This window comes from Phyllobates terribilis, unplaced genomic scaffold (genome assembly GCF_046119375.1).
Source record: "Phyllobates terribilis strain yellow unplaced genomic scaffold, ASM4611937v1 Scaffold_5__5_contigs__length_657084704, whole genome shotgun sequence".
In the NCBI taxonomy this organism is placed as follows: Eukaryota; Metazoa; Chordata; class Amphibia; order Anura; family Dendrobatidae; genus Phyllobates; species Phyllobates terribilis.
Genome location: NW_027362765.1, coordinates 196574249 through 196708614, shown reverse-complemented (window position 1 = coordinate 196708614; position 134366 = coordinate 196574249). Strand labels below are relative to the sequence as shown.

General features: G+C 43.5%; 1 protein-coding gene across 1 annotated transcript; it reads left to right on the top strand.

Annotated features, from left to right (window-relative positions):
- The first annotated feature begins 14079 nt into the window (after positions 1-14079).
- Positions 14080-90747, top strand: DUSP3 (dual specificity phosphatase 3). The gene is made up of 3 exons (XM_073683658.1): positions 14080-14452; positions 69863-70089; positions 89602-90747. The coding sequence occupies exons 1-3, from the start codon at positions 14331-14333 to the stop codon at positions 89805-89807; spliced, it is 555 nt and encodes a 184-aa protein (XP_073539759.1). The 5' UTR covers positions 14080-14330; the 3' UTR covers positions 89808-90747.
- Positions 90748-134366: the final 43619 nt, after the last annotated feature.

The window sequence follows — 134366 nt, the reverse complement described above, 5'->3', positions numbered from 1 at the left end:
GCATGGCTACCACAGCATCTTGCAGCGGCATCCGGTTTGCGTTTAATTGGACCATTATTTATTTTTCAACAGGCCCCAAACACACCTCCAGGCTGTGTAAGGGCTATTTGACCAAGAAGGAGAGTGATGGGGTGCTACGCCAGATGACCTGGCCTCCACAGTCACCAGACCTGAACCCAATCGAGATGGTTTGGGGTGAGCTGAACCGCAGAGTGAAGGCAAAAGGGCCAACAAGTGCTAAGCATCTCTGGGAATTCCTTCAAGATTGTTGGAAGACCATTTCCGGTGACTAATTCTTGAAGCTCATCAAGAGAATGCCAAGAGTGTGCAAAGCAGTCATCAAAGCAAAAGGTGGCTACTTTGAAGAACCTAGAATATAAGACATATTTACAGTTGTTTCACACTTTTTGTTAAGTACGAGGGTCAGTGAATAAGTAATGCCTCCAATTTTTTTCTCCTTTTAATTGCCAAGAAATTCAAATGCAATTACATAGCTTGAAAACCACAACATTAACGATTAATTTGTCACTTTTCAATATAATCTCCATCCAGTTGCACAGTCTTGGTCCACCGTTTAACAAGGGCATGTATTCCAGCATCACACTGCCTTTACTGAGGCAGATAATGCCACACAATTCATCTGCAGTCACCCGGTGGTCACCACGAATGATGTCATCGACTTGCTGAATGTTGCTTGGAGTCACTGCGGTTACTGGCCTGCCACTCCGTATTTTGTCAGCCAACGGTGATGGCCCTTCAGCTGTGTTACAGCAACGAACCCATCGTCTAACAGTACTGACATCCACTGTTGCATCACCGTACACATTTTTCAGTCTCTCATGAATTCGAATGGGCGTTTCACCTTCTGCATGCAAGAATTCAGTCACAGAACGTTGTCTAATACGAACATCGATGTCAGCCATTTTGCAAACGGATACAGTCCTGCCACCTGTTGGTGCAGGAAGTTGCAATTGCTGTGGATTGGAGAAGAAGGTTTGAGGAATTGTGCCAAATTCGAATATTTAACATAACTATCTTATTTAAGGAGAAAAAAAAATAGGAGGCATTACTTATTGACTGACCCTCGTATATAATTCCACATGCCTTCAGTGTGAATGTACAATTTTCATAGTCATGAAAATACAGAAAAATCTTTAAATGAGAAGGTGTGTCCAAACTTTTGGTCTGTACTGTATGAAAGTATTAAATTTATGAGCAATTACAAAAATGTATTTTTCTTCTGTGAGTGCCTTGTCCACAACCTTAAATCAAATTGACACAGACACTTAAGTTGCTGAGCCACAAGCTCTACTTATGTCATTAGGAGAATTCTGTCTACTTGATCTGTACTGCAGGATCTGACTAGGCTGAATGTACTGATAGCAGTGTATTTCTATGTAAAACGTATGTATTTTTATTCTAGAGGGAGAATGAGATTTTTTTCACCCTATAAAATTGCTAAAAAATAATAATGAAAAACACTTGATAAATGAAAAAAAGTCATTTTTAATGCATTTTATAAAAAATAATGAACGTCACACATCAGCAAATAATACGGACATATTTTTTGTCCCTGTAATCATACGAACCGCACAACACAGCGATCAGATTAGTTACGGAGATCGGTAAATGACGTAAAAATGGCGTGATTTACATTTCATCTCTATTAAACCCATAAAAAATTTAATAAAACTGTAATGCTGAAGCCGTGTTCACACGTGGCGTAAATGCTGCGTTCTTTCTGATGCTTGTTTTCTACAGTTGTCCGCACCACACGATGCAATAACAATCTTCTCTGATTATTTGTGTTTGCTGCGCTTCTTTTATGTATTTTGCCGCTTATTTGATTCGATTTTGGGGCAGATATGAAGCAGAGTTTTTAATGCTTTTTTAACAGTACAGAAAAGCTTTGAATCTGCGCTTAAAAATGCAGCGGCATTTTTTTTCTTCATGCGTTTTTTTCAGAAGAAGCCTATAGAGAAAAAATGCCCCAAAACCGCAGAGTTCAGCAGCGTCGTCAGACCACAGAGAGCGGAGAATTCATGGAATCACGTCCACTTTGCTTCAAAATTTAGACCGTGTTCACATGTAGCGTAAATGCTGTGTGTTTTCTGCTGCTTTTTTTGTACAAATATTCTGCTGTTTAATTTTGGAAGCAAAGTGGATGTGATTTCATGAGAACTGCGCCCGAATTAGAATTCTAAAAACAGCATTTTACATTATTTAGAAGTTAGTATTTATCTATTTGCTTGTCTCTCCAGCTGTTTTTACAGGTGTTCTTCCTTTCCCTTTTCTTTCCTTGCCTTTCCCTTTTCTTCCCCTCCTACCTCTTAAATTTTTTATACATAAGGTATCTTATATGTGTATCGTAACCCCTTTCCTTTGCCTATTCTGTATATACCAATCTTTTTCATTTTCCTTCTATCCCTTTAATTTTTTATTTTTCCTTTTTTCCCATTTTCCTTAATAAACCAAATTTTTCCTTCCCCGTCTCATCCTTAACCCTTTCCACCCTTTAGTTTGCCTAGATCTTTCATCCCTTTAAATTTTGCTTTTATTTTGTTATTTGCTTCTATATTGCTATGTATTTATAATACGTCTCCCCCCTTTTTCTATATTATTGTGTATTTATATGTCTCCCCCCTTTTGTTTACCCCATTTATGTAAAAAATCCTTAATAAAAGCTACTTTAACAAAAAAAGGTGCCTGCTGTGCTCCCAAGGACGCTGCTGATCTGTGCAGTTTTGGTGCTTTTTTTTTCTCTAGATGCTTCTATGTGGAGTCTAAAAAAAAACACAGATACTTTATTAAGTGCAGAATCACATCTTTTCTGTACTATAAAAAGCACATTAGAAAAGCGGCTTCACATCTGCACCAAAAACGCATCAAATAAGGGGGAGAAGATTGTTATTGTGTAGTTTGGTCCGAACATCTGCAGAAAACAAAAAAACACAGTATTTCTGCAACGTGTGAACACGGCCTTACAGACACAACAAAGCAAGATGTCGTATAGTGAAGCTACATAAAGATGAGAAAGTTCTGGCGGCTCCAACTGTGAATGAAGGAACAAAAAATAATCCACAAATCCCAACTAGAGATGAGCAGGCGGCACAGATGACGTCGCGCTGCCCTGGATGATCAAAAGCCGCCGGGGACACCGGAAGGTGAGAGATTCACGTCCTCCTGTCCGGCCGCCAGGTATCACTGACCTGTACGCTGAACTGGAGACCTGTGAATCCATCCGCTCATATTTAGCCCCAACCATTCTGGATACAGTGGACAGTCCCGGATTTGCGTCTGCACCCTGCAGTCTTGGGCATCTGCTGAATACCCCTCACTGCCAGCGCCCCTCTGACAACTCTTCCTGCTGGGGGAGAAAGATAATGGTAAATGGGTGTAGATTGGGGTGTGGCCAGGAGCGTGGCCAAAACTTGCCACAGTGCGCTACACGTGCCGCATGATGTGTCCCTCTTTCTGTTCAATAGTTGGGAGGTATGCATAAGCAGTAGATACTGATGGCAATGATTTGTACTATTTGTGGATGCTGCCTGGATACTAGAATAGTGTTGCCAAAGAGGAGGACAGTCTTGCTCACATTGCTGGCCAGTTCACTTTTACCATACAAGCAGGTGAGGTTGCTTCATGTGCTGATGGAGAGGTGAAGCTCCAAATCGATTTTTTTCTTGGATGTCCACAGCTTATTTTGTGGCTGCAGCATCTGCACACTGCAATAGATTGGTCCTCCAGCAAAGTAGATAAGAATTCTTCCACCTAAGATGACTGCATATAGTTATCACCATGTCCACAACCATAGATTCAGGTATAACCTGTAACGGGAAGTGGTGGAACCACTGTGCCGTGATCCAAGGAGCGCCTGGAGGGATGTGACTAAGCGAACACCTCACTTTTCGCTAGAACCCCTAATTGGGGTTAATTTGGCTCCAGATGGACGCCAGGTGCTACTCCAGGACATCCCTTGGACACACGGCAGCTGATCCCCAAAGGGGAAGGTAGACAGTATGGTCAAGACTAGATGGACTTGATAAGTACAGGCAGGCACAACAGGAATACTGGAGAACACAACCGATGGAGGCACGGTTGGCAGTTATACAGACTGGAAATGCAAATGCAGGCAGGGTCTAGTGGTATGCAGGCAAGCACGTCAAGTGCGGCAGGTATGGCTGGTACACAGGCTGGCACGGCAAATGCAGCAGGGTCGGCTGGTATACAGTCTGGCACGGCAAATGCAGGCAGGGGCTGGTGGTATGCAGGCAGGCACGTCAAGGGCAGGCAGGTATGGCTGGTATACAGGCTGACACGGCAAATGTAGGCAGGGTCGGCTGGTATACAGTCTGGCACGGCAAATGCAGGCAGGGTCTGGTGGTATGCAGGCAGGCACGTCAAGTGCAGGCAGGTATGGCTGGTATACAGGCTGGCACAGCAAATGCAGGCAGGGTCGGCTGGTTTACAGACCGGCACGGCAAGTGAGGCAGCGTTTACTGGTATAAAGATGGACACAGGTGGGTGCAGGCTGGTATGCGGACAGGTGGATACGGCTGATATACAGATTGGCATGGCAGGTGCAGGTGGTTGCAGCTGAAATACAGACTGACAAGACAGGTAGTCGCAAGAACTGACAGGAACAAGGCAAGAACCAGCAGGTAGGGTTAGGGACCTGAGAACTAGCAAGCGTGCTAGGGACACACTAACAACGTTGCACAGGCACCTCCATTCAGGTGGAGGTGCCTTAAATAATAAGTGTCTCTCAGCCATTGGCTGGGGACACTTTAGGACGGTGCGCATGACCCCTTTAAGAAGGAGAGAGCATGCGCCGTGCGCAGACCCCGGACTACACACAGAGAGGAAGGTGGAGGAAGTGTGGGACGGGGGCTGCGGCGGAGAGTGAGTCGGCATACCGAGGAGGAGGAGAAGCGTGCAGGAACGCCAGCGCTACATAACCTGCTCCCTAACTGCTCGCGGTAGAAAGATCTGATCATACATTTAGATCTTTTGGACGAACATTGGCACAGCTCTTTATCACCGATGTCACCACCTTTCTCTTCTGATGACATTACCTCCCCCTGATCTGGTTCTTATGTCCTGTCCACCACATAATCATCATCATACTCATCAATAATTGTTCCTGAAGTGGCTGACAGTTGTCTCAGGTTGAGAAATGACATGGGCTCTTTACTTCCTTTCCTGATTCTGACTTCCAGATTTACCTCAACTCTGACTGCCACTACTATCTCCAGTAGCCCTAACACAACTATCAAATCTGCCAGTGCCATACCATCACAGTTGCTAGTGCTACTACTAATACCACCACCATCACTTCCAGCCGTTTGAGTCATGACCTCCACCTTCTCCGCAATTTTCATACAACGCATCAACTGTAAGTCATTGTGAAATATCTTCTTTAGCACCCGGAGTGCTGAGGCTTAGGGGACAAGGCACCTCACTATAGGTCAGAGAAGATTTAGGTTTCATTCACGGAGCTGAAAGTCCACAATCGAAAAGATTAACTGTTACAGCAGTAGGACAGAACAGCGCAAAACACTGACTCAAACTGATGATGTCAGATATGTTCTCCCTGTGTTTGCGTGGGTTTCCTCCCACACTCCAAAGACATACTGATAGGGAATGTAGATTGTGAGCCCCAATGGGGACAGTGATGATAATATCTGTAAATTGTCTGAATTGTAAAGCACTGCGGAATAAGTTGGCGCTATATAAATAAAACGATTATTTATTATTCCCTAAGGGGCTGCACTTGGCTTTTTCTGGAAGCCCCCAAAGAGAATGAATGCGGCTGCGGTCAGACGTCCCACCTGCAGTTCCATTTTATAATGGGGATAAGTGTCCTGTCAGGGATAAAAGTTCCCCATTCTTCCGATCGGTGCAGTTTCCAATGCTCGGATTACACGATCAATAAGTCATCACTTATCACTAGGGTTGAGCGAGTATGTTCTGTCCGAGTATGCTCGGGCCGAGCTCCGAGTAGTTACAGCTGCTCGGTGATATGGTTGAATCGCTCCCGTGTGCATGATTTGCAACTGTTTGACAGTTTTATTACAAGTGAGGAATGTGTAAGAAATAGACATTCCTCACATGTAATAAAGCTGTCAAACAGTTGCAAATCATGCACACGGGAGCGATTCAACCATATCACCGAGCAGCTATAAATACTCGGAGCTCGGCCCGAGCATACTTGGACAGAACATATTCGCTCAACACTACTTATCACCTGTAAATTGGTGATAACTTGTTTTCATCAAAGAACCCCTTTAATGCAAACTACAGTAATTTTACATCCCAGTTATAGTATGCGCACAATAAATGTGCAGGAGTCGTCTGTGATTTACAGTCGACGCTCCACTATAACAGGGATAACGGCTAACAGATATTTGCATATAGCTGTAGGATGGGCCCCTAAAGTCCATTTCCCCTGTGGGCACCAGACACCCTAGTCTGACCCTGTTTGCGTCCTCCCCTCCCAGGAGATGTGATATGATCAGACCATGCTCCTGTACGGTCAGACACAGTCATTAGGCCATGTGCCAACGTAGCATTTTTGTAGCGTTTTTACGGCTGCGAAAATGCTTGTAAAACAGTCTGCCATGCAAAGCAATGTGAATTCGGATGTGCTGTGCACATGATGCGCTAATTTGCGCGCCGAATTCGCATTGCGTTGCAAAACGCAGCATGACCATTTCTACCGCGATTACGCTGCAAATTTGCGGCCATTGAGGAACATTGAAACGCAGCAAACCCGCAGATATATGTGGATTTGCTGCGTTTCAATTAAATTCAATGGCCGCAAATTTGCAGCGTAATCACGGTGCGTGTGGTAACCGGGACGAAGAGGAGACTACAACTCCTCTTCATCCCGGCTACCACGCGGTGAAAAAAAGAAATAAAAAAGTTAAAAATAAAAAAAACCTGTATATTCACCTCTCCAGCGGCCCCCGGCCACGTCCTCTCTCCTTGGCGTCCCGCCGTGTACTGTCAGGACCTGTGGTGACGTAATTTAGTCACCTGATGGTCACGCGACCACTGACGTCGGCGGTCAGGTGATGGTCACGTGACCATCAGCTGACTAAATGACGTCACCGCAGGTCCTGACAGTACACTGCGGACGCAGCAGGGAGCAGACTGGAGGAGACCGGAGAGGTGAGTATACAGGTTTTTTTTTATTTTTAATGTTTTAATTCTCTTTTTTTTTACTATAGATGCTACATTTAAAGCATCAGTTGTTCACACATTATAAATCCATGCCGGTTGCATGGATTTATATTGTGTGACCAACTTGTCAAGCACTTTTCCAAGTGATGCTCAAAATCGCTTGGAAAACTGCTTGAAAAAACGCATGTAAAAACGCTGAAAAAAAGCTTCTCTCTGGAAGAAAAAACACATGTAAATCTGCATGCATTTTTTTCTGCCAGAGAGAGGCAAAAACGCTCTGCATCAAATCTGCTACGTGGGCACATAGCCTTACACAGTACACAGCAGGGGCACATTTATAAGATTATCTCAGCACAGGAATATTTTATTTAAACACATCCAATTGTGGAACTTATTATTATTCCAAGATGTATTGATTAAAATCAACTTTTGTTCATGGGAAAAACCCTTTAACCCCTTTCTGACGTATGACCTAATAGTACGTCTTGGTGATCTGGGCCGATTGGACCAATGACGTACTATTAGGTCATATGGCAATCGCGCCCGCACACAAGCGGTGTGGGGCGATCGCCACCGGGTGTCAGCTGATAGTACCGGGTGTCACCTGTGACAATGTGCAGGGAGCGGTCCCGCAACGCTCCCGGCACATTAACCCCCTCAATGCTGCGATCGAAGTCGATCGCAGATTGCGGTGGCAAGGGGAGGTGATCGGGATACTCACTTCCTCTTCCGGCCTCCAGCGCTGTCTGCCGCGGCTTCCCGGATGTTGCCATGATGACCCTATGTCGTCATGACAACATCCGGGTCACCGGCCCTCAGGAAGATTCTTTGGTCATGCGCAGTGCATGACCAAACTATCTTCTCACTGTGCAGCACTGACAGCCTGTATAGCACAGGAATGGTGCTGCATTCCTGTGCTATACAGGCGATAAGAATAAAAAAAGTGAAAGTCCCAGAGTGGGAAACAAAATAAAAGTCCAAAAAGTGTTAAAAATGAAAAAAATAAATAAAAAAATTTGTAAAAATATATAAAAAAAAAATGTTAAAAAAATAATCCACCAAAAATAAAAATATAATGTACCCATCAATAAATATTATGAAAAAAAAACAATAAAAGTACACATATTTGGTATCGCTGCATCTGGAACGACCTGACCTATAAAACTGTCCCACTAGTTAACCCCTTTAGTGAACACAGTAAAAAAATAAAATAAAAAAACGAAGCAAAAAAACAATGCTTTATCATCATACAGGCAAACAAAAAATGAAATAACACGCGATCAAAAAGACGAATATAAATAAAAATGGTACCGCTGAAAACGTCATCTTGTCCCGCAAAAAACAAGCCGCCATACAGCTCCATCATCCAAAAAATAAAAAAGTTACAGCTCTCAGAATAAAGTGATGCAAAAAAATATTTTTTTCTATAAAATAGCTTTTATTGTGTAAAAGCGCCAAAACATAGAAAAACGATATAGATGTGGTACCGCTGTAAACGTACTGACCCGAAGAATAAAGCTGCCTTATCAATTTTACCACACACGGAACAGCATAAAACAAAAAAATTCTGGAATTGCTGGTTTTTGTTTATTCTGCTTTCCAAAAATCAGAATAGAAAGCAATCAAAAAATGTCAAGTGCCTGAAAATGGCACCAATAAAAACGTCAAGTCATCCTGCAAAAAACAAGCCGTCATATGACTCTGTCAACCAAAATATGGAAAAATTATAGCTCTCAAAATATGGCGATGCAAAAACTAGATTTTGCAAAAAAAATGCATATTTTAGTGTGTGACAGCTGTCAATCATAAAAACCCGATATGATTCTGGTATTGCTGTAATCGCATCGACCTGAAGAATAAAGTTGTCTAATCACTTATATCGCACGAGGAACGGCATAAAAAAGAAACTCTAGGGTTAGGGTTGGGTTAGGGATTTTTTTCAAAAGTAAAAAAAAAAAAAAGATGACGATATGACGACTAGTGTTGCGCGCAAGTGCTCGCTACTTGAGTTTGCATCGGGTGCTCAGGTATGCACTGAGTATCGCGGGTGCTCGAGTGCCATGCTCGAGTCTCTGCCCCATATGCTTTGTGGCCAAAAAAAACTTGCGGGGATTGTCTGCCATGCACGAGCGATCCCCACATGTTTTTTTTGGGTGTCTAATAACCGTGAAACATGTGGGCAGGGACTTGAGCATGTCACTCGAGCACGCGCGATACATGGTGCATACCTGAGTACCCGATGCAAACTCAAGTAGCGAGCACTTGCGCTCAAGAATAACGACAACTTATTCAATATGATGACCTAATGTTATCAAATTCTGTGACGTACCTCTGGATTCAAAATGTTCACTATACCCCTTGATAAAATCCTTGAGGGGTATAGTTTCCAAAATGGGGTCACTTGTGGGGGGGGGATTCCACTATTTAGGCAGATCAGGGGCTCTCCAAACGCGACATGGCGTCTGCTCTCAATTCCAGCCAATTTTGCGTTCAAAAAGTCACAAAATGCTCCTTCCCTTATGAACTCTGCCGTGCGCCCAAACATATGGAGTATTGGCGTACTCAAGAGAAATTGCACAACAGTTTTTGGGGTCCATTTTCTCCTCCTACCCTTGTGAAAATAAAAAAATTGGGGCTAAAACATTATTTTTGTGGAAAAAGTTAGATTTTTTTATTTTCACGGCTCCTTGTTATAAACTTCTGCAAAGCTCTTGAGTAGTGTTGAGCAAGTATGTTCTATTAACCCTTTTGCCGAGTATGCTTGGGCCGAGCTCCAAGTATTTACAGCTGCTCGGTGATATGGTTGAATCGCTCCCGTGTGCATGATTTGCGACTGTTTGACAGCTTTATTACATGTGAGGAATGTCTATTTCTTACACATTCCTCACATGTAATAAAGCTGTCAAACAGTTGCAAATCATGCACAGGGAGCGATTCAACCATATCACCGAGCAGCTATAAATACTCGGAGCTCGGCCCGAGCATACTTGGACAGAACATACTCGCTCAACCCTACTCTTGGGGGTTCAGGGTGCTCACCACACATCTAGATAAGTTCCCTGAGGGGCCTAGTTTCCAAAATGGTGTCACTTGTGGGTTTTTTCCACTGTTTAGGCACATCAGTGGCACATCCGCTAAGTATTCAAGTAAATTTTACATTCAAACAGTCAAATGGCGCTCCTTCCCTTCCGAACCCTGCCGTGCGCCCAAACAGTGGTTTTCCCCCACATATGGGGTATCTGGTTATTCAGGAGAAATTGCACAACAAACTGCATGGTGCAATTTCTCCTGTTACCCTCATGAAAATGCAAAATTGGAGGCTGAAAAACATTTTTGTTGCATAAATGTGAAAATTTTATTTTTACGGCTCAATGTTCTATACTTCTGTGAAGCACCTTGGGGCTCTCCAAACACAACAAGGCGTCCGCTAATTATTCAAGCAAATTTTACATTCAAAAAGTCAAATGGCGCTCCTTCCCTTCCAATGTCTTCCGTGCGCCCTAACAGTGTTTTTTCCCCACATATGGGGTATCTGCGTGCTCAAGGGAAATTGCACAACAAATTTTGGGGTCTATTTTTTCCTGTTACCCCTGCGAAAATCAAAAAAAAATTGGGTCTAAAGTAACATTTTTGTGAAAAAAGTTAAATGTTCATTTTTTTCTTCCACATTCCAAAAATTCCTGTGAAGCACCTGAAGGGTTAATAAAGTTCTTGAATGTGGTTTTGAGCACTTTGAGGGGTGCAGATTTTAGAATGGTGTCACTTTTGGGTATTTTCTGTTATAAAGACCCCTCAAAGTGACTTCAAATGTGATGTGGTCCCTAAAAAAATGGTTTAGGAAATTTTGTTGGAAAAATGAGAAATCGCTGGTCAACGTTTAACCCTTATAGCTCCCTAATAAAAAAAAAATTTGGTTCCAAAATTGTGCTGATGTAAAGTAGACATGTGGTAAATGTTATTTATTAACTATTTTGTGTGACATATCTCTCTGATTTAAGGGCATAAAAATTCAAATTTTGAAAATTGCAAAATTTTTGCCAAATTTCCGTTTTTTTTCACAAATAAACGCAAGTTATATCAAAGAAATTTTACTACAATCATGAAGTACAATATGTCATGAAAAAACAATCTCAGAATCAGGGGGATCCATTGAAGTGTTCCAGAGTAATTACCTCATAAAGTGACAGTGGTCAGAATTGTAAAAATTGGCCTGGTCATTAATGTGCAAACCACCCTCGGGGGTAAAGGGGTTAATACTAGACTCATGCTTCCTGTTCCTTATAGAAGGCTTTTAATCAGTCTAATTATCATGGTAGATAGAATTAGAATGAAAGGTCACATCTTTATGTACTGTACAGTAAATAACACAGGATCCACCATTCACAGAGTGGATACCATGGCTACTTTTTGTTACTCTCAGGTATTCTCCTTCCCCTCAGACATTTGCATACTGATTTCATAAGCCATAAAGATCCAATTAGCAGTGGTCTGACTACTGGGACCACCAATGTCAGGAAAGTAGCATCCATTTCCTGCCATGAAGTACATCAATGAATATACAAAGCATCCTATTCATAAATGCTTGTATTGGGATGTCCCCTTTAACTTGAGATATTTTGGCAAGTGCCTGGGGGAAGGTGTCAGATGATTGAAAATAAGGCTACAAAGCGACTTTGTCCACAACCCCTTTTGCACGTCCAAGGTTGGGTCGTTGCCACTGCTACACGGCAATGCAATACACACTGCTTGTCGCAGTACCCTCGGGGACACAATGCCACCCCCATTCACTTGTATTGCTCTGCGATGTAGTAGCAGCCCTGAGCGAATCCTGGGCGCGTTACAGGTGTCGTGGACGAAGTCGCATTCAGATGTCCGATTTTCTGACGAGAAAATCGGACCTATTTTGTTCAGAGTTTGGATTGAGTGTCATTAGTTTTTCTCGTACAAGGAGAATAAAAAAGTTTCTCCACCTTCTCCTATATGACAGTCTGTGAAAACCTGACCGCACTCGGATGTTATCAGAGTGTAGTCCGATTTTTTCATGGACCCATACACTTGCATTGCCAATTTCAATCTCACCATTGGAGCAAAGTCCGACATGTCTCCGCAATTTTCCACAGACCACGCAATCTGTGAAATAACACGGACATGTGAATGGCTCCATAGAATACCACAGGTACTAGTGCTGTCCATAAAAAACACGGATTACACTCATATGCGAAAAACGGGCGTCTGAATGGGCACGTAATGTTGCAACAGCTTTTTTCATGGATACAACACGCACCCAATATAATCTATGGTGTTATTCACACATCTGTGTATTTTCATGAACAATGCGTCCGTGTAAAACACACAGAGATATGTTAGTTTTTTTTCTGGTAGGATGAATAGTGCCAATACAAGACTATGGGTCAGTGAAAAACACGTACAGCACATAGATGACATCAGTGTACAGTCTGTGTGTTGTCAGTATGTAACATTGCAAAGTATAAGAGCTTTGTCAGTTACTTACTTCTTTATCCATCTGTTAAAAATACTGATAACACTGATGGTAAAAACGGACACACGGATACCATTTTCTGCACGCAGGTATTTAAACAGGGACATTTAAATGAAACCTTAAAGCGAACCTATCAGCTGATACTTGCTGCCAATCTGTAGACAGCATGTATCAAGCACTGGCTGTGCGATCTCAGCCAGGTATGTTTGATAGCTGCCGGGGGCAGAGTAGTCGGACAGACGGGTCCCAGCCGGCTTCTCCCTGCCATCTGACAGGCCTACGTGCGACTCGGTCCCCAGACAAACATACCTGCCGGAGATCGTACATCCAGTGCATGATACATGCTGGGCACAGACTGGGCAGTCTGTATCAGGTTCTCTTTAAAGCGAATCTGTCATCAGGATTTTGCGAGGTAAACTACAGGCAGTGCAGGTTGGCGCTGTTTTTCAGTTAATGAGATTCTCATGCTCCGGGGCGGGTCTTTTTCTGGTGCTCTGGCCTCTCATCCTCACCATTCCAGGCTTAAATGACAGGTTGGCTGTGTTCTGAGGACCACTGTAAGAGCGTTGCCATGTTCAGCGGTGACGATTTCCTCTTCTTGTATGTGCTCCTGCAGTGACCCGCACTGGTCCTCGGAACACAGTGGGCACTGGTCCTCGGAACACAGTGGGCACTGGTCCTCGGAACACAGTGGGCACTGGTCCTCGGAACAGTGGGCGGCGGCCCCCCAGGGTGCATTAACTCAAAATTGCAACCACTTATTACACAAGACAGATTTCTTCACCTCTGGTATCATATTAATCAGTGTAACAGCACCAACACGACACTGCCTGCAGTTTACTTAGCACAATCCTGCTGACAGGTTCCCTAAGCTGAATTCTACTTGCACTTGGAGTGTTGTATTCACCGTCCACATTTTGAAATGTACAAGACAATGTACACAGAGGGTATACACTATTTTTGTAAAATTATATTGAAAAACATAGTTGACTCTTCGACTCTGTCCTCATGTCCGATCGGACAACCCAGTGGATCTATTTCAGCAACAAACAGGATAAGTGATCCATTGTATCAATTATGTAATCGGAAGTAGAGGGGTCCCAATGATTATTATGGGATCCATTGGATTTCTGAAGAAAAATAATTTCCGCCTGAAGAACATTTTCTTCCGTTTTAAAAAATGTAACCCTGACAGACCCCATAATAATTATTGGGACCCCTCTACTGCCTAATACAACAGATCACTTGTTCCATTAGTCTTATCCTAAAACAGAACAGACAAAAGGGATGCCTACCACACCGCTGTTACCCCACCTTACAGAAGGTGTGAGCAGACCCCAATATGCAGTTGGGGGTCCACCATTGTGTAGCAGTAGCAGGCAGGCTCCAGGGCACGACCCCGTGAGTGGCCACTTGGCAGCCCCCGGTGACTTTGTGGACAGAGCAGTGATGCAGAATAGAGGTCAATGTGCTGCTGTACAGCCGCTGGGTGACGGCGGGCACACACCGCCCTGCTCCTGGCACTAGCTGCGCTGCCTGCATCCCGGGAGTCCGCCTACCACCGGCGAGGACGAGGAGGGCGGGTCACAGGCAGCAGGCCGCCCGGCTCGGGTGTCGTGCTTAGGGCGGGTCACAGGCCGCGGGTATGTCGGACTATGAGATCTCGGTGCAAGCTCTCAACGAGCTCCTGGCTAACGATGGCGGCTTCTACAGCCTCCCCTCCCAGCATTTCAACGAGGTCTTCCCCCGGATCTACGTGGGCAACGCGTGAGTTACTGCTGCCCGGAGCGGGAGTGTCTGGCGCCGAGTGTTGTGTGCGGCACCTGCTGCTATGTGTCTGTACGGACGGGCAGGTGTGCAGGCTGCGGTGTGGGGCGTTATGTGGTGTGTAGTGTATATGTCTATAGGCGGCTTTATATAGAACGCGGGTCTCGGGTGTAAGTTATAACAATTGGGCGGAACTTCCCAATTGACCTATGAAATAATCGCTTCTATTTTATAACCTATATTAGAAATAGAAAGCAAGAAGCTGATTGGTTCCTAAGGGCAGCATGCTCCATCTCGCTTGGCCTACACTAGGTTTTGTATGTGAAGCCCAGTCTGTTGGGGGAAGGGTCATTTCTGTAGGTCCTTGTACATACATGGCTAGGTTTATGTTTTCTGTTGTCATTTCTCACCTGCTGTAATGTAGCTTTATGAAGGGATCCCACATGTACAGTGTTCATTTTAGGACATGATCAGATATCAAAATCAAACATCAGAATGATGTCAGTTTGAGGCTAAATACCCTGCCTGGGAACTGATCCTGACGAGTGATTGATTCTGACGAGTGACTTTTACAACTGTAATAATAATAATAAAAAAAAAGTAACTGTTCGCTGATGGGACTTGGACCCAAAATTCTGTGTCCCAAAGCCAGTGCACTAACCACTAATCTATTAACTTAGTTGTAGAAGCCTTGGAGTTCTATTTGGTTATATGATTTTCAGTGCAAACTTGTCTAAAACTCATTGGGACGTATGCACAGACTGCAAGCAAGCCAAATTCAAATGATGTTTGATTCTGATGTGTGAGTCTCATGTGTGACTTTCTTCAAACATCAGAATCACAATGACTTTTTACAACTAAGTTAATAGCTTAGTGGTTAGTGCAATGGCTTTGAGACACAGAATTTTGGGTTCAAGTCCCATCAGCGAATAGTTACTTTTTTTTTATTATTATTACAGTTGTAAAAGTCACTCGTCAGAATCACTCGTCAGAATCACTCGTCAGAATCATTCGTCAGAATCACTCGTCAAAATCATTTGTCAGAATCACTTGTCAAAATCACTAGTCAGAATCACTCGTCAAAATCACTAGTCAGAATCACTCATCAAAATCATTCGTCAGAATCATTCATCAGAATCACTTGTCAGAATCACTTGTCAAAATCACTTGTCAGAATCACTTGTCAAAATTATTATGATCTGCTACAAGCACTAAGGAAAGACAGGAGATCTGTCCCTACAATAGAACTAAGCTAGATCCCTACGATGTAACGGGGAACCTGATCCTGCGATCAGACCCGCTAAAGTCCTCAGCTAGTCTGAACGAAGACCTATAGATGTGAGGGAGGGATCCCTACAAGAACTAGGGACTGGGAGAAAGATGGACACCTCCTAGCAGAAATTGTAGCAGTAAAAAGACAAACAAACAACATAGAACATAGAGGTCAAAAGACCTAGCTAAACTGACTGAGAAAGGTAACAAAGCACCTGGCTAGCTTAAGAGTAGAAATTACTATGAAGTCCAGCAAGGCCAGAAGGGAGGAGCAGGATTAATTAGGCAAAAACGGTCATGTGACCAGCATAATAGAAAAAACCTAACAGGAGAGTTCTAACAGTACCCCCTCTTCTATGAGGATCCTCCGGATCCCCTAGGCCCAGGCTTATCAGGAAACCTCTTGTGAAACGCTCTGACAAGTCTGGAAGCAGAAACATCATCTGCCCTCACCCATGAGTTATCCTCGGGACCGAAACCCTTCCAAGCGACGAGATACTGCAAACTCCCCCTATACCGTCTAGAATTAAGGATGCGGGAGATTTCATATTCCCCGTCCTCCACCACCGGAGGAACAGTGGCAGTGGCGTCTCTATCTGATACATAAGCTTTTTTCAATAGAGAAACATGAAACACCGGATTAATCTTCCAGGAGGTAGGAACCTCCAACCTAACAGCAGATTGGTTAACTACCTGAAGCACCTTAAAGGGCCCTACAAACTAGGGACCCAATTTTTTAGAAGGAATCCTCAACCGCAGATTCTTAGAGGACAACCGAACCATGTCACCAACCGTAAACAAAACCTCTTGACGTCTCCTGTCAAAGTACCTCTTCGATTTTTTGTTAGCCTCCTGAAGATTACCACGCACATCCGTCCAAACTCTTTCCAAATCACCGGAAAAACTCTCCTCCTCAGGCACAGCCGATACCAATTTGGAGAATGACCCAAAAGACGAATATCTCCCAGAACAACAAAAAAAAGGCGAACACCCAGCAGAAGAGGATGTATGGTTGTTAAGAGCAAATTCAGCAAGCGGCAGAAACTCAGACCACCCCTCTTGATTGTCTGCCACAAAACAACGCAAGAACTGCTCAACATCCTGGTTCTTCCTTTCTGTTTGGCCATTAGACTCAGGATGATAACCAGATGAAAATGACAAATGAACTCCCAACCTGTCACAAAAGGCACGCCAAACATGAGCCACGAACTGAGGTCCCCTATCAGAAACAATGTCAGTAGGAACACCATGGAGTCTGACAATCTCCTTGACAAAGGCCTTAGCGAGTGTCTTAGCGCAGGGCAGTTTGATGAAGGGAACCACCCACGACCACCCAGATGACCGTGAAACCCTCAGAGGGGGGAAGGTCAGTAATAAAGTCCATAGCCAGATGTGTCCAAGGTGCACTAGGAACCTCCAGAGGGCAAAGCAACCCCGCAGCAGGAGTATGTGAAGACTTAGATCTAGCACACACAGTACATTGACGCACCCACTTAGTGACCTCCTTCTGCCATCCAGGCCACCAAAAACTGCGACCCACAAGTCTCTTGGTCTCAGAAATTCCAGGATGACCTGCCAACCGAGACTCATGACACTCAACAAACAAATCTCTCCTAAAGGTCCTAGGCACAAACAACCTCCCATGGGGAGTGTTAGATGGGGCATTCTCCTGTGCTTTAAGAATCTCATCTTCCAAAACTGAGTCCAATGCAGCAATCACAACACCTTCTTGTAAAATGCTCTCCTCCTCCTCAGCACCGACCATGGGAGAAAAGCTGCGAGACAAAAGCATCAGCTTTAACATTCTTGGTACCCGGGATGTAAGTAACGGAAAAATTAAACCGCGAAAAAAAAAGTGCCCACCTAGCCTGATGGGCATTCAAGCGCTTGGCAGCATCAAGATAGATCGGATTTTTATGATCAGTGAAAACCTGAATGGGAAAATCAGCACCTTCCAAGAGATGACGCCAGTGTTCAAATGCGAGTTTAATAGCCAGCAATTCCCAATTACCAATATCGTAATTAAGTTCAGTCTCAGAAATTTTTTTTGAAAAAAAGGCACGGGGTTGTACTCCATCCTTGTTTTCCTGAGACAACACCGCACCGACCCCCACAGAAGAAGCATCAACCTCAACCAAAAACGGCTTAGTCACATCAGGCTGCATAAGGATGGGGGCAGAGCTGAACCTCTCCTTTAGAAACACAAAAGCTTCAATGGCCTCCGTAGTCCACTGAACCTTATTAGAACCTTTCCTGGTGAGATCGGTCAGCGGTTTAACAATAATAGAAACATTTTTTATGAATTTTCTGTAATAATTGGCGAAACCCAAAAACCTCTGTATCGATTTCAAACCAATAGGCCTAGGCCATTCCTGCACAGCTTGAACTTTCACCGGGTCCATCTCAAAGCCCTCGCTGGAGATAATGTAGCCCAAAAAACTAATTCTCTGTACAGCGAACTCACATTTCTCCAGCTTAGCAAAAAGCGAATTGTCAATCAATAACTGCAATACCTCACGTACTCTCCGCCAATGAGACTCCAGATCAGGCGAATAAATCAAAATGTCATCCAAATACACAACCACATTTTTGCCGATCAAAGGTCTAAGGATGTCATTAATAAGATTCTGAAAGAATGCTGGTGCATTGGTTAGACCAAAAGGCATAACCAAATTCTCAAAATGACCCACAGGAGTGTTAAAAGCAGTCTTCCATTCATCACCCTCCTTCATGCGCAACAAATTGTATGCCCACCGGAGATCAATTTTAGAGAACCACTTGGCCCCCACTAACTGGTTAAACAAATCAGGAATCAATGGCAGTGGGTAGGGATTGCGTACAGTAATTTTATTAATCTCTCGAAAGTCCAAACAAGGATGTAAACCGCCGTCCTTTTTTTTAACAAAAAAAAATCCAACAGCCACAGGTGACTTAGAGGGTCTGATATGACCGGCGGCCAAGCTCGTCTGTATGTATTCCTCCAAAGCCTTTCTCTCAGGAATAGTCAGATTAAATAAACGACTTTTAGGAAGAGTCGCTCCAGGGACAAATTCAATGGTACAATCGTAGTCTCTATGGGGAGGCAAAATTTGCGACTCCTCCTCAGAAAAAACTTTCCAAAAATCCTGAATAGGTACAGGTAATTCCCCTTTATCCACAGCAGCAATGTGCCCGTTACAACACTTGTCATAACACTTAGGGCTCCAGGACTTAATTTCATTGGTAGACCAATCCAGTACAGCATTGTGCAATTTTAACCAGGGCAACCCCAAAACTACTGGAGAAGGCAAATTATTTAATACCACCAAATCCAAATTTTCTTGGTGAATACCATTAATAGTGAGGGGAAATTCATAAACCTTGTGAGTAACACATTTCAAGGGAGAGCCATTGACAGAAACCACGGCAATAGGGGATGACAACGGTTTGGGTTTTAAATTAAGTTTTTCCGAGAATCCCCCATCAATCACATTCAGAGTTGAACCACAATCCACAAATACCCGAAATTCAATTAATTCTTCCTGAGCTGCGGTAGTAGCAGAAAGAAATACACCCTTAGTGTTTAAACAGGCTATACGGGCGTAACTGACCTTTTTTTTTTCTTTGTTCATACGAAGCACACAGTTCTTAATGAAATGGTCAGATTTGCCGCAATAAAAGCACAAACCTTCAGAAAACCTGCGGTCTTTTTCCTGAGAGCGGGGTGACATCGCCCCAATCTCCATCGGCTCTCCAGTGTCAGTACAGACCCTCTCAAGACTCGGAGCTGACATGGCAGAGGATTTACTCTCATTAACCCTTGCACGCAGTCTCCTGTCCACCCGTATAGCTAATTGCATTGCCTCCTGCAAATTTCCAGGTGTAGGATAAGCAATCAGCAGATCCTTAACCCTTTCACCTAGCCCAGCAAGAAACAAACTTTTCAGAGCTGAATCGTTCCACCCCACCTGAGCAGACCACCGACGGAAGTGAGTACAATAATTTTCCACATTACCTGATCCCTGCCTCAAATGTCTCAATTCCGTCTCAGCTGATGAGACACGATCAGGATCATCATACAACAACCCCAAAGCAGAAAAAAAACTATCCACTGATTTAAAGCACGGATCACTAGGTTGGAGAGAAAAGGCCCATCCCTGAGGTTCTTTGCGCAAAAGTGACATTATGAACCCTATGCGCTGTGATTCATCACCAGAGGATCTGGGTCTCAAACGAAAATACAATAAACAAGCATTTTTTAAAGGAAAAAAAATCTTGTTCTTCACCAAAAAATAAATCAGGCAATGGTACCTTTGGCTCCACAAAATGCGCTCCAGAACAGCTACTCACGTGTTGTTGGAGCTCGGCCACCTTCAGAGAGAGTCCCTGCAGGCGTTGAGCCAAATCCTGAACCGACACCATGATGGAAACTGGAGGTCTTTCCTTAGAGAATTTTTTTGGGCTGAACTTACTGTTATGATCTGCTACAAGCACTAAGGAAAGACAGGAGATCTGTCCCTACAATAGAACTAAGCTAGATCCCTACGATGTAACGGGGAACCTGATCCTGCGATCAGACCCGCTAAAGTCCTCAGCTAGTCTGAACGAAGACCTATAGATGTGAGGGAGGGATCCCTACAAGAACTAGGGACTGGGAGAAAGATGGACACCTCCTAGCAGAAATTGTAGCAGTAAAAAGACAAACAAACAACATAGAACATAGAGGTCAAAAGACCTAGCTAAACTGACTGAGAAAGGTAACAAAGCACCTGGCTAGCTTAAGAGTAGAAATTACTATGAAGTCCAGCAAGGCCAGAATGGCGGAGCAAGATTAAATAGGCAAAAACGGTCATGTGACCAGCATAATAGAAAAAACCTAACAGGAGAGTTCTAACAAAAATCACTTGTCAGAATCACTCGCCAGAATCACTCGTTAAAATCATTCGTCAAAATCACTCGTCAGGCTGTGTGCCCACGTAGCATTTTTCAAGCGTATATGCTGCGGAATTTCCGCAGCGTAAACGCTTGAAAAACGCATGGTAATCCGCACCCCATGGTCCCCAATGGGATTCCGCAACTTCTATGCACATGCTGCGGATTTTTCCGCAGCGTTTATGCCGCGTTCAAAAATCCGCAGCATGTCATTTAATTTTGCGTTTCCGCAAGCGGAATTGCCTTAGTCCAATGCATAAAAAACGCAAGGCAATTCCGCATGTGGAAAACGCGTGATAAACGCGCGAAAAATGCGCGATAAACGCGTGCGGAATTCCGCATGCGTTTTTCCGGGAGAGGACTTGCATTTATGCAGCAGAAATTTTCTGCTTCATAAATGCAACGTGGGCACATAGCCTCAGAATCACTCGTCAGAATCACTCGTCAGAATCACTTGTCAAAATCACTCGTCAGAATCAGTTCTCAGACAGGGTATTTAGCCTCATCACTCTGGTGTTTGATTTTGATATCTGATCATGTCCTAAAATGGACACTGTACACATGTAAAACATCACCCTGCCACTGCATTCTCCATCATTTCATGTTTTCTTGTATAGTGTGTCCAAGGTTTGAAGTGTCAGCAGGAGACATAGGGGGCATGTTGTCCTGGCAACAGTACCACTCCGGAAGTCTGTTTTGTACAGTTCCCATTAATCACAATAGAAACTATGCGGGAGAAACTTTGTAAGCCATGTGGTTGCCTTAGTGCCGCCTCTGTCTCTGATGTCGGACAGTAGGTTCAAAGAACTGGACCTGAGGAAAATATGGATGGGCTATCCTGAGGAAAGACATTGCTGTCTGACCTTTGTGAACCCTGTCAGTCAGCATGCCCACAGAAGCTGCCATCTCCATTGTTTACATGGCAGCTCTTCCCATGGGAGCACTGAGACCCCATAATTCTGCCAATCCCAGAGGTCGAACCACCATAACACAAACGTGTAATGTAATCATGCAAAATCCTAAAGAAAGACAGAATGTTGAATATTTTACCAGCTAAGGAGACTGATACCACCGATAAGATGATGGACAACTTGACGAAAACCCCACAGACCCCATTAGGCCACGTTCACACGTTCAGTATTTGGTCAGTATTTTACCTCAGTATTTATAAACCAAAACCAGGAGTGGGACAATCAGGGAAAAGGTATAATAGAAACACGTCACCACTCCTGTATTTATCACCCACTCCTGGTTTTGGCTTACAAATACTGAAGTAAAATACTGACCAAATACTCAATGTGTGAACGTGGCCTTATAGTTACTGCAGTCATTGGGCATCGCTGTTATCTGTCATGTGCTGAATCCATCCCTAGCTCAGTGCTTATGCAGGTGTGATCCTAGTCTAACAAATTGAGTAAGGCCGGATTGACCCTTCTGTGAAACACGGACCGTCCTCGCGTCCTAAGGCTGGGTGCCCACGTAGCGTTTTTCAAGCGTTTATGCTGCGGAATTTCCGCAGCGTAAACGCTTGTGAAACGCTAGGTAATCCGCACCCCATGGTCCCCAAGGGGATTCCGCATGTTCTATGCACATGCTGCGGATTTTTCCGCAGCGTTTATGCTGCGTACAAAAATCCGCAGCATGTCATTTAATTTTGCGGAAGCGCAGCGAAACTCCCGCCATTGACTTGCATTGAAACGCATAGAAACCGCGACTGTACATTTGTACAAGCGGCTTCTATGCGTCTCTATGTGCGGATGGTACCCAGTTCTGGAGGAGAGAAGACTCTCATCCAGACCTGGGTACCATTGTACCTGTAAAAAAAGAATAAAATAACAAATAAAGTTATATTCACCTGTCCGGCGGCTTCTCTCTGAATGCCGGCATCGCTTGAGGACCTGCGGTGACGTCACAGTCATGTGACCGCAGGCCCTTCACCGCTCTGTCTCGTGATATGCCGGCAGCCGGGAACCAGCCAGGAAGCAGCGCTGCTGGACACGCCGGGGCCTCGGGGGTGAGTATAGCTTGATTTGTTTTAATTTTTACGGTTCACACTGTATAAATCCATGCTGTTTGCATGGATTTATACAGTGTGACCTAGTTGTCAAGCACTTTCCAAGTGATGCTATCGCCTGGAAAGCGCTTGTCAATCTGCATGCGGAAACGCATGTGAATCCGCATGTGGATCCGCATGTATTCTGGAGGAAAAACTCATGCACAATCTGCATGCGTTTTTTCTGCCAGGGAGATGCAGAAATGCTGCAGAAATTTTCTGCTTCATTTCTGCATCGTGGGCACATAGCCTAAGACTCAGCCTGAAAGCAGGGTCTCCCTGCCTGAGCTAACTGCTTTATGGTCATATGTGAAGCAGTTCGCTCTGGTCAGGAGACTCAGCGGTGGAGTCCGGTCTTCCGTGTAAGAAAGGACTGTGTTTCACAGAAGTGTGAACCCGGCCTTACTTTGTGAATACTTTCCTTATTTTGTACTTTTTAAAGCTGCATGTTGTTTTCTTCTCTGTTCACAACCAAATCGAGAGAAGGTGATGTGTCCTAACTGCTTGAGCTCTGTTTTCTTCATTGCCATCGGTCACCCATATCACTTAAGTTTCTCACATTGTATGTGGACTAGTGATGAGTGAAAGTGCTCGTTACTAGTGTTGAGAGAGTATGTTTTGTTAACCCTTTCGCCTAGTATGCTCAGACGAGCACCGAGTAGTTACAGCTGCTCGGTGTTATGTTTGAATCACTCCCGTGCTCATGATCTGCGACTGTTTAACAGCTTTAATACATGTGAGGAATGTCTATTTCTTACACATTCCTCACATGTATTAAAGCTGTCAAACAGTCGCAAATCATGCACACGGGAGTGATTCAAACATAACACCGAGCAGCTGTAACTACTCGGTGCTCGCCCGAGCATACTCACCGAAAGGGTTAACAAAACGTACTCGCTCATCACTACTCGTTACATGAGTTTGCCTAGGGTGCTCGGGTATGCACCGAGTATCGCGGGTGATTGAGTGACATGTTTGAGTTCCCGGGGCCGCATGTTTTGTGGCTGTTAGACAGCCGCAAAACATGCAGGGATTGCCCATGTATGTTAGGCAATCCCCGCATGGTTTTGGATGTCTAACAGCCGCAGAACATGCGTCCTCGGGGACTCAAACTTGTCACTCGATCACCCGCGATACACGGCGCATACCCGAGCACCCTAGGCAAACTCATGTAACGAGCACTTGCGCTCATCACTAATGTGGACCATTGCTGTGCTCTTCTTGTCCTTTTTGTTTCGGGCAGTAGGCCACAAGGACACACTTTACACCTTTTGGCGTGTGTGTTGGGAGCTTTTTTGGCGTATGCAGTAAACATTTGTCATAGATGGCCATTGTTTGTGTAACAATTATCTGATTTCTCACGTGGCATTGCCCACTGACGACAGAATTTTAATCTTTCTTTTTATCTGAACTGAGAACACTAGGTTATATCGTCTAAATTTAGGACAAATAAATGATTTGCAGAAATGTTCATTATTATTATTTATTTATCTAGCACCATTGATTCCATGGTGCTGAACATGAGAAGGGGTTACATACCAAATACAGATATCACTTACATTAAATGAACTAACAATGATAGACTTATACAGAGGGAAGAGGAGACTTACATACTACAGGATAATGGGAAGGAGTCTGTAGGTTGGGGGATTGCAGCAGCTCCTATGGTGTTGAGGAAGCAGCGTGGTCATTGCTGTAAGCTTTCTTGAAGAGATGGGTTTTCAAGTTCCGTCTGAAGGATCCGAATGTGGCAGATAATCGGACGTGTTGGGGCACAGAATTTCAAAGGATGCGGATATTCGGGAGAAGTCTTGGAGGCGATTGGGTGAGGAACGAGTAAGTGTGGAGGGGAGAAGGAGTACTTGGGAGGCTCAGAGATTGCAGGAGGGAAGCTATAGGGAGATTAGTTCAGAGATGTATGGAGGAGAGAGGTTATGGATGGCTTTGTAGGTCAGTGTTAGTAGTTTGAACTGGATATGCTGGGGAATTGGGAGCCAATGATTTTCAGAGGAGTAGCGAGGAGAGAGATGAATTAGTTGGGCAGCAGAGTTAAGGATGGACTGGAGAGGTGCAATATGTTCGCAGGGAGGCGACAGAGGAGGATGTTGCAGTAGTCGAGGCGGGAGATGATGAGGGCATACCCAAGCATTTTAGTAGATTGAGGGTTGAGGAAAGGACGGATTCTGGAAATATTTTTGAGCTGGAGGCGACAGGAAGTGGAAAGAGCTTGGATGTGTGGTTTGAAGGACAGGGCAGAGTCAAGGGATATTCTGAGGCAGCGGATGTTTGGTACAGGGGAAAGCGTGATGTAGTTTATTGTGATAGATAGATCAGGTAGGTACGATGCGTGAGATGGAGGAAAGATGATGAGTTAAGTTTTGTCCACATTGAGCTTGAGGAAGCGAGAGGAGAAGGAGAATATGGTTGATAGACACTCTGGAGAATATGGTTGATAGACACTCTGGGATTCTGGACAGCAAAGGGGTGACGTCTGGGCCAGAGAGGTAGATCTGAGTGTCATCAGCGTATAGGTGATACTGGAAGCCATGGGATTTTGAGTTGTCCCAGGCCATGGGTGTAGATGGATAAGTGTAGGGGTACTAGGACAGAGCTTTGAGGGACTCCAGCAGAGAGAGGGCGGGGAGAGGAGGTAGTGTGGGAGTGGGAGATGCTGAATATGTGGTTGGAAAGGTAAGGTATGATGAGATCCAGGAGAAGGTCTTTGACGCCAAAGGAAGAGAGGATCTGTAGTAGGAGGCAGTAGACAACTGTGTCAAAGGCAGAGGACAGGTCTAGAAGGAGGAATATAGAGAATTGTCATCATTATGTGTATGGAAATCATCGAGTGTGAAACACATTTAAACTAGTGGCTCCATAAAAGGTGTTTTCTTAAAAGGGTTGTCCACTAATATGATATTGATAAACTATCCTAAGCCTATGGCCTATTTCTCACCCGAGTAAATTGGTCTGATTATGCTAATCACACTCTGATCTGACTCTGATCAGAGTTTGATGAGAGTGTGATCCAATTTCATCCGATGTTGAGAAAAATGTTATTTCCATCTTCTCCATGCAGTGTCTCCGTGAAAATCAAACAGCATCCACAGACCCATAGACATGAATGGGCAAGTGCCATCTGACTCAGTCCGAGGTAAAAATCGGACATGTGCACAACCCCATAGAATAACACGGGATGAGTGCTGTCCGTCATGCGTGTGATTATTACGGTCATGTCCATGAGCCATAATTATAGGTTATCAGTTTGAGATTGGTAGGTGTCTGACACCCAGCACTCCAACCAAGTAGCTGTTGACAGCTCTGGCAGCTGCAGGATATAGGAGGTAAATTGAAATACATGGCAGTCACTCCTAAACAGTATACGGAGCTTTTCTGTCACCCCCCCACCGAACTGATGCTGGTGACTTATCCTAAGGGCAGACTTAGATGGCCGTATGAATCGGACAGAGATCTGAAACGCAATGCTGGCCAGTGGCTCTCCCGATCTGAGCGTGACAGCTACATAGAAATACATGCAGCTGTCAAGCTCGGGTCAGGAGAGCCGCCAGCCAGTCTGTGCACTGCGTTCCGATCTTGCTCCGATTTATACAACCGTCTGACAATGCCCTAAGGATAGGTTATCAGTATTCACTAGTGGAAAATGCCTTTAATTAAAATGAATGGGTACCCCAAAAGAGGCATATTTGCATAGCTCTCAAGGGGAAGTATGGCCTGTCATGTGTCCCAGTGAATGTAATATGAATGTGAACTTCTTTGTATATGTAGAATACTGACATTTACAGTGAGTGGTGAGTCCAGACAAGTATGTCGATGAAGCAGAGCTCTCTTCCCTCTCAAGCAGGAAGTCCCAGAATAATCCTTTCCTAATCTCAAGCCCAATTATCTGCTAAATTTCATTCAGCAGTTTGTAGATAAACTTTTGTCTCTGAAGCTTAGGAAACTACAGAAATTTTGAAACCTTCAGTGGAAGGATGATAAATAGTGATCACTGGGAGCTCCGCTGCTGAGTGGGGGCCCCCGATTTCCTCGTTTTGTGAGGTCTAAATGGAGCAATAATCTACCATGTTCCTGCCTCTCTATTCAAAGTCTATGGGTCTGACAGTAAAAGCTTGAATGCTGAGAAAAGATTACAACCATATCCTAATCTCTTATCTTGTATTGGTTTGTTAACTTTTGTATTATGATTAGTGTTGAGCGATACCTTCCGATATCAGGAAATATCGTATCGGATTGGATCGGGCCGATACCCAAAAAGTATCGGATATCGCCGATTCCGATACCGGAAACCAATGCAAGTCAATGGGACACAAATATCGGAATGAAAATAAACCCTTTCTTTCCTTGTAGGTTAATTCTACATGAAGTAAAACAACTAAGAATAATGTAGAATGACATGAAAAGCCGGCAATTCATCAGCGGCATTCACCGGTACCCGACAATTTACAACAGAAAGAATAGAGCTTCACACATAGATTAGGTAGATAGAAACATGTCAGTCACATATATAAGAAGTACAGTGACAGTGTTGCTTACTGTACTTGTCATTTAGTGTAAAGGATTTATTTTAAAAAATATTAGTGTTTTCGTGCACCGTCTCTTTAAAAAAGCCGGCCGGCAATTCAGCAGCGGTACCCGACAATTTATAACAGACAGAATAGAGCTTCACACATAGATTAGATAGATAGAAACATGTCAGTCACATATATATGAAGTACAGTGACAGTGTTGCTTACTGTACTTGTCATTTAGTGTAAAGGATTTATTTAAAAAATTATAGTGTTTTCATGCACCGTCTCTTTAAAAAAGCCGGCCGGCAATTCAGCATCTGTACCCGACAATTTAGAATAGAAAGAATAGAGAATCACACATAGATTAGATAGATAGAAACATGTCAGTCACATATATATGAAGTACAGTGACAGTGTTGATTACTGTACTTGTCATTTACTGTTAAAATAAAGGATTTATTTAAAAAAAAAATTGGCGTGGGGTTCCCCTTAATTTTAGGCTCTAGCGGAGGTTAAGCAGACAGCTGGGGCAGATGTTTGAAGCCTGGGAAGGGGGTAATATCCACGGAGCTTCCCAGGCTACTAATATCAGCCCCCAGCTGAATACCTAGCTTTTATTAGCTATTAAAATGGGGGACCCCCCCAAAAAAATAACGTGGGGTCCCCCCTAATTTAATAGCTAGCAAAGGCTAGGCAGACAGCTGGGGGCTGATTTTAATAGCCCAGGAAGGGTGCCATGAATATTGGCCCCCTCCCAGGCTAGAAACACCAGCCGTCAGCCGCCCCAGAAATGGCGCATCCATAGGATGCGCCAATTCTGGCACTTAGCCTCGCTCTTCCCACTGCCCTGTAGCGGTGGCAGTGGGGTAATAGGGCTGGGGTTGATGTCAGCTTATAATGCCAGCTGACATCAAGCCCAGGTTAGTAATGGAGAGGCGTCTATAAGACACCCCCATTACTAACCCCATAGTCAAAGTTAAAAGAAAACACAAACACCCAGAAAAAAGTCCTTTAATTGAAATAAAGACACAATCCTTTATTGTTCTAAATTAAACCATACTTACCGTCACGCCCATTCCAGCTGAAGCCAACGATCTCCTGCAATAAAAGAAAAATAATAAAGCAACCTCATCCTTACCTTTCCATGGTTCCCACGACAGCTTCAGCTCTGCTACATCGAGATGACAGGCTGGACCGCAGCAGAACGCTGCCATCCAGCCTGTCATCCCGCAGACACTGAGAAGCGCAGGCATGCTTGCGCTCCTCAGTGTCTCTCTGTGACGTCATCCAGATGAGCCGAGTTCATGTCCAATGAACTCAGCTCACCTCATGCACGTCACTGACAGCGTGGGAAAATTCTCACGCTGAAGCGCTGAGTGCAGGAGAATTTTCCCACGCTGTCAGTGACGTGCATGAGGTAAGCTCATGTCCAATGAACTCAGCTCACCTCATGCACGTCACTGACAGCGTGGGAAAATTCTCACGCTGAAGTGCTGAGTGCAGGAGAATTTTCCCACGCTGTCAGTGACGTACATGAGGTGAGCTCATGTCCAATGAACTCGGCGCACCTCATGCACTTCACTGACAGCGTGGGAAAATTCTCACGCTGAAGTGCTGAGTGCAGGAGAATTTTCCCACGCTGTCAGTGACGTGCATGAGGTGAGCTGAGTTCATTGGACATGACCTCGGCTCATCTTTATGCCGTCACAGCCAGACACTGAGGAGTGGAAGCATGCCTGCGCTTCTCAGTGTCTGCGGGATGACAGGCTGAATGGCAGCGTTCTGCTGCGGTCCAGCCTGTCATCTCGATGTAGCAGAGCTGGAGCTGTCGTGGGAACCATGGAAAGGTAAGGATGAGGTTGCTTTATTATTTTACTTTTATTGCAGGAGATCGTTGGCTTCAGCTGGAATGGGCGTGATGGTATGTATGGTTTAATTTAGAACAATAAAGAATTGTGTGTTTATTTCAATTAAAGGACTTTATTCTGGGTGTTGTGTTTTTTTAAATACTTTACTAGAAATTCATGGTGGTCATGTCTAATATTGGCGTGACCCCATGAATTTGGGGCTTAGGGCCAGCTGATAATGCCAAGCTGGCCTTAACCCCTTTATTACCCATTGAGCCACCGCACCAGGGCCCTGGATGAGTTGGGTACAGCGCCAGAAGATGGCGCTTCTATGAACGCGCCATTTTCTGGGGCGGCTGCGGACTGCAATTTGCAGCGGGGGTGGCCCAGAAAGCTTGGGTCTCCCTGCGCTGCGGATTCCAGCCCCCAGCTGCCTAGTTGTACCTGGCTGGACACAAATATAGTGCGAAGCCCCACGTCAATTTTTTTAAAATCATTTCAGGAAATTCATGAAATAATTAAAAAAAATTGATGTGGGGCTTAGCCCTATATTTGTGTCCAGTCAGGTACAGCAGGCAGGAACGGGCTGCCCCCAACCACCAGCTGCCTATTTGTACCTAGCCGGACACAACAATATAGGGAAGCCCTTTTTTTCTTAATTATTCCATGAATTTCATGAATTTAAAAAAAAAATACGTGGAGCTTCGCCCTATTTTTGTGTCCAGCCAGGTACAACTAGGCAGCTGGGGGCTGGAATCTGCAGCGCAGGGAGGCCCAAGTTTTCTGGGCCACCCCCGCTGCAAATTGCAGTCCGCAGCCGCCCCGGAAAATGGCGCGTTCATAGAAGCGCCATCTTCTGGCGCTGTACCCAACTCATCCAGTGCCCTGGTGCGGTGGCTCACTGGGTAATAAAGGGGTTAAGGCCAGCTTGGCATTATCAGCTGGCCCTAAGCCCGAAATTCATGGGGTCACGCCAATATTAGACATGACCACCATGAATTTCTAGTAAAGTATTTAAAAAAAACACAAACACCCAGAAAAAAGTCCTTTAATTGAAATAAACACACAATTCTTTATTGTTCTAAATTAAACCATACCTACCATCACGCCCATTCCAGCTGAAGCCAACGATCTCCTGAAATAAAAGAAAAATAATAAACCAACATCATCCTTACCTTTCCATGGTTCCCACGACAGCTTCAGCTCTGCTACATCGAGATGACAGGCTGGACCGCAGCAGAACGCTGCCATCCAGCCTATCATCCCGCAGACACTGAGAAGCGCAGGCATGCTTGCGCTCCTCAGTGTCTGGCTGTGACGGCATCCAGATGAGCCGAGGTCATGTCCAATGAACTCAGCTCACCTCATGCACGTCACTGACAGCGTGGGAAAATTCTCCTGCGCATGCGGTGAGCGTGAGAGACTCGGCTTATCGGGATGCCGTCACAGCCTGACACTGAGGAGCGCAAGCATGCCTGCGCTTCTCAGTGTCTGCGGGATGACAGGCTGGATGGCAACTTTCTGCTGCGATCCAGGCTGTCATCTCGATGAAGCAGAGCTGAAGCTGTCGTGGGAGCCATGGAAAGGTAAGGATGATGTTGCTTTATTATTTTACTTTTATTGCAGGAGATCGTTGGCTTCAGCTGGAATGGGCGTGATGGTAAGTATGGTTTAATTTAGAACAATAAAGAATTGTGTCTTTATTTCAATTAAAGGACTTTTTTCTGGGTGTTTGTGTTTTTTTTAAATACTTTACTAGAAATTCATGGCGGTCATGTCTAATATTGGCGTGACCCCATGAATTTCGGGCTTAGGGCCAGCTGATAATGCCAAGCTGGCCTTAACCCCTTTATTACCCAGTGAGCCACCGCACCAGGGCCCTGGATGAGTTGGGTACAGCGCCAGAAGATGGCGCTTCTATGAACGCGCCATTTTCCGGGGCGGCTGCGGACTGCAATTTGCAGCGGGTGGGGCCCAGAAAGCTTGGGCCTCCCTGCGCTGCGGATTCCAGCCCCCAGCTGCCTTGTTGTACCTGGCTGGACACAAAAATAGGGCGAAGCCCCACGCATTTTTTTTTTTTAATTATTTCATGAAATTCATGGAATAATTAAGAAAAAAAGGGCTTCCCTATATTGTTGTGTCCGGCTAGGTACAAATAGGCAGCTGGTGGTTGGGGGCAGCCCGTTCCTGCCTGCTGTACCTGGCTGGACACAAATATAGAGCGAAGCCCCACGTCAATTTTTTTTTAATTATTTCATGAATTTCCTGAAATAATTAAAAAAAATTGACGTGGGGCTTTGCACTATATTTGTGTCCAGCCAGGTACAGCAGGCAGGAACGGGCTGCCCCCAACCACCAGCTGCCTATTTGTACCTAGCCGGACACAACAATATAGGGAAGCCCTTTTTTTCTTAATTATTCCATGAATTTCATGAAATAATGAAAAAAAAAAAAAACGTGGAGCTTCTCCCTATTTTTGTGTCCAGCCAGGTACAACTAGGCAGCTGGGGGCTGGAATCCGCAGCGCAGGGAGGCCCAAGCTTTCTGCCCCCCTCCCCCCCCCCCCGCTGAAAATTGCAGTCCGCAGCCGCCCCGGAAAATGGCGCGTTCATAGAAGCTGGATGCTGTACCTGGCTGGCATACAAAAATATGGCGAAGCCCACGTCAAAAGTTTTGGGAAAAATTAATTAAAAAATAAATAATAATTTAGGGACTGCATCTTTATTAACTCCTCAAATGTCATTTAGTGTTAAAATAAAGGATTTATTTAAAAAAAAAATGGCGTGGGATCCCCCATAATTTTAGTCTCTAGCGGAGGTTAAGCAGACGGCTGGGGCAGATGTTTGAAGCCTGGGAAGGGGGTAAAACCCACGGAGCTTCCCAGGCTACTAATATCAGCCCCCAGCTGAATACCTAGCCTTTACTAGCTATTAAAATGGGGGACCCCCCCCAAAAAAATGACGTGGGGTCCCCCCTATTTTAATAGCTAGCAAAGGCTAGGCAGACAGCTGGGGGCTGATATTAATAGCCCAGGAAGGGTGCCATGAATAATGGCCCCCTCCCAGGCTAGAAACACCAGCCGTCAGCCGCCCCAGAAATGGCGCATCCGTAGGATGCGCCAATTCTGGCACTTAGCCTCGCTCTTCCACGCTGCCCTGGTGCGGTGGCAGGGGGTAATAGGGCTGGGGTTGATGTCAGCTTATAATGCCAGCTGACATCAAGCCCAGGTTAGTAATGATGGGCGTCTATAAGACACCCCCATTACTAACCTACAAAGTGTTAAAAAGAAAAAACACACTACACCCAGAAAAAAATAATTTATTTGAAATAAAACACACCATTTTATTTAATTCTTAGTTCACTAAAAATAATAGTTACCTGTCCACGTTCCTGTGCTGATCTCCCATGCACAGCTGTCACATCTGGAGATGGTGACAGCTGTGCATGGCTGCTGTAAGCTCACACTGCCGGGAACACGTCCGCTCCCGGCAGCGGGAGCCACTGACTGAGGTCACCGGAGTGCATTCAGGCAGCGCAGCTCCGGAGACCTCCTTTACGGCAGTGCTGTACCGTGGGAATTTCTCACGATACAGCAGGGCCGTAAAGCAGCTAACCGGAGCAGCGCTGCCTGAACTCCGGTGAACCCGCTTATGCAATGACGGGGCTGCTTTACGGCCCCGTCATTCTAGCGGCGGCAGCGGTTCAGAGCGGTCACATTCTATGTGGCTGCTCTGAACTGGAGATCTTCGTGGGACACTCGTGGACTACTCCGGAGGGGTAAGGATAAGGTTGTGGTTTATTATTTTATATTTTATTACAGGAGATCGATGGCTTCGGGGAATTAGGTGTCTAGGTGAGTATAGGTGTAGTTTTTTATTTTTTACTTTATTTTAGGTGGCGATCGGCGGGGACAGGTAATGTATGAACTAATTTATTGTAGGTAACCACTGGCCACCAATGACATGTATTTAAAATTTATTGGGGACACAGTAGGGCAATTTAAATAGCAGGATCAGGCTGATGGGAACTACTGCTCCCATCGAGCTGATCCTGCTGGCACGAGTGGACGGGGGACAGACATAGGCCGATGGGAGTAGTAGTGTCACATCGGCCTATGTCTGCCTGCACGCACAGACACCCGCACAGACACCCGCACAAACATCGCACAGACACCCCGCACACAGACACCCCGCACACAGACACCCCGCACAGACACCCCGCACACACACTAATCATGACCGGTCTGATGGTCTGTGAGGTGTGGCTGACCTGTGCGGTCGTGGGAAAGTTCATGTGAGTTCATGCAGTCAAGCATGAACTCACATGAACCCTCTGAGGGCACCGCGGCTACTTCAAATGAACAGCTGATCGGCATCACCTGATACCTCAGCTGTTCATTTGAAATAACCGGCGGGAAAGCGCAGCACAGAACGGGAAAGCCGGCGGTGAAGTCTTTTCACTGCCGGCTTCCCCGCCCGGGTCCTTCGCTCCTTGGTGCTGCGCTCCCTGCCCGGTCCTAACTTACGATCGGGATGGGAGGTGGCGAGGGGAGCGGAGGATCGGGGTGGGAGGCTGCGGGGAAGCAGTATGGGGCTGTGTGATTGTTTAAAAGCCGGCGGCTTTTTACCGCGCGCCGGCTTTTAAACAATCAGGAGAATTCTCCCCCGCTGGGATGGCATTCTGATGACAGGCTGGATCGCGCTGCCATCCAGCTTGTCATCCTTCACAGACACTGCAGAGCGCAGGCATTATGGGAACTTCCGATTCCGGTATTCGATATTGTAAAAGTATCGGAATTAAGTATCGGAATTCCGATACTGCGAATATCGGCCGATACCCGATATTACAGTATCGGAATGCTCAACACTAATTATGATATAATGCCGGACTGGAAAAACGCCATGAGCCATCTAGTCAGTATGCCAGCTAATGCCATCTAACTTTCTCGGTTTTCATCTATTTTTGTCTAATCCCGGCCACACACAATAGATGACGGTCAGCTGAATGATGCTTCAGCTGACAGCCATTTGGCCGACAGCCATCTCAGCCGACTCACTCAGTTGGAGGCTCCTGTATCATCTATGAGAACCACCGACTGACAGGTCGGTCCGCAGGTTATCTCCGGGAGAACAATGTGATTGGCAGTCTAAAATCGGACATGGCTGATCGACATCTACATCGTTGGCTGAATCTGTCGATATCAGGGACAGTAGTCTAATGTGTATGGGGGCCTTTAGCTGGCCATGCACATCAGATAGTTGAGAGCCAAATTCTCATTCCGGTCAAAGCTATCTCTCCTAATTTCCATACACATGAAGACTCCGCTCAGACAAGCATGCATGTACGCTAAATGTAGAGAGGAGAATAAGACAGTCAGACACTTCTGGTGGTGGCTTATCTACAGGGTTAGAGGGTTAGAAGTGTTAAAGTGTTCCCTGCTTGGTTGCCCATCCCCCTTCACTTTTTTATACCCAGGCAACAAGCTTATTATGCATTTACAGTGTAAATAGTTTTATGCTCAAAAGTATTCTCGGAGTGATACCTTTATTGGCTAACCAGAAAAAATATATATGCAAGCTTTCAGAGCACAGAGGCTCCTTCTTCAGGTATTATACCTGAAGAAGGAGCCCCTGTGCTCTGAAAGCTTGCATATATATATATATATATATTATATATATATATATATTTATATTTTATATATATATATATATATATATATATATAATTTATATATATATATATACATATACAGTACAGACCAAAAGTTTGGACACACGTCATTTAAAGATTTTTCTGTATTTTCATGACTATGAAAATTGGCAGAGTGAAGGCAAAAGGGCCAACAAGTGCTAAGCATTTCTGGGAACTCCTTCAAGATTGTTGGAAGACCATTTCCGGTGACTACCTCTTGAAGCTCATCAAGAGAATGCCAAGAGTGTGCAAAGCAGTCATCAAAGCAAAAGGTGGCTACTTTGAAGAACCTAGAATATAAGACATATTTTCAGTTGTTTCACACTTTTTTGTTAAGTATATAATTCCACATGTGTTAATTCATAGTTTTGATGCCTTCAGTGTGAATGTACAATTTTGATAGTCATGAAAATACAGAAAAATCTTTAAATGAGAAGGTGTGTCCAAACTTTTGGTCTGTATTGTATATATATAATAATTTTTTTTTGTTCTAGTTAGCCAATAAAGGTATCATTCTGAGAAACCTTTTGGGCATAAAGTATTTGCATCGATTTTTCTGGCTAACACAGTACCACAATATAACTTTGTATTGTACATCATGTATTTACAGTGAAAGCCGCCATCACAGAAGGCAGTGAACGCTGAGTGGTAATTCACATGTCATTACCATCGCTATTCAAGTAGAAGGTGTTGGTTGGTCGCTGAAGGTGCTGTTTGACTCGAGTGCTCCTCTTCAGTGCAATCACCCAGTGATAAATTTTCTCAACCGGCTCATGTGTTGCTCTCCTGCTATCGATTTGCCCATGAAGTGCTTCCAACATATTGATTCAGCCAGACATTAATCTCAGCTAATTAATTCACTTTCTCTTGGCTCTCCACCAGGAGCAGTTTCTGAACTGTCAGTGATATACAATAGGTTAGGGTAAACTGGTTGGTTTTGAGAACATGGTATTTTCTCTGATATTTAACCTGTTCCTGTTTTTGAAAATATCTTCAGAGCACAATTTTATAAGGATTCCCCTGAAGTACTTGAATATAGCTGGTGATGCGCTCTGTGTTTCCCTGGCATATCCTTTATTAATCCTTTAACCCCTTAAGGACTGAGCCATTTTGTAGGTTATTGACCAGGCCTCATTTTTTTCAATTCTGACCACTGTCATTTTATGAGGTAATAACTCTGAAACGCGTCAACGGATCCCCCTGATTCTGAGAATGTTTTTTCGTGACATATTGTACTTCATGATAGTGGTAAAATTTCTTCGATATCACTTGCGTTTATTTGTGAAGCTATCGGAAATCTGGTGAAAATTTTTAAAATTTCACAATTTTCAAACTTTTAATTCTTATGTCCTTAAATCAGAGAGATATGTCACACAAAATACTTAATGAATAACATTTACCACATGTCTACTTTACATCAGCACAATTTTTGAAACATATTTTTTTTTACTTAGGAATTTATAAGGGTTAAAAGTTGATCAGCAATTTCTCATTTTTCCAACAAAATTTACAAAACAATTTTTTTTAGGGACCACATCACATTTTAAGTGACAGGGGGGCCTTTATGACAGAAAATACCCACAAATGACACCATTCTAAAAAATGTATCCCTCAAAGTCCTCAAAACCACATTCAAGAAGTTTACTAACCCTTTAGGTACGTCACAGGAATTAATGCAATGTGGAAGGAGAAAATGAAGCTTTTACTTTTTTTCACAAAAATTTTAATTTAGCCCCAATTTTTTTATATTCACAAGGGTAACAGGAGAAAATGAACCTCAAAATTTGTTGTGCAATTTCTTTCTAGTACACCGATACCCCATATCTGGTGGAAAACTACTGTTTTTACGCATGGCAGGTCTCGGACATGAAGGAGCACCATTTGACTTTTTGAATTCCAAAATGGCTGGAATTGAGAGCAGATGTCATGTCATGTTGCATTTGGAGAGCCCCTGATGTGCCTAAACAGTGGAAAGCCTGCACAAATTACCCCATTTTGGAAGCTAGAATCTTCAAGGAATGTATCTAGGTGTGTGGTGAGCACCTTGAAGCCCCGGGTGCTTCACAGAAGTTTATAAGCTAGAGCTGTGAAAATAAATAGATCACATTTTTTCTTACAAAAATGTTCTTTTAGTCCCAATTTTTTTATTTTCACAAGGGTAACAGGAGAAATAGCACTGTAAAATTTTTTATGCATTTTCTCCTGAGTATTCCGATACCCCATATATGGTCGAAAACTACTTTTGAAACACAGTTCAAAGCTCAAAAGGGAAGAAGTGCCATATTGTAGTTCAGATTTTGCTTGAGTGGTTTGAGGATGCCATGTCAGCCCCTGAGGTGCCAGAAGAGCAGAAACCCCCACATAAGTGACATCATTTTAAAAGCTACACCTCTCAATGAATTAATCTAGGGTTACAGTGAGCATGTTGACACCACATGTGCCTCACAGAAATTTATACCATTGGGCGGTGAAGAAATAATAATTAAATTTTACCGCTAAAATGTTGTTTTAGCCCCAAATTTTTAATTTTTATAAGGACTAATAGGAAAAAATGGACCTATCAGTTTGTTGTGCAATTTCTCCTGATTGCGCCAATACCCTGCATGTATAGGGAAGTACTTTTCAGGCACAGTGGAAAGCTCAAAAGGGAAGGAGCGCCATATTATAGTGCAGATTTTACTGTTATGGTTTGCGGGTGCCATGACCCTTTGGAAGAGCCTCTCAGGTGCCAGAACTGCAGAATCCCCAAGAAGTCACCCCATTTTACAAACTACACCTCAATGAATTCCTCTAAGGGTGCTGTGAGCATATTGATATCACAGATGTGTAATATATAAAGGGATCCACGCCACTCCAAAAATAATAGTACCACCGGAAAATAGACAATTCGTATAGAAAAACCTTCGGCACAAATAGGTAATCTTAAGAGGAATGAATCCATGTGTACTGAGTTTGGCGTGAAACACGCCAGGCTCAGTACACATGGATTCCTTCCTCTTAAGATTTACCTTAGATGAGCACCTGTGACAGATAACCTTAACAAAGGCCATATGGCCGAAACGTTGGATACTATCTGTCTCATATTAGTTTTGGCTCAATAAACTCTCTTCAAGCATTACCTATTTGCGCCGAAGGTTTTCTATACGGGCACCACGGGTGTGTCACAGAATTTTATACCAACGGGCAATGAAGAAAAAATAATTAAATTTTTACCACCAAAATTTAGTTTTAGCCCCAGATTTTATATTTTCACACTGGGAAATGGGTAAAAATGGCACCAAAATTTGTCACACAATTTCTGATGAAATACCTCATATGTGGATGTACAGTACTGCTTAGCCATACAATCAGACTCGGGAGGGACGGAGCGCTATTTGCCTCCTGGAACACAGATTTTCCTAGAATAGTTTGCAGACTCCATATACAGAGACCCTAAGTGGCAGAAGAGCAGAATCATAACACCATGACTTTTCCTTTTTGGTGTTACAATTTCAATATTGAGAAGTATAGATTAAAAAAATCCTGAATCCTTAAAATTTTCATTCTAGTCGCTACATTTCATATTGGGCTGACATTGCATGTTCTGTACAGATTACTTTGCATTTGTTATCCCAATGTCATCACAAGCAGGATTACAATAGCAGGTGACACTGGACCCACTATGTACCGTTAGCTCTACACAGATAATAGAGCATGCCCAGAATGTTTTTTTCTTTTGGGGGTGGGTAGAAGAGAAAAAAATGTTGTTAACTATATGAGTACTCTAGATGGTGACCAAAATGGCCTCCAGTGCGACCAATGGTTTTCACAGTCACGCCATCAAACTGTTCCCTTGCAAAAAAAATATGGTTACATCGCCCAGGAAATGCACAGCACACTATGCTATAGACATTTTAGATATTGTAAATGAAAACCTTATTTTACTTTTTATTATTTTTTTTTAGTCTGAGATTTGATGCTGCATCTGTTTTTCTTTTGCCATCCACTTAGTGCTGTGTAGTGAATAGAAGCATCAACAATGCCAATGTTTCTATTGGACCTGATTACATGATAGCCAGATGTCTGCCCAGCAAAGCTGAGCTGCTGGATCTAAGCAGACCCATATCAGCTCTGCCAGTGACTTGTTTCTCTACACTGATGTTTTTCTTATAACTGGGGCTCCTATAGAAAACCCAATTGCCTTAAAACATCTCTAGAGCAACTACCGTCCCTATATTGGCTCTTCACCAATCGCCACATGCATGCCTCGCCCTGACTTTCCCTGGTGTATGGCTAAGGCTAGGGATGGAAGAAGATGAGCACTAGTCGATCTCCACTAAACTCTATAGACAACAAAGGTAGACAAACTGGGGGGGGATTGCTTAACTTTAGACAACTCCAGACAAATGCGCACACGTCCTCAAACTCTAGCGCAGACGAACTGCTCTTGCTAAAGCCTCACAAGTAGTAATGAATATCGCCGGCACCTCCCTCTCAGACACACCAGGCTAGGGAGCTAATTAGCCAGAGGGAGATAGCCGCTGGGTCCTTGAGACAGCCAGCCTCTAAGAAGATGTCTGTAATGCCAAACGTAGAGATCTCCTGCAACGCACTGCAGGGCGACTGTCTGTCACCTCTGACACACCCGTGACACTGATTGAGCTTGACCCATGATGCTATCTGTCACAAACATACGACTGTAAAGGGGTACTCCAGATCTCACTCACTCGTCCAGTCATCTATCGCAGTAGGCTATCAATGAGCTATGTGCATCTCGATTCACACCACACTTCCTGCTGCCACCACTTGCCGTTTGGTTAGGCCAGTGAGTCGCCTACCCTGGGTAACACACTAGTACACACACACGCCCAGTTGTCTAGCACAAGACAGGTACTCGTCTAGCACTGTGGCACTCACAGAGTAACATATCCAGGCTGTGCTTTCCCTCTTTGAGGTTGTGGGTACTTTTTAGAGCAACAAGGAACAAACTTATAAAGTTTTAGATTTATTATACAAAAAGTACAATGTTTAAAAAATACAGAAACTATTAAATAAAAATGAAATCCACAAAAGGCAAAACAGTATGAAATAAAAGGTTTAGCTATAGAAACCTCTTGCTGATTGGATTGGTGAAACATCTTGTGCAGGAGAACCACTGAAATTTGGACAGCTCTACAATCCTGGTTGGTTCTTCTGGGTCTGCCACTAGGTGTCTCTGGATGAGAAATTTTAAAGGGTCCCAGCCAGACCTCTCACTCTTTTTCTTGGTCATGTAAGAGGAGGCTGGATAATCACATCCAAAGAGAGACAGTTGCAGGCCATAATTTGTGTCATATTTTCCCATAGGAACCTCCTAGGGGAATAATAAGACTGCCATCTTGTCGGCCATTTTTTTTACCATCCTAGACACACAAAAAAAACATGACTATGATATATCCATAATTCTGGTTATTACATTTCTACAGTTTCCCAAGGTCAAAAATCATGGCACTTGAAACCATAGTAGCAATTTCCGGTATGTTCCCCGATCATGAATATATCCATGGACTGTTTTGGACTCATTTTATCGTAGAGATGACATTGAAGTACTGCTTTTTTATTCTTTCAGGCGGATGTCCTGATGGGCAGTTGTCTTCACCTTTTTATTAGCCCACAAATAGGACACTTTGTCTTCCTATAGACTGCAGACTTTTTGTAATTATCTCTGTGTTGACAATGAGGTAGTATGAGGAGCACAGGTTTCTGGTCTGGTGTATTTGGGCTATCAATGTGGCAACTGGACCAGAATCTTGCAAATCTTTTTCCTTAACTGTAAACTTGAGGCGTGCCAAACTGGTTGGAGTACTCAAATAAAGAAGGTGTCTGACTTTTGAAAACCATCTTTTAAACGCACGATTATGGCATTTAAATGGGAAAAGTCTCTCATTTGTAACTTCCACCAACTAACTGGAGAAGAGGTGCTTACAAGGAACTGTAAAAAACCCAGTATCAGGGGCAGCACATTGATTTCAAATAGCACCATGCAGGGGAATAGAGTGTTGGGTTACAGCGTATCTTGGTCATTTTTGTGACACCCTATAACCATCTTATTTTTAGGGGGGTTCTCCAAGAATGTAATAAAAAGCCTCTGTCAGGTAATTCAAATGGCAATCTGTCATAGTCCTGTGTTAGCATGGACTGCAGTTGTCATGGGGGTACCGCGACAGAGTGGGATCAGATGATCACAGCTGCCGATGACGCATACAGCTGCGGTAGTTAGAACGGAATTACGTGACAGGGGCCATTTTTTATGTTCTTGGAGAGCCCCTTTAAAGGAACTTTGTAACAAAAAGGGATTCACCAAATCAGGCAACCCTTAAATAAAATATGCCTTTATTCAAGAAACTGGTTATAGAACAAGAAACAAAAAGTCGTCGTAAATGGTACAGTCTGTAAATGAGATATAGTCAGCAGTGGGGTGCCGCAAGGATCTGTACTAGGACTGATTCTTTTTAAGTGTCAGTCTTTGCTCATGACACCAAACTATGTAGGATATTAAAATCTGATCTTGACATTACGATGTTGCAGGACGAGCTGGATAAGATGTCTGAATGGGCAAACACTTGGCAGAAGAGGTTTAATGTAGATAAATGTAGAGTAATGTACCTAGGACGGAGTAATCCTATTACTGTATTTACATTAAATGGGAGTATACTCGGGACTACAGAACAGGAGAAGGACTTGGGTATTTTGGTTACAAGTAAGCTGACCATCAGTACTCAATGTCAAGCTGCAGCCGCAAAAGCAAACATGATTTTAGGGTGTATAAAAAGAGAGAGAAAATCCAACGATCCCAATGTACTGTTACCTCTTTATAAATCACTTGTAAGGCCACATCTAGTCTATGGGATCCATTTTTCGGCTCCATATTTTAAAAAGGATATTCAGAAGTTAGAGTCAGTTCAAAGGCGGACAACTAGATTATTACAAGGGATGGAAGGCCTCAAATATGATGAGAGGTCGGAAAAGTTGGGCTTGTTTAGCTTAGAAAAAAAACGACTCAGAGGAGATCTCATTTATATGTATAAATATGTGTGGTCAATACAGAGGACTGGCACAAGACTTATTCCTTCCAAAGACCATATAAATTACCAGGGTGCACTCATTACAGTTTGGGAAGAAAGGCGTTTCCGGCAGCTAAACAGGAAAGGGTTCTTTACAGTCAGAGCTGTGGAATGCTGACAACAAGAGGTAGTAATGGCAGACTCTATAACAGCTTTTAAAAAAGGGCTGGATGATTTCCTTAATACACATATCATTGTGGGATATAGTTAATTTAGTGACAAAATGTATAATTGGTGGAGGAAGGTTGAACTTGATGGACCTAGGTCTTTTTTCAACCTATGTAACATTCAAAAAACATTATTTAAAGTCACTGTTTACAACACAAGAGTGTGTGTCCCTTTTTTAACCTGTTAATATAAAAACATCCTGATTTAGGCACACTTTTATTGTATCGTAGCCAGTAATAACTAACTAACCGTGTAAGGGGTTATGCTTCCTTAATAGGAAAATATCAAACGTTCTTAGACGTAATTGCACTAACAAGGGTAGAAGATAGCCAGAAGCCCAACAATGAGACATAGCACTGAATTATCTTCAAACTATTTATATGGAGAAGAAAATGGCTAAATCTGTAAGATGAGCAGCAAATCTTATTTTCTAAATTATATGACTTCTGTAGGTTCATATAAGACTTTCTCGTCATAAAAATAGTTTTTCCAGTAGTTGCGTAACTTGCTGGATACTTTTTGACTTACTCATAAAGACTCTAAAAATATCCTAACGAGGCATGAAGATATAATATCAGGCGTGCATATGGAAATAAGAAAAATCCAGATGCCCGCTGTTACTTTTACAAGTTTAACATAGGATGAAGATATTTCTTATTCCATTAACAGCAAAAACACAGCCTCCCTCTATGCAGATTAGTACATGGCAGCGATTCTAATTACTTGTCACCTTGCCTCTCTACTATACCCGCTATATTTATATATACACACAGCATGTTATATGTATATATTCATCTTATAACCAATATACTGTGTGTGGATAAAGTTACTGAAAACCTCAACTTTGAAGAAAAGTCCAATTGGACCACCTCCATACTATATCCATCTATAAGATAACTAGAGCCTGTGAAGCCGGCAAATAAATGACTATTTTCTACAATGGTGCACTGTTGGGGTTGGACAGACTAAAGTAAAAATGATAAAAGCCATATAGACTCCTTATAAAGTTACTTTAGTGGCACAGCAATAGAAATTCCCAGTAGGGTCAGAAAACTGTCCGGTCTTCTGATGATATACAGTAATTGGATTGGGTTGGTATAATAGATGTGAAGCCATTAACTATCATATGTCTTAGGCCAGTTTTGCACATTATTATTTTGGGTATATTTGCTATATGTTATTCCTTTATAACGTGCCTTTGCACATGACCAATTGTCTGAAAAAAAACAAAAACCCAAAAAACAGAGGCATGTCCTAGTTTGATCCATGTTACTAATCAAACTTGACAGTGCAAGCCAATAGCCTTGTAAAAAGGAAATGGATAGCGCACGCATTTCATTTATGTGCTGTCCTTTTTTTTGCATTTTAACCAATTCATGACTAGGCAATTTTCCACTAATAAAAAAAAAATTCAATTGCGTTCCACTTTCCTATTATTAGGTCTTGGAAATATTTTTTTTTGATTGGGGCAGGGCTACAAACACCAATTCTGATATGCCATGTCTCTCTTTTATTAGTTTTATTTATATTTTTCCTCCTTTTTTTTTTTGTTATTTTAATTTTTTTCATTTATCTTACACACTATGACCACTGTACGGTTTTAAATGAGCTTTTGGGGGGCATTGGAACATAGTAATTATTTTTATTGCTGATTTCCTCTGTAACTGGGGCTGGTATATTATCCCTAGTTACAGTGGAAATTAAGCCTCCCCTGTATAGAACAGTTGACTGGGTCTCCTAGAACCAATCAACTCCTGCTCCCTCTCTATACCCAGAATCACATGACCCCTTGGCCCGGAGGAGGAGGCACTGTCAGTGCGTCCTTATCTGTTTACACGACGCTGGTTCAGCTTGTGTATACAATGAATAGGAAATCAAACATCATGATAAATCATATCTGCCTTCTTTGTGTGGAGTCTGGCTGTGTCCGACAGCCAGTTCCCCACCACACAGCTGCACAATCTCCTGCAAGCTGCTTACTATTAAGTGACATTTTAGAACGTGTGTGCAGAGTAGTGTTTGAACTGCTCGGAAGCTAAGAATTTTTTCATACTTGAAAAACGGATGCAACAAGGATTGTAAAAATTGTCACATTGGTCAAAAATTGATCCAGCACACTAAAAAAAAAAAATCACATATGAGAAAAAAAAATGTATGAAACCATTCTTATTGAAAGGAGGTGGGCATTATAGGGGGGTCCTTCGCTCACTTTTACTAAGACCACGGCCCCACTATCAGTATTTGGTCAGTATTTTTTCTCAAGAGTGGGAGCCAAAACCAGGTGAGTAACAATCCGAGGAAAGGTATAATAGAAACAAGTCACCAATTCTGTATTTATCACCCACTCCTGGTTTTGGCTCCCACTTCTGAGAAAAAATACTGACCGAATACTGACCAAATACTGATAGTGGAGCCGTGGCAGAACGAATTGTGTGTCTGACTATTACATGGATGAATATCAAAAGGGTATTCCCATCATTGACAGTTATGATATATCATTAGGATATGCCATATCATATCGATGAGGGGGCGTCCTAGCTTAGCTTTGTGGCTCTTTCATCATTCTCTTGATCAGGGTCAGTCCAGCAGTAGGTTCCCCACCTATGACAGTGGTATATTTTAAACGCTATATTGCCAACACTTTCCTTGGTAGTAAAAGCGCTTTAATTCTGCTATTTAATACATTTCCTTTTATGACCCGCAACTTTCCACGCGGTAATCTCAGCTAATCGCCGGCACTTTCGAATACTCACCCATCAGCTGACTGTTGGGGTAACTTTCTTTTCAGGAGGGTTTCCAATCTTTTACGTTGAAAAGCGAAATAATTTAGATTAGCACATCACATAGTGTATTAAATCCCATGATAAAGTAAAATCATCAGTTGACGATAGCAACGCCGCTAACTAAATGAAGATACTTAACTGATTTATGGCGTCCTGTAGTATCGTATTTATCACCTAGCAAGTAACGGATAAAGTAACAAAATGGCTGACAGTTTTAGTTTTTTTTTTACTTTCACGCAAAGCACCGGTGATTACAATGAGGAATTACAGAGCCGCATTTATCTCCAAAAATGAATAATTTAGCCCCTATCGATTCTCACATTCCTAATGATAATGACCGAATACCCTCAACAGTGTGACATTGATTTTATGTTCTGGCAGCCGCGGATCTTAATATGCAAGTCAGAGAGGTTAAGTGATTTTTTTTTTCTTTAGTAACCCTGATAATGTGTTTTTAATTAATCTGTTGGGATCATTCCTCACAAATAAACCCTCGGGAGATTTATAGGTTTTCTATAGATTATTTCACTATGTGATTTATCGGCCGTGTAGGAGATCTTATTCAGGTGAGATCACACGTGGCTTCTTATATGGAAGGTTCTCAAAAATAAAATTTGTATATAAATAAGTCTGTTCATAAAAATGAAAAATGTTTTGTTGCCAAATAATATAGAATATATGGACATCTTTAATGTTTCTTTAAAGGTGTTATCCAGGACTTTTTTTTTATTTTTCTTTTGGGGCTAAGCATCGACAGGTAGTTTCTAATTACCTGCATTTTCTGCTCTGCGCTGATGTCTCCCTTCTCAGGAAGGTCACAGACCGCTCCTGCCAGCAATTCTTCTGCTTCCTGTGATGTCACATCAACAGAGCAGCTCCTTCTCTTACACTCTGTTTAGTCGACGGAGCGCAACCGCCAATTTCATGTTGATTGACAGGCGGCGTCCCGTTGCATTAGGATGAGTGAGCTGACCAATCAGCATTATTGGCGCCACATTTAAACCCCGCTCTGCTGATTGGTCGCGGTTGCCAGCCACGACCAATCAGCAGCATTGGCGCCAAATTTAAACCCCGCTCTACTGATTGGTCGCGGCCGGCGGCCTCGACCAATCAGCGATTTTGGCGCCAAATTTAAACACTGCTCTGCTGATTGGTCGCGGCCGCGGGCCGGCCGCGACCAATCAGCGAGATTGGTGCCAAATTTAAACACTGCTCTGTTGATTGGTCGCGACCGCCGGCCGCGACCAATCAGCGAGATTGGCGCCAAATTTCAACAATGCTCTGCTCATTGGTCGAGGCCGCCGGACGCGACCAATCAGCGAGATTGGCGCCAAATTTAAACACCGCTCTGCGAGATTGGCGCCAAATTTAAACACCGCTCTGCTGATTGGTCGCGGCTGCCGGCCGCGACCAATCAGCAAGATTGGCGCCAAATTTAAACAACGCTCTGCTGATTGGTCGCGGTTGCCGGCCGCGACCAATCAGTGATTTTGGCGCCAAATTTAAACACCGCTCTGCTAATTGCGCCCGGTCGGCCGCATACATATTCTAGAATACCCGATGCGTTAGAATCGGGCCACCATCTAGTATATTTATGAGACTTTACTTGTGGGCTGAGCACCACCATATCAGACCGACCAGTACAAGATTTTGCTATAGTTTGCTGCCTAATTTACTGATTTCACATGTGCAGTAGCAGTGCCAGCATTTCTGCTCTCCATACAAACTTTAGAGAGGACCCCCTACTTGACATACATATATATATATATATATATATATATATATATTTTTTTTTTTACCTGTTGTAAATGCCAAAGATCTCCTTAATCTAATTTTTTTTCCCCGTACTTCTCTGTTCTTGAGTATTTTTTTCACCACCTATATAAAAACAAACTTTTACAAGTTTGGTATCTCCATAATCATACTGACATTAAGAATCATGATGGTAGGTCACTTTTACCGCACAATAAATGTCATAACCCCGCCCCCCCCCCAAAAAAAAACAATTGCGGAGTTGCGTTTATTTACCTCAATATTCAGTTCTCAGCCTCCGGGCTTCTTGACTTGATTGACAGTTCAGAATAGCAGTAGTATTGTGCTGCTGACCCGAGCTGTGCGCGCTCTTATGTTGCTATATGAGGCATTATCAGAGGAGTTTGGTAGTGCTGAAATTGCCAGAGATCGGGTGTTAAAGGGAATCTGTCACCTCCTGGGACTTATCTGACGTCTAATGTGGTCATACAGGTGATAGAAATGTAAGTCTATTCCTACCTGTATGTCTCATATTAGAGGTCTTGTTGATGTGAAATGTCTTTTTATTCCTACAAGTTTCTGATGTGTTCCCGTCCAGGGTATACAGTTAGGTATAGATTTACATTTCTATCACCTGTATGCTCATATTAGAGGTCAGATAAGTGCCCGGCGGTGACAGATTCCCTTTAATACTGCACTCCAGCAATCTTGGACCGCTTCACTGCAGTTCTTATACTCTCAATAATAAAGAACTTTTAAGCACTGAACATGTCAACTACCACTGCCAAACATCAGTGGTGCCTGGTAACCTAGGCAAAGAGCAGTAAACAATAAAACATGCAATTTTCATTAACTGGTGAGAGGAATTTAATAAACAGAGCTTTATGTCTATGTTTCATATACTACTTCTATAAGGAAAACATTCCCCCTTAGACGCTTAGTCAGAGACCTCTCATACAGTGAGATCAGATCTCCTTCTTTGCACTGAAGAGGGGCAAGCACCCCGAAACACATGTCTGGAAATGGAGTTTCTGGTTTGGCTTCTTATCCTAAGTCATGTAACAGAGCTTCTTAAAGGGTCGATATGGACTTTTATGAGTGCTACAGGAGCCAATTGGTGCCACCAAAGTTCAAGTCCTCTTTCTTTCTGAAGATGCTATTTGCATATTTAAATTACCAGAGAAGCATTGCATGGCCCATAAGTCTCCATACGCTGGCTTGGCACTCTCTACAAGGAGAATCACTCTTAGTTATAATCTGTGTGGCTGTTCACGTGTCTGAGATATTTTATGGAACAAATGGTCTGCAAAAGGAAACAGAGATTTGTCCATTTTTGATGTAAGCCAGGGATCACACTCTCCAGTGGTAAACTTGCACAGCACTCCGATACCATCCTAGCTGCCTCCGAGTGCTGCCTGATTTTCCAGCTTGTTTGATAGGAAAACATGGAGAACCCTTCTCTTTGGCTAGATGCACACAGAGTTTATAGAGGAGCTTTAGGAGCAGAAACTAAGAGGAAACTTCAAATCCTCCTTAAAAATGCAAAACTGAAACTTTGAGGTTCTGCTCGGTTTTCTCTAAAAAAAAAAAGCTCAACAAAAAGACTCCATGTGCACAAAGCCATATGAAAAAAACCTGATGAATGTATGGGTGTAAAAACTGACACACTGACCAAATACTGATGAAAACCCAATCCATAACTCTGATGAAAATCTTTTATGTTTTTTTTACGTGCAAGAAAAATTGTTGATGTCTGAATTAGACCTAAATTGGTGAGCACTTTCAAACTAGTATTGGAATAGCACTGTTTTTATAGTTTTGGATTATGCTAGTTTTTTTTTTCCTGGTATTCCACATCACAGTCTATATAAAAAAAAATCCTGAAATCTTGTAATTTTCATATTGACTACTAGGCCTAATATTAAACTCACTTTTCAGAAGTCATATCATTATCGTGACAGGTATCTCTTATATATAGATAAGATAGGATCCACCATTCACAGTAGTTGATGCCACAGCTCACCTCCTCCTCCTCCTTGTACACTGACATCTGCATAGAGGCTATATAGATAGCTCTCCCATACAAGCCAGTGAGCTTTAAGTAACGCAGCCAAACATGGATAAAATACTAATCAGTCATCGGGCGCTCATTACACAAAGATATTACTGTAGTCAGCCCTGGCTCCTTCATTGACAGCTGTCTTATTAATGGGCAGGGCCATGATTGTAGAGCGCTCACTATAAGGCCTGTTTCACACGTCCGGATATTTCCGGCAAATCAGTACCGGAGATGTCCGTGTCTACCTGTGTGGCACACGTGTTTCAATCATGTGCCGCCTGTGTGCCGCATCAGGATCACAAGTATCGGCGCTCTGCCGCTCATCATTTTTGGACGTATACTCCTACTGAATGGGGACACCCAGACGTAGTAGACTTTGTCTGGTTGTCCGCCTCCAGTAGGTTTATACGCCCAAAAATGATGCACGGCAGAGAGCACATTCGCTCTGCCGGCACATTATAGTCGGTGCATACATCCAGATACCGTTTAGTGGGGGGGGGATTCAGACGCAAGCCCCGATGAGACCAGAAAAGCACAGTGTGAAAGCACCCTTACAGTTTTCACATAGGCCACTTGGGCTATTTTAGACTTTTACTTCCTGACCTTTGAGAAAGAGTTACAGGAGTTTTCTTATGAGTAGAGACTGGATTAAAATGACAGGTAACAACTCTTTACACTGCTGATCTCACACTGATATCACAGGATCCACCAATCACAACAGACAATGCTTCAGTGTAAAAATTGCAAGATTTCTATATTTTTAATACAGATTGTAATATGTAAAAAAAAAACAGTCAGAGGAAAAGTATAATAGAAACAAGTCACCACTTCTGTATTTATCACCCACTCCTGGTTTTGGCTTACAAATACTGATGTAAAATACTGACCAAATACTGAACGTGTGAACGTGGCCTTAGTGGTAGCAGCAAAGAGGATGAGGGGTCATGCACAGCAGATTAGAGTACAGGCATTCAGGTTACTAGGGATGTCAACTCACTAAGGACATAGATAGTTAGAATAGCACATGATTTTTCTTGAGCTGCAGAAAGGGAAATAACTCTAGACTAGAAGCTGTGCTGACACATGAGAGCCATAAATACAGCAGCCCCTCAAATCCAGCATGTAATACTGGGAGGAACAATCCAACCAGAGAAAAGTCTGAATGTAGGAATTGGTTGCAAACTCCATATTAGTTGAAGGAGGAGGAGTAGGGAATGAAAATATATGAAGGAATGAAGATTGCAGATAGTGTTGAGCGATACCTTCCGATATCGGGAAATATCGGATCGGATTGGATCGGACCGATACCGAAAAAGTATCGGATATCGCAGATTCCGATACCGGAAACCAATGCAAGCCAATGGGACATAAATATCGGAATTAAAATAAACCCTTTCTTTCCTTGTAGGTTAATTCTACATGAAGGAAAACAACTAAGAATAATGTAGAATGTATTGGGGGAGGTGGGGGAGAGAATAAAGGCATAGAGGTTTAGCCCAGTCAAATGGAATAGCAGGAATTACTATTTTTTTAAGATGTTCTGAGTTACGGAAATATTAACTATGTTAAGTATTTTTATATTTTGTCAGATATTTATGTTTCACTACTTCCATGCTCTTCACCTTCTTTTTTACTTCTCCCACACTTTCTCCTTCATCATCCTCAGCATCTTTTTCATCCACTTCTTCTTCACCTTCTTCTTCTTCACCTTCTTCGTATTATTCTTTTTTTTACATTCTTCATATTCTACTTCTTCATCTTCTTCATATTCTTCTTCTTCATCATATTCTTATTTGTGACAGGCATTCCTGTAGTTGTTATCTATAAAAGGTTGGACATTACACCTTTCGTTCTGCCCGTCACAAAAGATTCACAACAGGATTTGTCCGCGTTCAGTTTGGCCTGCAGTAGCAGGTCTTTTCCAGGGGCACCACGAGGAGGAACGGACTCACCCCCATACACTGCTTAGTCATATTCTGCTTATAATTTAGATATTATCTTTTGCTCTGAATTTTAATCTTATGCTTAATGTTCTTCCGCTTTTTGTTCTGCAGCTTCTTGTATTTCTGCTTCTTGGTTTTCTGTCTCTTGTTCTTCTGTATCTTGGTACTTGTCTTCTCTTCTTTGTCCTCTTGGTCAACTTCTTCAGGGTCATCTTCTTGGTCTTCTTCAGGGTGGTCTTCAGGGTGGTCTTCTTCCGGGTCCTCGTCTTCGGGGTCCTCGTCTTCTTCGGGTTGGTCTTCTGGGTCCTCGTCTTCGGGGTCCTCGTCTTCTTCGGGGTGGTCTTCAGGGTCCTCGTCTTCTTCGGGGTGGTCTTCAGGGTCCTCGTCTTCTTCGGGGTGGTCTTCAGGGTCCTCGTCTTCAGGGTCCTCGTCTTCTTCGGGGTGGTCTTCAGGGTCCTCGTCTTCAGGGTCGTCGTCTTCGGGGTCCTCGTCTTCTTCGGGTTGGTCTTCAGGGTCCTCGTCTTCAGGGTCCTCGTCAGGGAGATCCAGAGTGATTACCAAGAACCATTTCAAAAAGCTTGAACTTGGAAATGTAGCAGAAAGTACAAGAAGGCTGAGGAACTACCGAGGACCAGCTGACGGTACTGGAACCCGGATGGGTAGCAGAAGGTACAAGAGCCAATGGAACTACCGAGGACCAGCTGATGTTACTGGAACTCGGTTACTAAGCAGGAGGTACCTGTGCCAGAAAGCACTACCAAGGACCAGCAGACGTTGGTGGAACTTGGATACCAAGAAGGAGGCACCTAATCCAAAGGCACTGCCGAGAACCAGCTGACGGTACTGGAACCCGGATGGGTAGCAGAAGGTACCCATGTAAAAAAAAAGTTCAAGGCCGCGAGCCGGCCGCAGTTACCAAAACCCACAGTCCTACAGGGGGTGCTTGTCCTATTGGCACTATAGAACCAGCCTTCATTGCCAGATCCCGCAGCCCACATAGGAGTCACCTAAACTGCAGGCACCATAGAGTCGGCTAACCCGACCACAACACGACAGTTCAACGCATTGGAGGCAAAGTGACGTTGACACTACCCGGAAACAGCTGGCGTGCTGGAACCAGGCTGGGCAGGAGGGAGTACCCGTGCCAAAGACACTGCCGAGAACCAGCTGACGGTACTGGAACCCGGATGGGTAGCAGAAGGTACAAGAGCCAATGGAACTACCGAGGACCAGCTGATGTTACTGGAACTCGGTTACTAAGCAGGAGGTACCTGTGCCAGAAAGCACTACCAAGGACCAGCAGACGTTGGTGGAACTTGGATACCGAGAAGGAGGCACCTAATCCAAAGGCACTGCCGAGAACCAGCTGACGGTACTGGAACCCGGATGGGTAGCGGAAGGTACCCATGTAAAAAAAAGTTCAAGGCCGCGAGCCGGCCGCAGTTACCAAAACCCACAGTCCTACAGGGGGTGCTTGTCCTATTGGCACTATGGAACCAGCCTTCATTGCCAGATCCCGCAGCCCACATAGGAGTCACCTAAACTGCAGGCACCATAGAGTCGGCTAATCCGACCGCAACACGACAGGACAACGCATTGGAGGCAAAGTGACGTTGACACTACCCGGAAACAGCTGGCGTGCTGGAACCAGGCTGGGCAGGAGGGAGTACCCGTGCCAAAGTCACTGCCGAGAACCAGCTGACGGTACTGGAACCCGGATGGGTAGCAGAAGGTACAAGAGCCAATGGAACTGCCGAGAACCAGCTGGCGGTGCTGGAGCCCAGGGTAAATACTAAAAACAGAGGAGCCAGAGGTGTATTTGGAGGAGGTTTTAAATCCGTAGTACAGTGGATGTGGACAAAGCAGGAGAATTTGCCGGACACACAGCTGGGGATCAGCTGACGTTACTGAACCCCAATAACACTGGAGCAAGCGTTGACTGTGCAGACGGCACTTCTGAGCAGCAACTAGCGGTATTGGAGCCCAGGGTAAATACTAAAAACGGAGGAGCCAGAGGTGTATTTGGAGGAGGTTTTAAATCCGTAGTACAGTGGATGTGGACAAAGCAGGAGAATTTGCCGGACACACAGCTGGGGATCAGCTGACGTTACTGAACCCCAATAACACTGGAGCAAGCGTTGACTGTGCAGACGGCACTTCTGAGCAGCAACTAGCGGTATTGGAGCCCAGGGTAAATACTAAAAACGGAGGAGCCAGAGGTGTATTTGGAGGAGGTTTTAAATCCGTAGTACAGTGGATGTGGACAAAGCAGGAGAATTTGCCGGACACACAGCTGGGGATCAGCTGACGTTACTGAACCCCAATAACACTGGAGCAAGCGTTGACTGTGCAGACGGCACTTCTGAGCAGCAACTAGCGGTATTGGAGCCCAGGGTAAATACTAAAAACGGAGGAGCCAGAGGTGTATTTGGAGGAGGTTTTAAATCCGTAGTACAGTGGATGTGGACAGAGCAGGAGAATTTGCCGGACACACAGCTGGGGATCAGCTGATGTTACTGAACCCCAATAACACCGCAGCAAGTGTTGACTGTGCAGACGGCACTTCTGAGCACCAACTGGCGGTGTTGGAGCCCAGGGATAAGAATGAAAACAGAGGAGCCAGAGGTGTAATTGGAGCAACTTTAAAATGTGTAGTACAGTGGATGTGGACAAAGCAGGAGAAATTGCCGTCCGCACAGCAGGGGAACAGCTGACGTTACCGAACCCCAATAACACGGCAGCAAGTGTTGACTGTGCAGACAGCACTTCCGAGCGCCAACTGGCGGTGCTGGAGCCCAGGGATAAGAATGAAAACAGAGGAGCCAGAGGTGTAATTGGAGCAACTTTAAAATGTGTAGTACAGTGGATGTGGACAAAGCAGGAGAAATTGCCATCCGCACAGCAGGGGAACAGCTGACGTTACCGAACCCCAATAACACGGCAGCAAGTGTTGACTGTGCAGACAGCACTTCCGAGCGCCAACTGGCGGTGCTGGAGCCCAGGGATAAGAATGAAAACAGAGGAGCCAGAGGTGTAATTGGAGCAACTTTAAAATGTGTAGTACAGTGGATGTGGACAAAGCAGGAGAAATTGCCGTCCGCACAGCAGGGGAACAGCTGACGTTACCGAACCCCAATAACACGGCAGCAAGTGTTGACTGTGCAGACAGCACTTCCGAGCGCCAACTAGCGGTGCTGGAGCCCAGGGATAAGAATAAAAACAGAGAGGAGCCAGAGGTGTAATTGGAGCAAGTTTTAAATAAGTAGCACAGTGAATATGGACAGAGCAGGAGAAATTGCCGTGAACACAGCAGGGGAACAGCTGACGTTACTGAACCCCAATAACACCGCAGCAAGTGTTGACTGTGCAGACGGCACTTCCGAGCGCCAACTGGCGGTGTTGGAGCCCAGGGATAAGAATGAAAACAGAGAGGAGCCAGAGGTGTAATTGGAGCAAGTTTTAAATAAGTAGCACAGTGAATATGGACAGAGCAGGAGAAATTGCCGTGAACACAGCAGGGGAACAGCTGACGTTACTGAACCCCAATAACACCGCAGCAAATGTTGACTGTGCAGACGGCACTTCCGAGCGCCAACTGGCGGTGTTGGAGCCCAGGGATAAGAATGAAAACAGAGAGGAGCCAGAGGTGTAATTGGAGCAAGTTTTAAATAAGTAGCACAGTGAATATGGACAGAGCAGGAGAAATTGCCGTGAACACAGCAGGGGAACAGCTGACGTTACTGAACCCCAATAACACCGCAGCAAGTGTTGGCTGTGCAGACGGCACTTCCGAGCGCCAACTGGCGGTGTTGGAGCCCAGGGATAAGAATGAAAACAGAGAGGAGCCAGAGGTGTAATTGGAGCAAGTTTTAAGTAAGTAGCACAGTGAATATGGACAGAGCAGGAGAAATTGCCGTGAACACAGCAGGGGAACAGCTGACGTTACTGAACCCCAATAACACCGCAGCTAGTGTTGACTGTGCAGACGGCACTTCCGAGCGCCAACTGGCGGTGTTGGAGCTCAGGGATTACAGTTCAGGTGGTAGAAACATGAACAGAACAGGAGACCTGGATACTGTTGCCAACCAATTATTTATTCTGGAAGAGGACTGGCAAATTCATGAGAGATCCAGGCCTTGTTCATTTTGAGAAAAGTAAGCCGGTCAACGTTATCGGAGGATAGTCGCATGCGACGGTCTGTTAGTACACCACCTGCGGCACTAAAGACGCGTTCCGATAATACACTAGCAGCAGGGCAAGCTAGCACCTCCAATGCATACTGACTAAGCTCTGGCCATGTATCCAGCTTACAGACCCAAAACTTGAAGGGAGAAGAGCCGTCTGGGAGTACACTAAGAGGGCAAGACATGTAGTCTGTCACCATCTGACAGAAACGTTGCCTCCTGCTGACTGGAGCCGTCTGTGATGGTGTAGACATTTGTGGCGGCGGGGACACAAAACTTTGCCACATTTCGGCCATAGTGGTCTTGCCTTGTGCTGAGGCGCTGCTTCTGCTCCCTCTTTGTGCAGAGCTTCCTCCACTGCCTCGACGTACTGAGCTGCTTTGTAAAGCACTAGCAGCACTGCTCTCGGTTGGAATGGAGAACATGATGGAATGCACCAGTGCGTCTTGGTACTCCCGCATTTTACGCTCCCGGTTCAACGGTGTTATGAGGCTTTGTAAGTTGTCCCGGTAGCGAGGATCTAGGAGGGTGGACACCCAATAATCAGCCGTGTTGAGAATGTGGGCGATGCGGCGGTCGTTTCTCAGGCACTGCAGCATGAAATCAACCATGTGCTGCAGACTGCCAACTGGCCAAGAAACGCTGTCCCCTGCTTGAGGCGTGATCTCTGCCTGCTCTGCATCACCCCACCCTCGCTCTAGATACTGACTACTAGAGCATTGTGTACCTCCCTCCTCTGGACAGATGTCTTCCTCATCCATTGACTCCTCCTCATCCTCCTCACAAAGTGTCCCCTGCCTAGGCCTTTGTGAGGAACCACGTTGCGCAGACTGTAGAGAAGCAGATGGCATTTGTGACTCCTCATCCTCCACCTCTTCCAAAACCTCGTCCCTTAGTGCTTGCAGTGTTTTTTCAAGCAGGCAGATAAGGGGGATAGTCATGCTGACTAGTGCATCATCTGCACTCGCCATCCGCGTGGAATAATCGAAGGCACGCAAAACGTGGCAAATGTCCTTCATAGAGGCCCACTCAGTGGTGGTGAAGTGTGAACGGCGCGCACTGCGACTTCTTTGCGCCTGCTGCAGCTGGTACTCCATTACTGCTGCCTGCTGCTCACACAACCTCTCCAACATATGTAACGTTGAATTCCACCTGGTGGGTAGGTCACATATGATGCGATGTTCCGGAAGACGTAATCGGCGCTGCAGAGCTGCAATGCGTGATCTTGCATTGCTGGAACGCCGCAAGTGAGCGCACTCTATGCGGACCTTGTGAAGCAGTGCATCAAGATCCGGATAGTCCCTCAAAAAACTCTGCATGACCAAGTTGAGCACATGTGCCAGACATGGGATGTGAGTGAGGTTGCCTAGGCCCAGAGCTGCCACCAGATTTCGGCCATTGTCACACACTACCATGCCTGGCTGGAGATTCGCTGGCACAAACCACACGTCGCTCTGCTGCTTGATGGCATTCCAGAGCTCCTGCGCTGTGTGGCTTCGATTCCCCAAAGAAATTAATTTTAATACGGCCTGTTGACGTTTGGCCACGGCTGTGCTCATATCGGTCATCATAACAGGTAACCGTTCACGGGTCGATGTGGAGGTAGACCGTGACGGCTCCTGCAGCGCTGATTCAGAGGAACTGGAGTATGAGGAGGAGTCAATGTGTACAGACTGGATTCCTGCAATCCTTGGAGTTGGCAGAACACGTACAGCGCCACTCTCAAGATTTGTACCCGGCTCCACAACATTTACCCAATGGGCAGTGAGGGAAAGGTATCGTCCCTGTCCATGCTTACTGGTCCACGCATCAGTGGTCAGGTGGACCTTGCTACTGACCGCGTTTTGTAGCGCATGTTTAATTTTTCCCTCCACATGATGTTGCAGGGCAGGGACGGCTTGCCTGCTGAAATAAAAGCGGCTGGGCACGTTGTATTGTGGGACTGCCAATGCCATAAAGTTACGGAATGTGTCAGTCTCCACCAGCCTGAATGATAGCATTTCAAGGGCCAGTAGTTTAGCAATGCCAGCATTCAGAGCCTGTGCTCGGGGGTGGTTTGCCGAGTATGGGCGCCTTTTCTCCCATGCCTGTGCTAACGATTGCTGTAGACTGGCCTGGGAGTGTGAGGATGACTGGGAAAGTGGTGCTGTGGGTGGAATTACACTGTGTCTCTGTACAACAGTGCCAGAGATTCTTCCATGGCGATCCTGTGAGGAAGCCGAACCAGCTGTGTGTGAGCTGGAGGAAGAGGCTACAACACGAGCTGAAGAGGTGGTAGGTGGCGCTGTAGGTTGGCCTAGGTCTTCAGTGTGTTTTTGTAACTCCACCACATGCTTGGTCCGCACATGTTTCCACATATTTGTGGTATTGAGGTTGCTGACACTTTTCCCTCTTTTCACCTTCTGATTACACAGCTTGCATTTGACAAAGCAAATGTCATCTGCAACTGTGTCAAAAAAGGACCAGGCACTGCAAGTCTTGGGAGCGCCCGCTTTGGATTTTGGAAGAGCCATGCTCCTAATGGGTGCCGAAGTGGAGGCTACAGGCAACCAAGTCTGCCCCCTCCCTCTCCCTCCTTTTTGGGCCGTTCAGGGAATCTCTTCCTCAGAGCTGCTCCCACCACCTTCCTGTCCCTCACGCCATGATGGGTCAAGGACCTCATCATCTACACCACCCTCTTCAAACAACTGCTTCTCCTGGGTAGTCTCGACAGCACAGTACGCACCAGAAAGTGGCACCTGAGTCTCATCATCAGATGCGTACTGACGTGTGCTGCTGACCATAGGCACTGGCCCACCCGCCTCTTCAGATTCAGAGAGACAAAACGGTTGCGCATCACTGCATACTACCTCTTCTTCAAATTCTAGAATTCTGCTTGGCTGGCCCCCTCTTTCCAAGCCAAGAGATTCAGAGAACAGAAGTAGAGATGGCTCCTGTCCAGGGCTCTCTGACTGCCTGGGCAATTTGGCAGGTGGTGAAGAGACAGATGGGTGCTCTTCAGTGCTCAGGACCTGAGAGGATCTGGAACTAATTGAAGTCGATGCGTTAGCTGCCATCCATCCGACAACGGCTTCAATTTGGTCCTCGCGCAGCAGTGGGGTACGGCTAGCTCCTACAAAGCTGCGCATAAAGGACTGTTCCCTGGTAAAACTGGGGGATGCTGAGTCACTGGTGCCCGCAGCAGGCACAGAATCCCCACGTCCTCTCCCTGCAGGCACAGAATCCTCACGTCCTCTCCCTGCAGAAACTCCACGCCCACGCCCACGCCCACATGCCTTACTCCCTGCCTTCTTCATCTTGGTAGACTGATAAAGATAGGCAGAAAAGTACTAAGGGCTTAGTGTGCTTATTCCTGAACAGCTGCTAACAGGTATAAGAAACACTAATTTTATAAAGTGTGGACTAGACTTTAATATGAGCTAATGTGGCCTACACAACTGTAAAGTGGAGTGTTTGGTGAACTTTATTTAGGTTTTTTTTTGTCACAAAAAAACACTGGATGTGCCTAAAGATGTAATAACGATAGTATCACAATCTTTTTGTAGCTATTACAATGTAGGAAGGTAACCTACAATGCAATAGATGAGGCTGCAAAAAAAGGCTAATACTAATCTGGCTGGGGCTGCAGGGCCCAATGCTGCAGAAAGGCTCCTCTATCTACTCCTATATAGTGTGTTTGGAACCAATTTAGCTGAATACGGATGGAACCACCACACTAATAGGAGATATCAGGAAAAATTATGAATTGGCAAAAAAGGACAATGTATGAGGCAGTGACACACACTGAGTGCACTACAACCAGACGTGGTTGAAGCACACACTACAGGGTGAGCTGCACTCACACACCAGACCTTGCAGACAGCGGTGAACAGTGCAGATGCAGAGCACTGTGGACTAGCGCTGCAAGACCAAAAAAATGTCTCTATCTACTCCTATATAGTGTGTTTGGAACCAATTTAGCTGAATACGGATGGAACCACCACACTAATAGGAGATATCAGGAAAAATTATGAATTGGCAAAAAAGGACAATGTATGAGGCAGTGACACACACTGAGTGCACTACAACCAGACGTGGTTGAAGCACACACTACAGGGTGAGCTGCACTCACACACCAGACCTTGCAGACAGCGGTGAACAGTACAGATGCAGAGCACTGTGCACTAGTGCTGCAAGACGGAAAAAAATTTCTCTATCTACTCCTATATAGTGTGTTTGGAACCAATTTAGCTGAATACAGATGGAACCACCACACTAATAGGAGATATCAGGAAAAATTATGAATTGGCAAAAAAGGACAATGTATGAGGCAGTGACACACACTGAGTGCACTACAACCAGACTTGGCTGAAGCACACACTACAGTGTGAGCTGCACTCACACACACAGACCTTGCAGACAGCGGTGAACAGCACAGAGAACTGTGCACTAGCGCTGCAAGGCATAGCGATTTATAAAGTAGCTTGGGTAAAGCAGTATAGAGCAAATAGGTAGCTAAAACTGTCCCTCAGAACAACAGCGTCCTATCCCTAACTGAATTCACAGCAGAGTGAGCTCAAAATGGCGGCGGCGGCTTTTATAGTGCATCATGACATCATTTCAGCAGCCAATCACAGCCATGCCATTAGTTAAGATGCCTACATGCCTAACAGGATGTGCCCACACTTCTTAGGATCCTCATTGGCTGAATAAAATGAAAATGGCTCATTGCATTATGGGAACTTCCGATTCCGGTATACGATATTGCAAAAGTATCGGAATTAAGTATCGGAATTCCGATACCGCGAATATCGGCCGATACCCGATATTTCAGTATCGGAATGCTCAACACTAATTGCAGAGTGAAACTTTTTTTTGTTAAAGAAGCACTGACATGACCTTTGTTTTTCCCCCTAAACCTGTGTATGTAGTGTGAGTGTGATAATATACTCACCTTTTGACGTCTTCTCTAGGATCCAGCGTATGTTCCGCTACTCTACTGTTTGACATCACCGCTCTTCAGACTGTCTAGATCACTCTATTTGTGAGCCGGAAGTTTCGTTCTGACGTTCCATATGCTTGCATTGTAAAAGTCACTTTTGGGTCACACAGAGCGCAGTGTAACCCGGACAGTATGAAGAGCAGTTACATCAATCTGAAGAGACGCAGAATGGCACTGGATCCCGGGCAAGATAGCGGTAGGAGAGTATATTAACACACACTTCACTGCATGCATATATACACATGTTTAGGGGAAAAAAGTTAATGGGAGTGCTTTTTTAAAGCGCACCTGTCAGCAGGATTGTGCTCAGTAAACTACATACACTGTCAGGTGGGTGACATTACACTGATTGATATGATACCTTGGTTGATGAAATCTGTCCTGTGGTTCTTGTGTAATCTTACTTTAAGCCTGGAGATAATGATATGCTCGTGCTTCGGGGCGGCCTGTGGGGGGCGCTCTATCTGGTGCTCTGCTTACATATTTATCTGTATGCTCTTATGACAGCTCACTGTACCTTCATTGACCTGCCTTCTATCTTATATAATGCATCTAGTAGTGCGGGGCCTGGTAAAATAGAAGATGTTCTTAACTCTCTGTGACTTCAATTCTTTCTTTTTGATAGCTTGTCTATACTCGGTAATCAGTAAAGAATATGGTGCATATAGAATACTTCATCTTTGTACATTTCCCTTTTATACGCTGAGTACAGTTCCACCTTGGGTTGGGTCAGTGGGTTGCGGACTGACTGCTGCCCCCTCATACAGCTCTGACATGACATGAAAGCGTAGGAAGGTGCGAGTAAGGGTATTCCCACATCTTAGCTTGGAAGACGAGAACATTTGTCAGACTTGATGTAAATGAGTTATCATTAGATTTGTGTCTTTTGTTTGCTTTACAAGGAACCTAAAAATAATAGTAGTGGACTTGATGACAGGTTTACCTTCAGGTTCGATCATTATCTTCATTTTCAGTTTTCTATCCAGAAGTGGAAAACTATTGAAACTTTCTTCTACCTTCAAATTTGAACCCTTAAGTTCAAATTTAGACTATGCGTATCATCGCAGTGAAACTATTCTTTATTATACGAAGCTACATACCAATATATGGCAGTAGAAAAATATTTAGTGCTATTTTTTGAAGCTATCTACTCTCACAATGCAGAATGTTTTCAAGATGCCCAAAACAGCTGATTCACCCTTCTTGCAGACGGCGAAACCGGCTCGTCACAGACCTCCCTTAGCATTTGCCATCTGGAAGCTCAAAATCTGAAATATTCAAAGCAGAATGAAGAATAGAAATTTGATTCCAGCATCGAGGGTCTCTGATGAAGTTACGTCAAGTCAAACTCATTTCCACTTGCTCTGTCCTCACACAACACCAAGCGCGGGCGGAGGAATGTGATTAGGAAATTAGATTGGTTCTGAGGTTCTAATGTAAGTTTTGCTAGACGTGGTCTCTTGACAATACTCATCAGATGAGACATGGATTTAGCATGAAGAGCTTGTGCCCCTGAATATCCAAATGCATTTATTGCTACTAATCATTGTATGCGATAGTTGTAACCAATCTATTGGGTGTCCTTTCTAAGAAAAGCTGGACACACACAGACAATTTTTACACATGTTAAACTCTGGTCTATTTATGAGTAGATGTCAATCAGTAGCATTTAAAGGAGCTGTCCGAACTGATCAACCCCTTTACTTAAAGATTACCTACTACTAATCTGGGGCTGCCCTTTTTATTTAATAAAAGAGTGGGCAGCCCCAAACTGGTGATTTACTAAGCCGTTACCAAACAGTTTAGGAAAGTATACAGGAGCGCTGGGTTAGTGGAAGGCTCGAGATCTCACTCTTTCACAGTGAAAGGGCCACGGAAAGGCTGTGGGATCTTGCTCTTCATTCCAAAATTCCACAATGCAGATGTTCAGGCCCAAGTATGTTAAAAGGGCAAGCTCTTTTGGGGGAACACTGGGAACACTTTTGACACTAACCTATATTTTCTAATATCATCAATGTAGGGCTGCCCGCTCTTTTATTAAAGGGAACCTGTCAGTAGGATCAACCCTTCTAAGCCATTTATGTTGGAATGTAGGTCATAGAAAGTTGAATAAAATGATACCTTGATATATGCAATCAGATGTCTTATTCCAGAGAAATCCACATTTTTCTTATATGTAAATAAGCTGTTAAGATCTTTGGGCAGGACACAGATCTCCCCAAGAGTCTGCCTGTTATTAAATAAATGGAGGCGTTGCCAGTGTGAGACATGTAGACTAGGAGAGCAGACTGTCAGTCATTATATGTCTCACACTGCTAACACCCCCTTTTATTAAAAATAATTATTCTGGAGTTCTGAAGTTTCTCTACTAATGTATGGGAGTTAACCCATGTCAGTGAGTACTGCCACTGAAAGTTACTAGTGCCGACCAAATAATTTGGATCAGTAATGATAATGAGACTGCTGAAAAGTCATCTGTACACAACAGGAAGTGTGAGTCTAGTAAAAGGTCTACTGACCAGTGTGGACATGGCAATATTTCAATTTTTTTTTTAATGTAGACAGTGAAATTGAAAATTGAAAATATAGCTACAAAAAATACATTTAACATACAAACCTGATCTAAACAGTAGGTTATTTTCTGATGACCTATTCCCTTTTAATTACAATTTGCTTAGCATGAGCTTTCATTCAGCTTGTTTTAGCTGATTTCACCTGGTAGGTGACACAGGGAAACTCTGGAAATGGCTAGATGAACTAAGTCAGTGGAATTTCCCTGCATTAAAAATGTAATGAACCTTTTCTTTACAGATGGTAGAGTTTTAATGACTTTTTCTCCCTGGAGAAGTGGTAAACGCAATTCTTATAGTGGAACAAGTAGGAATGGATGTGAAATATGAGACATTGAAAATATCTGGTGTTTTTGTTTGGTTTATTTGCACTTTGATTGCCTTCATAAGGGGTTTATAGGGGCTGTAAAGTGTCACTATCATTTTGTAAAAGTTTTTATTTTTTACAGGCGCTGCATTTTGTTGCTGCTTGTTGGAGACCCGGCTCCTGAGACTCCCACCGGTCGGTCGAAACACTGCTCTGAAGGCCACATCATTTACATGAGCTGCACGCACAGGGTGGTGTACAGGCTCAATAGTCTATGGGTCCGTACACAGCTCTATTTTCCCCTAGTAATTCCTATAGACAGAGGATGAAGCAGTGGATGCACATGTTCAGTATTACTCCCATGCACATTATCATGGTGGTCCTAGTGGTTGCCCCCCCCTAGCAATCATTTTATTACCTAATCTGTAGATTGATTGTATTTGTTTTTATGGAACAACCCCTATAGAAAGTCAGCTGCCTGGGAAATGCTTTATCTGGTGTGATGATAAATTTTGCTCTGGATGCCATATTGTGTCTGTCAGCGCCAGGGCTGTGGAGTCGGAGTCTTGGAGTCTGAGTCCATTTTGGTGGAGTCGGAGTTGGTATAAAATTTACCAACTCCGACTGCTAAAATATATACAGTAGTTCAGTGTAGTTATGAAATATCCTATAAATGTCTGTTCTGTTCTTGATCTAAGGATCTCGTCTTTTAGTTGAGATGAAACTGTGCTGCACTTTATGTACATGCTGAGTAGTGAGGCAGTGCTGTGGAGTCGGAGTCACGGAGTCAGAGGTTTGGCTTACCGACTCCACAGCCCTGGTCAGCACTCTCCTATTGAGAAATCGGAGAGACTCGATTGAATGTGGTACCATGCCAAATTTCCTCTAAGGCCACGTTCACACATTCAGTATTTGGTGAGTATTTTACTTCAGTATTTGTAAGCCAATACCAGGAGTGGGTGATAAATATAGAGGTGGTGACGTGTTTCTATTATACTTTTCCTCTGATTGTTCCTCACCTGGTTCTGGCTTACAAATGCTGATGTAAAAAACTGACCAAATACTGAACGTGTGAACGTGGCCTAAGACTGTAAGAAATCATTTTGGGGGGCTAGGCTACAGCACCTTTTAGAGAACATGTGGCCTACATACGTTGAAAGATCCCAGATGTGTATATGTAATGTGACCACACACCTATTAGCCAGTTATAAGCCAACTAGATGGTGGCCCGATTCTAACGCATCGGGTATTCTAGAATATGTATGCGGCCGACCATGCGCGACTAAGCAGCGAAGCAGTGTTTAAATGGGTTGTGCACTACTTTAAATTAACCCCCCAATGTATCCCCCCGGGGCCCCTAATGAATTTTGTAATTACGTCATGTTGTCAATACTGCTTGTGACAACATCGCTGACCACGCACAGCCAGCACGTAATTCCCCCGGCTGCAGCCGGCTCTTGCTTCCGCTTACATCACGACTATTTGCGGCTGCAGCCAGGGGTCTCCTATTCCGTGTACCACGGTGAATGACGGGCTGTGGGCGGGGTTATCCCCCATCATGTCACACCCAGCATCCACCGCGCGCTCTGTAAATTTGGCGCCAATATCGCTGATTGGTTGCGGCTGGCGGCCGCAACCAATCAGCAAGCCGTGTTAGTGAGGACCGGGGAGCGGCGCTGCCAGTGCGGGTACTGGTCATCTCCCGGCTGCATTGCTGCTGACCTCCGTGCGGCAGATGAGCCGCTAACGGCCGCCATGTTGTTCTGAAATCCCGCGTCGCTGATTGGCCGCGGCCGGACCAATCAGCAACGCGGGATTTCCTGGATGGACAGACAGACGGGATAAGCCGATTATATAGTAGATACAATGTCCCTGTTGGTGTACTTTTTCCTTGACAATACTGGAAAGTGTAGTTGGCTGCCATTCTCAGTACAACTGTATGCAATCCGAAATCCACATGAATTACACTGTGTGCTGTATTTCCTTCAGTGGCATATGTAGGCGTCAAGTTATATACATTTGGGGCATTGAGTCAGCGTTAACGTTTCTAACAGACTCCCCAAACCCTGGTATAATTAGGTTTTTATTATTGATGAGATGCATCAGCTCGGTGTTCACTATTTCCAGACTTTTCTCTCTCTGCACTATGCATAAGAGCGTAACACAGATACACCGCTGGCTACTGCTGTAACTCCCATGCCCAAGGTATAGCTGAAGCTCCCATGCCCAACGCGTGTCGCCACTCAAGGTGGCTTCGTCAGGGGCTTCAGCTATACCTTCCCATGTACAGGCTGTATCCTTGTAGCACTTATCTATCCTAGGTCTCAATACAGATTTGGTTGCCCTACAAGCTTCTGAGGCAGATCTAGCTATTGATATTGTCTATATGCTTGCATTTGTGGGGTAAATGGTGGGGCATGGGCAATATATACACTTTTCTATATTTATTGTTATTGTTCGGGTGCCCCATATATGATGATTTTCGTCTCAAGCTACCTATAGGTTTCTGAGGTTATGTATACATATTTATATATTTTCATCTAATCATTTCTGCGTTTTGTATGCCTCATGAGATTTTCTATTTTTGGTATGTGCAATATAGAGTTTGGGGAATATTGACCATCACAGATACCCCGCTTCAGCCTGTGCAACTTTTATTCTATTTCTCACTCACTTACGTGCAGTACTATTTATTATATTCCACCTAAATATAGGAAGGTACTTTGCTATAGCTGGCTCCCTTAGTAGTGGCTTCTGTCCACTATTTTTTATGGTGTTTTAATTATCGGTCGGAATATTGTTCTGTATATGTGTGTCAGGATCTATATGTTTTGAATAAACTGATGTATATTTATGGTAAATTATTTATTGTTGATTATTTGGGTGATCACCGCTAGTAAGCATATCTCCTTCTTTCTTTTGATTGTTATGTGCACACTGGTGTATAACACGGTCGAGTGCTGATGTTTTATCGGATAGCACTCGGCCCAATGTTATGCTGTGGGGCAGTGCTGATCTGCGAGTATTTTCTAATTCCGGTTCAGCATAAGAAAACAATTGCAGCATGCTGCGAGTGAGTCCGCAAATCAGACCATGAGCACCTATACAAGTCTATGGGTGCGAGTGAAACATCGGTCTGCACTCGGATGTCAGCCGAGTGCAGTCAGATTATCTCCAACACAGACAATGGAGAAGATGGAGAAATTAATTTCTCCATCTTCTTCGCATGCGAGAGAATCAGATCACACTCGGATCAAACTGTGACAGAGTTTGAGCCGAGTGTTATTAGCATGATCGTCCTGATTCTCTTTCTCTCGCATGAGAGAATCGATGCCTGTGTGACCCTGACCTTATTGTGATACTCCGTCACAGATGGTATCAATGGGAATTATTGTTGGAATGAGTTTATACGCTACATTTACTAATAATTAGGCTGCGGGTCTCCTCCTGGGCATATATGAGGCTGCTGTGTTAAGGTCAGGAGACCTGTGGTCCGTATTCAAACCATGAATGTCAGGAGCGTGAAACCGGCCTGCTTGTATATTATAGTGGGGTGCTGAATATGTAGACTGCAGTGAAGATGATGCTATCGTGCCGGGTGATAAATTACATGCCTGCACACTGATTTCATTGAAATACAACATTGTATATGCACATATGGCGTGAAGTAAAGCGTGAACTACAGTATAAGTACAGTATTGTTTCCTGTCTGAAGATTTCATTGACTCATAAAGAATGATTTAGTCATTGTGTTGTGTATTATAATGTACATATACTTGACCTGGAGGTCCACTTTTGGAGCCAATTTAAAGGGGTTGTCCAGACTTGGGGCTCAAGCTTCCAGGCACTCTGTAACTTCAGACTTGTGAATCCTCACAGCACGCACAATGCACGCTGTCACGATTCTCCGGTGATGGTATGGGGCAGTCATGTGACTGCAAGTATGCGATTTGCGTACTTCTGGCCACATTCCGACTAGACATATCCACTCTCGCTCAATTTGCTTGTATTAAGTGAGGCTGCGTATGTCTAGCTGGCATGTGACCGCATGTATTCACATCGCTATAATTTCATACATGGTTTTTTCAGTTTTATTTTTTGTAAATCCAACATAAAGATATTGTTTAATCTGAAGGTGCTATATTACGGAGCATTATTCCCTATAGCATGAAGCTGTGTACACCCATAAGGGCTCCCTGCTCACAGCTGAGTGAGCCCTAAAGTATTGAAGCCCGCAGACTTATTGTAATGAAACTTAGATTACAATTTTCTAATATAATAACAAATCCTTTTCCATGTTCTTATCGATCCTTTGACAATCCATCAGCAAGTTGCTGTTTAAGGCGGTCTGTAGTCTGTCGATAGACTCTTGAAGCTGTATCTACAATGAGACGGCAGATAATAAGAAGTTCCTTCAAGCCCATATTTTGCGGCGTTCCTTTAAGGAAGCATTTCTGGTAAATAATGCCGCACTAGGGAATTAGTACATGATGCATTATGATGCCTCACACAGACATTCTGTACAACGTGATTATCAGCTTTTGTCCTTCCTGGCATTGTTTTTCTGCATACTTACCTGCGGTATAACTTCCTGCTCAGCGGGTAATAATGTCTCCATCTGCTTCATTATTATTTCTTTCTGATGCTTTCCTCTCGGCTGCCACACGGCGCACGCTTCTCAGTCATATTTGTATGCAGTCTTGCTTATCAGAGAATCATTTATTTCTAAGCAGAAAAAGAATTCACGCTAGATAAACAAAGCATCTTCACGCCCGTGTTATGGCGGCCGTGCACTTTCAATAGCTGTCGGCTAAACAAGCTCCCCATACACAAGCAGTCTCGGTCCAGCCAAGTGTAATGTGTTTTCTGTGAGACGAGGGAAATAAGCTGCGGCCGAATGCCTCTGGCATCAGCTTATCTGTGAGATCAAAGGGCCCTTTAATTCAACCTGTCTAGTCCACTTTCACCCTGATATATGCTGACTGGGCCTCAGGTGAACATGTCATGTATATTAGACAGTCGGTCACTCCTGCAGAAATCGGCAGATTTGGCCAATGTAAGTCGTTGGGCACATTCACATACTCGTTTCCATTTTTGCCTGTCAAACATGGATGGATTTTATCTATTGTGACACTGCTTTGGCTTCTATGTGACACCAGTTTTGAATCACTTTTGATCTCATCTGTTTTTAAAATCTGAAGGAGCTAAACTGGTTGAACTTTTTTTCCATTGTTACTTAGTAATGGATTAGTTACAACTAATGATGAGCGAGTATGTTCTGTTAACACTTGCGGCGAGCATGCTCGGGTGTTCGCCGAGTATCTTCAGCGTGCTCGGGTGTTATGTTTTAGTCATGCTGTACATGATTTGCAACTGTTTGACAGCTTTAAATACATGTGAGGAATGCCTAAGAAACAGACATTCACCCGAGCACGCTGAAGATACTCGCAAAATACCTGAGCATTCTCGTAAATCTCGAGTAACAAGTATGCTCGCTCATCACTAGCAACAACCGATAGAAAATGGATGGATTCTGTTTGTAACAGATTCCTATAGGTTTAATAGCTACGTCTGATCCGCTAAATCTGGCGAGAATAGGTCTTGTACTGAACGTGTCAGGTATGATAATTCTATTTATCAGGATATATAACGTTGATCTGCAGGTTAGTAGCGTTATAAGTGTGCCAAGCCACAGTACTCAAGTGTGGCACTCAGGGGAAAATTGACTTTTTTTTCCGGGAGGTTTTTTTTTTTTTGTATTTTGCCTTTCCGTTGCGGCGATATCAGCAGTCAAAGTATTTGGCATCCAGTTTGTTAACTCATTTGGTGGGTGTTATCAGACAGTTTTCACTGGGGTGTGTACTTCTTCCCCCTGTATGGTGCTGACCAATCATAAGCAGGCAGCAATACATAGCTTAGAGCAAGATTTTCAGTGTTTGTAATATAATGATATAGCGCTAATCTCCTAGTGTTACCTCCTGCATGATTAGAACGCACAGATGACTCACAGCTTTCACATAAGGTCTTTATGGGGGTAGCACAGTTGAGTTTAGCTGTGTCACATTACAAACCCTTTTATCAACTCTTCTCCTAGCACTGTCACCTCTGCTGTACTGTCCCTCCCCCTCACTGCCTGTAGGGAGATATGTCAGTAATTACAATTATGCCTGCTGTGCTCACCATAGGTTGCACTTGCTCTGCAGTGAGATCAGAGCAGGGTCTCGCTACATCTTTCACAGACTGATCCTTTGTGAGATATAATGACAGCCCTGATCTCACTACAGAGCAAGTACAAGTTTCTTGAGCACAGCAGAGATAGGTGAAATTACAGGAATCTCACACACTGAGAAACCTGCTTTTAGCTATGGTGGGGCGTGTTCTATCTCTAGTGTGTTTCTGCCTGCTTATGATTGGTCAGCATCATACAGGGGGAAGAAGTACACACCCCTAGCAAAATCTATCTTTTCATGCTCACTTGGACTTTAAGTTAACGCATTAGATGCCAAATACTTTGATTGCTATTATCTCCAAATAAAGAAAAAACTATTACATTGTGTGTCCAGTTCAACATGAAAAATTTGGTGAAAGATTGTCTTTTGTGATGTGCCACCAGACATTTTACATCCTAGAACATCCTTATTTTTACATTACTTTATTATATTGCTGTTCTTCTGATATTATAAATTATATGAATATTGCTAAAATATCAAAGAGTTTGTTCAGGACTGACATATTGATGACCTAACATTTGGAGTTGTCTTTTAATACAAACATTTGCTATTAGGAGTTCTTTTTTTTATGACTTGATACATAAGTAACCTATAGAATCTCCTTGTACGTTACCATGTAGCTATCCAAATACCTAATCAGTGTATCCCTAGGCACAATTTAAGCCCCAAATGGGCAAAGAATGTCTCCCATTCTTCACTGTCGGCAATAGACCCTTTCATGTAACCCTGTCTTGTCTCCATTTTGTCTCTACACTACAGCCCTCTCTGTCACATAGTATCCATATCCTCATTTTGTTTTTCTCTTGCAGTTTTGAGGAATTGCTTTGAGTTAGTTATTCTTGTTTTGAGACCATATGTTATAAGTCTGCTCCAGATTGTGAGGGGTCTGCTTGGGCTCTATAGGTTTCTGCAAATGCTGATAGTCATTCTGGTTTGGATTTCTTATGGGATTCCAGTTTCATTTCTTTCGCACGTGTACTGTAACCGATCCAATATTTCTGAGAAGCTGTTCATATACATCTATAATCCTTTTTTCTCTTTTGTTTTTTAGCTTCATTGCACAGAACATCATGAGACTGCAGCGCCTTGGGATAACACACATCCTTAATGCTGCCGAGGGGAATTCCTTCATGCACGTGAACACAAATACTGCCTTCTACAACGGCACAGGGATTACCTACCATGGCATTAAAGCCAACGATAGACCAAATTTTGACCTGAGCTCTTACTTTGAGGAAGCCTCTGACTTTATTGATAAAGCATTGTCACAAAAAGATGGTGAGTAGATACAAAAAAGGTAATTTAAGAATAATCTATACCCAGGGCATAGTACATAAGAAAGCTTGTTCTATAAGGTTGTTGCTGCGCAAGTAGTCATCTACCAAAGATGCATCCAGATACGGGTGCCTGGCTACTTCTGGGTATATGTACTGTAGCAGTGTGGACGATTTTCCCGATATTTAGAATAAGGCAAAAAGAGTTTATAAAAAACACCTGTAAATACCAGAAAAGTCACTCCAAGGTGTTGACTACAGTGATGGCTGCCTGGATTATATATATCTGCTCCTGCTTTCTTGTCTGTCAAACGGCATACAGGCATAACAGAGAAGGTGACTTTTAGTTCAGGGCAAGCATTACAATAGGCAATGCATGCTGGGAAGTGAGGAAAAGGAAGTTCACACACTTGTAGTGCTGGCAGAGTGCTGATGAAAAGGAACCAGTCGCTCAAAATGAGTAGATGGAAAGGATAAGGATAGTTCCTGGACTTATTAGACTGGTACGTTCACAAAAAGCTGTTTTACCTTGTTGGATGGGGTAGGTGGGGGCAGCAAGGCCATGTTTTTCTACAGGTTTTGTGTGCATTTTAGGACCACCTTGTTAAGTTGAAATTGCAGTGGTGAACTGATCGCTGGTCTTTAGAATAAATCTGGTCATTAGCTATTATGGCCTGGGGATAGCAGTGGTCCTCCATGTATTGTGACTGCCGCTGGGGAAATATAGTATTACAGTTGAATAGCCTGGTAAGTCATGTATATTAGGAAAGTCACGTCTGTGACGTCTGGTCTTAAGCGCTGAACACGGATTTCTCCTGGAAGTCAGATTCAATGTTTGGCGTTCCGGGGAAAGGAGAGCGTGAGAGGAGAGATATCGGTCCCCATTGTTTTCAGTGGTATTTGGGTTTTGGTTCAAGTTCGGGTACATTTCTGGTATGGGCTGGGTACCAGAACTCGAACTTCCATGGGTCTGCTCATCCCTACAGATGGGTTGTCTTTACCTAAGAAGCAGCAAAATAATATTTCTAAGGTGACAAAAGAGCAGAATTCAAATCCAACATGTTATTTTTGACTTACGGAAATTAATAATATATACAGTAGTAAGAAGTTTCAATGATTTCACGAAGGTTACATTTTTTAACTTATATATTTATTTTATATAGCGCCATTATTTCCACAGCACTTTACAGCTTTTATCATCATTGTCCCCATTGGGGCCAACAATCTAAATTTCCATTCAGTATGTCTTTAGAATGTATGAGGAAGCCCAAGAAAACACAGGGAGAACATACAAACTCCTTGCAGATGTTGTTGATGGTGGGATTTGAACCCAGGACCCCAGGGTTGTAAGGTTGTAGTGCTAACCACTGAGCCACCGAACAGAACACCCACATGTTCCATTAACATCCTGAGGGTGGCATTGCTGACGTGCCCCACGCTGGCGACATTCCACTGTTACAGGTTGTTCTTGTGCCCTGTCCTTCTCCTATGTATGATTTAGTTTAGAAGAATGAGGACAATAAGAAGTGAGTTGTGTAGGACTTGGAACGCCAGGACGGTTCGGTATGATTGTATGTTTCTGGGATCTTTCTACACTCCATACTAGGGAAGCCCTCTGTGAGATGACATCTAAGAGATGCGTCGGCTCTTCTGTTAATTAGTCACTGGAATACAGAAAGTTGGGTAATTAGGAATATTATAGTATCAGTTACTTGTCAGAATGGTAAATGTGACTTTGTACATAACAAGTGCTGAGAAAATTTAGTTTTATCAAGTAAATAAGGGATAAAGTACCCAGAAAAATCCAGCTCACAGACTAAGTCCAAAAAAGTGCATTTTATTTTCCAAGGTACATGAAGCAAAGATTAAAATTGTGTGTTTACAAAAAAAAGAATAGAGGCATCTTTTCGACTCGTTTCGAGCGGCAAGAGCTCTTTGATTTTGATTTTCTGCTTTCTCTATTGGATGTTGCGCCCTGCCCAGGTGCCATCCGTGATCCGGAAGTGTGGAACTGCAGGCGGTGAGCTGGATTTACTTCTGTGACTTTGAGGAATAAAGTACACCATCTTTGGAAGAAAAAAAACTGGATTTCTGGATTATTCAATCACTTATAAGTGGTAAATAAAGGGCGCAGGCATTTACCCATTATATTTTGTGGTGTATTATATCAAATATATCAAAGGGCACATCCTCTACAACTTCACGCTGGCCATACATGCGTCATGTCTCTCCAGATTCAACTGGAGTTTGATACTTTCCACTATTGGGAAAATGAACGATACCTTATTTTTTGTCTATAAGACACACTGGACTTTAAAGATAACCTGTCAGAACAAATTTGGAATCTAAAGTAAAGTAAAATTGATACATTTTGGTGAAGAAATGCGCTTTGTTATTCTTCTGTAATCAGCATTTGAAGTGTTAAAGCAGTGACCTGTCATTCAAAGACCGGCGGCAGCCGAAAGGGACGGGGAATCACGGAATCAGTCTAGTGGCATTCCTACCGGTTTTGGGATGGGTATGGAGTCGGGGATGGTAGCACCAAACCACATCTGTAATGACTAGCCAGAAAGCTCATAAATGGTTTCCTCTTGCTAAAAGTTGCATCTTATAAGTCCACAAAATTACTGTATATTTTACAATCTGAATTGTTTCCTTTGTAGTTGTTTATAATCAAAGACGGTCAGGACCAGATTATAGGGATTGCATCACCACTTTGGGGGACTTCCACTAAATCCCCTTTCTTACTAAATCCCCTTTCTTAAAGGGATTGTCCAGTTGTTGTTTTTTTTACTTAAATTTGAGTAATTGAGGCTGAAACAATTTTTGCAGTTGGGGTTGCATTAAATATTTTGTACTGTTTGACATTTATAGCTTCTTTGATTCCCTGCACATTCAAGTTTGAAGTGATATATTTCTTTATTTATCTCCCCTATATAGCACCATTAATTCCGCAGCGCTTTACAGACATCATCATCACTGTCCCCATTGGGGCTCACAATCTAAGTTCCCTAGTGTGAGAGGAAACTGGAGTACTCAGAGGACCCCGCACCGCAAAGCTGCAGTACTAACCACTGATACGCCGTGCTCCCCATAGTTTGTGTTCATGAATCTTAGCATGTCACTATATATTTTGTAAGTTTGTATCTGGATTAGTCTTGCATGGAGTGTATTTATCACAGAGGTGTCTGGTCTCGGTAATGTGAAACCTTTAAAGCAGGTTCCAGCACAGATAGTACCGAGAGGTTTGTTTAATGAGGCAGTATGGGTCCAGGTTTCAGGAATGGCTGGTAGAGATGGACGGGACCGGTTATTCCCATCCTCCAAACCGACAGGTGCAGCTGATTTAAAAAGGCAGTTGAGCTGCTCACAAATGTCTGAGTATAAAGGGGGAAACACCTCTGAGACTTGTGTCTGTGAATGAGAGGTAGTAAGACCTTTTGGTGTTGTTCTCTCTGACAGGACCTAAGAGATTGAGACTGGATTGTACTTTTAAACGGGTGAACCCGTATTGCTATTACATGAACTGGCTATTTTCTTCTATTTTTTTCTGTTTTCCTTCATGCTATAGGAAAAACTGTTTTGCTTTTCATTTTGGGCTGAAAGTTTATGAAGTTTAATAAACTTTCCTTTTTGAGCCAAGAAACTGCGTGCCTGTGTGAACGATGCCAACTGCCAAAGAGCTGAGTCCCTACAAGTATATAGTGGTATTCTGCATAAAGTATATAATGATGTTTACGTAAACTGTTTATGGCAGCATTATTTGTATATAAGGTATATAGTAGCATTATTTGCATGCACAGTACATATTTTGTACTAAAGTGAAATAATCCTATTCTAACAATGCACAAAGCGGTTTTTGATTAGGTTGTGGAGCAGAAATTGCTGGAAACTCTTCAAATCTTCATCAAAAACATCCAATTTCCGCACCAAAAACTCAGCAAAAAGACTCCATGGTTGACCCCATTACTTGCCCTTGTCCTCTACCACTTGAAGTCTGGCCCTAAACACCGTTATCTTTTAAGTTACCATGAAAAGTTCAAGTAATATTGCGCGGTTGAAAGGTGTTGAACAAACTGTATGAAGTACGGAATGACTCTCCTTCGTAAGACGAGGCATAAGTCCTAGGCTTCATTTATAGTCAGCCTTTCCATAAAGCTGCTGCCTGTATGTCTCTGCCAAGAGCGTCTGTTTCTATAAAACACATCTTTGCATCAGCTATAAATTGTGAAAATTGATTACCATTTTTTCCCACATTTCATTTTTCCATGTCTGAGCGTTCACACCAAGTCTGGATGGCGGTTTGTTAGAGAAGGGAGACATTTGTAAAATTAGCATATTCCATCTCTTTTGCCAGCCAACCATGAAATGTAGCTCTGCCAGAATATTGAATTTTAGTCTGAAACCTTGTGAATGGAAGTAATTCCAAATGGGTATGATGGGGTGTTAAGTTCGACAAGATAAGATATCATTGCTGCTATGATATTGGCTGTTATTATGGATTAATATATATATTTTATAACTCTGCAATTTTACTTTCACTAGCACTTTTACTTCCATTCTGATGATACAGACGATTTAGGACCCTCTATAAACTATATAGCCTTATTTGAGATCATATCATGGCAGCCAGAGAATGGCTTTATTACTTGCGCGAGGATCACATCGCAATCCTTGGACTGGCCGTCGGCTCTCCTGACCTGAGCGTGACAGCATGTATTTCTATGGAGTGGTCACACTCAGGTCAGGAGAGCCGACGACCAGTCCAAGGATTGCGATGTTATCCTCGGGCAAGTAATACGACCACCTGACTGCGCCCTTAGGGTAAAGATCTACCATAGCTGTTTTCTATTCATTTGCTTTGGTTCATGTGTAAAGGTTAATAATACGCTATGGACAGGTTTACAGATGGTGAAAAAAAATTTCGTTGAACATTTGTAGGTCTAGTTTAGGGGAAGCTATATTTTAGATTGAATGGCTATTTCTTTATAATGCTGCCTGTAACATAAGCAATTAATATGCCAGTAATTAGAAAGGCTTGTAACACTGACCATGTATTGACCGTAATCTTTGATCTTGGTGGTGACAAGGAAATCAAGTTATGTATTGTGGTGGTTAAAACCATTGACTTTTATGAGCAACTCCATGGCTCAAGGTGTCCTAAAACAAGCTTGAACAAATTTGATTTCCACCAAAACAAATGATCGTCCGATGAATTGATTGTTTTAGCCGACTTGATCCACCATTATCGTTTGGAACAAAATTTTCTGCGTTTGAATTTTTGGAATCTTTTGTTGTAGAACTGATATTTCCTTCAGTAAAGATCTTTCTATGGAAGAATATTCTTAGAAACATTGATTTTTTGTACTCCAAAAGATTATTTTTTTTTGGGAGGGTGGCAGTGACATTGAAGATGTAATGACTATAATGGCCTATATGGATTAATGATCATTCAGCAGGTGATCGATTGTTCAACCATCTGATGTGTATGGGCACCTTAAGTATCAATGTCAGGAACTATAGCTGGAAATCATTGATAAACCAGAGATTAAGAAGGATTTTGTTACGAAATACTGTACACTGATATAGTTATTCCACCGAATTGTTTACATCAGGGATGTCAAACTCAAATACACAGAAGACCAAAATTAAAAACTTGGACAAAGTCACGGGCCAACCTTGAAATGTGTTTAAAAAATGTCTACAATTGAGAACGTTTTTCCTTATCATCAAATATGAAGATGAAACTTTTCATATGGAAACAAACTTAGTCATTTTAATTAATAGATCTTAAAATAAAATTAGCACTTAATCACAAATGGGGCATAGTGGAATAATATAATATGTTATGTAAGATCAGTAAAAAGCATATGGCCTAATTTAAATATGTAATAACAAAGGATAAAAAACTATGAATTAATAAATAATCCAGATAATAAAATATGATGCCAACAAAAGTGCCCCCCAAACACAGTATGATATCCCCACAGTGAATTCCTCCACAGTACCGTCCACATGCACGTTATGATGACCTTACTGTACCCCCCAGCAAAGTATGGTGATCCATCACAGTATGATGTGATGCCCACTGTGATCCCCGCACAGACCTACACACAGTATAATGGGCCCCACATAGTCCTCCATACAGTATAATGGGCAACACATAGTCCTACATACAGTATAATGGGCCCCACATAGTCCTACATATAGAATAATGGGCCCCACATAGTCCTACATACAGTATAATGGGCCCTACATAGTCCTACATACAGTATAATGGGCCCCACATAGTCCTACATATAGTATAATGGCCCCACATAGTCCTACATATAGTATAATGGGCCCCACATAGTCCTCCATACAGTATAATGGGCCCCACATAGTCCTCCATACAGAATAATGGCCCCACATAGTTCTCCATACAGAATAATGGGCCCCACATAGTTCTCCATACAGAATAATGGGTCCCACATAGTCCTCCATACAGTATAATGGGTCCCACATAGTCCTCCATACAGTATAATGGGCAACACATAGTTCTCCATACCGTATAATGGGCAACACATAGACATCCATACAATATAATGGGCCCCTTATAGTTCTCCATAAAGCATAATGGGCCCCACATAGTCCTGCATATAGAATAATGGGCCCCACATAGTCCTACATGCAGTATAATGGGCCCCACATAGTCCTCCATACAGAATAATGGGCACCACATAGTCCTCCATACAGTGTAATGGGCCCCACATAGTCCTACATACAGTATAATGGGCCCCACATAGTCCTACATATAGAATAATGGGCCCCACATAGTCCTACATACAGTATAATGGGCCCCACATAGTCCTACATACAGTATAATGGGCCCCACATAGTCCTACATACAGTATAATGGGCCCCACATAGTCCTACATATAGTATAATGGCCCCACATAGTCCTACATATAGTATAATGGCCCCACATAGTCCTACATATAGTATAATGGGCCCCACATAGTGCTCCATACAGCATAATGGGCCCCACATAGTCCTCCATACAGAATAATGGGCCCCACATAGTCCTACATACAGTATAATGGGCCCCACATAGTCCTACATACAGTATAATGGGCCCCACATAGTCCTCCATACAGTATAATGGGCCCCACATAGTCCTACATACAGTATAATGGGCCCCACATAGTCCTACATATAGTATAATGGCCCCACATAGTCCTCCTTGCAGTATAATGGCCCAATATAGTCCCCGGTGTCAAGGGCCAAATATAATGACCCTGAGGGCCAGATTTGGCCCACGGGCCAGAGTTTGACGTGTGCTCTAGATGAGCAGTAGACTAAGCATAGTAATGTAATTAGATCCTTGACAATGATCTACAATACCTAATGCACAAATGTACGTATAGAAAACATTTAGATGAATAAACAGCAGTCACTTTTTACTGTTCCTCCATCTGCTCGTATTTAATTAACAGGGGTTATATGAGTGCAGAACTGCAAACCCAGCAGAATCCTGAGCAGGTAAATTGTGTAGCGCATATTTAGAGCGAAAAACATTTAATGCTTACTGTGTTTCAGAGAATATAAAGCTTAAAGGGGTTGTATGGGTTAGAAAAACTAATTTCCAGCTATAGCTGGACTTGTAAAATTGTCTTGCAAAAAATACTTACAAAAAGATTACACAGCTATTAGGACATTGATTTTCAAAGTAAATACAACAGCCTCATCTGGTATAAGAAATTTATTATTGTATATAGCTTGTATTGTGAAATCTGGAGACAGATAGACTTTAAACGGCTGGGCACCATTTGACAAACTTATTATTAAAGGAAATCTGCCACCATGCACTATGTAACCTGAGAGCAGCATGATTTATGGGGAGAGACCCTGATTCCAGTGATGTGTCACTTATTGTGCTGCTTGCTGTCATTTTGATAAAATCCCTGTTTTCCCTGCTGCAGTGGTGAATGCGAGATTATACAGAGCAGGAGGACTATATGGCAATAGACAGCGATTGCTGTAGTGATAATCTCCTGCTGATAAAACACTGGTTTTATTGAAACAACAACAACACAGTCTAGTAAGTGACATATCACTGGAATTAAGGTCTCAGCCCCTACATCATGCTGCTGTCAGATTACATAGCAAAAACCTGCAAATACTAATACAGAAACAACATTATACTCACAAGGTATCCTATAAACATTTCCACACTTAAACTCCATATAAGTTTCAATATAACAACATCTGGGCCCAAAAGACTAGAGTTTTTGTATCCAAACAGTAACTTTTATTAAACCTATATAGAAAAACACTTAAAAAAACACAGTGCTACTTAGAGAGGAGACATGACCCACATCACTAATCACTTCACCATATTACTAGGTTGCTAGGGTTTGTATGATATTAATAAAAGATGGCCATCAATAACCTTCTCCAATTCCTGCATAAAGTGCTCAGTGGAAACAAATTATATCCAATAATTGGTTAGTCCCCATGGCAAACGCCTGAAAGGGCTGAATGGGGGAATAGTGAAACCTTAAATCTCCCAGGTCTAAGCCATCTATACAATGGTCATACAGATAATAATCACCTTTCCACCCCTAAATGCTATACCTATATGGTCAATGTAAAAAAAGAGCTTACTAATTCGATAGAAGCGAGGGTGAAACGCGCGTAGGGGCGCGGGGACACACACTCCACATCTAACTCCTGATGTAAGTAATGTGACTATCGAATTAGTAAGCTCTTTTTTGACATTGACCATAGAGGTATAGTATGTGGATTGTGTCTCCTGTCTAAATAGCACTGTGTTATTTTAAGTGTTTTTCTATAGATGTTTAATAAAAATTACTGTTTGGATACAAAAACTCTGGTCTATTGGGCTCTTCTTTTGGGCCCAGATGTTATTATATTGAAACACTAATATAGGCAGTCAGTAAACTCAATAATAGAGCAAATGCATATGAAGAAAAAGGGGTGTACAAGTAGATGCAAATATTACTTAAAATTAGGGAAAGGGCATCCAAAAAGGCATATAACCTCCATTCATATACCGTATTTTTTGAACTATAAAACGCACCGGACCATAAGACGCACCTAGGTTTTAGAGGAGGAAAATAAAAAAATAAAAATTTAAGCAAAAAATGTGGTCATGATGCACTTTTAAGGGGGAGGGGGTCTTCTGCTGACACTGGTATAGAGGTAATGTCCCCCAATTCTGACAGTATCCCCCATCCTGGTATATATGTAGCCCTCCTTCCTTTTATACGTGGTCCCCATCCCCATCCTGGTATGCCTGGCATTCCTCCATCCTGGTATGCATGGCACCCCTCATCCTTATCCTAGTATGCATGGCACCCCTCATACCTATCCTGATATGCATGGCTCCCCTCATCCCTGTCATAGTATGCACTGTGCCCTCATCCCTGTCCTGGTATGCCTGGCACCCCTAATCCCTAACCTGGTATGCATGGCACCAATCATCCCTGTCCTGGTATGCATGGCACCCCTCATCCCTGTCCTATTATGCATGGCACCCCTCATCCCTGTCCTGGTATGCATGGCACCCCTAATCCCTATCCTGATATGCATGGCACCCCTAATACCTATCCTGGTATGCATGGCACCCCTAATCCCTGTCCTGGTATGCATGGCACCCTTATCCCTGTCCTGGTATGCATGGCACCCCTAATCCCTGTCCTGGTATGCATGGCACCCCTAATCCCTGTCCTGGTATGCATGGCACCCCTAATCCCTGTCCTGGTATGCATGGCACCCCTAATCCCTGTCCTAGTATGCATGGTCCCCCTAATCCCCATCATGCTGCGCATAAAAAAAAAATGAACACTCCTACTCGCCTTTCTTCTCTCCTCCAGCGCTGCATCCTGTCTGCCCGCACTGATCTCTCCATGTGAGCCGTGCATGACGTCACTGCCATGTGCGGCTCACATGGAGAGGTCAGCTGCCGGAAGTCACTGCTCCCCACGCCGGGACTGTGTGTGCGGGGAGCAGTGACTTCACTCTCCTTCATAGCCGGCACACAGCGTAGCCGCGCTGCGGCTGCTGCTGCCGGCTATCTCATGTGCCCGCTCATTAAAGGGCATGAATATTCACCCCCTCCCCACGCCCATGGGCGTGGAGAGAGGTTGAATATTCATGCCCTTTAACAGCTGGCACAGGAGATAGCCGGCAGCAGCCGCAGCGCGGCTACACTGTATACCGCTATTAAGGAGCATGAATATTCAGTGCTCCCCATGCCCCATGGGCGTGGGGAGCAGTGAATATTCATTTTCTTTAGCAGCTGGGACAGTGTAGGCTGCAGTAGGCGGCTGCTGCCTCCTGTGCCCCGCTCCTCCACCGATACCGCTCCCCCCACACCACACATAAATATACCCCCCCCCCCAACATTCGGACTATAAGACGCACCCCCCATTTTCCTCCAAAATTTTGGAGTAAAAAAGTGCGTCTTATAGTCCGAAAAATACGGTAAGTGATACTTTTTTCTTACATGGCACCTAAAACCCATATAACATACTTAAATATATTTGTCATACATGGGCAATACGTAGGGATCTTCTTAGTAGGATGGACCCTTGACCATAACTGGTTTAAAGTATAATTTTTGGATGTGATCTTTATTACCGTATATAAGAAAGATAATTTTACCTATATAAATGGAGGATATGTACCTTTTTGGATGACCTCTTTCATCGTTTGAGTAACTTATTGTTGAGAATACTTTGAGAAATTGGGCTTTAGCCTGTAAAGGAGTTGTCCATGGAAAATGAGTTATTTATCCACGAGATAGAAGATAAATCATTGAGTGGTGGGGATCTAACCATTGGGAAACAGAACAGGGAATTTTTAGCCCTGTTAGAATGGAGCAATAGTGTGCACAGCCGACCGCTGTTCCATTCATTCTTTATGGGGGGTGTTGTAAAAAGCTGAGTGCAGTGTTCATCAGCCCCATTAACAATGATTGGAGCCGCAGTTGAACAAGGGCATTGCCGCTCCATTCTAAAGCCCCCGTCTCACATAGCGAGATCGCTGCTGTGTCACGCTGCTGATCGCTGCAAAGTGTCCTGGACCATTTTTTGGTCGTTGCCCTCCCGCTGGTCAGCACACATCGCTGTGTGTGACCAGCGGGAGCAGAGATCAGGCTGGTAACTATGATAAACATCGGGTTACTAGGGGCACACGCGCACTTAGTAACCCGCTGTTTATCATGGTTACGAGCCTGCTAAAGTGAGCGGAAACCTCCCGCTCACCGTAGCAGTGTGGTAACCATGATAAACAACGGGTTACTAGGTGCGAGTGTACCCCTAGTAACCCGATGTTTATCATGGTTACCAGCCTGCTCCTGCTTCAGCAGGCTGGTAACCGGAGCAGGACATCGTGGAAAGATTCTTTCCAGGATGTCGCTGCTCCCCTGATCGTTGGTGAGCCTGCCTGTTTGACAGCTCACCAGCGACCACATAGCGATGCAGCAACGATCCCTGACAGGTCGTATCGTTGTCGGGATCTCTGTAGCGTCGCTAAGTGTGACGGGGCCTTAACAGAGACACAAGTTCCTCTTTCTGCTGATTGTCGCATGTGCCAGTGGTTGGACCACACCAATAAACAATTTACTCACTTTATGATTGATGATAACTTGTATTGATCGGACACCCCCTTTAAGTGCAGATTGTTAAGTATGGAGCTTGTACAGAGGCCCTTGAAGTTCCTACAGTTTTACATTATGAACTGTAGATACTACAGGTGTTCTTGTATGGTGCCACCATACACCATGGTATTCTCTTCAAGAAACCATTTTGAAATCTGCATAGAATTAGAGCATTACAGTGGCTGATATGGATTCATAGATTTCTAGAATATCCCATTCCCCGGTGAGCCGAGATCTAAGATATTGTTTGGTGGGGTCCTTATCTGGGCCTGCCTTTGACATGGCAAAGAACTGTGTTTACAAGTTTCATTACATCACATTATGTCAAATTTTTGTTTCAAAACAGCCTGGAGATTTAATATTTTTTTAATTTAAACCTGAAATGCACTCATGGACCACAGTGTTCCCAGCTTGTTCATGTGAACAGGGCTGAACTGCATTGCCAGTCACAGCAGTGTAGCCTCATGGTTGCTTTCTCAGGTCTGCGATGTTTCTGGACCTGAGTTCTGGTTTTAGGACTCCTACACATTCCATGTTTACGGGCTTGCCTAAGGATTTAACATTCAATCCTTTTATCATAAAATACCTTTCTAGTTTTACAATGTTCATGTAAAGTTTATCTTTATTATTAAATTTTCTCTGAAAGGCTCAACTTGTCCAACAGATTTGTAGTCATTTTTAGCCCTATTCCTGTCCTTGTCAACTGTGAGCTTTCATTTATCACTTCCTTTGGCTACTACTTCACTGGATGAAGGCTTCTATCTCCCCCATCTGCCCAGCCATCTGTACATGTTTATAATGTGCTATTGTGATAAGAATGAATCGTTGTGCCAGCATAATATATAACATTGCTGTAATGAATGGACAGCTAAGTGCCGTGTCTCGGTCAGATGGTTGCTAGAAGATGAGAGTGAGGAATTGCGTAGTCTGCTGAGAGTGCCATCAGCTCCAGATGTTTAGCACATAGGAAACTGGTCATGCATGAATCATAGGACCATACTCTTCTAGAACTCATGGCCAATAATGGGGGTGGGGAATAATCGGGAATCTAGATTTCTAAGCTATAGTAAAAGGACTATTGCCCATCCTGATTTGCATTTCATCATCACATGTACGGTAGTTTGTTCATGACAACCATGTCCACGCTTGTACAATTGGAGCTGGTTGCATCTAAGATGTTTGATGGAAATGCTCCAGACAGATTTGCAATTACCCATAATGGGTACCAGTCTGTGAAAATCAGACTGCACTTGGATGTCATCCCAGTGCAGTCTGATTTTTTTCCATGGACACATGGACTTGCATTGACGATTTTTACCCGACCCTTGGATCAAAATCGGACATGTCTCCGCAAAAAATCGCTGACATATGAAGGGCCCCATAGACAGGTATCACTGCTATCGTGAAAGCCACAAATGGCACTCGTGCGCAAAAATCGGACATCCGAATGAGGCCTTATTGGTCGGACCCACTCCCTGATAACCACACTCCTATTTCTGCAATATTGTAATATAACTAGCGAATGGCAAGAGGAAGTAGCAAAATTTTACCCACATTGCAACATGTGCTTTCAATCTTTATTTTGGAAGGACCTTTTGTCTGTCACAGCAAAATGAGATAAAACTGAACCGATATGAATCTAACCTTTCATGAAGATAACTTCCAGGGTAAATGTGCCTGAAAAGAAATGTGGTTCTCAGGAAAAAAGCTGCCTCATTTTGTCGCGTTGGCACAGAGGAGATTTCAGCGGGATCCTGGATCATTTGCAGAACAGGCGTACTTTAGTAGCATTTATACCATTGAGCATTTGCATTTTCCACACTCTTTCTTCATGTCACTGCCTTTGACTCTTGTTAGAATCCCATTATACAGTTGAGTCTTCAGTTTGCAGCCAATATCCAGTGTAGCCCGGCTCCATTTCCTAGCGAGCAGCCTCTTTTAAATGGTGTAATATTGAGTTTTATCAGTTCTGCAGAACATTGGCTGCATATAAATGATAGTGAAGCGTTCTGCGATGTACTCACTAGAAAGTATAGCTATAATAGTTTGACTTGGGAATTATCTACTATGAAATACAAGCTCTACAAAAATAATGAACAGTCGACTTTGCTTCAAAGTGACACATAAAAGAGTCAAATGGAAGATAGTAGCCACCAACTTCACTTCACACAGTGGTTCTTATCTAGAAAAGGCAGATGAATGCCGCAGAAAGGTTAGCCGTAGCGGTACCAATGTGCCAAGTCAATTTTGGTTGATGATATAATAAACAGAGAATAAAAGCCAAGACTGTATATCAGGGATGTCAAACTCAAACACACAGAGGGCCAAAATGAAAAACTCGGACAAAGTCATGGGCCAACCAGTATACAGTGTAATGGGCCCCGCACAGTCCTCCATACAGAATAATGGGCACCACATAGTCCTACAAACAGTATAATGGCCCCACATAGCTCTCCATACAGTATAATGGGCTCCACATAGTCCTCCATACAGAATGAGCCCCTCATAGTCCTCCAAACATAATGGCCCCATGTATCTTTCCATACAGTATAGTGAGCCCCACACAGTCCTCCATAGAGAATAATGGCCACCACATAGTCCTCCAAACAGTATAATGGCCCCACATAGCTCTCCATACAGTATAATGGATCCGACATAGTCCTCCATACAGAATAATGGGCACCACATATAGTCCTCCATACAGAATAATGGGCCCCACATATAGTCCCCCATACAGAATAATGGGCCCCTCATAGTCCTCCAAACATAATGGCCCCATGTATCTTTCCACACAGTATAGTGGGCCCCACGCAGTCCTCCATAGAGAATAATGGGCACCACATAGTCCTCCATACAGAATAATGGGCCCCACATAGTCCTCCATACAGTATAATGGGCCCCACACAGTCCTCCATACAGAATAATTGGCTCCTCATAGTCCTCCAAACATTATAATGACCCCATATAGCTTACAGTATAATGAACTCCACAAAGAAGACAGAATAATGGCCCCACATAGGGGTGGTGGTTCTGGTTTTGCGGGCCAAATATAATCACCTTGTGTGCCAGATTTGGCCATATATGCTGTATATGATCAGGGTATGATGTTATTTGGATGACTAACTGGATGGTCAAAATCATCACTTGGACATAAGTGACCTTTGTAACCACTTTGTTTTGTCCAGGATTTAAGTCACTAACCTTGACCCTAAGATCAGACCACTAAATTAATTCACACGATTAAACCTAAAGCATTGCCCATGGTTGGTCGCATCTTCATAAAGTATTCCTCATGTGGTCCAGGCACACATTGGGCAACAAAGGGCAGCATCCATTATCAGGATATAGATGTGAGGACACTAGGAACATTGGATGAGATAGGAGAGAGGAAGGCATAGGGTGGACGCCAGGATATTGTCTTGATGCCAAGCTGAACCTGAACTAGGTATGTTCAAACCCTGTCTGAGTTCCATAAATACCTGGTTGGGAGATGTCAATCTACACTAATTCACTTAGGAAAGGTCAGATCAACCTTGCCAGATGGAATAGCATCTCTGTTGGTTTTGGCCTGTCCATCAAGAGTCTCAAGTCTTTGAAACCACCTACCTGACTATGAGCACTTCAAATGCAAAGCTGACAATCTCAACCTTGACAGCCCGTGGGACAACTGCTGTTATAGCATAGTCCAAAATGTCTCTGCCCTCTTTATTGTACCAATATCTATGAGATCAAAATCGGGCTCCTGAGCCATTTCAAAATATAGTCATTTTTATGTGGCTGTCTGCCAACGAGGGAACTTTATAGGCCACATTTAACTATTGGATCAGCTAACAAAAGTCTTCCTTAACTATGTAAAAATCACAGGGTGTCCTAAGGAGGGTTGGAACATCTACAGAGGTGCGTGATCCATCTCTATGACTCAGCTTGTCTGTCCTTTGTTTGCTTTTTTCCCACACTACATTGTGGTAAATCAGAGGGAAATTACTTTATATCAATTAAATTATCCCAGCAAGTCATTTACCCAGTCGTAAATTAATTCCAACTTCATGTTTTTTTTCTATATGGCAACAACTAGTGCAGTCATTGTTTATGGACTTGCCAAATGTCACTGTGAGAGTTGTTCGGGCCTCCGAAATAGAAAAGTAATTGTCACATTAAATAAACATTAACCAAATGACAACATTACATCAAACACACAATTCAGCCGCAGAGGCGGCCACACGCAGTCATCTTCATTACCGAAATACCGACGTCCCCGATATGTTTTTTCTATACTTGTATTCTTTCCTGTGCAACGTGTGAATATCAGCAATAATTAAATTCCAAGTCTGACAGGCCAATTTACTCTCTGTTTATTGCTGCTGTTGCAAGTGGCGGGCACATAACAGCTATGTTTTCAGTTTGTGAACTGACTTGGGAGTGCAAATTCATTTTCTGATATCAAGACGAGTTATAACTTGCAGAGCCAGTTCAGTTTATTGAAATTCTGGTGTTGAATTGTAGAAGGCATCATTTTTACTGCCAGGTCAGTACATATTTCTTGTGTTTATTGGCAACAGTATGAACCAAAATGGACGACTTAGGAGATCAAGAGAAATTCCTATGCCATGCACATAGAATACAAAAAAATGACAGATATACTTGAAAACCTAGGTGCATTAAATGCAGCTTGCAATGCATCACTCATAGTCAATGGTCAACCGCTTGTCTGTTTCTAACCCTACCCAAATGTACACATGAACAGGATTCTTACATAATTACTGTCAATGAACATTCTTCTGTACTTCTAGAATTTATGGCCCCCATATATATTATACTAACGTAGGCAGAACTCACCGATATTAATGAGTTCGACCGACTGTCTAATATGTATGAGGTCCCACGACAGATTACTGTGTTGGAGTTAAGGATCCAGCATGTTTGATTTTGGACTACCGATCTTTTTGTTCTCTAGAGATATGCCACCGCCCGAGATGTCTCTTTTCATAGAAATCACGGGAGTATGGATTGGTGGACCGGTGGAAGTTCGGGTTCTGGTACCCAACCTGAACTTTATTTCCAAGTTTGGTTCAGGTACCAGAACAGTACCTGAACTACAACCAGAACCCTAACCCCACTGAAACTAAAGGCTACCCAAACTGGGAATGGAAAAAAACATTCATCTGCCCTGGCCCTATTGCTCATCTGCCTTTGCCCCATTGCTCATCTGCCTTGGCCCCATTGCTCATCTGCCTTGGCTCCATTGAATAACATTGATCTGAGTGCTGTCAGTGTGCAAATACGATCATGTGACCGGGCTCTTAGACTAAATTTAATTCACCAACGAAGGAGAACGAGATAGACACTGACTTTGTTAGTGGAACAGCCACTTTAGGGTTGGCCATTTTTTAAATCAGACCTGTTATGTACACAAACTATGGCCATGACGGCCTCCGTGTTAAGCACCATGTATTCTTCTGAATTGCTAATGGGAGTAGTTGCTGCCTGCTATTGCATGCAGTATTCTGGTATATAAAGCGGACCAAACTGACGCATTCTGCAATTAATTTCTGCAAGAACCAAAATCATTTGTTTGCACTGGCAAATAGATTATTATTGGTGTCTTGTCCATTGCGCACATGAACAGTACATTGGCTGAACATGCAGCTGTCTGAAGAAGACAGGATTTTTCACAATTATCTTATCTTATATCAAATGTAGAAAAGAAGACCATGTCACTCCAAAAAGGTTGATATGGACCACATTTCTTGGTGTATTTTCCTCTTGCTTTTGGACTTCACTTGAAATGCTGCAGCTTTCTTTTCTGTTCAAATAAACAAAATGATCCATCCCCCCCTTTCCAAAATAAAACCAATTAGTGGGGAAGCCAGTGGGTTTAAACATTGGTGTGGCTATTGGTCTCTTTTTAGATGTTATAGTGACATAACTGTTGAGTGGAATCCTTATGTTTGTAAGAGTGGAATCCATTACTCAATGATTGTCACTAGTCTTTGTGCTACTATAGAAGAGTTTGCATTATACCCCATTCTAAACACATCCAGGATCTCCATTAAATTCAAGAGTCAAATTAATAATGTAGAGCAGGTGGTCATTAGATTTGGTTCAAATTGATCCTATTTCATCAGCCATACAGTTGTCAGTGGCCAGTGGATGGGAGAGGGAGTGCCATCTCTTACCTGGCAATGTCCGCGGCTCCTTTTGATTAGTCTGCCTGGCGTGACGTCATATATGTGTCACGCCACAACCATGACGTCATGTCATGCTGGCTAATCAGAAGGAGCTGCGGATGCTGCCAGATGAGAGTCGATACTCTCTGCAATTCCAGTAGCCACAAACAGTCGTGGCTGATGGAAGAGACTTGCAAATTGTGGTAATTTTTGCAACTTTTGTGATAATTCCAAAGGAGTTCTTTGTCAGAGATTCCTACATTATCCTTACAGAAGAAACTTATGGGCAAGAAACCTAATAATCATAGCTGATTCCTGGGGGTTACTGGAGCCAGACCCATGATGATCAGTTGATTGTTAGGAGTCCTAAGAGAACAGGTTGTCTGTATAATACAACTTCTTAATTTCACATAGTGTCTGTGGTCGGTTTTTCTTCCTCCAACTGATCTAAACCAATTGAAACAATGACATTTGATATACATCACCAATTGACTTAAGTGATATAAAAATGATTAAAAAAAAACCTCCCAGATTATTGTGAAGTCAAGTGTCTGGTTTAGTTCCACTGAAATTAATAAAAACCATGTAAGGGCTCATGTATAGGGTCCCAAATGGGTTATGTGCCTTATTTACAGGTGGAGTATGCCACCATTTTTTTGTTGCATTTGTAGGGAGTATGACCGAATGAACCTTTACAGAAAAATTGGAAGCACATGGAGGTACATTAGAGTCTCTGTGTACTTCTATATTGATGAATAGCATAAAATGAGGATGATGCCCCAGGTAGTACGCTGGAGGTGAGGACCCTTCACTATACTGGAGTTAACAAGGACCTGTTCACTTTACATAAGCGATATACTCGTATGTGTAACACACATGGGGAAGGAGAAGGGTTCCCGTTACTTCTGCCCAGTTTCCAAATGTAGGATCCCTAATCAGAGATTTAAAAGGCCTAGATTATTACAAGGGATGGAGGCCTCTCATATGAGGAGAGATTGGAAAAGTTGGGCTTGTTTAGCTTAGAAAAAAGACGCCTCAGAGGAGATCTCATTTACATGTATAAATATATGTGTGGTCAGTACAGAGGACTAGCACATGACTTATTCCTTCCAAAGACCATATAAAGGACCAGGGGGCACTCATTACAGGTGGAAGAAAGGCGATTCCGGCAGCTAAACAGGAAAGGGTTCTTTACAGTTAGAGCAGTCAGACTGTGGAATGCCCTACCACAAGAGGTAGTAATGGCAGACACAGCTTGTAAAAAAAGGGCTGGACGATTTCCTCGATACACATAACATTGGGGGTTACAGTTAATTTAGGAAAAAATGTACAGTTGGTGAAGGAAGGTTGAACTTGATGGACCTAAGTCTTTTTTCAATCTATGTAACTATGAGGTGCACCAGTTACTGAAACCTCAAATAAGTGGAAAATATGTGACTTCACAGCCTTCCCCTTAATGAATCTTCTCATCCGGCTATGCAATAACGCCCACAGGGTGTTTTTTTCCATAACATAGCACAATGTACCTCTATGGCAGCCGTGTCGTACACATGAGCCCTCAGGGTATGTCCTCATGGGACATATGAACACTTTCTTGTCGATATGTCATAAACCTCCCAGATGAGAGGATTTCTTCAAGTGTTACTTAGCCCAAACTTCTCACTTCATTCTCTTCTGCTTACAGGTCGGGTGTTTGTCCACTGCCGTGAGGGTTACAGCCGTTCACCCACGTTGGTCATAGCTTACCTCATGCTGCGTCACAAGATGGATGTAAAAACCGCGGTCTCTACAGTGAGACAAAAAAGGGAGATTGGCCCCAATGATGGTTTCCTGAAGCAGCTTTGTCAGCTCAATGAAAAACTAGTGTCGGAGGGCAAAATCAAGTGTTGATTATAGCAAATACCTACAAGTACAATGTGTTCCCACAGCAGGGATATCAACATGGAACCATCCTCTAAACTATGTGTAGGCAGCCATCTCTGTTGCTTTTCTGTTAGTTTGGAAACCGTTATGAGCCATGAGGCACTCTGTACTTCGCGGCTCGCTGGTGTTACTAATTTCTGGTGCACTTATTGGGTACTTTTTTGGCTTATCAAATGGATGCCTTCACCGAGTGTAGGAGGTGGGTTCCCTTCATAAAGCAGCAAACATGAAAAGCAGGAAGGGATCTCCCAGTGGTTCAGTGTTGTCCTGACGTAGTTGAGTTGCCAAATATTTTTGGCTTTACTTTTTTAGAGTTTAAAGGAACCATTTTAATTTGGTTTATTTTTTAAATTGTGATATTTGCTATTACCGAAAAAAATGTATACGAACCACTCCTATGCCTGAGGGGTGACCCATCTTCTCTGTTTCATTGTGATCAGCATGACCCATTGCCTTCCAACATTGATTTTGCTCACTGTCATTTATCAATCTAAGCCTTTTCTGTTTTTCTAGTAAAGTTTTCCTATGATGTTTTAGGGTCTATGTATCAAAACAGTTTATAATGTTCTGTTTCAGATATATACTAAAGCTGCTTCAACGTGTAAAAAAATACATATATCAGTGATTAAAGTTACAGGTCACTTGCAGTCATTTTTGCCATAGGGACAGTGAAGCTCTAACTGTTTGGCAATATTTTATGTCCGCTATTATAGCACATGGAGGGAGATTGCAGCGCTACATGCCAGGGTGATAGCTATAAAATGTTGTCATAGGGACACAGAAAATAGTCTTCTATCGCTGGTATGATTTTCTTAAAGTTGTTTTCACAGTGTTTTAGTGTGTACATGTATTATCTCTATATTTTACTTTATCAATATAAAATACTCTATTATAATGTTAAAACATACAGTGAAATCTTGTGCAAAAGTTTTTCTATTTTTAGTTGTTAAGAGATTCCTCCATACAATTACTATATTATTACACACCCCATGAAAGGAACATTCACACTTCCCAATAATCACAAATTTTTGAGAAGTTGTAAGAATTGGTCAGTGTTAACAAAGAAGAAGATTAACAATAGAACTATCTTGTTACATTGATCACCACTTGTGACTCTGCACTAGTGATGAGCAAGTATGTTTTCTTAACCCTTTCGGCGAGTATACTCGGGAGAGTACCGAATATCTTCAGCGTACTCGGTGATATGTTTGAATCGCTCCCGTGTGCATGATTTGCGACTGTTTTTCAACAGCTTTAATACATGTGAGGAATGCTTGTTTCTTTCGCATTCCTCACATGTATTAAAGCTGTCAAACAGTTGCAAATCATGCACACGGGAGCGATTCAACCATATCACCGAGCAGCTGTAAATACTCGGAGCTCGGCCCGAGCATACTCGCCGAAAGGGTTAACGAAACATACTCGCTCATCACTACTCTGCACATAAACTGTTTTCGATGGTAACATTGATAAATGTGAATTCTGTTCAGTGACATTTACACAAGACATTGCTGCCAAGAGTACAGCCTGGTCCCGGCGTTCTTTGCTGTGGACTTCATCCGCCATATCTCAGGGGCTTTTTGGGAAGTATAGAACACATTACGCTATACCAGTGAACGGATAATGTCACCATTCAGTAACTGGGTTAACACCACCATACCATAACTAAATAACACCATCATAGAATAAATAACACCGTTATACCATAAGTTAATAACACCACCATAACATAACTAAATACAACCATACCATAACTAAATAACACCGTCATACTATAATTAAATAACTGAAGAGAAAAATCCAGCTTCATAAAAAGTTCAAAATTTCCAAACCAGCTTAAAAGTTATTAAAATCCATAATAGGTACACCAATGTACCGAATATGGATTTTAAAAACTTTTAAACTTCTTTGGATTTACATTTTGAACTTTTTATGAAGCTGGATTTTTCTCTTCAGTCATTTTCTCAGCTTGTCAAGTGGTCCCTTAGAATCCCTGCTTCAGACGCCATTAGCCCGGGTAAGCTGTTACCATCCTTTCTTTTCTATAATTAAATAACACCGTCATACCTTAACTAAATAACACTTCAATATCATAACTAAACACTGTCATACCACAACTAAATAACACCATTATACCATAAGTAAATAACACCGCCATGCCATAATTAAATAACACCGCCATTCAATAACTAAATAATACCACCATACCGTAACTGGATAGCACTGTAGTGCCGGCGTCCCTGCCCTCTGCTAGGCAGGGACGCTGTTCCCCTCACCGCTCTGCTCCGTGCCCGGCGTCCCTCTCCCGCTCTGCTGGCAGCGCGCGCTCCTTCCCGGCCACTGTGCTTAGGGCGCGCGCGCGCGCCCTCCCTCCCTCTTAAAGGGGCCGCACGCGCCGTCCTAAGGAGTCCCCGGCCAATGGCCGGAGGACTTTACCATATATAAGGCACCTCCTCCAAAATGGAGGTGCCCGAGCAATGTTGTTGCACCGTTCTACTCTGCTTCAGCCCTCAGGTCCCTTGCCAGTTACCTGCCAGATTCCTGCCAGCTTGCTGTCCTAATCCTGCCTGATTTCCTGTTACCTGCCTGCCTGCCTGAGGTCCGACGGTCTGCCTTACAACTCCGGTCAGTCTGTCTAAGGACCAACTTGCCCGCTCACCTGGGAGCGCACATCAGCTACCTGCCTGCTTGCCTGAGGTCCGACGGTCTGCCTTACAACTCCGGTCAGTCTGTCTATGGACCAGCTTGCCCGCTCACCTGGGAGCGCTTCTCCGCTACCTGCCTGCTTGCCTGCCCGGAGGCTCCGCTGTCACGTGCTGTGACCACCAGCTATTCCAGACTCTTGCCCGCTCACCTGGGAGCGCTTCTCCGCTACCTGCCTGCTTGCCAGCCCGGAGGCTCCGCTGTCACGTGCGGTGACCACCAGCTATTCCAGACTCTTGCCCGCTCACCTGGGAGCGCTTCTCCGCTACCTGCCTGCTTGCCTACCTGGAGGCTCCGCCGTCACGTGCTGTGACCACCTGCTATTCCAGAGACTCTCGCTTGCTCACCTGGGAGCACACATCCTCCATCTGCCTTGCTAGCCTACCTGGAGGTTCAGCCATCACAGGTCGTACCTACCCTTTACCTAGAGACTGCCCCGGTCACTTGCCGTGACCTCCAGCCCGTTCTTCCAGAGACTGCCCCGGTCACTTGCCGTGACCTCCAGCCCGTTCTTCCAGAGACTGCCCTGATCACTTGCCGTGACCTCCTGCCCGTACACCCAGAGACTGTCCCGGTCACCTGCTGTGACTGCCTGCCTGGTCGCCACCCGCTCCCTTACAAGGACCGCTCCCTTGTATAGTAGCCCAGAGGTTCCGCCTCCCAGACCCGTTACAAGCACCTCCATAACGTTGATGAATTTAAAAAAAAAATACAGGAATACCAAATATAGAACCATACAGAAACTGAATCCAGTGATAGCTTTTTAGTCTGATACTTATCAGACACAGTTAAAGACAGAAGAAAGCATTAAATCCAGTGACTCACAGCCAATGCCTGATTGGAGTAATTCACTTTCATCATTTTCTCCATTAGGTCAAGGCTATCATGACAGCTTCTTGCCTCTGCACAGTTTGTAATAAAGACATTTTGGCTCCATGTTTCCCAGCAAATCCTCACCCTTGTCACAAGCTTGACGTTTTGCTACCTCTTTTAATTCGGCCATCTTGATGCTACCAGTATTAATGTGTCTACTGTGCTGCTCAGTACCACAAATACTATACTAGAGAAGTAATACTGCTATAACTACAGTACCCTCCAAAATAACAGTGACTTACAGATAGTGCTTCCAAAAATGTTAGGATCATTCAGATTATATAGCCCCAATCACCTAGTGCCCCCTCTAAAGTGCCGCATAGTAAATAGTTCTATACTCTTACAGTGCTCCCAAAGTGTTCCATAGTGAATAGCTCTATAATGCACTCTCTCTGAGGAGCGTAGTGTTTAGCTGAGTGCATACTGTAATGTAAAGCTAAGTTATATATGTAGCGCCCTATATTAAATTATGCCCCCAAAGTGCACTATGTAAAGTTATGTCCCTTGTTTAAACTTCCCTAAATAAAATCCTGGCTTTCTTTATTGCCTTGTGTAGATGTTCGTGCCCCTCCTCCACACACAACCACATGCCCCCCAAACAGTGCAAAAAAAAAAAAAAAATTCCCACATCACCCTAATGCCTTGTATAAATTTTTTTCTCTCATTTGATATTGACCTATACTCATTTACTTACTATGTTTGTTCTTGAAAATAGTCCACTGTCATCTGCTGCTCAGCTCTGATGTTTCTGCTCCAAATCACACTGACAGGCGCACTACTGTCACTGGCCTGCAAGTGTGGTAGGATGGGAAAAGAATGGAGTGGTTCTCTCCTCTCTCACACAGACTGCTCCACATGGCCCACTCACATTTACTGCTCCCTATGATTCACCCTTATGTCTGCTTCATATGGTCCCCTCACACAGACTGTGGCGTGTCCTGATTCACCCCTCTCATACACACTGCGTGCCCTGATTCACCCCTCTCACACAGTGCATGCCCTGATTCACCCCTCTCACACACACTGCGTGTCCTGATTCACCCCGCTCACACACACTGCGTGCCCTGATTCACCCCTCTCATACACACTGCGTGCCCTGATTCACCCCTCTCACACAGTGCATGCCCTGATTCACCCCTCTCACACACACTGCGTGTCCTGATTCACCCCTCTCATACACACTGCGTGTCCTGATTCACCCCTCTCACACACACTGCGTGTCCTGATTCACCCCTCTCACACACACTGCGTGCCCTGATTCACCCCTCTCACACACACTGCGTGCCCTGATTCACCCCTCTCACACACACTGCGTGCCCTGATTCACCCCTCTCACACACACTGCGTGTCCTGATTCACCCCTCTCACACACACTGCGTGTCCTGATTCACCCCTCTCACACACACTGCGTGCCCTGATTCACCCCTCTCACACAGTGCATGCCCTGATTCACCCCTCTCACACACACTGCGTGTCCTGATTCACCCCTCTCATACACACTGCGTGTCCTGATTCACCCCTCTCACACACACTGCGTGTCCTGATTCACCCCTCTCACACACACTGCGTGCCCTGATTCACCCCTCTCACACACACTGCGTGCCCTGATTCACCCCTCTCACACACACTGCGTGCCCTGATTCACCCCTCTCACACACACTGCGTGTCCTGATTCACCCCTCTCACACACACTGCGTGTCCTGATTCACCCCTCTCACACACACTGCGTGCCCTGATTCACCCCTCTCACACACACTGCGTGCCCTGATTCACCCCTCTCACACACACTGCGTGCCCTGATTCACCCCTCTCACACACACTGCGTGCCCTGATTCACCCCTCTCACACACACTGCGTGCCCTGATTCACCCCTCTCACACACACACTGCGTGCCCTGATTCACCCCTCTCACACACACTGCGTGCCCTGATTCACCCCTCTCACACACACTGCGTGTCCTGATTCACCCCTCTCACACACACTCCGTGCCCTGATTCACCCCTCTCACACACACTGCGTGCCCTGATTCACCCCTCTCACACACACTGCGTGCCCTGATTCACCCCTCTCACACACACTGCGTGCCCTGATTCACCCCTCTCACACACACTGCGTGTCCTGATTCACCCCTCTCACACACACTGCGTGTCCTGATTCACCCCTCTCACACAGTGCATGCCCTGATTCACCCCTCTCACACAGTGCATGCCCTGATTCACCCCTCTCACACACACTGCGTGTCCTGATTCACCCCTCTCACACACACTGCTTGTCCTGATTCACCCCTCTCACACACACTGCGTGCCCTGATTCACCCCTCTCATACACACTGCGTGCCCTGATTCACCCCTCTCACACACACTGCGTGCCCTGATTCACCCCTCTCACACACACTGCGTGCCCTGATTCACCCCTCTCACACACACACTGCGTGCCCTGATTCACCCCTCACACACACTGCGTGCCCTGATTCACCCCTCTCACACACACTGCGTGTCCTGATTCACCCCTCTCACACACACTGCGTGCCCTGATTCACCCCTCTCACACACACTGCTTGCCCTGATTCACCCCTCTCACACACACTGCGTGCCCTGATTCACCCCTCTCACACACACTGCGTGCCCTGATTCACCCCTCTCACACACACTGCGTGCCCTGATTCACCCCTCTCACACACACTGCGTGCCCTGATTCACCCCTCTCACACACTGCTTTCTATGCATCACCCCTCTCTCACACACTGCTTTCTCTGCATCACCCCTCTCTCACACACACCGCTTTCTATGCATCACCCCTTTCTCACACACACCGCTTTCTCTGCATCGCCCCTCTCTCACACACACCGCTTTCCATGCATCACCCCTCTCTCACACACACCGCTTTCTATGCATCACCCCTCTCACACACACTGCACCACGTGGTTTCCTTATCCAGTCACACAGACTCACCCCTTGGTTCCCTGATATCCCTCAGGCTGCTGCCAATGGTCTCTGCCACCTATTACACAGATTGCCATTTCTTGTTGTCTCGACATAGGTCATCAGATGTTTCAGCCCCTACTTGGTTTGATCTGCATTTTCTCCATGTGCACCACAAGAACCATACAGAGTGCCGAACAGTTTGCCTTTCCACCCTCTAACACTGACTGCTCCTCATGGTTTCCACTACCTCATAATCAGATTGATTCACGCAGTCTCTCTTTCTCTCAGTCACACAGATTGCTCTGCCTGGTTCGTCCTTCCCTTATCACAGTTTTCATGATTTTCCTCCCCTCTCACTCACCCAGATCACGATCCCTCACTCACACAGATCACGATCCCCTCATTTACACAGACCACGGTCACTCTCTCACAAAGACCACGATCCCCCCACCTATACAGTTCACAATCCCTCGCTCACACAGACCACGATCCCCTCTCTCACACAGACCACGATCCCCTCTCTCACACAGACCACGATCCTCTCTCTCACACAGACCACGATCCCCTCTCTCACACAGACCACGATCCTTTCTCTCACACAGACCACGATCACCCTCACCTACACAGACCACGATCCCCCTCACCTACACAGACCACGATCCCCCTCACCTGCACAGACCACGATCCCCTCACCTACGCAGATCACAATTCCCTCGCCTACACAGATCATGATTTCCTTACTCGTACAGACACAATCTCCTCGCTCGTACAGACCACGATCCCCTCTCACACAGATCACGATTCCCTTGCCTACACAGATCATGATCCCTTCACCTATACAGACCATGATCCTCTCTCTCACACATCAGGATTCCCTTGCCTACACAGATCACAATCTCCTCGCTCACACAGACCACGATCTCCTCGCTCACACAGACCACGATCCCCTCGCTCACACAGACCACGATCTCCTCGCTCACACAGACTGCTATCTTCTTCCTCACACAGACCACGATCCCCCTCACCTACACAGACCACGATCCCCCTCACCTACACAGACCACGATCCCCCTCACCTACACAGACCACGATCCCCTCACCTACGCAGATCACAATTCCCTCGCCTACACAGATCATGATTTCCTTACTCGTACAGACACAATCTCCTCGCTCGTACAGACCACGATCCCCTCTCACACAGATCACGATTCCCTTGCCTACACAGATCATGATCCCTTCACCTATACAGACCATGATCCTCTCTCTCACACATCAGGATTCCCTTGCCTACACAGATCACGATCTCCTTGCTCACACAGACCACGATCTCCTTGCTCACACAGACCACAATCCCCTCGCTCACACAGACTGCTATCTTCTTCCTCACACAGACCACAATCCCCTCGCTCACACAGACTGCTATCTTCTTCCTCACACAGACCACAATCCCCTCGCTCACACAGACCGAGATCTTCTCGCTCATGCAGACCGTCATCTTCTCGCTCACACCGACCACGATTCACTCTTCCACACAGACCATGATCCTTTCGCTCTACAGACCGCAAATAAATAGGGGACGGATGTGTAGTACCTGGCCACAGCCACAATCAGTAGACGGAGCAGCCCTGTAACTGATCACTACTGGCTGTCGCCGGCACCAAAACAGCTTATCGGCGGAGGTGCCTGGTGTTGTACCCCCACCGATCACACATTGATAACCTGTCCTAAGGAGAGCTAATCAATATTAAAACAACATCATTAAATAATGATGAGAGAAAATTAACCAATTGTAATTTGAATTTGTGAAACAAATACCAGAAAAGATCTACTGATACTCCATCTACGGGCTCGCGTGCTCAATCAGCGATTGTCGTGTACATGAGAAAACAGTCTCTACGTGTGGTGATTACATTTTTCCATTTTGTAGTTGGTAAAACCATTATATTATATTTAACTCTCCATCCTATGATTGGACCCATCACTTGTTATTAGTTCTCTCTTGGTCATTGAAATTTTTCTTCTGCCAGTCCCAGGTCCAAAAAAATCAAAATAAGTTATCACAACAAAGTAGCCAGACATCCATGCTCTTCCGTCCCACCAGTATCATTGCCGATGCTCTCACCTGAATCATTTCTAAAGGGGTCGCATGAGATTAAAATGGATAAAAATATGCATATTTTTTTCTCTTTTTAGATACTCTTGCCCATAGTTTGTGACTGGTTATTGTAGTTCAATCTTATTTAGTTTGAATCCCACTGCTGAGATGCAGAACCAGGCACAGCCAATGAGTTGTGATCTTTTTTGAAGAAAAAAAACTGACTAATTTCTCTAATGTCATAAAACGCCATGAAAATCTTTTATAACTATTATCAGAAGCACATGATAAACTACACACTATATACATCAGTTGACCTTGTATGAGACTAGAAAACCACGTGCCTGCTTCCAGAAACAGTGGACTCTTTTTCCATGGACTGTCTGATTTTCCAGCTTAGTCCTATTTAAAGGGATTATCTACTTTAGCTGTTAAAATAACCGGTTCTGGATCCTCATGTCCTGTCGACAGTGGAGAAAGGTGATAAAAAGCGCTGCTTGCTGCGGAGAAATTGTTGGGTCAAGCATTACACATACAACTCATTGACTTAAGTAGGTTCCATTGTGGTGACACTGTAGTGAAATTGAACACTTAACTGCCAAGTTTCCCCACAGATTACAGCTGATCTCTGGGGGTCTCAGCAATGGTACACTTTGTGTTCAGTCTAATTTATACGAATTGCTGTAACAGGTAGACACTGATCTGCGGACATACCCTTTAGGCTAGATGTAGATGACCATGTATTCTCTCATCCGAGAGTATTGGGCCGATTATGCAAATCACACCCTGATTAGAGTTTGGTCAGAGTGCGATCAGAGTATGACCATAGTGTGATCTAATTCTCTCAGATGAGGAGGAGATGGAGAAAAAAAAATTCTCCATCCTCTCCAATCTGTCAGTCCGTGGAAATAGGACTGCACTGAGATGTCATCCGAGTACAGTCTGATGTTTTCCATGGACTCGTTGACTTCGATGGCCGAATGTGATCTGAATATCGGATCAAACTTGGGCATGCAGCAATTTTTTCCTTGGACCAGCTTGGTCTGAGGAAAGAATCTGACAAGTGTACAGCTCCATAGAAAAACATTGGTCCGAGTTCTGTCCAATGTTTTGTCGGATCGCACTCGGACCGAAAATACCGCCATGTGCACGAGCCCTTACATGGAGTCCTTTTTAATGGAGCTCAGGTGAAGTAAACAGTCCATGGGCAAGAGTGACATTGTTCCTTTAAGAAAGAAGCCATATTTTTCCTCATCTCATGTAACCCCTTTAATTGGACACTTTTCTCGCTATTGCGTGTGAGCTCTGTAACCTGAAAGCAGCACAAGTCTTTTTACAAGGAAACAGAAGACATATTGCGCCTTATTGTAGCCAAACATTCCTTAGTATGACAGCCGTTGACTAAAAGCTAAAGTTTGATTTGTTGCAAAAAAAAGTTATCATTGCTTATTTCTCTGTTACTTGGCAAACCCCACAGTAAAAAATGGCTGTCATGTAGTTTTGCACAATATATTACCTCAATACAGTGTTTGCGCCATGCAAGTCTATTATCAACCACTCACCGCCTGGAAACTTCGACCCATATTGTTTTGATACATAGACTTATTTACCTTTTTTAATAATTGTATTAATTTTATATTTGTCTATCTTGATGGTTATAACGTGATTTGTTCTTTTTTTAAACTGTGTTTAATTTTCAAAACGGGTGCCTACAGATTTTCAGCATATATAGGTAAAGGTGAACACAGTGGTTTATATGCAAATTAAAATATCTCACACCTGCCTGTGTATGTCCACCTAAGTGTTTTGTGTGAATAAATAACTACTGCAGACAAATTGCGTGTGCCCTTTCTTTATAACGTGTTTATTATGTTGTGAATGATGTCAATGTGGCTGACAGAATGAAAAACTCTATCATAGGCCCCTAGTGCTTCAAGAGTTGTGTTGTTCACATCAGTCTGGATGAGGGGCGTGCTGGAGTCAGAGGCGCTGAATTTATTAATGGATATATACAGTACAGACCAAAAGTTTGGACACACCTTCTCATTTAAAGATTTTTCTGTATTTTCATGACTATGAAAATTGTACATTCACACTGAAGGCATCAAAACTATGAATTAACACATGTGGAATTATATACTTAACAAAAGAGTGTGAAACAACTGAAAATATGTCTTATATTCTAGGTTCTTCAAAGTAGCCACCTTTTGCTTTGATGACTGCTTTGCACACTCTTGGCATTCTGTTGATGAGCTTCAAGGGGTAGTCACCGGAAATGGTTTTCACTTCACAGGTGTGCCCTGTCAGGTTTAATAAGTGGGATTTCTTGCCTTATAAATGGGGTTGGGACCATCAGTTGTGTTGTGCAGAAGTCTGGTGGATACACAGCTGATAGTCCTACTTAATAGACTGTTAGAATTTGTATTATGGCAAGAAAAAAGCAGCTAAGTAAAGAAAAACGAGTGGCCATCATTACTTTAAGAAATGAAGGTCAAACTTTGAAAGTGTCCCTAAGTGCAGTTGCAAAAACCATCAAGCGCTACAAAGAAACTGGCTCACATGAGGACCGCGCCAGGAAAGGAAGACCAAGGGTCACCTCTGCTTCGGAGGATAAGTTTATCCGAGTCACCAGCCTCAGAAATCGCAGGTTAACAGCAGCTCAGATTAGAGACCAGGTCAATGCCACACAGAGTTCTAGCAGCAGACACATCTCTTCAACAACTGTTAAGAGGAGACTTTGTGCAGCAGGCCTTCATGGTAAAATAGCTGCTAGGAAACCACTGCTAAGGACAGGCAACAAGCAGAAGAGACTTGTTTGGGCTAAAGAACACAAGGAATGGACATTAGACCAGTGGAAATCTGTGCTTTGGTCTGATGAGTCCAAATTTGAGGTCTTTGGTTCCAACCACCGTGTCTTTGTGAGAAAAGGTCAACGGATGGACTCTACATGCCTGGTTCCCACCGTGAAGCATGGAGGAGGAGGTGTGATGGTGTGGAGGTGCTTTGCTGGTGACACTGTTGGGGATTTATTCAAAATTGAAGGCATACTGAACCAGCATGGCTACCACAGCATCTTGGAGCGGCATGCTATTCCATCCGGTTTGCGTTTAGTTGGACCATCATTTATTTTTCAACAGGACAATAACCTCAAACACACCTCCAGGCGGTGTAAGGGCTATTTGACCAAGAAGGAGAGTGATGGGGTGCTACGCCAGATGACCTGGCCTCCACAGTCACCAGACCTGAACCCAATCGAGATGGTTTGGGGTGAGCTGGACCGCAGAGTGAAGGCAAAAGGGCCAACAAGTGCTAAGCATCTCTGGGAACTCCTTCAAGATTGTTGGAAGACCATTTCCGGTGACTACCTCTTGAAGCTCATCAAGAGAATGCCAAGAGTGTGCAAAGCAGTCATCAAAGCAAAAGGTGGTTACTTTGAAGAACCTAGAATAGAAGATATATTTTCTGTTGTTTCACACTTTTTTGTTAAGTATATAATTCCACATGTGTTAACTCATAGTTTTGATGCCTTCAGTGTGAATGTACAATTTTCATAGTCATGAAAATACAGAAAAATCTTTAAATGAGAAGGTGTGTCCAAACTTTTGTTCTGTACTGTACGCATAGTGGATGGGAGATATGTATCACAGAGGTGCATGTCCTCTGTGATATAAACCTGGAGTAATGCTCTAGTACACATAGTACTAAGAGGGGTTAATCCGCCATCTTAGTCCAGCTCTAATTGTGAGCTGCTAAAAAGTTAGGGCGTGTAGGCTGCTCAACATATATCCACCCCTGGGTGTCATTCACATGATAAAATGGAGTCTGTTTGTTTGACACATGGCCTTTGTCTGGAGGTAAACGATAAAAGTTACAGACCTTTCCTTTCTTTGTTGGTGGGAAAACTTGCAAAATCGGCAGTGTATCAAATGCTTTTTTTCCCCACTGTAGCTCATCATGAATTAGAAGATTGGGCGTCGTCACGCCTCATCCTACCCCAGCTTTGCCCCTTTTGGTGGAGCAGTCTGAAACTAGAATGAAAACACCAAAAGTCGCTACATTTTAATGCAACCTCTCGTTGTGCAAAAAATGTGTAACTTTTCAAAGTGGTTTGCTCGAAGCATTTTGCGTAAACACTTTGGTGAATTGGGGCTTGACTGTATAGCACTCTGACTGATGCAGATGATCTCAAAAGATTAAATGGGTTGTCTCACAATGTTAACTTATCACCTGCCCCTTTTGAAGTGAGCAGCAGTAGCAAATGTAGTCTGCCACTCTCTTCAAACTGGGGCCTCAGGACAAATATGTTAATTTTTGGGGGGTGCCAGCAGTCAAACCCCTATCGATCATATACTTATTACATATGCTGTGGATACGTTATAAGTTGAGAATTAGGACAACCTTATTAAGGACTTGCATCTGCTATAGATAGGGAAGGCATTGTGCTGACAACATCAGGCAGGTCTATTCCTATATTAATGTGGGTTAATCATATAGAAATCTATATACTAATTATTTATGAAAAAAATTACTTCTACTGTAAACTTTCTTTACAGCCAAGTGTGTAAGCACCATTAACAGACTACTTAGCAGCAGGACAATAAACTTGGAGATGTAAAAAAGGAAACACATTCTTTCCTTTTTACGAAGTTTGCAAGCAGCTCCGATCTAATCCAGCTACTAACAGGATGCCAAAGGTAAAGATAGGGTGGAAGGAATCAAGGTATTGTCATGGTTTACAAGAAATAAGATGATCATTAAAGGGGTATTCCCATCTCCAAGATCCTATCCCAATAAGTAGTAGGTGTAATAATAATAATAATATTAGCAAATAACTCAAATTAGAAATGTAGTATAGTATTTCTGATTTGCTATGTCTCTTTCCTCATGTGCAGGCATTGCAGGACCTTAGGTATCCACGGTTACGGCCACTGGCAACTAGCTCACTAACTGTCACTATATCAGTGGTTGTAACCATGGATACCTAAGGTCCTGCAATGCCTGCACATGAGGAAAGAAACATAAGAAACCAGAAAAATGATACTACATTTCTAATTGGAGGTATTTGCTAATATTATTATTATTACACCTACTACATATTGGGATGGGATCCTGGAGATGGGAATACCCCTTTAAATGTTATCTCATTTTCTGGCATTTAGCCATGAATGCACTCCTAGACACTTAAGAGGGACTGCCTACAATATTTCTTCACCAAATGCTAAATGTCTACACTTTTACTATGAGGCAAAGTTCAGATTGCTTCCTTAGAGTGTATTTAAAAAGATCATTGCAACATTTTTGGTAGAGGGCAGTATAATACCCTTCTCAATATATAAATGAGAGTTGTCATCTGATAAACCAGTGAGTATCACATCATAAGGCTGTACACACATGCACGACTTTTATAGAAGTCTCTTTTATACATCATTCTGTTAAAAAGTAATCTAGGGCTCTTGAGGAATTATAGGGTTATTATGCATCAGGGCTTTGTGTGGTATTGGTAAGCCTTAGTTGCCAATGATAGATTCTCTTCTTCCTACATACTTTTTAGGCTGATTTTGGAAATGTTGAGGGAGGTGTAAAAATTGTGTAATACTATTATAAATCATCCATCTCTTCTGGGACAGCTCCATGTGTACACTATGCTGAATCCATTGTACTGCGGGCGGCAGAATGGATTAACACTAGGACTACTGGACTCGTGACCCCGCCTAGAACTACTGAAAGGAGTCATTTTGACTCCTTGCTTGTTTTCGTTTATTTTTAGAGTTTCATTTGTGGTTATTTATTAATAATTATATTTTTTGTAATGTATTATTATTGTGAGATCCAACAGCAATGCTTTTGATTGTTTTTTTTCTGCTTTTCTTATTTTTCTACAGAAAATAACAATAATTATAATAGACGTTTTTCAAACATTTTTTTTTATTCAAGTGCACACATATAAACAACAACTGAAGAACAAAAAGCAGAGAAAATGTAGGTGGAGGAGCATAAAAATGAAAATATGGCGCAGAATTCACCTTCTAAACATTTGGTGTTTCGCATTTTAGGCATTGCCTTTGATTTATGGCAGTACATTGCCCACACAAAGACTTACCACAAGTCTTACAATTGCCGACAGATCTATTTTTCTTGCACTTTTCTTTGATCTGGCAAAATTTTGTTTGAACCATCACTTCTGAACATGTAGAAACTTGGGACGTGGAACCCTTTTCCCTATCTGTGACATAAGGACCACTCAACTCTCTCACAAGCGTTTGCAAAAATGCCTTGCGTGACATTTTTTGGTGGGTAATCTCCTTGAATATTATCCATGCATTTATACCCGCAAAGTCTAAGGCATTTTCAAATGCATGAACAGGCCATCTCCTTGTGCATGTTCGTGTGGTATATTTTCGTGCCATCTGATCCACTACATCTACTCCATATTTTGTTTCATTGTAAAACTTTACCGTTTCTGGAGTTTTTTTTAGCGGAATCAGACGCAACAACAACATCTGGATGGACGGAACTCAAAATGACAACATTTTTGTTGGGCTTTCCTTGATATACTGTAAGTGTAAAATTGTCTTCATTTCTAAACACTTTAGTGTTGTACAATTCCTCTTTCATGGATTTTATTTCTTTAGGCACTTCTCGCCTTATCTTGTTCAGTGTTCCCACAATGGTTGTTCCTTTGCTTTTTAGCTGTTTAGCTAATTTTACTGAAGTAAAATAATTATCCGTTGTAACATTGCGACCTTTTTTCAAAAACGGGTCCAATAACTTCATTACCACATGGTCAGCTAAACGGTCCTCAGCACGGCGTGTGTCATCTTTGCCTAGATAAGGGAAGCCATTTGCCAGATATTTGCTCTCCTTATCAACAGCTAGCCAATATTTGTGGCCATATTTATCTGGTTTGGAAGGCATGTACTGCGTGAATGGACACCTAGTTTTGCTTGGGAAAAGTTACTCATCCACCGTTATGTATGGGCCAGGTTTGTAACACGCAATACAATTTTCAATAAACCTGTCCCACACAGTAGAAAATAGAGCAAACTTGTCTGTTTGCTGTCTCTCCGATCGAGTAGATTTCTCATCAAATCTGAGAAACCTCATAATTTCAACAAAGCGGTCCCTAGACATTGTCGCTTTGCAAAACGGTATTCCCCAGTCATTACACCAAATACTGCTAATCGAGTGACGGTTCGTGCCAGATATTCCACGAGCATAGAATATCGCAATGAATGCATCTAGCTCCTCATCAGATAGAGTAAACTGTAAATTATTGTTCCTGCATGCTTCTGCAAGCGTACAGTTCTTTATATGTGTCAATATATATGAATCAAAAAATAAACGCCATGCGCTCAAAGGACTATCGATAATGATATTTCTTCTGGCGTATCCTGTAGGGCCAGGTGCTTCTCGAAGAATATTTTGGCTGTCACGCCTACCAGGCAAGTGTTCTCCAATTTCAACAGGTTTCCATTGAATACCATCCGCTGAAACTAGTATTCCTTCAGATTCGCCTTCTCTGGTGTTTGTTGTTGCATTACCTTCGCCGCCATCGTTATCTGTTGTTCTTTCATTTCTGGGACGTTTTGCTGATTTTTTCTGTCCACGACCAGGAGGATGGTCACGAGGCAACATAACTGCATGAGCCCGATCCCCAGTTGATGTGCTTGGAATATCTGGAAAAAAGTTGATGAATATTTAGAATTTTTGTTTTGTAAGGGTCCGTGCACACTGGCTGGATTAGCGGCGGAATATCCGACCGGATATTCTCACCACAATCCGGCCCGTACCTGCCCGCTCAGGTACAGAGCGGAGTTTCATACCTGAAGCTCCGCTCCGAACCCCGGGCTGGAGCCGCTGTCTGGGACGGAGCCGTGCTCGCGCGTAAGCAAGCGCTGCTCTGTCCCTGACAGCGGCTCCAGCCCGGGGTTCGGAGCGGAGCTTCAGGCATGAGCGGGCAGGTACGGCCTGTATTGCGGCAAGAATATCCAGATGGCTATTCAGCCAGAATTCTGCTAGTGTGCACAGGCCCTAACTCAGTGTGTGGAAGAACAAATAAATACACATAACTACTTACCTTCTGGATTTGTTCCTTCTGAGTCTTCAGATTCACTTGATATGTTCTGAGGAATGAAATCTTCATCACTGTCAGAATCAAATACATGTTCCTGCAATTCGGATTCCGATTCATCCTCCGGTATTGATTGCAAAGTAGTCAGAATATCCTGAGGCTTTATCAAACGTCTTCTCTCCATATTCCTCACAAATTCCATAATTCTATATAGTTCCCTGCTGAAAAATAGAAATGAAATGAAAACTAAAAGAAATAATAACTGTTCTGCCACCTTCAAAAGTAGGTGGGCTGAATCAGTTGACAGACAGCTAAACTATTTCATAACAATTCATACCTGTATGAGTCTTCAGAGCTCGTATGTCTGCGTCTGTTCTCTTTGTCTCTTCAGCTGAACTGAAAGTAAAGTTACTATCCAGAATACTGTCTCCTGCTAGGACCTTAGAAAAACACCACCCTTCATTAGCATAAGATAAGAGCCTAGAGTAAACAAGCTATTTTGTTCAGCATTACACAGTAATACAAGCAGGTAAAACACAAGGAAAATGTGAAAAGTTGACATGTAAATTGAACTACATCTATATGAACATCAGGGTAAATAAGACAGAGTGAAAAAATTATGCACAAAACTTTATAGCAACATTTAGTGACAAAAGGACCTCAAAATATAGTAGGGAGTCAAAATGACTCCCTTCAGTAGTTCTTGGTAAATTTTGAAAAAAATGCGCACATTTTTCACCAAAATTATTTATTCTCACAAAATCTTTTTTCACATCATATTTGAGGAAAAGTCACCGAGTTTCAAGCCGGAATTCTGAAAAATGTAGTCACAGAAGAGAAATAAAAAACGAAAGGAGTCAAAATGACTCCATCAGTAGTTCTAGTGTTAAGTTCAGTATAGTGCAAATACGGGGCTTTGTCAGAAGAGAATGAATAGGACATGGTCATCGATGCAACCACGGTTTATATGTCCTCCTAATATCTTGAGAAAATACATTTGTATATTGGTAGAACATAAACATGCACGCTGCTAGGCATTAACAGTGGGCAGATTTTGTGTTCCCCCTGTGCATGCATGCTCTAATTAGTATGATATGTTTTCTAAACAGATGGATTGCCTATATCAGCTGTTAAATGCACATTGACTCATCTGTCTGTAAGTAAAACACCTCCATTAAAATATGTCTTACTAATCGTCTACCAAGATTCTGGATGCTAAACAACTACACATCTTTATTTGCTAATAATGTAAAAAAATATTCGGTTTCATATCAGTAAATTTACCATAGTGCTCTTTAATTCTGTTATTCTGAATATAATTATAGCAGGTATGTGGGGAATGATCCATTGTGTGCACCCAATCACAGATACATCCTGGGGCTCACCCAGGGCTGTGGAGTCGGTAAGCCAAACCGCCGACTCCTCAATTTCCTTGACTTCCGACTCCACGACTCCGACTCCACAGCCCTGCCTCACTGCTGAGAGTGTACATAAAGTACAGCACAGATTGAGCTCAACTAAAAGCTTAAATTCTTAGCTCAGGAATAGAACAGACATTTATAGGACTTTCATAACTTTCCAAAATTCTTATGAAAACATTTCCAGCACATCCTGCATTGTACTACTGTACCCAATTTATTATATATTTTAGGAGTTGGAGTTGGTCCATTTTATACCTACACCAACTCTAACTCCACCAAAATGGACACCGAATCCACAGCCATGGGTTTAACTACAGCAGGGGGTTCAGAGGTTATCTCTAGCCCTGGTGACGCAATGGCACCTGAACAGAATAGGAGGATACCAGTGATATGACTGGCACTTTATCTTTGGGGTGGGGAGACTGGTAAATTTTGCGTTGGTAATCTAGTTTTTAGTTGTGACTAAAAAGCTCATTACTGTGGTATTGGGTTCCTGAAACTATATAGATCTGTGGCGCCCCTGAGGGTTCAGTCGCCACAGAGGTACTGCATCTCACCCAGAGGTGTGGTATCCCACTCTCAGGTAAGGATAGAGTGCTGCCCGGGACCCTAACACCTGCATCCAACACATCCTACGGGAGAGCACAGTCCCTGGTACCTGGCTGGAGTGGAGGGGAACCTAGTGAGGGGGAACCATGTAGTGGGTGTGGGTGGAGAAAGTAGATTAGGGGAGCATGAAAGGAAGCTGTATAAAAAGGGGAACCATCTTGGAGAGGAAGCTGAGCTCAGTCAGTTCAGTCAGAGGAGGAGAAGTGAAGGGAGCTGAGGCTCTGCAGGAGCTCTGCTCGGGAGGCGGGCCTAGCCCGAGAGGCCCAGGACTGAGAGAGGAGAGGGAGCAGGAGAAAGGCTCCAGGAACAGAAGGGATCCCAGGGGTACGGGAAGTGCTGGAGGCCACCCGTACGCCCGAATCTGCCAGGCAGTGGAGGGATCGAGCCGCAGAGGGGACCGGCCCCTAAACTAGTGGAGAACTATAAGGCTCAGCTAGAAACCGGAGGCTGCTGTACTTGCAAGGTGCAGTGGCCACAACCACAATTATATCGCCGAAAAGGTGGCCACAGAGGGTCCAGGGGACTGCAGGTCGTCCGACAAGACCCGAGGCTACCGGCTTGGGACACTGGGTGTGAGGCGCAGGGCAGGAGGGCGAGAGCCCGCGCAGGAAGGCGACTGAGGAAGGCACATAGAAAGGGGTCCTGTCAGGCACTCTTGAATTACCTGAGGGATTGCTGAACCCCTGCCTGGTGAACACAGCACGACGTGGGAGGTTGTAATCCGGAACCTGTAACCTGAGGAACTTATCAACTGTGAGTAAACTTGGAGGACTGCACCCCACTGTCTCTGTGGTTATTGTCTGCGCCATCAAACCCTGCACTACAACGCCTAGCATCACCTATAACATCTACACTGCCCTGGAGCTAAGCTCTACCTGTGGAGAGCCACACCAGCTTTGCTGCACTAACATCAGCTCCAGAGGACCTGCTCCGCAGCGGCGGCTCCCTTTAGCTGCATACCACAGGTGGCATCACGAACTTTGTACATAAAAACTATAAAATCCCCTTTTTACTGACCGGCCTGGGTCATGGACCGGGTCACCGCCACTGTGACATCACCCCTAGCAACGACCAGCCCGGCACTGAGTACCCCATGGCCCAGGGGGCGCGTCAGATACTTATTTTTTAGTAAAGGGATAATAGTGATCACCAGTTTTTCTGGCTCATAAAAAGGGCTTAGTGATTGTTTGCTACACCCTCATATTATACTTCCAACTTTACATAAGATGGCAATGATAGAGAGCAACATTTTGAGTGGTGCCTGCTGCATTTATGCCACCGTTGTCCACCTTAGACATTTCCTTTGTGTTAGAAGATCCTCCAAATCTGCAGAAATCAGTTGTAAATTGGAACCTTAAATACCAACGCAGGAATAATGAAACATCACAACATGCCCATCAAAATCTGCTATTAGCTAATAGATGAGGGTTTCGATTGGGGCACCCCATAGATCGCAATAGTAGCTTATTTGAAAATGGATATTGTAAACCAGACTACTCTAATTTCTGGGCAACTATAGCATTAACTAGTGCACTATAAACTCTCAGACTGCAGGGACCCCGATCAAATGCCAACGCGTGCTTAATCCCCCACCACCCCTTCTCATCGCCAATAATACACGAGGTACAACTTGATGGGTGAAGGTCGGTCACAGCTTTATTAATTATCCATTTATTTTTGGATTAGAAAGGTGTGGCGCCCCTGAGGGTTCGACCGCCACAGGAATGCTACACTTCTCTAATGGAGTGTGGTGTTCCTCCTCTGAGGTAAGGCCAGTGTGATAGTCGTGACCCAGTCCTTGCATCCAACACCACATTTCTCCACCAGAGGGAGCTAGTATGCACTAGGTGCTGCTCCCCTGGTTACAGGGAGACTGGGGAACACAAAGTGGTAGGAACCAGTTAGTGGGTGTGGGTGGAGGGCGTACAAGTTAGTTACACTTCAAATCTAGTACTTAACTAAAAGCCATCTTTGATCTTGGTCTTTTCGGGTGCTTTGTGCTGCCAAATTACTGTGTGTTAATGTGGCCTCCCACCCTGACGTGGATCCTGTGTGGACCTGCAGGGGAGGGAGATGCGGCCCTCGTACCCTGGCCTTGGGACGAGAGGCAGGTTGTAGACCAGGAATGTCTCAACCCGGCCAATGACCAGGATCAAGAAGGCCCGGAGCTTGAGAGTGTGGCTCCACAGCAAATGGATCCCAGGCAGGATGCAGAAGGAGCGGTGTACGCCACCTGTCCTCGCCAACCTGATATATTCAGAGGGACTCCGGCTGCAAAAGGGGTACCGGCCCCCGACACCCGACCTTGCTACTCTACGTCCTGGTCGGGAAAGCCCGGTAGGCCCAGAGGATCCCACCGGGTATCGGACGGAGCGGAGCTGCCACCCGTAACCTTGTTCTGTGAGGAGAGCAGAGGGAGACCCGGTCTATTCGCACACACACGGACAGGAAAGGAATCGGTCTATAGTTCAGGAACACTCTGCTGTAGGGTCCCGACAGAATGCTGGACTTACTCGGAGGTTGTTGGACCCCCGTCCCTGGTGGCCACAGGACTTCGTGAGGAGCAGGGAGTCACCTTCCTTTGCCATCTAAATGAGTAAAGCCTTGGAAGTTCACCCCTATGGCCTCCCGGACTGTTATTTCTGCGCCACACCGCGGGACGCGGCATCCTTTCCCCTCTACTACTACCCCCATCTTCCTGTCCCTCTGCCCTGAGGCCTTGCTCCGCCTGTGGGGGGTAGTAAGAACTCTGGCCGCCATAAAACCATGCCTCATCGGACTGCAGCGGCGCTGGTGACCCTTCACCAGGCACCACAGGTGGCGTAGTCGTTAATAAAGCCACTCAACCCGGACAAGCCCGCACCATCTCTTTTAACTGTGACGGCCCTGAGCACGGGTCGGGCCCGGGCCACGGCTGCATCCCATCACTCCATCACGGGGCCCGACACCGAGTTCCCCAACACCCAGGGTATAGCACGGGCTTGCAACAGACTGAGGCGTCACAAAGGCACTTAACTTATCAACATGCTCGTCGCCAAATGCCCTGTTGTCTCGTCACAGGCAAGTCAGCCAATAACCCGTACTTTACAACATGTCCTCTCTTTATTTACAGGCCGCTGTGACTTGCAAAGTCTAAAGAAATAGCCACTTTAACCGTCATCTCAAAGGGGAGGGATGGTGGGACAATCACTTCCAGGATCCACAGGGTGAAGATGATGGAGGCTGGGCCATCAATAGGTTTTATACTTATGGGACGGACTGTGCCAGACGTCCCTGTTATTTTATTGGTCCCTGCGGGGACTTCTCATTACCCACGGGCAACAAGGGGTCATGGAGGGGGGCACCAATCGTTACACAGGTGACTAGGTAGGGGCACCGCAGTCCGAGGCACTTTCCTTATTTAGTACAGTGCCTGCCATTCATTTTTGGAATGTAAGCAAATAACATGTTAGTAAAGTAATTAAATCTCATGATGACCACTGTGTATGGAACCCTTCAGATAGCCAAGCAAATCATCACAGGCTGGTAGCAAAAGCTCAAATGCTCAAATAACTGAAACAGGTTTACATCAGCCGTACAACAGAAAAATGTTCTTGATGTCAAATAGGGTCACTTATACATAAATCAGGTTTTCTCACTAAACTTTGCAGGTTTCGTTCAAACAATACTCTTAACTTTTCAAAGTGACTTCTTCAGACCTTTTAATCCCAGTCTGGACTTTACTCTCAGTCCAGCAGGCACAGAGCACACTGATCTGGTAGCTTGATAAGAGGAGGTTCGTTTTCTGCTGTGGAGAATTAGCCTTATGCTGTTGCAGATTGGCCTGCACCATGTGTTGAATATGTTCCTCCATTACAACAGTCTCTTTGTGCCGTTCTGCTGCTGCTTTCACAGAGGACATAGAGTTCATGGAACTTTACACCAACAAATTTTCACAGTGTTGTCCCTAGGAAGACCATGTGTGAATGGAACCCTTCAGTTATCCTAGCAAACAGATACATGCTGGTATTAAAAGCTCAAATGTCCAGGATTTATTATGCACATCGAAAAGAAACAGGTACTGAAACAGGCTTCAGTAGCAAAACAGAAAAGTGTTATTGATGTCAGAGTTGGCCACTTGTACATAAATTAAGGTTTTTTCACCAAACTTTGCTTGTTAAGTTCAAACAATAGTCCTTTCTCTTTTCATAGTGATCTCGTCAGACCTTGTCAATGGAAATTGTCACCAGGTTTTGCTATGAAGCTGACAGTACCATGATTCAATAGAGAAAACTGATTCTATCACAGCTGCTACATCCAGTAAACTAAGTGATACATCACTGGAATCAGGGTCTCTGTCCCTACATTATGCTGTTGTCAGATTACATAGCAAAAACCTGCTGAAAGGTTCACTTTAATTGCAGGCTGAGCTTCAACTCTTTCTAGCAGATAAGAGAACACTAGTCTGGAAGCTTACTTTTAATCAATCACACTTCCACTTGTGACTTCATGTCAGGATGAAAAGATGTGGAATGGAGTATGGAAGTGACCTGGACCCAAACTCCAGTTAAATAAACTACTCTGTGACATAACATCACATAACATTTCCGGGGCTTACATCAAGAAGCCACAGTGACACATACCTGTCATCCACAATCCAACCTCCTGATTGTTTATAACACCTACAATACTGTTCTGGTCAATGGAACTTTGGAATAGGCAATGTAAAATTCTGAGAAGTAAAGGTTTTTTTTTCCGAATAAACTTCTACTTTTTTTAACACCTCATGCACAATACAGAGCCATATGTAGGAGGCTCGATGCTGGCACACAAAGTCTCCTTGACCCCATACCATACCATAGGCACCCTACATGATAGAGTATGGTGCTGTAGTTCAATTTGATTAGCTCTCTACCATGAAGGTGTGTGCCATAATGTCAATTAAATCAGTAGCATATGGCGGTTCAGTAGGATTCCAAGAGGTACATGGCAAAGTAAAATGGGTACTATGTATTAAAAATGAGGGATTGGTGGAAAGTGACAAGATGGGGCAATGAAAGGAATAGCAGTGTTTTCAATAGGTATCATGGTGAACATCAAGGACAAAAGTTGGAGTTGCATTCTAAAACTCTACCTTTAGGCGCCAAGAGGGTTTATTCTGAGTCTGATCTCATTTACTCAGTGCCCAACTTTCTTTTGTGCCACTTTACAGAAAGCATGATTTTTCACTTTTCCTCCAGCCAATTATCCATTAATCAGTTTTTACATTCTGGATTTCTCAAGGGCTATTGTGCACTAGCCTAATAGCATTTTCATTATGGATGGCCCAAATGTAAAACTAATAGAGATGTAAATGTAATCAGAGGAAGATCCGCTACTGGCACATTACCCTGCATATTGCACAGTCTCTGAATGGGAAAGTCACACAATAGCCCTCATAATCTGATCAGTCAATTAAGAGCAGGGGAGAGATGTACCTATTCATCTAAATGTGGAATAACCGCTCTGAAATATTATTGTGTCCTGAACTTACAATGCAGAGCTCATGAATAATGCATGCGACTTCTGTCACAAAATCTCCATGCATACCAAGTCCTCCATTTCTCTGTATTCAGACCATTAATAATTTCTATCTCACACTTCTACTGATTGCATAGAGAGGGTTTTTGTCTAATAAAACTCAGAGCTCAATGTCAGTGATTCCCAGTACAATACTTTGCTTCTTTATTATTCCTATGTACACAGACAGATTGGGGGCAAATATGTAGAAAGTTGGCATGCAACAATATCCAATAAAGCAAACCTAAAGCATAATACCCACAACTTGATGTGAAGGCCCTAAGTGTAGAGGAGCTGTCTAGTAATCATCACAACTCTTGAGATCTGGTCTACAGTATTTGAAATTGAATCTGAGAGAAATTATTATTAATTTTCAAGAACTCTTAATTCCAGTTTGCTTTACATAATAAAATGTCTGTGGGGGAATGAGACTATGAGTGTAGAAGCTGCTCAACTAGCAATGTTGTGACAGCGGGGTTATTGTAGGCTATGAGCTTTTTTAAAAGGTGGAAGAATATCTGGAAAAGTTATATAAAATACATTTGTTATGCTACATTGCAACCAATAGCAGTTTAAATCGGTGTTAGTGTGGCCAACTGATGTGGTCTACTGTTTTCTTGATCAGTTTATACATTGAAGATACGGAATACTCTAACATTTATGAAAATTGGTAATGTTCAAGGGAATCACCAGGTTTTTGCTACATAATGTGAGAGCAGCATAATGTATCACATACTGGGCTGCTTGCTATGGTTTTTATAAAATCACTGTTTTCTCTGTAGGAGATTTTCACTAGAGGACTACTTGGCCTGCTGCCAGGTAGTCCATGTAACAATTTCACCCCTCGGTGCTGAGCTGTCTGTGCAGTGATTGACAGCTCAGTTGTCCAGTCTGGTGCAAGGGCGTGCTGAGCTGTCTGTGCTTTGATTGACAGCTCGGCCATCCAAACTGAGACCAGCGCTGAGCTCTCTTCAGATGCTCTCATTTCCCATAATTGCTCAGCTATTTAACTGAGCTGGCAGTCCGAGATAGCTATCAGCCGTAGCTTCAGCTAAGTGTGGTTGGTTTCCTCTGTGCTTGTATTTTGCTCATTGATCTCCCACTGCCTGACTTTGGACCTCGTTCTCACCAGCCGTCTGTTTAACCCCTTTGCTCTGATCCGCTATCCTCCTGGTATTTTGACCTCGAACCATTACCTGACTACGATTTTGTCTCTTCCCTCTGTTTATGACATACTCTCCTGGATATTGACCTCAGACTCCTCAATTATCCCGACTCACGGCTTGTCCGTGAGAAGAGACTCAGCGTCACCGTCCAGTCACGCACCCTCCACTATGGATTGGGAACTTTGTGCTTATGCACAGTGTACACAGAAAGCTGCCAATCAGTGGTGTGGACAAGGTTATACAGAGCTCAGCATTCAGAGAACTGTTAGATCAGCAATAGAGAAAAAAGTTTTTAATCAAAACTGCAGCAAGCGGCCTAGTAAATGATACATTGTAGGAATCAGGTTCTTTGCCCCTCCGTCTGGCTGCTGTCAGATGGAATAGCAAAAATCTGGTAACAGATTCCCTTTAATGGTTTTAACTCTGCACAATTATAAAAGGGAATAATCATAATGATAAGTTTTTAATAAATGTTAAGTTTTAGTAACCTGTTAGTGAAATGCTATCCTACTGGTGGGAGTTTTGACCCTTTTTGTAATTTTTGTATAATCACAAGACTTATTCAGGACTCCACATTTACAACTTATAAAAGTTTTCATTTCCAGCTTCTGATGTTCCATATATTAAAACATAGTTGGTTGACTGTGCGTGCTTCTTTCTTTGTTCCATTATTTTCTTCTTTACCATATTCCATTAGTCCCCATAGCACCATAAAAGATTTATTATGGGTATTGTAAACAGTGCACTTCCTCTGGACCTCCACCACTTGGGAGTGTGAGGGGGCTTCCATCATACCTCATTAAATAATTATTCAAATAACTGACCATTATAAGTGAAATCAGTTTAGAAACTTCGAATATAATGCTACAAAAATATTATGAATTCATTTTGTTCAAATTACTTGACACCGTCAGCAGTGTTTATCTCGGTCCTCCTTAGAAAAATGCTCAATCATTGGGTGAAATGACTTTTAAGCAACCTAAAAAATAATTTTTTTCAGCAGCACTGTTTAGCGCAATCAGCCTCTGTAAAGCCCCCGTCTCACATAGCGAGATCGCTGCTGTGTCACGGTTTTGGTGACGCAACAGCGACCTCACCAGCGATGTCGCTCTGTGTGACACTTTGCAGCGATCAGGCCCCTGCTGTGAGGTCGCTGATCGCTGCAAAGTGTCCTGGACCATTTTTTGGTCGTTGCCCTCAAGCTGGTCAGCACACATCGCTGTGTGTGACCAGCGGGAGCAGCGATCAGGCTGGTAACCATGATAAACATCGGGTTACTAGGGGCACACGCGCACTTAGTAACCCGCTGTTTATCATGGTTACGAGCCTGCTAAAGTGAGCGGTAACCTCCCGCTCACCGTAGCAGAGTGGTAACCATGCTAAACAACGGGTTACTAGGTGCGCGTTTCCCCCTAGTAACCCAATGTTTATCATGGTTACCAGCCTGCTCCTGCTTCAGCAGGCTGGTAACCAGGAGCAGGACATCGTGGAAAGATTCTTTCCACGATGTCGCTGCTCCCCTGATCGTTGGTGAGCCTGCCTGTTTGACAGCTCACCAGCGACCACATAGCGACGCAGCAACGATCCCTGACAGGTCGTATCGTTGTCGGGATCGTTGCAGCGTTGCTAAGTGTGACGGGGCCTTAAGCCTCTGTATAATGACCAGTAATCTGTAAAGCTTTACTGATCGGCAATCATTTAGCACCCTCAGTTGGTCAGTGTAAAAGGAGCCTTATCCATGTAGCTTCTATAGTACAACCATATCTTTGGAGAAAATTTAATTAATTACTGAACAAATGAGGTTTGCGGCACCCTGTTGATTGGATTAAGATAATTGAGTTGTCTATAGAATTTTAACATTTTCTACTTTTGGATGAGTGAGGAAACATCTTTGAGATTTCTAATAGTGTCTAGTTGATTTTGACTAAAGCTGTCCATACACCTTCAATAGCGGTTTCAGCCAACAGTTATTCCTCCTGACCTCCCAAATACAAGTCGGCCCACTGCATGTCTTTGGAATAATGAGAGTGGAGTAAGCCACTGAGAGATGAACAAAACATATTGGCGTTGGAATTCGACATGCCCTATCCTTTTATTCTCCAACATCATCTGTTGGGGGAGAGCTGAAAGACCATCATACATTTTAGACAATCTGCTGGACCTGCTGAAAACATAATTATTAAAAACTTTTTGCTATTTAAAAGTACTACAGAGTTGATTAGATTTGTAGATTCCAATGAACACATCTAAAACCGTCTCAAGTCAAATCCTTGACTCCATGTTTTCTAGGAATTCAAGGGATGATTACAGGATAAGAAATCTCCAAATGCTAATCAGATTTCAGCTTTAAGCAAAACCTCTGACTGTCATTAACAATTCTTTTTGTACTAGGAGTTGAGGCTATGGAGGAGAAAAAAAATACTGATTACTTTTTCAAGGAATGGTTAGATCTTCTGATGAACTGAATTAGATCATATAAGTAGCACAATAAAATTATATTAAACACCAAGTTTTATTGGTGTCCTATCATTATATAAAACTGTTAGGGCTCTTTCAGATGTCAGTGATTTTTTTCATACGCAGAGAAACAGTTTCATCAGTGTTTTTAATCCAGAGTCTGATCAGTTCTTCACATATAAGAAAACAGATGGATATTTCTCAAGCTTCTCCTATCAAATAGTCTGTGAAAAACAGCGCAAATGGCATCCAAGTGCTATTCGATTGTTTCACAGACCCATAGACTTGCATTGGCGAGTTTGAACTGTGAATCAGCTAAAAATATAACACATCTCTGTGATTTTGTGCTGACCACTCGGTCTGCAGAAGTATACAGACATCTGAACAGCCCCCCAGACTATAATAGGCACACTGTCTATCTGTGAAAAAAATATGGAACTCATACGTGAAAAACTGACGTCTGAATGAACCCTCAGAAGTGTAGCTATGGCAGTGCAGAGATTGTAGTCGCACCCTCTGTCACCCAAGGTGAGGGAAGGCTCAAATGTACAACGACGGGAAGGGAGCAACTATGGAAAGGAGGAGTGGAGACCTCTAGGCAGATCTAATATCACCCTGCCTGCCCTATTGTCTCTATATAGGTTCCACACCTATAGCTGAGCAGGAACCTAATCCCTGAATGTGCCTAGAACTGGGCCCTAGATAGGGAGGGGATGAGGCGAGCACTAGTCAGACCACACTACAAACTAAAGACAACAAGGTAAACAAACAAGGGGGATACGCTTAGCTTGAGCAGACACCAGAGAGATAACGCCAACTGCCCTCCAAGGGCACCAAAGAACAAACTAGTCTACAGCTAGTGCTCCAAGTTTGCACAGAGGTACATAGAACTATCTCCGGAGACTCTCTGGAGAAACTGAGAGTTTTTAACTACCAAGCAAGGGTGTGTCAATCGGCATCAGAAGGTGGAGATTGCTGCTGGGTCCTAAAGGAAGAAGGATATAACTATAGAGAGGATCAAGAAGGCATCTGCAATGCCAAGCACAGTGACCTTGTACAGCCAGATCCAGGGCGACTGTCTGTCACAACTGACACACCTGTGACACCCTCATCCTGATGCCCAAAGGGGTCGGAAGACTCCTCTGTTCATGGGAGGACACCAATATTATAAATGGCCTCTGGTAGGTGGGGGGCTTTGTTACAAATTATGTAGTGGGTCCAGAAGCTTTAAAATACACTTCTGAACATAGTTTTTAATTTAAGTAAAATTAAATGTTCACATATTTACAATATAGATGACTAGAAATCTTTTTCCACCTGATACAGTATGCCTTTGCTCCCAAACCAATTCCAACCTGGTCAATATTTCTTTGATTTACCTTGCATCTCATTTTCTTTCAAGTTTTTTGACATTTTTTTTACCCATCTAAGATCTGAATTCTTCTTCAGCTCAATTCATATAAGTGACTTGTAGATGAGTATCTATCCTATCTCACCACATGTCAAGCTTTCAGGCTCTTGACGTCAGATGTTCATTAGTGGGAAGACCATGCATAACAGAGGTAAATGATGTTGACATGTTAGAGGATCTGAAAATGAATTGTGTGTAGAGGAATAGAACTCCAAGTATAGGCACAAAAAGGAACTTTTTTTAAAATAATTTTTATTTTTCTTCCCTCATATCCCCCAAAAATTACAGCACATAGTGAAGTATAGCAACATTGCGGGTGTACCCTTCATCTAGGCTAATAAAGGGATATGTGTGGGATGTCCCTCTTGTACAAAAAAATTAATAATCCACTTGTACCAGTATATGAAGAAATGGAATTACTGGGCTGTTTAGGGATCCAGAAAGACAGAGTTAAGAAATTACTATTACCCATGGAGGAGGAGAGCCGGTGGTACAAAAAGCAATGGATGCAGAGGGATGTAGTGTGACGGATGATGGAGCAGCTCACTTATAAAGCAGAGCCATTCACGTGAATTTCAATTTAAGATCCTGTATTCAGATACATTCATTAAATACTAATAGTTTATGAACCTTGGAGATAATATATGTAACAACCCTTTAAGCCACATCCGTGGTCAGGGTGCTCTGTAGTTCTCACCTCAATATTACACAGTCCTTCCACCCAAGTCTTACTGGGTGGTCTATAAATTGCAGGAGGGCCTTCTTCTTCTGCCAGGCATCAACTTGGGAATCCTCTGTCTAAGTATACACTCACAAGAGATGAGATTAAAACAATTTAACATATTTATTGTATGTGGGTTAAATGGTGTAAAAGGCAGGGAAATGAAGGAACAGCAAATCATGTAATACAAAACAAGTGCAACAGTCATATGCTATCCCCTAAAGGTAAGGGACGTGCTTTACCCAAGCCCTGGCTGGTGGGTAGCATGGAATAATCCCTGGGGGTGAAGTACAGTCTGGCTAAATGGACAATGGATGGTTTCACAGTTTTTCCCAATCTTTTATACTTCTCACAGTTGATGTTTATGTCATTCACACTCCCATTGCCAACAAGCACACTCTTCCATCTAACAGCACATACCAGATAATCTGAAATGGCTGCTGCAATACAATTAACACAGTCCAATGATGGAACCCACTTTCCGCAGATCTTGGTTGCGTTTACAGAGACCGTTGGTGCACTCTAATATCACATTCCCAGCCAAATCGCTTCAGTAAAAGTTCTCTCATGAACTACTTAGCAGTTAAACCACAAGTCCTGGTAATATCCCTTCAGCAACATTTCTCTTATAGATTCTTTCGTAGTTGAACCACAAGATCGAGCAGGATGTGCTCCTTGATGTAGCAACTCTTTGGTCACACTGTGATCTAGCTTGGGGCTACAGCGTTCAGATACCTGGGAACATATGGAGTGGGGGCAAGATCTCCAAGGATATGAACAGGTGGACATCTCCTGGGAACCTGTTTGGTCTCCAGACGTGGCACAACTCCTGGGTTGTCTGCTCACTGAGCTGCATGGCTTTGAGCACTCTGTGCCTCTATTCTCTGCTTTCCAATATCAGTCTCTCCAATATCAGGCTCTTACCATTCTTTAATGGATTGACACACATGTCCCTGTGCTTAGCTAGCTCCTTTCTTCTTTTCCAGCTTGCTCAGTGAATCAGTCTCTTTCTCTGCTACTCCTCTTCCTCCAGGATGTGAAGAGGAGCAAAGGTCAAGGGGGATTGTAGTTCAGAGTAGTGCAGCAAAAGAAACATAAGGCTGCATGCCCACGATCCGTAATCACAGTATTTTGGACGCAGCTCACCTGTGCTGCATCCAAAATGCTGCATTGTACAGTAGAAGCACAGTGGATGGGATTTATAGATGTAACACCCCTTTAGGGCTACCATGATACACTGGGTGTTATGGGGGGGTCTCACCTCTCTAGGGCGCAGTGGCTCCACCCGAAGCTTGATTGGAGCTATCTCTCTGGGACTGCAGAGGGACTGTTATCTTCTGCCAGGGGCTGATTCGGGAAGCCCCTGCCACAGCTCAGTACACACTCAGAGGGAACAGGAGTAAAACCGTTTAACAGGTTTATTGCTATGCAGCAGAATTGAGGTGGGTTTCAAGGAATAACATACAATACAAGTAACAGTGCTCTATAAAAGTCATATACACATCACAATCTACTTCTACTCCGACCCTGCAAATATAACGTAGCAGGTTTTCCCTTTCTGTATTAACTCAGTCCAAACGTTGGGGCCCAGTTGCCGCGGATGTTGGCGCGCAAATGAGAACTGTTGGTGCACTTAGATGAATATTAATGTCAATAGTCTGGGTTGTAGTGTACTCACTGTAAATAGCACTGGTAGAACCACAAGTCTCAGAAGGGCACTCACTGGGTGTCTCAAACGGTCGGATGGTTCTCTGGACACTAGCTGGGGGCGGCAGGATTCAGGCCTTTATACGGTGGGAGTGCCAGTAGAACTCTCCAAGTCCTTGATGTAACTTGCTTCAGAGGGTGACAAGACCGTGCTCTCTCCAGCAGCACGGGTATCTCAGAGGGGGCCGCCACACTCGGCAGCGTAGAGGAATGAAGATCCACACCGCTCCGTTCCTCACAGCAAGCTGCCACGCTCTTTTTTCTCTCAACCTTCACTTTCACTTCCTGCCCAGCTCCCTCCCCCAAGCCCCTCCTCATCCAATCCACTCTCTCTCCTTCTATCCTTCCAGGCTGTGTCATCTGACTGAAACAAGGGTCCCTGGGAATTGTAGTCCACTGCAGCTCAAGGGAAAAACGGTTAATGTCTGTAGATCCCTGTTTAACAGCAGCTGCAAAGCTCTTCTTAGTGTCTATAAGTTCCAGTATACCAGTAGCTGCCCTGACAATTCCCTGTGCAGTTGTTACATAGAAATGCCATGCTCAATGTGTCTCTATTTGATGCTGCGTAAACTCATCGACGGCGCGGCTTTACGAGCCGCAGCATGTCAATCTCTGTTGTGGAGACACTAGTCTCCTCAATAGAAATTTCCACAATACACTGTGCAGAATTATTAGGCAAATGAGTATTTTGATCACATGATACTTTTTATACATATTGTCCCACTCCAAGCTGCATAGGCTTGAGAGCCAACTACCAATTAAGTAAATCTGGTGATGTGCATCTCTGTAATGAGGAGGGGTGTTGTCTAATGACATCAACACCCTATATAAGGTGTGCTTAATTATTAGGCAACTTCTTTTCCTTTGGCAAAATGGGTCAGAAGAGAGATTTGACGGGCTCTGAAAAGTCCAAAATTGTGAGATGTCTTGCAGAGGGATGCAGCAGTCTTGAAATGTCCAAACTTTTGAAGCGTGATCACCGAACAATCAAGCGTTTCATGGCAAATCGCCAACAGTGTCGCAAGAAGCGTGTTGGCCAAAAAAGGCGCAAAATAACTGTCCATGAATTGAGGAAAATCAAGCGTGAAGCTGCCAAGATGCCATTCGCCACCAGTTTTGCCATATTTCAGAGCTGCAACATTACTGGAGTATCAAAAAGCACAAGGTGTGCGATACTCAGGGACATGGCCAAGGTAAGGAAGGCTGAAAAACGACCACCTTTGATCAAGAAATATAAGATAAAACGTCAAAAATGGGCCAAGAAATATCTTAAGACTGATTTTTCAAAGGTTTTATGGACTGATGAAATGAGAGTGACTCTTGATGGGCCAGATGGATGGGCCAGAGGCTGGATCAGTAAAGAGCAGAGAGCTCCACTCCGACTCAGACGCCAGCAAGGTGGAGGCGGGGTACTGGTATGGGCTGGTATCTTCAAAGATGAAATTGTGGGACCTTTTTTGGGTTGAGGATGGAGTGAAGCTCAACTCCCAGACCTACTGCCAGTTTCTGGAAGACAACTTCTTCAAGCAGTGGTACAGGAAGAAGTCGGTATCATAGTAACATAGTTTTTAAGGTTGAAGGAAGACTAAGTCCATCTAGTTCAACCCATAGCCTAACATGTTGATCCAGAGGAAGGCAAAAAAAACCCATGTGGCAAACACTAAGCTCCACATTGGGGAAAAAAATTCCTTCCCGACTCCATACGACAATCAGACTAGTTCCCTGGATCAACGCCCTATCAAGGAATCTAGTATTTATAACCTGTAATATTATACTTTTCAAGAAAGGCATCCATGCCCTTCTTAAATTTTAATAGTGAATCACTCATTACAACATCATGCGGCAGAGAGTTCCATAGTCTCACTGCTCTTACAGTAAAGAATCCCCGTCTGTGATTATGATTAAACCTTCTTTCCTCCAGACGTAGAAGATGCCCCCTTGTCCCCGTCTCAGGCCTCAGAGTAAAAAGATCAATAGAAAGGTCTTTGTACTGTCCCCTCATATACTTGTACATAGTAATAAGATCACCCCTAAGCCTTCTTTTTTCCACAGTAAATAACCCCAAGTGTAATAACCTGTCTTGGTATTGCAGACCCCCCAGTCCTCTAATAACCTTGGTCGCTCTTCTCTGCACCCGCTCTAGTTCAGCTATGTCTTTCTTATACACCGGAGACCAGAACTGTACACAGTATTTTAAGTGTGGTCGCACTAATGACTTGTATAGAGGTAAAATTATGTTCTCCTCATGAGCATATATGCCTCTTTTAATGCATCCCATTATTTTATTTGCCTTTGTAGCAGCAGCCTGACCCTGGCCACTAAACGTGAGCTTGTCGTCCACCAATACACCCAGGTCTTTTTCAGTTACAGTTTTGCCCAGTGTTTTACAATTAAGCATATAATTATACATTTTATTTCCTCTGCCCAAGTGCATTACCTTACATTTATCCCCATTAAAGCTCATTTGCCATTTATCAGCCCAAGCTTCTAGTTTACATAGATCCTCCTGTAATATAAAATTGTCCTCCTCTGTATAGATTACCCTGCAGAGTTTAGTGTCATCTGCAAATATTGAAATATTACTCTGTATGCCCCCTACAAGGTCATTAATAAATATGTTAAAAAGAAGGGGGCCCAATACTGACCCCTGTGGTACCCCACTGTTAACTGAGACTCAATCTGAGTGTTTTCCATTAATATCCACCCTTTGTTTCCTATCACTGAGCCAATTCTTAACCCACATACATATATTTTCCCCTATCCCCATTGTTCTCATTTTATGTATCAACCTTTTGTGTGGAACCGTATCAAAAGCTTTTGAAAAGTCCATATACACAACATCCACTGCATTTCCTTGGTCCAGTCTTGAACTTGCCTCCTCATAAAAACTGATCAGATTAGTTTGACAGGAACGGTCCCTCGTGAACCCATGTTGATATTGGGTCATGAGGTTATTCTTCTTCAGATACTCTATTATAGCATCTCTTAGGAAACCCTCCAGGATTTTACCCACAGTAGAGGTTAAGCTTACCGGCCTATAATTTCCAAGTTCAGTTTTTGTCCCCTTTTTGAATATTGGCACCACATTTGCTATACGCCAGTCCTGTGGTACAGACCCTGTTATTATGGAATCTTTAAAGATTAAAAATAATGGTCTATCTATGACATTACTTAATTCCTGCAGTACTCACGGGTGTATCCCATCCGGGCCCGGGGATTTGTCAACTTTAGTGATTTTTAGACGCCGCTGTACTTCCTGCTGGGTTAAGCAAGTGACATTTAATGGAGAATTTTTGTTATCACTAATCATGTTTTCTGTCATGCGATTTTCTTGTGTAAATACGGTTGAAAAAAAATCATTTAGCATATTGGCTTTTTCCTCATCCTCATCCACCATTTCACCCAAACTATTTTTAAGGGGGCCAACACTATCATTGTTTAGTTTTTTACTATTTATGTAGTTAAAGAATATTTTGGGGTTATTTTTACTTTCTCTGGCAATGATTCTCTCTGCCTTAATCTTTGCTGCCTTGATTTGTTTTTTTACATAATTTATTTAATTTTCTATATTTATTTAAGGCCTCATCACTACCTACTTGCTTTAGTTCTCTAAGTGCTTTCTTTTTGTCACTTATTGCGCCCCTTACAGCTTTATTTAGCCATAGTGGTTTCCTCCTATTTCTAGCATGTTTATTCCTAAAGGGTATATATTGTGCACAGGTCCTATTCAGGATGTTAATAAATGTCTCCCATTTGCTTTGTGTAGCTTTATGTCTCAGGATATCGTCCCAGTTTATTGCACTAAGATCATCTCTTAACCGTTGGAAATTTGCCTTCCTGAAGTTTAGTGTCCTTGTAACCCCTCTACTACACATCTTATTAAAGGTTACATGAAAACGTATTATTTTGTGATCACTATTACCCAAGTGACCCCCAACTCGTATATTTGATATGCGGTCTGGCCTATTGGTTAATATTAGGTCTATCAGTGCCCCCCTTCTTGTTGGGTCCTGAACCAGTTGTGAAAGGTAATTGTCTCTCATAGTTGTCAAAAACCTATTACCTTTGCTTGAACTACATGTTTCTGTCCCCCAATGTATTTCAGGGTAGTTGAAGTCTCCCATAATAATGACTTCTCCTTGAGTCGCTGCTTCATCTATTTGCTTTACGAGGATATTCTCCGCTACTTCCATTATTTTTGGAGACTTATAACAAACCCCTATCAGTAATTTATTATTTTTTCCCCCTCCCCTTATCTCCACCCACAGGGACTCTACATTTTCATTAGATTCACATATATCCTCCCGCAAGACAGGTTCTAAGGATGATTTTACATATAAACACACCCCTCCCTCGCTTGTTTGTACGGTCATTTCTGAACAGACTATAGCCCTGTAAATTAACTGTCCAGTCATGGGTCTCGTCCAGCCACGTCTCAGATATCCCTACCATGTCATAATTATTTTCCAACAAAATTAATTCTAATTCCTCCATTTTGTTGGTGAGGCTTCTGGCATTAGTGTACATGCATTTTATGTATCTCTCTGTACCTCTATTCCTTCTTACTTTATTGACTGTTCTAATCCCACCCCCAATTTCTTTATTTGTGCCCAGGTCACTATCTGCACTATCTTCCCCACCTATAAAATGAATACCCTCCCCCCCAATTCCTAGTTTAAACACTCCTCCAACCTTCTAGCCATTTTCTCCCCCAGCACAGCTGCACCCTCCCCATTAAGGTGCAGCCGGTCCCTAGCGTAGAGTCTGTAGCCAACTGAGAAGTCGGCCCAGTTCTCCAGGAACCCAAATCCCTCCTTCCTACACCAGTTCTTGAGCCACTTATTTATCTCCCTAATCTCCCGTTGCCTCTCTGGCGTGGCACGTAGTACCGGTAGTATTTCAGAGAATACCACCTTGGAGGTCCTTGCTTTCAGCTTGCAGCCTAATTCCCTGAAATCATCTTTAAGGACCTTCCACCTACCTCTAACTTTGTCATTTGTGCCAATGTGCACCATGACCGCTGGGTCCTCACCAGCCCCTTCCAGTAATCATTCAATAAAAACATGATTTTCATGCAGGACAATGCTCCATCACATGCATCCAACTAGTCCACAGCGTGGCTGGCCAGTAAAGTTCTAAAAGAAGAAAAAATAATGAGATGGCCCCCTGGTTCACCTGATCTGAACCCCATAGAGAACCTGTGGTCCATCATAAAATGTGAGATCTACAGGGAGGGAAAACAGTACACCTCTCGGAACAGTGTCTGGGAGGCTGTGGTGGCTGCTGCATGCAATGTTGATTGAAAACAGATCAAGCAACTGACAGAATCTATGGATGGAAGGCTGTTGAGTGTCATCATAAAGAAAGGTGGCTATATTGATCACTAATCTTTTTGGTTTTTGTTTTTGCATGTCAGAAATGTTTATTTCTAAATTTTGTACACTGATATTGGTTTACCTGGTGAAAATAAACAAGTGAGATGGGATTATATTTGGTTTTTATTAAGTTGGCTAATAATTCTGCACAGTATTAGTTACCTGCACAAACAGGTATCCTCCTAAGATAGCCAAATCTAAAAAAAACCCACTCCAACTTCCAAAAATATTAAGCTTGGATATTTATGAGTCTTTTGGGTTGGTTGAGAACATAGTTGTTGATCAATAATAAAAATAATCCTCTAAAATACAACTTGCCTAATAATTCTGCACACAATGTAGAATGTATAGGGTGCGGTAACTCCTCATGAATCTGTGTGATCGGACGCAGCGCTTTGGACGCAAAGAAAATACGCTGCGTCCAAAGCTCTGCCATAGCTTGATTGTGGGCGCATAGCCTTAATGTCTGCTGCAGTGAATATCTGCTTGTTCCCAGCAGCAGCAGTCTCTCAACACAATACTCCCGCTGAAGTGATTACATATGTATGTGTAATCCATTCACATCACAACAGTTAACTACTCATCCTATAAGATCCTAATTTTTAGTGGACCTATAATAAGTATGTGGTCTACCCTATTGTTGACATAAGATCTCTCATACATAATAGACAGATGTCGACCGACAAATGGCTCTACCATACACAGGTGCTTTTGTTCGGCCAAGGGCTTCCGTGTTCTCTATGAGAGAGCCTCCACTAGATATGGTGGTGCCTTATCTCCAGGACAGCAAAGCAATTGGCAGTCTGAAATTGAACATGCCAGATTCTTAGCTTCCCCAATGATCAATTTTCTGGAATCCCCAAACACATTAGACTGTTGGCCAAACCCATTGATATAGGCGGGTTCATCCAAAATTGATGTGTATGGGGGGCTTTACTTTGTTTGCACTTTGTTTCATAATTATTGTTTGTACTATATATAGTCCTATTTCAGGGATCATTCTGTGAACTATGCTTTTTGACAACTAGAAACTAGACCTGTGAGACTTTGTAAAACTGGAAAAATCTCTTTATGATAAAAGGGTGAGACCTATGTGGAGATTGTGGCTGGTTGGCCTGTGAGCACAGTAGCAGGACAGTCTTGATTTTGAATATTGTGCTGACATCTGCTTCCTTCTTCTGACAGAGAGGCAGCCGGGCCGCAGCGTTTTAGAGTGTCATCGACTGTACATTTAATCCCACACACACCTGCCATCTCCCCATGATAGCTATAATTTATCCATCTCCCCTGTTTGTGTCACGCTTCATTATAAGACTATTCAACTAAGAATCTACAGTCTTACAGAAGGCTTTATTGCCAAGCCTCATTATGTCGAGAACAAGTCCGTCTGCACTACCAGACCTTTCTCAGCTGATCAGAAGGCAAATATTGCAGGAAAAGTACTTCTAAAAAAGTCGTGTATATTGTATTATGCTATTTTGACATTTAGGACTGGGTATTGGCTGCATATAATGTCTGCATGTAAAGGAGGAGAGAAATATTGGATATTGGTGCAACCAGTTTAGTGGCTCCACTAACAGAAGAATCCCATTCTTATCTTGGTGATGATTGTGATCAGTGGTATCTATTACAGCCAGTGATTGGCTGCAGTGGTCATTTATCTGTAGCTAAACTTAATCAATGGAGGACAGAATGAAGAGAGCAAGGACCTGGAAAAACTCTGGCGGATCAGTAAATTGAGCCTTACTCCTCATTCAGAAGTCAGTGATTTTTCTCGTTCGTTGTTTTGGATCAAATTTTCATCAGTATTACACTGTGTTCCAAATTATTATGCAAATAATATTTTCCCAGATTTTCCCAAATTACCTATATGAATTGCAGTCATTGTAATTTTCCAGTCAAATAACTATTAGAGTACAATTGAAAGGTTTTTGTACAAACTGCCTATGATAACAGTATATTTTTAAAAAAATAAAAAACTCAAACTGCGCTCAAAATACATGTTCCAAATTATTATGCACAGCAGAGTTTTCAACCTTTTCATTTTAATAAAGAACAAAAAAATGGTAATTTTTGAAATTATAAGCATTAGCAGGTTATTACAAACTGAAATCAAACCGTTTTCAACTCAAAACTTTATTCTAGGTGATGTTACATTTGCACATAGGACCGCTTGTTCGAAAGGAGCTTCTAAACTCTCTCGTCCATTGAATTTGTCAGGGTTTGGATGGTTTCTGCTTCAATTGTTTTGCATGAAGACAGAATACCCTCCCAGAGCTGTTGCTTAGATGTGAACTGCCTCCCGCCATCATAGACACTCCTTTTGATGATGCTCCAGAGGTTCTCAATGGGGTTGAGGTCAGGGGAGCATGGGTGCCACACCATAAGTTTGTCTCCTTTTATGCCCATAGCAGCCAGAGATGCAGATGTGTTATGTGCAGCATGAGACGGGGCATTATCATGCATGAAAATGATCTTGCTGCGGAATGCACAGTTCTCCTTCTTGAACCATGGAAGGAAGTGCTGTTTGAGAAACTCAACATACATTATGGAGTTCATCTTTACCCCTTCAGGGATCCTAAAAGGGCCGACAATCTCTCTCCCCATGATTCCAGCCCAAAACATTACTCCACCTCCTCCTTGTTAGCGCCGTAGCCGTGTTTGCATGGGGTGTCCATCAACCAGCCATCCTCCACTCCATCCATCTGGACCATCGAGATCATTTCATGCATGATAATGCCCTGTCTCATGCTGCACATAACACATCTGCATCTCTGGCTGCTATGGGCATAAAAGGGGACAAACTTATGGTGTGGCACCCATGCTCCCCTGACCTCAACCCAATTGAGAACCTCTGGAGCATCATCAAAAGGAGTGTCTTTGATGGCGGGAGGCAGTTCACATCTAAGCAACAGCTCTGGGAGGGTATTATGTCCTCATGCAAAACAATTAAAGCAGAAACCATCCAAAACCTGACAAATTCAATGGACGAACGAGAGAGTTCAGAAGCTCCTTTCGAACAAGGGGTCCTATGTGCAAATGTAACATCACCTAGAATAAAGTCTTGAGTTGAAAACTGTTTGATTTCAGTTTGTAATAACCTGCTAATGCTTATAATTTCAAAAATGACCATTTTTTTGTTCTTTATTAAAATGAAAAGGTTGAAAACTCTGCTGTGCATAATAATTTGGAACATGCATTTTGAGTGCAGTTTGAGTGTTTTATTTTTTTAAAAATATACTGTTATCATAGGCAGTTTGTACAAAAACCTTTCAATTGTACTCTAATAGTTATTTGACTGGAAAATTACAATGACTGCAATTCATATAGGTAATTTGGGAAAATCTGAGAAAATATTATTTGCATAATAATTTGGAACACAGTGTAGTAGCCTACTTGCCGCATCCTTAAACCAACGGGAAGGGAATTTGAAGCTTTGTTTCAGAAAAACTGAGTGGTTGACCACTAAAAAGAAACAAATCAGTACAAAATTTTGTTGCTAAAATTGACCTCATGAAAAAAATGGAGAAACACTTTGCTTAGTGTTTCAATTCTTCACCATTTTAAAGATCTTTATTTGCCGTTCATGAATAGGAAAAATCTTGTTTGTATCTAATGGATGCATACTGTGGTAAAGCGACTTGTTCGACTCTCCAGAGGCAGACACAGGACACACAGTTCGGGTAAACTTCCTGCGGGTTTATTGTGCGGCATAAACTCCAACAGCGTCCCATAAAAATAAACAGTCCCTCTCGGGGTTAACGGGAAAACAAAAGATAAAGTATAAGGGTATGTGCTCACGATCAGGATCAGTGTTCACTGCAGATTGGACACAGCGCAAGTGCGCTGTGTGCAGTCCACAGCGCCCAAATGTTACAGCATAGTGGATGGGATTTATACAAATCCCATGTCCACTATGCATCTGCGGCACACCCGCGGAAATTGACATGCGGCGCGTCTTTCCAGATGGTCCGCATGTGGGCTTTCCCCATAGACCTAATCTCTATGGGGAAAGTCTGCATGTGAGAAAAAAAAAAGAGCCCGGCGCTCATTTGCATAATGAGTGGAAACCGGAGACAGCTTCTCAGCAGCCTTGAGGCCGCAACTCCGGATAGTCTGCACATACCCTAACAGAGTCCTTTAGCCAGCAAGGCTCTGCCCGCTGCAGGTAGCACAGTCAAGTCTCAGCAATACCAGTCCTCTGGTGTTGCTCTCTGGCTTCAGCCCACAACAGCCTGGAGACTTCCCTCTCCAGATCACACACTTCTGCCAGGAAACAAAAATGACTAAGCATTAAACCTTGCTCCGCCACACCCTGAGGGGAGGTAGGGGGAATGGCTTCCCACCCTCTTTGCCATTCCCATAAAACCACACCCTTTAAGAGAGTTAACCCCCAGCATAAAACATGCTGGCAGAAATATAGTAGGTTTCAGTTCACACAGTAGAGCAACCTGAGTGACACATAACCCCCCTTGTATTTAACACCAGTGACTCGGTCACAATACATAACAATCTCTCACTTTTCTAATAAACAAAATGCTTGGAAAACTGGTGCTATATTTACGTATATTCTCCTAAGAGAAGCTAAGGCCCCATTCACACATCTGTTTTTGTCATGCTAGTGTATTTTACTTACAGTACACTGACACTTACAGTAGTGTTCGAAATAATAGCAGTGTGTTCAAAAACATCAGTTAAGCACAAAATCTTTATACTAGTTTTTATTTCCATGCATTGGGAACATTGCACACTGTTTTCTAATTCAAAACATGAAGAGAAATGTATATAATTTTTAATTACTTTACAAAAAAATAACAAAAAATGAACATTGGGCTGTTCAAAAAAATAGCAGCGTCTGCATTTATCTTTACAACCTCACAATATGTACTTTTTTCTTGAGGATTTAGGATTCCTGTGAATCACTAACCTAATATTTAGTTGTATACCCACAGTTTTTTTAGATCTGCTTCACATCTATGTTGCATAGAGTCAACCAACTTCTGGCATCTGTCAACTGTTATTCCTACCCAGAATGCCTTTGACTACATTCCACAATTTTTTGCCATTTGTTGGCTTTGCCTCAGAAATGGCATTTTTGATGTCACCCCACAAGTGTTCTATCGGATTAAGGTCCGGGGATTGGGCTGGCCACTCCATAACCTCAATTTTGTTGGACAGGAACCAAGATTTTGCTTGTTTAGTGGTGTGTTTAGGGTCGTTGTCTTGTTGAAACACCTATTTAAAGGTCGTATCCCCTTCAGCGTAAGGCAAGATGACCTCTTCAAGTATTTTAATATATGCAAACTGGTCCATGATCCCTGGTATGTGGTAAATAGGTCCGGCACTAAAGTAAGAGAAACATGCCCATAGCATGATGCTTACACCACCATGCTTCACTGTCTTCAGAGTGTACTGTGGCTTGAATGCAGCATTTGGGGGTCGTCTGACGAACTGTCTGTGTCCCTTGGACCCAAAAAGAACAATTTTACTTTCAGTCCACAAAATGTTTCTCCATTTCTCTTTAGACCAGTTGTTGTGTTCTTTGGCAAATTGTACCCACTTCAGTATGTCTTTTTTTTAACAGTGGGACTTTGCGGGGACTTCTTGCTAAGAGATTAGCTTCACACAAGCGTCTTCTAACTGTCAGGCTGTGTGCCCACGATGCGTTTTTTAAGCGTTTCCGCAGCGGCAAAAACACTGCAGAAATGCTTAAAAAACGCATGGTAGAAGGCCTGCCATGTTCCCCAATGATAATCCGCATGTGCTGTGCACATGCTGCGGAAATTTCCGCTGCGGATTATCATTGCGGAAAAAAACGCAGCATTACCAATTATTTTGCGGAAGCGCTGAATTTTCGCCGCCATTGACTTGCATTGGAACGCATGGATTACGCATCACTGCATATGTAGATGCGCATTCCATGCGTTTCAATGTGCGGATGGTACCCGGGTGTGGAGGACAGGAGACTCTCCTCCAAACCCGGGTACCATAGAACCTGTGAAAAAAAGAATAAAATAAAAAATAAATGTTATATTTACCTTCTGATGGCCCCCGCGGCGCTCGCCCTCCCATGCCGGCAGATCGCGTGGACTGAAGGACCTGCGCTGACGTCATAGTCATGTGACGGCAGGTCCTTCAGTGCAGTGTACCATGATCTGCCGGCAAGGGAGGACGGAGCAAAGCAAGACTCCGGGGGCCATCAGAAGGTAAGTATAGATTTATTTATTTTTTTTAACCGTTCTTTGGGGTCACACTATATAAATCCATGCCGTTTGCATGGATTTGTATAGTGTGACCAAGTTGACAAGCACTTTCCAAGTGATGCTAAAATCTCTTGGAAAGCGCTTGTCAACCCGCATGCGGAAATGCATGTGAAGAACGCTTCACATCCGCATGTCCCTGGCAGGAAAACGCATGTACAATCCACATGTATAATCCACATGTACAATCCGCATGTACAATCCGCATGTACAATCCGCATGTGCAATCCACATGTACAATCCACATGTACAATCCGCATGTACAATCCGCATGTACAATCCGCATGTACAATCCACATGTACAATCCGCATGTACAATCCGCATGTACAATCCGCATGTACAATCCGCATGCGTTTTTTCTGCCAGGGAGATGCAGAAACGCTCAGGAAAAATCTGGGGAATTTCTGCATCGTGGGCACATAGCCTCACAGTACTCACAGGTAACTTGTGACTGTCTTTGATCATCCTGGAGCTGATCATTGGCTGAGGCTTTGCCATTCTGGCCTTTCTTCAATCCATTCGAATGATAGTCTTCCGTTTTCTTCCACGTCTCTCTGGTTTTGCTTTCCATTTTAAAGCACTGGAGATCATTTTAGCTGAACAGCCTATCATTGTCTGCACTTCTTTATTAGTTTTACCCTCTCCAACCAACTTTTTAATCAAAGTACGCTGTACTTCTGAACAATGTCTTGAACGACCCATATTTCTCAGGCTTTCAAGGAGAAATGCATGTACAACATGTGATGGCTTCACCCTAAAATAAGGGCCACCTGATTCACACCTGTTTCTTCACAGTATGAGTGACCTCACTAATTGAACTCTACTTCTATTATTTTGAACACACCCCTTTCAATTAATTATTCAAATACATAGACTCAAAAACATGCAGATCATAAATGCTGAGTTTGTTGGTTTTCTTAGAGTCTACTGCACCAACTGGTAAATTGATTGACATGTGGTAATATAATTTATACCAAAAACAGTGATTAATCTGGTTAGTCATAATGGACTGCTATTATTTTGAACACTACTGTAGTCTATGCGACTATTCATGTATTTTTGTCTATACTTTTGTCCAATTTGCCTACCAAATTCCCTAATTTAAAAGGGAATGAAAATCACCAAGTGTTTAAATCAGTTCTTTGGGTTAATAGTATTTTCTTTTATTTTTTTGGCAATTTTTTTCCTCCATATC

Bases quoted from the DNA above. Each gene is read 5' to 3' on its own strand.
- DUSP3 (XM_073683658.1), top strand. From the start codon at position 14,331: ATGTCGGACTATGAGATCTCGGTGCAAGCTCTCAACGAGCTCCTGGCT. The intron at 14,453-69,862 runs GTGAGTTACTGC...TTTGTTTTTTAG, and splicing joins CGGATCTACGTGGGCAACGC to CTTCATTGCACAGAACATCA. The intron at 70,090-89,601 runs GTGAGTAGATAC...TTCTGCTTACAG, and splicing joins AGCATTGTCACAAAAAGATG to GTCGGGTGTTTGTCCACTGC.